Source organism: Durio zibethinus, chromosome 21, assembly GCF_047325235.1.
Source record: "Durio zibethinus cultivar Kanyao isolate XHJ-2024 chromosome 21, ASM4732523v1, whole genome shotgun sequence".
NCBI lineage: Eukaryota > Viridiplantae > Streptophyta > Magnoliopsida > Malvales > Malvaceae > Durio > Durio zibethinus.
The window spans coordinates 21,319,993-21,446,128 of NC_143182.1; the positions used below are offsets into that span (position 1 = coordinate 21,319,993).

Below are 126,136 nucleotides of genomic sequence, written 5' to 3' on the forward strand. Positions count from 1 at the left end.
TTAAAAGTTATAGCATAGGCCACAGTGAGGAGTTAGAAAAGAAATGGATAAAATAAGCTCAAAACATATGTTTAAAAGGGTTCAGAAACAAAAGATCATTTTTCATCATTTGATGTAACTTGGCATTTTGCCCCATTCCATATCATTTCACTACTTTTTCCTTTTACCATCTCATTTCTCACAAAAGGTTCTCATTACTTTACCCCAAATCACGTGTGGCATTCATTTTTTTTTCTTTTTTTTTTTTTACTTCTCTTTTTTTGAGATTTTTTTTCTCAAAAATTGCCCCCTAATGTAAAAGTGATCCTTGGTCGGGGATTTAAAAAAAAATCATAATATGCTCAAAAGGGGTAGCAATGAATGGTTTTTCAAATGGTAAAAAAAATATGACCATTTTTTCTCTCAAATGTGAATGCTTTCTTTAAAGATCATCTATTGAACAAAAACAAGCTCACAAATCTTTATAAAAGACTGGATATCTTCAAGACATATTAATTTTACCCCTACTAATAACTTACTTTTTTTGCTCAAATGGTCTTCATAAATTAATGTGAATGAGTTCTCAAAATTAAATTTCAGAATTATTATTATCATTATCTAAACATTCATCATTGAAATTTAAGAATGGGATCAAAACAATAAGGGAAAAAATAAAATATGAAATAGTAGTTAGATGAAAGAGAAAATGTCATGAAATGTATCATCCTTGCCTTTAATTGAAATGATAAAAAATGAAATCTTATTGCATGAAAGAATTCCTAACATTACTTTGAAAGAAAACCCAAAATGACAAGCAACATTCAACTAGTCTTAACATCTTTATGCTCATATGCGATCAAGTGAATGATTTTTCTTGACATCTAACCCCCTGATTCATTACAGCTCTCCAAGTCTTTTCAGATCACACTCATTCTTGATTTTCACTTGAAGCATTGATATTATAATTGGGCAATGGATTGTCATTAACATTAGGTGTTGTTACCCTTCCTTAATCAAAGTTTATCATTCTATCATTAATCAATCATTGCACCTTATATTTTTGGGCAATGTAATTTTCCATGAAACAATTAGCAATTCTATAGTGGTAGTCATAATGGGCTATAAGATCATATCACTAGGGATAGGTTGGCTTGAGTGGCTCTAAACGGCTAAGAGCAATCAAGTGGTTGTTGTAAAGCTCTCGGTATAACTTCATATAAGTCATAGAGATTGGATCAAATATAGGTTTTTCTCGGGTAGTTCATTACTCTCATGAACTACTTGTTGGGTTAGCAAGATAAATCTAAAGCCTTGCGAAAGGTTGAAAGTTAAGGCTGTATATGGGAGCTTGCTGATATGTTGGTGGATAAAATGGTAATGGGGCTGACCGGTATAGGTAGGATAAGGTATTGTTCATAGTAGAATGGTATGAGAAGTAACCTTATGGTGGATAAGGTTGATAATTAATGAACTATCTATCAAAGCATATGGCTTAAACTTCAATCTCTTTCTTTTTTGACACCTTCTTGGTTTCTCCTCTTTTCAACTTGCCATTTTTAATGGCATTTTTAATGATTTCGACTAAGATCACCATATTGACAAAATTTTTTATTACATTCTCTATCATCTTTTTATAATAGAAAGATTTTAAAGTGTTGACAAACAACACTGTGGTCTTTTTTTCAGTTAAAGGGGGTTGCACTTGAGAAACTATATCCTTCTATCTTTGGACGTATTCTTTGACTGACTTATTTGTATTTAATTCTAAATTTTTTATTTTTTTATTTTTTTTTGTTTGAAAATAAATATTAATTATTGTTATTGAAACTTTATCTAAATTATTTCACCATTTGGGATAAATTCATAAAAAAATTTTTACCTATGAATTTTATAAAAATTTACCATTTGAAATTTCTATAAATTTCATTGTTGAAAAATTAATATTTATTCTCAAAAAAAATTATTTTTATTTTTTTTCAAATTTAATCATGCAAAAATACTAAAAAAAATAAACGCATAAATAAAATACTAAATAAAATAAAAATATCAAAAAAATAGAAACGGCTTAGCTTGGCGGTCGATATGGCTCGACTAAAGGCACAAAAAGTGACTCGGGAGACATAGCTTGACGGCTCGACTCAGCTAGACTCAAGGAATCGGCTAGTACATTGGTCAAAAGTGAGTCAGCACTATAGGTCGAATCACTTGAATGAAAATGCGCAGATCCTGATAGGTCTCTTAAGCTAAAATAACGTTGTTTCCAAAAGGTATATAAGCCTAAATCTTGGCTTTTCCTTCAGACCTCTTTTTTTCTCTCTCTTCACCCTATTTTCTCTCTCTCTCTAAAACCCCTCAAGAACACTGGTTGAATTTCATCGAATTTTAAAAAATCTTGTCAGAATCTGGGTTATTCGTTAGAAGTTTGTCGAAAAGTTCATCGATTTTTAGAAAGCAACAGTCTAAAACTGGGAAGTTTGCCAAAATCTGGGAATATGGCTGGAAACTCACCAAAAAATTTAACCAGTATTGAAAAATTCATCATAAAATTCAACCGAAGTCAAAAAATTAACCAAAAAATGGAAATTTTCTAGAAAATTTCCAAAAAAATTTCCTTTTTCACCCTAAAATCCTTCCAACAAATTTTTAACTGCCTTTCGTGGGCATTTTTTGATTTTTCTCTAATTTTTTATCTGTTTTCTACTCTATATTCTATGTTTCTATGTGTGTGTTTTATATGTACCGTGGAAGCATCTATTTATAGGGTTCTGATCAAAAGAACCCTATACCCTAAAAGAGTTCAATTCCCTTTTAATTTCAATTTCAGTATTTAAATCCAATTTAAACTCCTCACACACATAGTTTCACGTAAATTTAACCTGTCAATTTTTTTTCATTTTTATTATTTATTATTTTTTTAATTAACAAAAACCAGATTGAGTAGAACTCCAGACAGATTTGGGTGTCTACAATTATTATATTTAAATAATAATGAAATCATTAACTTGAGTAACTATTATAATGTTCATAATTATTTTGATACTTTCAAACAAAATAATGTCTGATTTTAGTAATACAAAGCACAGTGATCTTTAATTATTAAGAATTAATGACTCTTATATAAACAAAGTGATTCCAAATTACGAGTAATAAGATCACTTCAGTGATTAAGTTACCATGATGATCTTGAAAATGATACCAATGTTACCTTAAAGTAAGTGTAGGTTGTCTAATAGGCTCAATATTTTTAATCACAATCACCTCATCATCATTTAAGTTATTTACACCTTTACCAACCTTAGTTGGTTCAAGTAGAGCATTTGGAATATCACTATCAATTTGACAAGCCAAATATTCTACATATATATATTTACAGGTTTACCCAACCTTAAATGACCACAAAATCTCTCATACTTTCATTTGCTTCCATTAACAACTTCAAATTTGTACCTAATGTTTTACCCATCTCTACATAGTAAAATTTAATCCTATTGGACAAATCATAACCTAAAAACTTTAATGTTCCTAGTATTGTTCACTAACAAATTCGATCAAGTTCCTCATCAAACTCATTTACATACCTATTCATATATTTAGCAACTGTACGAGCTCTTTTGAAATTTTCTTCATGATGGTACCTGATTTTGCATAATTCCTAACTCATATTAAATGATAAACATATGTTCATAACATAAATAAATAGATAATTTACATAAATTATTAAATAAACATGGCATATGGCAAACAACACTTATTTTCATCAATTACAAACACAAATATTATTAGCAATAACTATTATGCAACAAATGCAGAAATAGTAAAAATCTTTTCTAACATTACAAACAACACTTGAAACAAGGTCACATTGAAAGACAATACAAAAGGGCCACATACCATTACCAAACACCTGTTATAACCATCGAAGATTTTAAATCACATACATACAAACAAGGTAACAACCTAAGTTATTTTAACAACAAAAGTGGCAAAAGTGGAGTCAAACCTTAAATGTAAATGAAGTCAAACCTTATGCTTAAAAATGAAAAAAGAAAAAAAAAACCCAAAACCCTAAATCTAAATCGATAAGCCCAACAGTAACAAACTTGGGTAAAATGGCGATAGTCGAAAACTAAACCAATTTAGGCCTTTCTTTGTTGAACTTAGGGTTTTAATTCAGATTTGAGAAAAATAAGAGAGTGAAAAAGTATATGATTGGAGAACGATTTCACTAAAACGATTTGGGAAAAAAAAATAGATTGGAGAATATAATAACATAAACTTGATTTTCCTAAGTTTTTTGTATAACGATTTAGTTTTTTTTTTTTTTTCAGCTTGGGTTTTAGTAATTTGATTTTTTTTGTTTTTTTTTTTATTTTAGAAGTAAAGGTGGACAAAATATATACACGTTGAAAAAACCCACATAAGTTTCAAGAAATTAATTAATATCGTTCATTTAAACACGTTATTGTAATCAATGCCACATCAACATGGTCAACAGTTGTGTCAACTAATTTAACGAAAATCAAGTAATACTGTTATCAATTAGACTAACATTGTTAAATTAAACTAATATGAGGATCTAATTTCTGTAAATTATTGTATAGGGACTAAAGTTTAAATTTCATATAAATGCAGGAACTAATTGCATAATTTGACCTTTTCTTTATAGTTTGATGTCGAAAAACAAATGTTGACATGGAGTAATATTATTGGTTGAGCATATAGCTGACTTAGTTGGAGTGACCTATGTAATAATTTATCTTAGTAGGAATAACTTATGTAATACTTTATCTTAATTTTGATTCAATTTTAAAATAATTATAGATGAAAATTTTGTGAAACATCTTTAGAATCTTTATTTGCTTTCTTACCAGATAGCGATTTTGATATCTGCTAACTTTAAATTTTTTACCCAAATTAAATGTGTAGGTTTATTATTGCATATTCTTTTTTAGTAATTTTGTTCGGTCATCTTAACTTTTACATAAAAATATTGGGATAAATTTAGATTTTAGCCTAAAAGATTTTTTTTTTTTTACATTTTATCATTGACCTACTTTCTTTTTTTTCATTGACCTACTTTTCTTTTTTTTTCTTCTTTTTCTTAAATTAATATTATCTTCAATCAATATTAGTTCACCCTTTTATTTTTCCTTCAAATTTTCTTCTTTATTATTGAAAGTTAGGTTAAGATTGTAAAAACTTCAAGGCTAGATAAAAAATAGAAAGATAAAAATTGGAAGAAAAGAAAAGTAGAAAGATGAAAAACATTTTTTTTTCTTTACATTGATATGTATTGTGCTTGATCGGAAAAATAAAAAATTAAAAAAAAATGTATTTTATTTCTATCCATTGTCTGATAGAATTAATGAAAAATGAAAGGAAAGAACATAAAAATTATATTAATTTACTATCATAACCTTTTATAATTGAGAAAAAAAAATAAAAAATTTAAATATTATAGGCAATCTTTTAAATATACAACAAATACTCACACCTTTCCCATTTTCTCTCTTCTTTTCTTTTTGATTTAGAATGATTTGTATTTGTGAATAAGTGTGAAAATTTGACATCTTTCCTATTTTTTTTCTCACTTTTCTTTCATACAAACCACATTCAAAATTATTTTTCTTTCTGCATTTCCATTCCCTCTATTCATCCTTTTACTTTTCCATTATACCAAGCACACCCTAAAAGAAATTAATAATGATTTCTCTTTGTTTCCTTTGCATACTAAATTTAATGAAGAATTTTCATAAGATCAATGAAATTATTGGAAGTATGGAGATTTTGAACTGTCATATGCAATACTTTCAACATGCGTAAATATAAAGTTAAATAACAAAAAAGAATTTGCAAAATATATATATAATAGAAATCATGAATTATAAATTTAAATGCAAAACATAAATAATGTATGCCATAAATTGGATTGTTAAATAATGCAAAGTAGTCCTTAAATTGGATGTAGCAATTAGCCTTAGCTTTAGTTGATTAGCATTTTGTCTCTCGTCATTGACTAGATGGTAGTTGATCCGATCTAATGTTTTCATCAAGTTGCTCATATCTGCCTCCAACTTTTTTTTATCCTTAAATTATGATCTCTCTTTATGTATGAAAAAGTATGTAAGTATGATTAACGAGATAATAGAACCTTAAATTTCCTTAATCTTCTACTTAACCTTAATTAAAACGTGGTTTAGTTTTTTATTCTTGTATCATTTGCTCTACAAAACTGTCCTTGAATCATGACAAATTGTTGTTTGAGATTTCATCTCAAATCAAAGATGAAAAAGAAAACAAAGAAAAATAAAAATAAAAAAATATAAACCATATTCCCACAAGAAACATTAATTATAATTCATCAGAGCACATGTAAATACTAAAAGTCACTGCTTTCTTCCACCTTAAACAAGTAAAATTTATATAATTACATTAATTTTATTTTATCTTATCACATCTCATCATTATTCATTTATTTATTCAGATCAGTACTTGACAGCAAAAATATCCTATGCTGCCAATAAATATTTTAATCAAGCAAACTTTTTAACATTTAGGATATGCAACTCCACAAGTGCTAGCAACCCTTTTGGAGTTGGGATTGTCGACGAACTGTTTAAGAGTTGGGTTCTTAAGGTACCCACAAAAGCATGGCTGCTGCTCCTTCAGCTTGCTGCAACAAGTGGCTGATGGAGGCTTTGAAGACGTGATCGCCGCCAAGCAGGGGCTGAGCTGCGAGGCGTCACATGTCACTGCTTCCGCCGTGCGAGTTTCACCTGAAAATAGCAGCACCACCAGCGCCACTGCACAGAAGGAAACAAAGGAAAACCTATTCATATTTTTCATACACAAAATCCCAACACTGGTGACAAAAAATAATAAAGTTGAATTGTATTTGGTGCATTTTTGGCATGAGCTGCGACACAATTTATAGGAGTTGGGATGGTAATTGTTGTTGTTTCTTTAGCCCATGATTGACGGTGTCAAACTGTCATGACTCATTAGTCAATAAGTCAAGTCTTTTGGAGGTATAAACTTCAAACATGCGGGTCCTTTGGGCAATTGAAGAAGGTAGCTTTGCACATCTCACCATTGCACGATGGGATTTTATGCTTACATTTAATGTAGAAAAATTTTGGTATAGCTCTACTGTACTTTCAATTGCAGCATTTATGATTATTATAATTTAATTAATTAATTAATTAAATTTTAAAATTAATGACACCAGTTATAATTTCAAATGTGCTATGATAATTTTATACAAATTAAGCAAAAATATAGTAGAATAGATCATGCTTCAATGTAACGCAAGTTATAAGGTAAAATTTTTGTTTATAAATATAAAATTATCTTTTAGAAATCAAAATCAAATTGAAAACATTGATATGTATATGAATTTAAATTTAATAAATAAGGGGACAACTCAATGTGGTGTCTCCACTAGCCTGCCAAGAGGATGATAGGGGTGGCTCTTGAATTGACACCTTGAAAAGCATTAAATAAGTTCAAAATATGGTTAGGCAGTGCCATAATTGCAGATCGTGATGGGCCTATCAAAATATCTGTATTGCATTTATAAACTTACCAATCAACATTAAAAAACTTAAATCACATTAACACGGAACAAAGCTTTTTGAGTTTATTTTTATACATAAATAATTTAATTTTTTTTATTTTATAAGTAGATTAAGGGATTAACATATAAATTATTTTTTTAAAAATTTATATTTAATATATTATTAATATATAAATTTTATATATTATCAATAAATTAAATTAAATTATTTTATTAATAAAAGAAATTAAATGATATAATTTTATTAATAAATAATTTTTAAAAAATATTAATTTATTTATATAAAATTTGAAAGTAAGAGCAACTCAATCTGAATACGCTAAATGCATGGTGTCTGCCTGTCGGGTTACTGTCTGCTGCTGGTTATGACGAATGAGTGAAAGAACAAAGAAATTTAAATAAAAAAAAAAAAAAAAAAAACGGGAAGAAAGAAGGAAATTATTGTTGTTGTGCACTAAAACTTGACTAACAAGTAAATTTCTTGTTTAATTGTTCTAAGATTTGGGCTTCGTAACTAATAGATTCAAATTATTAAACTAATATAATATTAAAAAAATTTATTTCGTAGTGCGAGCTCTTTAGGCTTTATTTGGGACACATGATTTCAGTTTCTTTTTTTTTTTTTACGCCCAGATCCGCCCTTGCTCTACCATGTGGTTATAAAAAAATTATTTTTTAAGTTATTATTTAATTTTTTTAATATCACATGGATGTTGTTTTGTGACCTGCTAACTTAGAGATGTCATGTGACTATAGATAAATGACACAAATGTTTAATAAGATATTTATATATTTTAATGATAAATAATAATAATAATAATAATAATAAATATTTAAAAATTATATAAGCGAAAGTTATTTTTCACTTGGGTAACAAATTTTAGGAAGAAAAAAGTAACTAAAATAAAAAATAAAAAAAACTCCAAAAGTTAAATAACAAATAAATGTTTTTTTTTCTCTAGATGTAAGCCAAGCTACTTTTGATGGTGCATTTAACCCCACATATTGAGTAATTGTTGCAGTCTTTAATGGGAATGCCCGAAAGTTAATAGATCAAAAGCCTATCAGTGGAAGATGAAATGCTTTCCAAATCATAATGATGCTGATGTTGACTATTCTAGGCGGCATTAACCATTTAATAATAATAAATTGATTGATGGGTTATAGATCTTATTCATAGTTGGGCAAGTAATCATATTGCAATATATATGAAATAATTGATAAAAAAAAATCTCAAATCGGATGCCTATAGTCTCTGGTTGGTTCTTCCCCTTTAGACTTCGTTACTGCAACAGCAAGTTACCTGATAACCATCATTAAACATATTTGTTGGATGTATTTGATAATTAAAAAAGTATAATAATTTTTTTATTAGGAGTTTTTGACAGATAATTATAGATAATTTTAATATTTATATCGATTTGATTTGATATATTTAGTATCATATTAATTCGATCATATCATTATTATTTTTTGATAATTTATTTTTTTATTTATAAATATAAATATTATCATTAAGATAAATTTAATTTACCTCTAATTTTTTATATTATTCTTTTATCGACCTCATTTATTTTAATTTACATGTTAAAATATAAATATATAAAATATTTTTTACTTTTACCTCTAACTATTTTTTTTTATCTTTTTTAAAACGTTCTTAGATCTGAGCTCCGCATAAACAATATTTTTTTTAGATTACGTTCTTCTTGATCAGTTCTTGGGTGATTATGTGGTGAGTTTTACAAGAAGGGAAAAAATTTTCCTCTTTCTATCACTTGATCTCCACTTAAATATTCAACTTAATAAAAAATACAGACGTAACTTCCATTTAAGGAGTTTGATTGGAATATTTCTTTTTTTGTGATTAATAATTTTAATTAAAAATATTTGAATTAAAAAATGGGAAGAAGATTAAAGTAAATTAGGCTCAATTCTAAAACAAGACCAGAAGCACAATTGGGAAGAAAAAACGTAGGAATTTCAAGTAAATTTAGCTGTGAATAGCATTGCATTGTGAAGGCTGCAGGAATATATTTCCTTGGAACTGGACATTAAGTATGAACATGGAAAAAGGTTTGTCTAAAACTTTTGATCCATTTGTTGAAATTGTGTAAGGTTGACTCGGTCGCAACAAGAAAGTTCGTAGAATTAATTATGAAAATGGAAAAGTGAATATTTAAGTCCTTCAGAGAAAGAAATCCATGACGATGAAAAAAATATACATGGTTGGTGGAGCGTCCAGTTTGGTGATTTTGGGATTTTTCAATTCCAAAATCTATCTTATGAGATAGACTTTTCTAATCACCAGTGATTTCCTCAATTGCTATAAGATGACTTCCATAATTTTTTTTAAAGTTATATTTATAAATAAATATTTTATTTATATAATTAATTATTATATTATTAAATAATTAATTAATTATAATTTAATTAAATAATTAAATTTACATATAATAAAATTTAAACTTAAAATTTTTTAAAAAATTTTTACCACTAAATTAAGATCTCGTTAGCTTTAGACAACTTAAATGTGCTACAACTGTTAGGTAATTTTAACCTTTCTCAGCCCCAAAAGTTGGCTTAAAAGATGAGACTTTCCCTCACCACTTGCCCAAACTCCTAGATAGGGGATATGTTATTTTTAATTCTTTTATTTGAAAGAAAACTCTTTTTTATATTTTTTAAAAATTAATTTAAAAAATAATTTTTAAATTATAATTAAATATTTAATATGATATTTAATTTTTAAAAATTTTTTAAATAAAATCTATAAATTTATTAATTAATGTGATATATATAATTTTAATATAATTAATTAAAAATCATAATATGTAATAAATAAATAATTCTTTAAACATCATTTTAATTAATAAATTTATAATTTATATATTATATTAAAAAATTTTAAAATTTAAATGTCACATTAAATATTTTATTATAATTTAAGACTATTAACTTAATTTTTTAATTAATTTAATACTTAAAAAATTATTTATTTATCATGTATTAATATTTAAAACTAATAATATTAAAAATAAATATTATATTAATTAAAATTTCATATATGATTCATATATTATATTATAATTTTTTTTAATTTAAATTTTATATTAAATATTTTATTATAATTTAAAACCTATTCATAACATTAATCATTTTTTTAACATTGCCGAGGACTCACTAGCATGGGCAAGCATGTCAGAAATTTTTTTTTTTTTCAACCATTTGCCCTCGCGCTTGGCCTTTTGTAATTTGTCATTTTCTCCCAGTAATTCTGTCTGCCTGTGAGATTGTTTCAATATTGCCGAATTTTGACAACAATCCGGCGGTAGCCTGCACAGCTCAAGTAATTATTAAATGTATGGACTGCGTCAATTTGTCGTGCTTCTCGGCGCCGGCCATAATAGTTTGATTTAAAAATTTGACCTACATGTTGTAAAATAATTTACATCTTAATAATTTATATCTTTATATTATATTTTTAAAAAATTATATGTCGAAATATATTTTTTTATTTTTATTAAAATTTTAAATTATATATTTTATTTTTTTTTATCATTTTCGTATTAAATCTTAGATTAACGCTCAAATTGAATCAATTTTCAGACAAGTTGAGATTTCTGCACAAATTCAGTTGTGGATAACATTGAGTTGCCTAGGACTCAATATTTAGTTGTACATTTCAGATTTCAGCTCTCATACTTTGTTTATTTGCTTGTTGAACTTCATAAATAAATAGACTTGACCTTACAAACATTACAGAATCCTGAAATACAGGAGGAAATCCAGTTGTTCAGACTACAAAGCTTTCTGACTAAAGGATGGAAAGACTCTTATCTCTGGCTGAAGCTTGCCCAACATACTTCAACATACCATTGTCATGCTGGTTAATCTTTTAGTTGAAGTCACCATTAAAATTTCTGAATCCTTTCTTTGAGAGAGCAGATCCTGTCAATTTCTGCAGAATGTTAGATATTGGTCAAAATGAATGGGCTAATTGCAAAAATACTTTGTACTGAATCCAAACACAACCAAGCAGTTTGAATCTTAATGAAAAATAAATGTACATATGACCATCAGCCTAAGGCTATACAGATTCCAGAACATTTGGTTATAGCAGACTCCATTAATGCCCATTCAAGAACCAATGAACGGTGGAATGGAGCCATGGACCATGGAGAAGTGATAGCAATGGGCAACTGGTGATGTTTACTACATGGGCTAGTATACTAAACAAGTAAAGCACAAAGATCATCAGATCATAATTTTAATCATGGAAGCCTGATTACAATAGGAAAGCTCACCATCAGAGAATATCCCATTTGAGAAAACCTCCTTGCCCTCTGCTATTTACAAACTTGTAATCAGCACCAGAAACTAGCACAGGAAAAACTGAATATGTTAATATGTTTCTGGAAGCCCAAAACCACATATAAACCATACAACTCAAAAGGACATAGACTACAAACAAGTGTAGGAATTAAAGCAATTGTATTGTACCTTCATAACCTCCCACAACTGGATCTTCTGATAACAAAATTGGGGCACTAATATTAATATATCTGCAAACAAAGTTGCATCACCTTTGATTGAGTTCAAAATTCCAGATAAATGCAATAGATAACATCAAATGCAAAGTTAGTATTCCCGGAAAAATACAAGGAAGAGGCACAATTACTTGAAGCAACCAAGCCCTGCGGCTAAATGACCAGCAACACCGGTGGCAAGTCTAGTTTCAGCCACACTATCTATCATAAGGTTCAATCCTGATTTTTTAACCATCTCAACAATTTCAAGGGTCCCAAGAACCCCAAATTCGGATAGTTTAATGTTGATGACATCCACAAGATTTTCCTCTACAAGTTTTTGAACATCAACCAAATTCCTGCAACTTTCATCTGCAACAACAGATGTCCCATACTTCTCTCTAGCAACACTACTCACATCACCTAGACCTCTCCAGTCATCTCTGTGTACTGGTTGTTCAAAGAGAATAGGAGTTACCCCATTTTCTGCAATAAAATGAATTATGAAAAACACTTCTCTAATCAGTGAAACAAATTACAATTCAACTAAGTCCATTGCATTACAACAAATTGTCATATTTATCTCATTGTAAGCCAACTTGTCAGGTTGAAAATTTTTTACCGTTTAGCTTTTCAAGAGCTTCAATAGCTTCCTTTGAAGTGTACCCCTCATTTGCATCCAAAATAAATAAGCAATGAGGGTGAGCTGCTCGTATCGATTGAAGAACTTCAATATCTGCATTTAGGTCTCTGCCGACTTTAATCTTCAAAGTCTTAAATCCTAGTTTGCAATACTTAGCAGCCAGATCAAAAGCTTTAGCCGAGGAAGTAGTTGGAATCTGTATATATAGAAATTAATAAGACAAAGTCTCAATCTCAACCATGAAACTGCAGCATTTCACCTACAATCTTTTATTAGCCACTCACCACAAAAAATTATTTAGAGTCTACCACTTATAAGTGTGGACTCTACATAAATTTTTTATGAATCCTACAAAATAATGAATTATAATTGATTAATTGCATCATAATAATTGTAGATGATAAGTTCCCGAAATTGATCATCAATGGACTAAATTAAACCACTCATATTTAAATGTAATGTATATGATTGTCGTTGAGACTTAACAGTAGCAGCAGTTGACAAGGTATTGGACACTCCTCCAAATAATCTCCATAGGGGTACATCAATGCTATTGGCCACAGCATCAATCAATGCCATTTCCAGTCCAGCCCTAACCTTCAAACACAAATACAGCAATAAGGATCCAATGCATAGTTCAAGAAAAGGGAAGCAAACATACACAGTATCATCTCTTGTATCTGTTTTTGAAAATTTTGTTTTTCAAACTTTTATACACAAAAAACATATTTGGTAAATAATGTTTTTATTTCATTTAATCATAATAGAATTTGATAACATTAAAATAATTAAATTTGTATAAAAGATAATAATAATAATATAAAAAATAATCAATAATATTAAATAAAATTATTTAATATTAAATTTTATAACATAATAATAACTTGAATTAATATAATTCTTACATTATATTCAATAATATTATTTAATTTAGTTTTTTTAATTGTTGGAATATAAATTGGGTCAAGGGAACAAAAACCATTAACAAGCGTTATCTAATTCATAATATGTGTTAATTTAGAATTCTATTCCTTAGAGAATCCCACTTAAGTGTTATTAGAGTCTTATTCCAATAGAATTGAACTATATAAATAGACGAATATACTTGTGAAAATTAATAAAAAAAAATTAATCTCAATTATTCTAATAAAAAGTATCTATTCTAAACTCTCTCTATATGAAAGAAATTGAACAAATAAAAGGTATTAAAGAAATTAAAGGGACAGGTCATAGCATACTCACTGAAGCAAATTCACTTCCAGGAACAATCTTTGAAATCTGATCTAAAGCCAAATTCAAAGATACAGGGGGACCCTGCCCCAGAAATTCACATGCCGCTCTCACTTTCTCAAGAGCAGTGGCCTGGTTCCAGTTAACCCGAGGAAGAACTGACACCTCACCCCACCCAACACACCCATTGCTCAGTTCAACTCTGACAGCCACATTCTCGACCTCTTCAAGCCTTGAAGATCCAATGGTCAACGGTTCATCAAGCCTAACATTCAATGGCCTCCCTTCAGCACGATGTACATCAACCCAGAAAATCTCAGTCAAGTTCTTCAATCCAAAGCCTGTTCTATTCCTTTCAGTACTCTCCGCAACTGCTGCTTCAGTAATCAGCTCGCTGCTGCTAGTTCTACAGCTCGCAATTACACGACCGAGCAAGTTTCTTGGATGTCTGTGCACGCATGGAGCGAAAAACAAAGAGTTTGTTGGACGAAGAGAAGAAGCGAAACCAAGTGAAGCCATGGTCGAACTCAGCATTCTTCCTGATTAGTTTCTTGAAGTTCAGTAATGTCCAAGTCAAGCAATGTCATGCTTTATTTATGAATTTTTTGGGTGTTTTACTATCATATTATTATAGTTAACAACAAAAGAAAACATTATCTTGCGGCTAGAAACCGTCATTTTTGTTTAATTATTCGATAGATACTCTTTGTAGCATATTTTGGTGATTGGTGCTGGTGACCTTTGGAAGTGTCTCCACTCTATGCGTTCCAGGTGCGGTCCGGAAATGTTGGCCCGCTCAATGTGTCAGCCCAATTCATAGCAGGTCGTATGCTAAATTGCTAAGCCTCGCTCAGTGAGTTTGACAATGCGATGGAATTCGAATTTTCACCGCGTTGCTCATCTCATATATAAGTCTCGATGATTTTAAATATGATATAATAATATCATAAAAATATAATATAAAAATAAAATATAAATATAATATAATTTAAAATTATAATAATTATTATATATAAATTTAATAAAATAAAAAAAATTATATTTTATATTTTTATATAAATAAAATTATGATACATAATTTTTGTATAAAACATTATATGAATACATAAATTTTACTATTTTACACTACACGAATATACTAATAATCAAATCCAACGGCATCAAACATTGCTTAAGTATCGTTTAGAGTTAAATATAAAAATAACTTTTATCTTATATATATTTTTTGTTAATTTGATAATTAAAAAAATAAAATTATTGGTTTAGTATTTTAATTTTTATTTTGTAATCTATTTTGATACTTAAAACGAATGCTTTTACCCCTCATTTGCATCCAAGATAAATAAGCAGTGAGGGTGAGCTGCTCATACTGATTGAAGAACTTCAATATCTGCGTTTAGGTCGCCACCCACTTCAATCTTCAATGTCTTAAATCCTAGTTTGCAATACTTAGCAGCCAGATCAAAAGCTTTAGCGGAAGCAGCAGTTGGAATCTATATATATAGAAATTAATCAGAGAGTCTCAATCTCAACCTCAACCATCTGCAAGTATTTCACCTACAATTCTTTTTATTACAATCTTATAATTAGTCTTTAAATAATTTTTTACAAACCTTAGGCAATGCTGAATTATAATTGATTAATTATATTATAGTAATTTTTGGAACTCAAATCCCATAAGAAATTTATTTAAGATTGATTAAATATTACTTGATAAATAAAAAAATTTGTAAAAAAAATTTAAGAGAAAAGTATTCTTGATAGACAAAATTTGTATGCTTATAAATAAGTATAATCTTTACAGAATTAGGTATGAGAAAAAAATATAAAAAAATTATAAAATTTATTAATAGATACCTCATAGAACTATAAGAAATTAACGTCTTTATAGATGTTTTATAGATATGTATGTTTGACTGGAATATGAGAGAATAAGATAGTCTATATAGATATGATGCATAAATGCACATAAGTATGTATTTATTTAGATTTAAAATACTTCATAGGATTAGAAGTGATTGAGAGAATCTATAGGTATTAATTATTGGGTTATTGATTTAGATTATTTGTTTCTAATTCTTTACAACTAGTGGATCTTTTCTCTTATTTGTGAACATAGCCCAATTAACCTAAACCACATTAAATTATTATTATTTGTGTGATTGATAGATTGATTGTTTGATTATGCTTCTCTTAACAACAATATTCAATTAATTAGGATTTTTTTGCCTAAAAACTGGTATCAGAGTTACTATGATCCTAATAAATAGTATTAGAACTGAAGATTCGAGATGTGGGAAAAGGCAAGCCCGAAGAAACTTGATTTAAGGAAAGAGTTTGAGTTCATATTTTGATGAATTAGTTTGTGTAAAATGTGAATACATAAAGAAGATTGTTACGAAACTTTCATTGCAGATGGAGTCAAACATCTCTAATATGAAGATTGATGATTGATGAAATTTTAGTCAATGTGAAGATTGAGAATAATAACTCAAATCTCATAAAAATTTTGTTTGAAATTAGTTAGATATAACTTAACGGATAAGAAGACTTACAAAAAAAGAATTATAAAAAGAAAAAAATTTTAATAGGCAAGTTTATATATTTATAAATAGATTAAGTCTTTATCAAATTAGGTATGAGAAAAAAAAAGTAAAAAAATTATAAAATTTTATTAGATAGACACCTTATAGAACTACAAGAATGTGTGTATATTTGAATGAATTACAATAGAATGAGATGGTTCACATAAATATAATCCATGGGTATATATTAGTGTGTATTTGTTTGATTTGAAAATATTTCATAAGATTAAAGAAAAATGAAAGAATCTATTGCTATTAATTGTTGAATGATTGATTAAGATTATATGTTTATAATTTTCTGTAACTAGTTGATCTTTTCTTTTATCCGTAAACGCAAATCAATTTAACTTATTCATGTTAAATTATTATCTTTTGTATAATTAATTGATTATTTGATTGCTTCGTTGGTGCCAACATTCAATTGATTGGGACTTTCTTGATTGATATCAAAATTGTCAATTATCTTAATAATATTATATGTGATGTGCTCCCAAAATTGATTATGACTAAATTAAACCACTCATAGTTAAACATTCATTGTAACGTAATATATATGATTGTAGTTGAGACTTAACTGTAGCAGCAGTTGACAAGGTATCGGACACTCCTCCAAATAATCTCCATAGGGGCACATCAATGCTATTAGCAACCGCATCAATCAATGCCATTTCCAGTCCAGCCCTAACCTTCAAACACAGAGACAGCTATAAGGATCCAATGCATTGTTCAAGAAAAGGGCAGCAAGCATACATAGTATTTCTTATATCTGTTTTTGAAATTTTTGTTTTTAAAGATTTTAAACACAAAAAATATATTTGGTAAATAATGTTGTCATATATTGAAAACATGAAACTTCATCTGGTGAATAATGTTTTTATTTTATTTAATCATACTAGAATTTGATAACATTAAAATAATATTATAATTAAATATAATATTAAATAATATAATTAGAAATTATTAATTAAATTTATATAAAAGGTAATAATAATATAAAAAAGTCAATAATATTAAATAAAATTATTTAATATCAATTTTTTTTCATAATAATAACTTGAATTAATATAATTCTATATTATATTCAAAAATATTATTTTATTTAGTTTTTATTTTTTAATTGTTGGAATATAAATTGGGTCAAGTGAACAAAAACCCTTTAACAAGCATTATCTAATTCATAATATGTGTTAATTTAGAATTCTATCAATAGAATTGAACTATATAAATAGGCATATATATATTTGTGAAAATTAAGAAAAAATATTATTCTAAAAAAAAGTTTGCTATTCACTTCCAGGAACAAATAAAAGGTATTCAAGAAATTAAAGGGACAGGTCGTAGCATACTCACTGAAGCAAATTCACTTCCAGGAACAATCTTTGACATCTGATCTAAAATCAAATTCAAAGTCACAGTGGGACCCTGCCCCAGAACTTCACATGCCTCTCACTTTTTCAAGAGCAATGGCCTGATTCCAGTTAACCCAAGGAAGAACTGACACCTCACCCCACCCAACACAGTCATTGCTCAGTTCAACTCTGACAGCCACATTCTCGACCTCTTCAAGCCTTGAAGATCCAATGGTCAACAGTTCATCAAGCCTAACATTCAATGGCCTCCCTTCAGCACGATGTACATCAACCCAGAAAATCTCAGTCAAGTTCTTCAATCCAATGCCTGTTCTATTCCTTTCAGTACTCTCAGCAACTGCTGCTTCAGTAATCAGCTCGCTGCTGCTAGTATTACAGCTGGCAATTACACGACCGAGCAAGTTTCTTGGATGTCTGTGCACGCATGGAGAGAAAAACAAAGAGTTTGTAGGACAACGAGAAGAAGCGAAACTAACACATGTTGAAAAAAGTCTAATTAATGTTGATTAACAATTGTCGTATCAACATTAAAGGAAAATTTTTAAAATTTGTAAAAAGTTTTTTTTAAAACTTAAAATATTTTTTAAAACTATTAAAAATTAGAAAAACTTAATAAAAAATGTCTTAAATTCAAAAAAAAAAAAAATCACAAAAATTTAAAAAATTGAAAATAAAAAAATCGAATTTTTTTAAAAAAATTGCAAAAATTTATAAAATTTTTGAAATTTTTTTCATTTTTTGAATCTTACAATTTTATTTTTTATATATATTTTTAATTATTATGAATTTTTTATTAAAATTTTTTAGTATGTTTCAGATTTTTAAAACTTTGTAATTTTTCATAATTTTTTAAAATTTTTGGAATTTTTCAAAAAATTTTAGATTTTTCTAATTTTCAAAAGTTTTCAAAAATTTTTAGATTTTTTTAACTTTCATTTTTTTAATTTTTTGTGAATTTTAAATAAATTTTATTTTTATTAAAATTATCCTTTTATAAATTTTTAAATTTTTTTTAAATTTTTGGATTTTTTAATAAATTTTTAAGATTTTTTTGAATTTTTTAAATTTTCATATTTTTAATTGTTATAATTTTAAAAATATATCATCTTTTAATTTTTATAATTTTTTAAAATAAATCATATTTTTTAAAAAATTTTCAAAATTTATTTTTGAAATTTTTTTGTTAATATAACAATAGATAATGTGATATTGCCTAAATTTTTTTTTTACACATGTTAATATCTTATTAGATATTCATACCACATTAATAAAATGATTAACAGTGTTGATCCAAAATTTCAAAGTGAATAATGGATTGAAACTTTGAATACTAAACTAATAATTATATTTTTTAAAATACTAAATTAACAAAAAATATATAATATAAAAGTCATTTTTATATTTAAGTCTATAGCTTACCAAAGTCAAGATCACAATATATGAAAAGACTTAAGCACCTTTGCCATTTCAAAATCTCACTTTACTCTCTTGTTAATATTATTATACTCTAATATCATGTTAGCATAATTTTTTTAAGATAAGATACAAATTTATCATTATTTTTTAAACGAGTGATTTCAATTTGTTACAGCATTTTAATTGATGTAATTTTATCATTTTTTTTTGTAAAATAAATTTATCATTATATTTCAAAATTTTAAACTGTTGTGAAATATTTAGTAGAAAATTTTCTTAAAAATTATTTTACAATTTAAAAAATTATTTTGAAAATGATAATACGAGAAAACCGATTTTTTATTTTATTTTTTAAGATAAGATATAAATTTACCATTATACTTATGAATAGATCTGGTAATTTATGTTATCGTATCATGTAAAATCATATATTTAAATCGTGTTTTATTATAAAATCGTATGTCACAATTCATATTAATATGAAAACATAAAATATAAATTTTATATTTTATTAAATATATTTATGATTTTTTAAAAATTTTAAGTAGTGTTATCTCTATATTTTTTATTCATATAATTTTTATATTGTATAATCGTATCGTATTTTAAATTGTCAAGTCTATTTATGAAGGTGATTTAAATTTGTCATTGATTTTTTAATTGGTGTAATATTATCATTGTAACTTTAATTTTAGATAATATTTGATATGGAGTGATCAATCCAAAAAATCATGGTAATTTATGCATAGCGATTAGATCACCGTGTTTGATAACTATTTAGTAATCTTATGCGATGATGATTTTGAATCACTAAGAGTAATTAAATCACTACATTGAAAAAGTGATCTAATTTTCGCCTAAAGAGGTGCGAAACTTTTATCGTTGGGGTGAAGTGATATGTAAAATTAATAATAATAAATATTACTCATTTAATATATGAATTAAATACTTATTTCTTCTTAAAATTAATTTAATTTTTTTATATTATAATTTTTATATTTTCAAATAATATTCATTAAAACAAGTTTAAAAATATTTTGTGTATTTTTAAAAATTTTTAAATTATTTATAAAATAATAGTTTAATTTTAATAAATTAATTTTATTTTCTAAGTCAAATAATTTTTACATAATTTATACTATAAAATTAGTTTATTATCAATAAATATATTTTTAATTTAATAATTTAATTATATTTATTATGAAGTAAATAAATATTTTATATACATATTATTATTTTTAAATAGCATTGAAATCATCATTAACTTGTGTAGTTATTATAATGTGTATGGTTATTTTGATATTTTCAAAAAATAATATTTAATTTTTAATAATACCAAATATAATAATTTTTAATTACTAAAAATTAATGAGTTTTAATTAAATAAAATGAGTTCATAAAATCACCTTAGTAATAAGTTCACCTTAATTATTAAATTATCATAATGATGTTGAAAATAATACCAAGTACTACCTTAAAATAAATTTATCATCATAATTCAAAATTTGAAAATATTCAACAAAAAAATTCTATTAGATACTGTTTTACAATTCAAAAAATAATTTTAAAAAAGATATGTCAGGAGAAAAAAAACAACTATGAAGCTAAAATATGATTATTTATTTATTATTTAATTTAATTTTTAATCATAGTATTTTCTATTCAATTGAATGCCACATAATCCAAATTTTTTATTTTTTTATTCTTATTTTATCATGACATTTTCTACTACTTATAATACAACATCAAAGATTTTCAATTGGTCTTTGTCTTTTCCTATCATTTTTTTAATTGTAAATAAATTTTTAATAGAATTTAATTGTAAATTTGCTCCAAATTAAAAATATAATAGTAAAATTACACAAGTTGAAAAGTAGTGATAATTTAACTTTAAACCACTCTTACAAGTAAAATAGTAAATTCGTACCTTATCATTTTTCTTTTATCGATCATGACATTTCTTTATTAAATAAAATTTCACATAATCCAACATTTTTTTCTTTTTATTTTTTCTTCTTTCATCATAGCATTTTTTGCTAAATATAATACCACAACATACTTTTAAATTGATCTTCATCTTTTTTTTTTTTTTTCTCATTTTCAATATTTTTTAATTATAAAACAGTTTCTAACAAAATATTTTACAAAATATTTCTCAACTTTTATATCTTGACCAAATTTTCTCTAAAATTGAAAATATTATGATAAATTTGCCTTAAAATTAAAAGTTTAGTGGTACAATTATACCAGTTGATATATTAGTGGTAAATTTGGAACCCTTTCGTAAGTAGAATGATAAATTTATGCCTTATTCATTTTTTTTTCCAAACTTTTATTTATTATGGATTAAATCCCTCTTTTGCATTATGCCACAATTTGCATGAGGTAATTAGAAAAAAAAAACTATTTATAAGAGAAATAATTTTAAATTAATTAATATTATAAACAATAAATATATTTCTATTAAAATAATGACAGTGCTAAAAAAATCAAAAAAATTACTTTAAAATATTGTTTTTAAATTTAAAATAATAAAATTTAATGTACTTAATCAAACTAATTCATGTATCTAACTAGAAATTAAATGAAAAAAAATAAAAGGGGTAGATTAAGAAATATTTAAAACGCCATATGCCACTTTTCTATTTATATTTTAATGTCAATGATTGTTTATTTTTAAAAAACCAGATGTAAGCTTCATTTTTATTCTGTTCCCGTTACAGTATAATTAAAACCTTACTTTTAATTATTTATTTTTATAAATTTTTAATTTAGGTTAATAATTGAGAATTTAGGTTATAGTACGTGGGTTGTTATCTTATGCCTTCGCTTTTTACTTTTATATTCGAGCATTTTTTCAATTATTATTATTTTTTTTAGTGAATGATGTATGGTTTATTGGTTTGTTTTAGTAATGATTAGGGGTGTAATCAATTGATTTATAGTTGTTACAATATTAAACTCGAGTTCAAACTCGATTCAAAATTTAAAGCTCAAAATTCGACTCGAATTCGATCAAATTTTATTTTTTTAGTTCTAACTCAACTCGAAATAAAAATCAAATTACTTAAACTCGTTCGATTATGCTCGATTAACATATAAAAATAAATTTGATTTTTATATTCGATAAAAGCTCGATTATTTGTGTTCAAATTCGAACTCGAATTCAAGATATTTTATTAATTAAAATAATAAAAATATATTTAAATATAAAAGTTCAATTAAACTCGCGAGTTATTCGAGTCAGTTATAAAAATACTCAAACTCAATTCGATTGATAAATCGAGCTACTCGAGCTCAACATCGACTTAATAATAAAGTCGAATTCAAGTTTTATTTGAATTAAACTCATATAATTTACGAATATTAATATATCATTTATACATTTAATAATGATTTGTGTGTGTTTCCTATTAAATTGAAAATCATATAACATATAAAACTTAAGAAAAAAGTTAAAGAGAGATAAGGATTGATAACATGTTATAAAAAGATTGGTGTTATTTGTGATGGAGTTTTCAAATGAATCAATTGCATTTGAAGGATGTTGGAGCGTGAGATACAATGTATTAAAAGTTTATTTTCAATAAAAATGACGTGGATGTATCGAAGTCATTGATTTATTTTTATTTTCAATAAAGATGATGTTGATGCATCGAAGCCGTTCATTTATTTCCTGTTGAATATTCATTATATATTCATAATTTTTATTAGAATTATAGAAGTTTAAATTTATGATACAATAAAAATATCACAAGCATATATATATATATATTTATACATATATAAATTATAAGCATATTTAAATAGAAAAAACAAAAAATTAATCTCATTCAACCGAAATCATAAGTTTTAAAATTAGAGAAATATGTCAAAGTACTGTTTTAAAAAAAGTAAAAATAAAAGTAAAAAAGAATGTGATTTACCTCTCATTAAGGATTCAACTATTGGATCACAAGTATTAACCATGATAGTATCATCTAACATGCTAATGAAAGCAAATGTTGCATCTTCTCCTTTGTGTCTATTTACATTATTTTCTCTCCTTCTACATTAGGCATGTAATTGGGATCTTGATCACACTTATGAAATTCTTCATCTTCAATTGAATGCATCTTCATATTCTCCATCTTATTTTCACATACCTGTTCAATTATGTTACTAACATGATCGGGTTAATTTTGGTCTGCTTGTAATATTTAGAATTTGTAAGGGTAAAATAAAAATTAAAAAAAAATTATTGAACCAAAAAGAGTATATATTCTCACTTCAAAAATTACTGTCAACACCCAATTACTTTTCACACCCTAAATTCAAAACCTAAAAAATAATTTTTAGTTATTACATCTCTAAATCACATTTTTTATTTTCTCTAAATACCCCTCACACCCATTTTTCCATTTCCTTCTCCATCTTTTATTCAACCTAAGCCGTCAAACCCTAACACTAAAAATCATCCTATAAACTTCAATCCAAACCTTAAAATCACAAGTTTCGAAGTTAATTAAACTACCAAGCTTCAATTTAGAGATAAATTGCATGTGATTCTGTTTGATTTTGACAAAATATTTATTAAATTGAAATATGATATTGAGTTTTCTTTTTGCATAAAATCATTAATTCTGAATTTGCATTTTTTAATGCAAAAACTTTTAAAAAATTTTTAAAATATAAATTTTAAAACTTTCATAAGTTTTCGAAAATATAAATCCAAAAACTTGTAAATCTCAAACTCTTCATCCCATCGATTTTCTGTCCACCTTGTGTATCAATTTTTATAATATACTAGATAATAATTGTAATTTCTATAGTCTATGATTTGTGATAGATATGGGTATATATGGAAAGAAAGATAAAAACCAAAGAAGAAGAGACGAAAAAAAGAGGCAAAAAAAAAAAGGTTAAAGTCGATATAGAACTTGAAAGATAATTTGTCAAAAAATGATTAAATGATCATTTAGAGATATTGTTATAAACGCAAATTTGAAATGTAGAAGGTAAATACTGGGGTGTGAACAAAAGCACCCAAAGCCAAAAGTTGAACCGCATAAATTGTTAAAAGTCTGTTCACTTGAAGCTATAGCTTCAACATTTGGTTGTCCAAAAACTATTAACTGCTTCTCGCATAATTTTTTTAAAACATTCCAAACACTAGGATTTTTTTTTTTTTTTTTATAATAATTGCTTATCAAAAGTGATCAAAAGTACAACCAAATCAGAGTGATCAAAAGTCATGGACAAATTAACATACAACCATAGAATAAGTACAATCATTGCAAAAAGGGGAAATAATTGTACTAATAGAACATGAAATTATTGAAAATGACAATATCGTATGAACCTTCATTTTTCTTACTATTCTAGTTAAATTTAGTGACTAATAAAATATGAAAAGTTTTTCCAAATAATGAAATTAATTTCTTTAAATTTTTGTTTTAAAAGTATAATAAGTCTTAAATTTCTAGAGAATGCCTATGCATTTTGAGATAACTTTTTTTTACAAAAAAGATAACAATTTAAAAATTAAAAAAAAAAAAACAATCATTAAAATTTAAACTTTAAATTTACTTAATGTCTTTGATCAATTAAATTTGTTACACACCCCAAACCAATTAATCCTTACAATTGCAGTTAACCAATAGAATTTTTGCTTGAGAAAGGTAAACTTTTAAATATCATTTATAAAATATTATTACAGTAAGCTTTTCATTGTTTTCTTTTCAGTTATTTCAGTCACTAAACGAATTAAATTCACTAGTTTGCTTAAACTTAATTTGTTTCTCTTAAAACTGTCGAAGAATGAATGTTCAATAACTAGAAAAAACAACACAGCAATTTATAGATAGCAATAACTAGAAACTTTTAAAAAGATAATAATGCATTGCTTATAACAGTAAGGCCATGCTTAGACTCTACAAAAACAAATCTTTCAAGTGCCTTCGCACAAATCTCATCTCTATTTTCTTCCTTCTTCGAAAGCGATAAGGAATGCTTTAAAAAAATAATTTATATAATGAAAAAAATGACCACCTGCTACCACTACGTAGCATCCTCATATATGACGTGAAGAGTTTTTTAAAAAGATATATATAATATAGAAGTAAGGAAGCAGCAGTCTCACTTGATTTCACTGAGTCTGGTGTGTTTCTTCTTGGTTCTTTGCTTTGCCTCTAAGCATGTCAGTGACCCTCATGATTCGCATGAATCTGGTATCCTCTGCCGGTGCAGGTGCTGCCGCAGCTTTTGGGGATTCAACTGGCTCAGTTGGTGATTCAGTAATCTCTTTCTTGCCTAGCAGCCCACCCTCACCAAAGAAACTAGTCACCGATGATGCAATCCCCAGGTGAGCTCCCATCACCTTACTCAAAGCCTCAAAAGTCCCACCCGACCTTTCTTTCAATATTATTTCAAGGGCTTCTTTGTGTGCTGGATCTAGTGCATCAGGGTCTTTGAACATGTTTTGTATGGTAGGAAGGAGGAAATCGCGAATGCTATTTGCTGAAAGATCTGCAACAAAATGAGAATAAGCACCAAAATACAACAAAAGAAACCTTATTGCAATGACCATCCCACCCGTCCAGAAGGCAGGATGACCAATAGGCCTGTGGTTTTCCACTAACATACACATAATCAGTGATTACTATGAGTAACAGTTCAACTGAGTTAATTCATTGTAAACCGAGAAAAGTTCAATGCAGGCACACAAAAGTTGATGCGACTAAAGCATCACCATAAGTAGGGCATATTTGATGTTTGTCCAGCTTGCCATCGAATCAGGGGAATAAGGCTCCAATAAGGTGTTCAAAGGAAAATATAGACAAAATTTATTCTTACTACAAACAGAATATAAACATAATATAGTGATTATATTATAAGAAGAACCTTTCAAGGAAAAATGGAAAAATGATAAAATTGTAGTAATCATTATTAATCCTTCTTGACTTCCTACCAGGCAAGCCAGCACATAATGCATGATGTGTATGGTTTTAATCTGAGATTTATGAATATCACTAGTGACGGAAAGGAAACCAACTTATGAGGCCACAAATAAAACCCAGCTATCTCGAACCAATCCCACTCCCCCCAACCCTGCCGGCACATCTCTTCCCCTTCCCCGGTGCCTTAGGAATGAAAATTGACTAGCAAGTGAATTTTTACTCTGTTCCCTCCCCTCCCCTTCTCTTTTCTGTGATGACAAGGGAAATAACAGAGAACAGATAAGGGGGAGAAGAGATGTCTCCAGTCACTAAGAGAAGCAAACCTGTTGCATCAACAGCACGAATGGCTTCACAAAATACATTAGCTCTCTGCCGACGATGCATCACATCAGTTGCAGAAACAGGCGTGCTTGTCAGTTGGAAAATCTTAGATAAAAGATGTAAATCATGTTAAGGAAACAATGGCTTCACACAATAATTGGAGACTGGCAACCACTAAAATGGCTAAATCAAAATGCACAATCAATGAATGAAGTTCTAAAAGTTGATTTTCACATGAAAGTCGAGGATATAATCCCTTAGTCTCTCTGTTGTATGTGGAACTGCTACCACTAATGAACGGACCACAGCAATGGTTGCTTCATGGGATCCATCTTCAAGAAAAGCATCCATTTGAACACGTATTTTATCAACAATCTGCAACATAATGAGTTAGCAAGAACAATGTATAGGAACAGCACCAGCATGAATCAGAATAAAAACCTTGTACCATGTCATTTTTAAAATGTTGTGCCACAGCTCCAAATGCGTCTATGCTTGCATACTTCACATTCAGGTTTTGGTCAGAGCCAAGGGTAATCAAGGCAGGGAGAACATGTGTAGATGCAACTTTTGCTCCAATATATGGCACCTGTTAAATGTATGAAGTCAATATCTAACTATCAGATATAGCAGGATATATTTGTTTCAAAGGAAAGAGAAACATACAATGACTTTCAATATATTGGCAGCACTGATCTTCATTTCTATATTAGAGCTTACAACCATTTCCCACAAGATATTGAATATCATACCATGATGCTCTTCAAATGTGCTGCATTATTGAAGAATATTTTTTGTGAAATTTTCAGTAATAAATAACAAATAATTGGGACAAAAGGTTTTTAATTACAAACCAAAGGAAGCGGACAGCATTAACAATATCAATGTTGTGTGTTGTAGACTGATTCTCTTTCATGGCACCTTCAACTAGTAGCTTTCTCAAATAGTCTGCTAACTGTTCACGCTTACCAGGAGATCCTAGAACACCCGCCAAGAGAAGTGGCAGGATACCTAGAATAGCAAGCCTCTCTGCAACAGCTGTTCTTGGTCTGAGACCTGCAACCAAGCAACAATTAAGGATTATTCAATGATAATATTTTAACAAGATTCTATGGATCCAGTACCTTTGATTCTTGAATGAATGTTGGGAGGGAAAAACATCAAATCAGCATCATCCCCAACCGCTACCAAGAATACAGGTAGCATTATGTGCGTCAAATAAGAATCCCCAAAACATTCAGAAACGGCTAACAAAAACTGCAATATCATGATATAGATTAGCAGCAAGAACACAAGCATTATTTTCAATAGAACAAGCAATGATGAAAGCAGAAAATCCCATTAAAAATGCAATATTGACCAAAATACCTTGGTAGTTCGGTTTCTTAAACTATCTTCTTTCTGGGGTAACAACCAAGCCAGCTGCAGCAAACCAGAAAGGCAATCGACATGCATCCATTCAAATGCAGGCCATTCGACATGTCCCCTAGTAGAATATTAAAATCTATCAAAATCAGATCTGTTCATAACTAAGCTATCAAATATCATCCATATGCTCATCCAAAAGTCAGATAGAAAAAAGTAAATGCAAATCCAGTCAAATCAACAAAGAAAAAACAAAAGCTTACCCTGCATACAGTTCAAGTATGGAGGTGGAAAATATTGTCCCATTTGACTCCGAAACAGATGAGAATGGGCATGTCTCAATGGCTTTCTGATGCACATAAGGAAGCAATTCAGCCAACATTCTTAACAAAACATCAAGATTCCAACGCTCTCGTTCACCTAAAACACGAAGGTGGGACTCCAATGATCCTTCAACTCCAGAAAGAGGTGGGCAACGCTAAGAATATTGAGGGAATGATATTAAAACATAGAAGTATTGCAAACTGGAAATGTGGTAGTATCCACTGGTAATTGAGAAATGAAAGGGTGAAAAGTTACCTGAGCAGAGCCTAAGATATGAGAGAGTAGAACTCTCAAAATATTGTCTAACTTGTTTCCCCAATTTATTATTGCAGGAAGTAGTTCTTTTAGTGTAGTTTCAACCACCACTCCAGATGGATCACAGGCTAATTGGAACATCAATTCCTCAACCTATGAATAAACAAATAAGGCATTGGAGAATTTATATATATATATATATATATATATATATTTTGTTATACTCTTTATTTCGTTCAAGCCATGATATGATATTATGCTAAGGGCAAAAGGCTCCATTCCCTAGACCATGGGTCATCAACCTGTTCTAGAGCTTACATTGTAGCCAATTCTGTCAAGTCAGAATTCTTCTCCATGATTGCCTCGAAGCATATTTAATGAAGCTGACCTTGAAATATTTATCCATAAGCGGAAAGAGTGGAAGCAGCAAGGCCAGGTTGTGTGCAGCAGCTTCTCGAACAACAGTTGCAGGATCTTCAATCAGTTGTTGCACAATAGATAAAATAAGAGAATCACGAATCTCAGGTTGGACAAATTCAGCAAGCTCTCCGCATGATTGAGCAACCAGCAACCTACGCTCCTCATACATATGATTTATCTGCATTTAGAAAACAAAAAATAAATAAATTGAAATCAGCTACTACAAATATAACTAAGACAAGCAAGAAATAAGCAGTGCAGAAACTCACTTGTTCCCAGCACTGGGGGAGCAATTCTGTTTCCGTTCTCATCTCCCCCACATTTTTGGCAAGGGTAACACATGCCTGAAATGAAGTTGAAAAAATTTAGCACCATATCCAAACTTGTATCTATTGGATGCTAAAATGTGATCTATGAATGGTAACATACATCCATTATGATTCGCCTCTGCTGTTCATCTGGACGTTTAATCAAATTGAAGAGTGTGTGTGTCAATGAATCTCGAGTGCTGTTATCTGGATGCCGCTCAATAGCACACATTATCAGCGGAAGAAGCTCCTAGAGATAAATAAAATAAATAAGGAATTAAAATAAATTCATAAAAAATAATAAACATGATACATTTCCGAGTAAAAGCTATTATAGTCCAAAAGTGACCTCCCGATGGTTAATCAAAACATATGGAACAATCTTAGGCAAGGCATCTGCAAGGATTTGAATCGTTCCCAAACCCTGTCAAAATAAAAACTCTGCATCAGACATGATATATTTATTTGAATTTCTATGATGGGAAACACAAGGATAGAGCAGACAAAGGGAGAACAGTCACAAAGGTTGGGGAATAAGGACTGGGAGGCAAGTAAGGTTTACAAATAAAAGAAATTATGCTATTCAAATGGAGAGCCTATCTAAAATGTAAACAGACATGAAAAATCTCATATACAGGATAAGAGCCCCAACCCACCCAATTGCCCCACCAAATCCACAGACAGAGAAATCACTGCTACCACCCTTGAGGATAAGGATATACTATCATTAAGAAAAATAAAAACTTGCCGTATTATCAGGAGCAGGTCCACAGCCAAGGTTTTCTGATTTTAAATGCAACCCACCATCTTCTGATGGTAGTTTCTCATCTTGTTGGGAAAGAATTCCAGCATCTGGGAAACAATCAGTACTGCTTGAAGTATTCATAACTGATTCTGGCAAATTTTCTTCAGGCTTGTGAGTGCTGGTCTCGAATGTTTGAAGTGGCATTAATGGCGTGTTGCTGTCTACAACTTCTGCCGCTTCAATAGGATGAGAGATTAGAGTTTTATTTTCATCCATCTCAACGACTTTCTCTTCTGTCTGTATTGATTCTTTCTCACCAAAGCTGGAATCAACTAAATCTGAAATATGTGTTTTCTCTGCCTTTAATCTTTCAATTTCCACCTGCAAAGACTTTATTTCTTCCTTGTAACTTTTGAAGGCCTGGGATTGAGTAGAGTCAACATTAGTAGCCCCCGAATTTTGTACAGAATGAGATCCTTCAATGTGCATTTTCAGAGATGTGATTTCAGCTCTACAATCATTTAGTTCCTGCCTTTGGTGCTCACAGGCATGTTTCAGATCTTGTATCTGAAGAAATATGAAGTCAATGTAGAAATTACCATTTTAGCATTACCAAGGACCTGCTCTAAAAGCAATTATCTTAAGAGAGAACTACCAGCTTATCCTTGTCCTTCAGATCCTTCTGAGCAGCTTCCAAGGATTTCGTTAATGCATTCATTTGACCTTCAGCCAAATTCTTGTTTTTAATCAAGCACTCTTTCTCATGATTTAAACTCTCATTTGCTTTTTTTAATGAGTCATTTTCTCGAATCATAGAAATTTTCTCCTGCAACATAAGAGGCATTAATGTCTTCAAAAATAAGAAATTCACTGCAAGTAGAAAGATCTAATGAAGTGTAACAGCAAATATTGTAGAAACGTTGATCCTTCGTAATCAAAATTGACATCTTAATTGCCAAAGATATTAAGTCAAGCAACATGTATCTACAACATGTAGAAGAAGTATCTATAACAAGCAATGTCAACCACATCCAAATGTAGTAAAAAAAAAAAAAAAGCCTTGTCGGCCAAGATTGCAAGTCAAAGATCCATTTTCATCTCTGATTGATATGTAAAGAGCAAAGATTTTTTTTTGATGAACAAGTTCCATAACATAATACTACAAGCAACACCTTTATTAACAAACTAGAATAAGTTTGAAGTACTTTGTAATGAATATTACAACTGACAGTTCATGTTGATTTTATTGCACTCAGCAAGGGATTTGAAAAGATATGTACAAACACAACACAAAAAATGCAAAAAAAAAAAAAAAAAAGCGGGTGACTGAAATAATAATTTTTCCCTCTAAGCAAAGTCAACAGTAATAAAGAACAATAGCTATAAAGTAAAAATACGAAAAATATTCAGTATGATTTGATACGAACAGTCAAAAACAACTGACCTACCTCAGCAGCTTCTGAAGTTGAAGAGAGGTACTGATAATAATAATGGCGTAAGGCATCAGGTACAGATGCTGGTGAGTTTTCCCAAACATCTAGTTTCTGATCTGTAACCTGAGGTTAAACAATAAATCAGCTATGACAACTAGCTGTAAAAGATGCAAATTCACCAGATTACACTCCCGCTTCATATCCCTTCAGAGGCCTCAAAAGCTACTTGTGTAGGAGAAAAATTAAGACATACCAAAAAGAAAGATGAAAATCAGCTTCTCTGAATTCTATGATCATTACAGTCTCTCTCTCTCTCTCTCTCTCTCTCTCTCTCTCTCTCTTTGCTGATTTTACAATTGAAAAAGGTGGCAGAACACCCATAGAAAAAGCAGATTACTTAGGTTCTAATGTTAAATCAAGAGCCAGATCAACCCCAGGCTGTGTTTTCTGTCTTTTAAACTATCTTCATGTTCAGAAAATCTAAGCTTAATATGTTATAGGGCAAGTATTTTGTGCTTGTAGTTTCAAAATAATAATTCAAAATTTCCACAATTTTCAGATTATTGAGTTTTGCATTAAGCTTAGAGCATTTGGATTGGCAGGACAGCCAGCCCTTGCAGCCAAACCAATCACAAAGAACAGTTGAGGTCCTCTAATGCTAGTTGATGCAGATTTACAGAATTAAAAATAAGTAACAAGAAGAAAACACTACCAATAGTTCCGCATACCTCTTCATAAAACGTCATTGCAGTTAGTCGGTATCCAGCTATCAGCAAATATTCCTTGACCGCACAATTTAGATCTTTTCGCTCATTAGCCTTCAATGGGCCCAAATCAGAGAAGGGAGCATCTCTCTTTTGTCGATGGATTTCCAGTGCATGATTTATAGAATTGCTCCCACTTGATTCTACATATGCATCCAACATAAAAGGAATTAACAAATGCCAGAAGCATGGTGGCTAACTAATGATTAAAGCATGCACAAATAGAATAATCCTGCTGTGCCCAACTGCCCATATGTGGCCAGCGGAGATCCTACAAAGCCCACCAATTATGCAAAACAGTTGTCAATGAAAAGCAACTGCTGCAGAAATATGGGTGTCATTCCCAAATAATGTATGAATATCTAGGATGATAAGGAGAAAACTACATTTCATTCTATGCATAGACATAGTCATGCAAGTTTGCCAACCTCATGTAATGCAAAAAGAGCCAAAAGAACAATTTCCTCATTGTTTACTTTTACCACAAGTAACTCACCAATAGTGAACTCATATGATTTGGGTAGCTACTCTTGAGCATTTTGTTGCTTCTAATGATTCTTAGAGCCATAAATAAAATGCATAGAAAAAATGTATCATTCAAAGAGATTAAATTTTCTCTAAAAATATCATTTACAAAAAAAAAATAAAAAAGACTCTGTTTGATTGATGTTTTTACTATTTGCTTCCTTTTTCTGCAAAATCCTAACAAGAAAGCAAAAGGCAAAAAAAGTACAAATAAATAGAAAACAAAAGGCAAATAACAAAAGCATCAACCAAATGGATTGTAAATTCAAATATTGGATAAAAATTAAATGCTACCACTCAATTTATCCTGAGGGAGATCTGCTTTCCTTTGTAACTCAGTCTTGAGTTTTATAATGTCTTCTTGAGCTAAACGCAGTTCATAGTCACTAAGTGCTAATTTTTCTTCTATTGCTTCTTTCTCTGCTAGCAAACTCTGAGGGTCTACAACTGCATTTCAAGAAATAAAAGGATAGATGAAACTATCAATAAGGTTCACATATTCCAATTTTAATATTCTTACATAAAAATAAACTCATAGATTTCATTCTTCCAGAAAAGATCAAATTTTATTATATTTTTTTCTTATATACAAATTTGGATTTTCAAAAATATTAAAGCTCCCTTACCTTGTTAGTTTCGCTACTTGATTTCTATACAACACTTTTGTTAGGGGCATTTTAGTGTCCAAAAGGCAAAATAGACAATTATCCTCCAGAGTATAAGTTAGTTGACAAGTAGAGGCATTATGATCATTTCAACCAAGCTTACATGTCGGACCGACCTAAAATCCCAGGGTTTACGTCAACTCGACCACCTCAGTAACCTATAAGTTAGTGCTCCAAGATGCTAATTTATCATGCCCTAAGTAGACTATCAACTGCCAGCTCAGCTCGAGCTTACGAGATCAGCCCTAGTCCCCTATGCTGACCTCGGACATCCTAGACCCAAAATCCCCCATCACACAGTTATAAATAACCCCATCCAGATATCAATAAGCCATCTAACACTTAGCTTTTAAGTCTTTCTTCTGCTTCTCATTCCTAGACTCTGACTAAAGCATCGGAATACAAACGCCTAAATAACTCCCAGCCTTTGTGGTTGGCGGATCTCTCTTTCTTGTGTTTTCAGGATTTTATCCCTCATGGACAGTTCGACACAAACAACTTTCGGAATCAAATTTCCTCTACATTTCGATCTAATCATAAGTAACACTTAAAACACATTTCATTTTTTTTAATTAAAAAAGAAAGAAAATTTCTATGCCCAAATCATTTCCGATTCGATACCTGAAAGAGAAATTTTTTTTAAAAAAAAGTAGTACCTCGAATGGAGTTGTAACGAGAGATTTGATCAGCGGGAAAATGAGAAGGATCGGAGAAGAACTCCTTGAGGCGAATAGCATGAGCGTCACGGCCATCGTCGAGAAGCTCGTGGAGTAATTCAAATGCCGTCAACAAGTAATTTTCTTCTAGTAGAAAATTCACCACGCAATTGCACAGCGATGATCTCTCTACATCCATCATCTAATTCTTTTCCAATCAATCAATCACGCCGTTTATCAACATCAGGATCTAATCAAACATTTCTCTCAAAACAAAACCTCCCTTTTTATGGTAACGAAATGGTTTCAGTTTCAGAGCTCGTGTTTTCTTGAAAGTCTTTAAGCTGGAAGGCGAGGGAGAGACTTTCGATTTGGTGTGACCGAAAAGTATTAAGATTTCCTGGAGTTGATCTAGTATGGGCCGTTGACCTAATGAGGTTTTCAAATTTAGATCTGGGCGAGGTCGGACGTGGGCTGTAGGATCCGTCAGATTGAGCACGTGCATCGGTGCATGAGAGTTTGGAGTAGCGTTAGCATGACTGCATGAGAGTTTGTTTAATTGCTTTTCTTGTTTGAAACGGTAAATTTGGCTGATTTGGGTTGAACTGAAATCTTTCTTCGCTTTTTTTTTCCCCTTAATGTTATGAATCTTTTTATGAAATAATATTTTGAATTATGGGTACATTTGATCGATAAGACTATGCACAAGAAACAATAAGATAAAATTATGATAGACTTGAATTAAATAAAGTCATTTATTTTATATTATGTTTAATGGTTCAAAAGATTATATAAGATAATTATGACAAGATGGTATCTTTTAAAGAAATATTTTAAAAAATGATTATTGTAAAAAAATATTCGATTCAATTTAAATTTGAATATTAAAATATTTTTTAAAGTTTGGATTAAAAAGTAAAAAAATAAAAATATTTAAATTTAATCAAATTATTATTTTATTAGTTTTTATATATTTTAAATTTTTAAAAAATAAAAATAATTATTTTATATTTAAATATATTAACATCTATTTTAAAATAATATTAAAATATAAATTTTTAAAAAAACTCATTAATTGAATTGGTAAAATTTGATTTGATTCGATTTTAAAAAAAAATTAAATCAAATTTTTAAAATTTAAAATGTTGTATATTAATAAAAATATCAAATAAAATTTAATTTGATTCGAATTATTATTACTTTTTTAAAATATTAAATGTGTTGGTTTTGAATTTTTGATTCATCAAGTCTTCTCATTCTTTATATGATTATGACTAATATTAGAACTGTCAACAAAGCTCAAAGCAAACTCAAAAGAATCATATTAATATATATTTACCAATTACCATTAACTAAATTTTTTTATAAAAAAAAGACATTTTTTATAAAAGCTAAAAGCAATATGATTTAAATAAAAAAATTATGAACTTTGAATAATTAAAATTATCAAAATAAAGAGACTACAATTATATATATATATATATATATTATACTATATATTTTTCAAACAACTAATTCTTCACTAATAAAATTATTAAATTACCAAATCACCAAAATTGGGAGCTTAAACAGGCAAAGAAAAAGAAGAAGACAGAGGGGGTGAGTCAGCGAATTTTTCCCAAACTAATATAAACTTTATTCTGAAAAACAGGTTATATTGCATAGTTGGATTCCGCGTCAGCATGATAATTCCAACTCACCTTCTTTCATCGTTATTTCTAGGAGTATAATCGAGTCGAGTCGAGTCGAATAATGAGAAGCTCGAGCTCAAGCTTGAGCTCGACTCATAACTCGAGGTTTGATACTCGACTCGAATTCGATCGAATTTTATTTTTTAAGCTCGAGCTCGATTCGTGATCGAATTCGAACTACTCGAATTCGTTCGATTAAATTCGATTAATATGTAAAAATAAGCTCAATTAGTATACTCGATAAGAGTTCGATTATTCATGCTCGAACTTAGACTCGGAATATTTTATTAATTAAAATAATAAAAAGATATTTAAATATAAAAATTTAATTAAGCTCGTGAGCTACTCGAATCAGATATAAGAATATTCGAATTCGACTCGATCGATAAGTCGAACTACTCGAGCTCGAACTTGACTCGATAATAATCGAACCGAATTCGAATTTTCTTCGAATCGAACCGAATTCGAATTTTCTTCGAATCGAATCCGAATAACTTACGAGTATTAATATATTATTTACACTCCTAATTCTCCCTATCTTTTTCTCTTCCGTAAATATGTAACTACATATTCTCACTTCAGTATTTTTTTCTATTGTCAAAAAATTTAAAAAAAAAAAAGCCTCAATAAAATCTTGGTAAATGAAAAATAAAAAATCCATTGGTTCTGATAAAGTCTTCGTATTCGTTTTTTATTTTTATTTTTTTTTTAAATCATTCAAAACAAAGACTGTATCTACAGAGATTTGAGAAAATAATAATTTCTTTTTCAAGTTTTGAATTTTTTACAAAATTATAATTAATTATATAAATTTTTATTTATTTTACTTTTTACCGTGTGTGACTTGGATTCCATGTGTACAAACTATCTTATTTTGAGAATTAAGTCAAAAACTACCCTAATTTAGTAAATAAAATTAAAGAGCACATTGGTAGCGGAAAAAAACTCGGGAGTCAGTTATAGTGTTAGTCTCTAGGAGAGCTTATAATTAGGACAAGTTTAAGATGCTGGATGGAAGTTTTAAGTTGAGTTTTATTAAACTGGTTAGGACACTTAGGACAAGTTTACTACAACAGGAGACGTGTCTTTTCTATGAGACTTGAGAATTGAGATTGCTTTGATTTCCCGTTTTTTGATTTATGGATTAATTGTAACGCTTTTAATATGTGAATATAGTATTATATATATTTAAATTTAAATTTATGAAATATTTTTTTAAAAATAAAATTATAAAATTTTCACGTTAAATCATATAATACCTTCAAATTAAGTATAAATTTTCACAAATGATATTAGAATGAATTATTAAATGTTATACGATAGGAATGAGTTACCTCTAGAATTTCAACGTTTGATATGATTTTGATCTTAAATCATAAAAGTCACTAAGTGTTACATAGTGAGGAGTAATCATCTTTAGAATCTCAATATCTAATGTGATCTTTGTCATGTAATTGAATTCGGCTTGACAGAAATGTTAAACTTTAAATATGGGTAAATTATAATGCTTATAATCCTATATTAAAAGAATGTGTGAATATAATATGATATATATATATAATCTAAATTTAAATTTATGAGATATCTTTTATAAAATATATCCGTGAAACATTCGAACCAAGCGATTAAAAAATGAAGGTCATTGCTCGAAAAGTTCTTACATAAAACAAATTGGAATGCAGACGCTTAACTTTACGGTTTCTTGCAAGGTGATGATGGTAAGTGTAATAGCTACAAAATTAAATCTAATGTGGTGCTATGAAAATTATGCAAATTGACATTGAAATTGCGATTTTCTATGAAATATTTTTTAACCAAACTTATTGAGATGATATAATGAAAAACTAATTTTACACAACATTTTATCTTAATTTATATAGCATTTTAATCAATATTCAATTAATTTTACAACACACACAAATATTTAACATCTATAACAATAGATTAAAGTTATGCCTTGAAAATTAAACTGTCTCTAGCTTCAATTTTGCTACTAAATCAATATTTTTATTATTCATTCAAATCATCAAATAATTATCATATTAGCAAAAAAAATGGTACTATTTAGATAGTTATTATTGTTAGGTATCCAACTTAAAACCAATAAGCAATAAGTAGAGGAGCTTACTTAAATATAAGATTACAAGATATTAAAATTTTATTAAATGTAAATAATCTACTTTAATATACCCCATCACATGTAAATAAAGATGAAAAAAAAATTTTACGTGATAAATTAGAAAACAGCAACGAAAAAAAAGTTTTGAATTTGATATCATATTAAATATCCAACTTAAAATTAATTAACTGTAAGTTGAGGGACTCAATTTGAATATAAGGCTACAAAAAAATTAAAAATTTATTAAATATAGAATAACCCACTTTAACAAAAATAATCCTTTTTTATGATATATTTATCTTTTGCCGTAACCTAAAATGCTAATGCACATAAATTATTAACACTTGAGTTTCATACTCGTACATTTGTTTGCGATTTAACTTTTGTCATTTCTTTTTTTATTTTTTTTTTATTTTTGTGGAGATGAAATAATTATTTCCTAAATGATCAACCAACTGAAATTGCAGCAATGTTTCATCGTAACTTTTTTATGCTATTGTATGTTGCACTAATACGTATTATTTTAATGAGAAACTAAGATTGATTCTATTGTGTTTGCTTGTTTGCATCGTTGCGTTCTTCCTGTCTCTCCTTTCCAAGAAAAAAAAAAATCCTCACATCTATTTTTGTTTTGTTATTCCATTCCTTTGTTTATTTTTTAAATTTATTTATTTATTTTCATATTGCACCTTTCAGATGATATGTGAACAATGTATGTGTTTCAACTTTTCACGTATGTTTAATTTAATTTATTGTCATATTATAATATTAAATATATATTGAATAATAAATTTAAGACAAAAAAATTAAACAACCATGATGAAAAGAATCTAATATTCTAACTTATTGTTCAAGTAATTAATACATGACAATAAAATTTTTTTATTTAAGTATCCATTTGTTTTCTGAAAATTGATTTTCAAAAAATATTTATATTTTTTAAAAATAGAGATTTTTCGTTATTTAGATTAGTTAATAAAAAATATTTTTATTATTTGGTTGGTTTATAGAAAATCTATTTTTTAAAATAATATTGATATGACTATTAAATTTCATTATTAAATATATTGAAATTATTTATTATTAAAATTATTAATAATAAAAAATAATGATATTTTAATAGTAATATTCAATATTAAATTATTATATTAATAGTAAGCACTTAAAATAAAACTATTTATTATTTATATTAATATTTTAAAAATATTTAATATAATATTACTTTCTTAAAATATTAAAAAATATTTATACTACAAAAAAAGTTATATTTTATATTGAAAGTATCTATTATTAAATCATAAAAATATTATTTGTTTATATTTATTATTAAAATAGTAATACAAATAAAATTAGTCAATAAATATGAAAATTAAATATTTTAAATAGTTAAATATTAAGAAATGATTCAAAATATTTGTATTATTAAAATAATAATATTGTCATATTAAATATTATTAATTATTTAAATAATAAAATATTATTTACTATATTAATATTTAGTAGTGAAATAATAATATAATGCTATTTATTATTGAAATATTGAAATATTACGTTTAGGAATATATAACATATAAATATTTAAGATTGAAATATCGAAAGATTTTTAATATTAAGTTTTTAATTAAAATTAAAAAATATTTTTAATTATATAATAATATTTTTGTGTTTTGTATTTTTCTTTTGGCTTTGCTTGGTAGGATAAAAAGAAAATGAAAAAATAAATATGGGAAGAAAAGAGTCCTTTTAATTTTTTTATATTTAAAAGTTTTTGGCCAAATTATATTCTAAATTATTAAAAATTAAAATTAGAAAAAGTTTTTTTCTTACACATTAGCACAGAAAAAAAAGACAACAAAATATCTCTTTAGTTATCTATGAGTTATCAAAGGATATTAGTAAAGACAACATTGCTTTTACTTTGGAAGAAAAGACAAAAATAAAAAAAAAATTACATATTTTTTATTGACGCATTTACTTTTTAAATCACATATTGACTATCAAATCTAATTTTTAATATAGTCAATTTTAATATTTCTCTTATTTTTTTATATATATAATAAATAAATTTTAAATTTCAATAAATCAACTAATCTTATGTTTAAAGCATTACTATGTTCTTTTATTCACACATATATATATGTATAATATTTATTGGTAATTTTTCTTAACGTTAATCAAAGGTATAATAGTTCTTATCTTATTTCATTCAAAAAAATAAATCTTATCTTAATATAAAAACTAAATAATTTATTTATTCTCAAATTTCTATATTAAAAAATTAAACTAATAAAATTAATGATTTTACAAGATTAAGCAAATAATAAAAATAGAAAAACTTGATTAATCGAAATTGAAATGAAAGACTAACATGTCCCATCCAAATTAATACAACATCTAAAACCTTTCTTTTACAAATTCTAATACATATATATAAAAGCAGAAGAAAAAAAAGAAGTTGGAAGTGAAAAGTTTGAAGTTTGAGCCGCAACTTGAAATTAAGTATGTTAATTTTATTCATATTTAATAAAAATTTTAATTTTTTATTCAAGGAGAAAGGAGATTGATTTTATATTATAGGTATAAAGATGTGAAATTATAATTTTAAAATTTTATTAGGTATGAAAGTAAGGATGATTAATATAGCACTCGTTTCATATTTATATCTTATATATATTTATACATATTTAATAAATAGATTTTATATTAAATAATATAAATTATTATTTTAAATTAATTAAAATTAATATATTTTTATTGAAAAAATATATATTACATATTAAAAAAAATTACCTACGTATATAAAATAAAAATTAAAAAAATTAAAAAATAAATTTTTATTTTTATTTTATTTAAAAAAGTTATCGGTATAGGAAATTTTCATACCTATTAAATATTCATAAAAATATGGATAAAGATAGATTTGAAATATCTATAAAATATGAATACAAAAATAAATATAATATAAAATTTAAGAAATAGATGGGGAATACTTTTATTTTTTTTAATATCTTACCCATTGACATTTTTACTTAAAATATTAAATTATTAATAAAAATATTTTTAATAATTTTAATTTAAAAATATATAAAATATAAATATAAATATTTTAATATTTTTAAACATTTTATTTTTTAAAAAAAGTTCAAATGTCTTTGACCATACAAACCAAGGCAAGTTGAACCTTAAGCAACCTTAAGCAAGACTGCTAAAAAATAGCCTAACCCGATCTAATTGTGACTCATGAATTGGTTTAGTGGAAAGTAGCATTAGCAGATATTTAAATCTTAATTCATTAATGGTATCATTATGGAAATATTTCATCCATAATTTTTATTATAATATTATAATTAATTAATTATAATAAAAATATATAAATGTCCAATATTTTAAAATGTGGACTCCATGGATAAACTTCACACGCGCCAACTATAATTCGTGAGTTTCTCACTGAAACTCATGTAAATTTCTTTCTTTTTTTTTTTTTTTAAATTTATAACTTTATGATTCATTTCCGTTGACAAAAGAAGTAATGCCAGTGAAAATAATTTTACAATTTTATTAAAATCTGCTTGATTTTTAATATCATTATACATTTTTTGTAATGAAAATGGATCACAATTATAAAAAATATTTTTTAAACAGTACAAATAAAAAAAATCGTAAATCACAAAAGATGTACATAAAATTTTTAAAATGTTTTATAAATTTTATATAATATTAAATTATAATTAATTAATTATATTATGATAATAATTAATAATATACTCCCAACATCGTACAAATAAAATTGAATGGCATCTTCTGGCCGGTCATGTGGATTAGCTTCTAAAGACGTGGCTTCTCATCTGCCTTGATTGGTGTGACAGTTTCATCTCTGTCGTTACCTCCAAAATGTCTGGTTGGTCCCCCACAGCTTCAATACATAACATTTTCTCTGCCTTATGATCCATCACAAGAAAATTTTCAAATGCTGCTCAATGTTTGTTAACTACATTACTTCTTATCATTTATCGGAGAAATCATTGATAATAATACAGTTATAGAATAAATTCTACATTTACGTATCACAAAATGATATGTTAGGAATCAATTATAATATATATTTTATGAAATTAAAAAAAAATCCAATTTAAAGCTCATAGGTTTATGTGACCTTAATTAAAAACCCACCAACGTATCGTTTTTGGAAGTTGAAGAAAAAAATAGTGATTATCCATACTTTCATTTTAGAAGTAATAAAATAATATGACATCAAATTGATATGCAAAAAAAATAAAAATGACATCATTTAAAATTTTAATAAAAATTATAAATAAATTTAATAAAAATAAAAATATATTTTTTAAATTTGAAATATCGGCATAAATTATAATATATTAATTTTTATATTTTATATGTATTTAATATAAAACATATACAACATAAATATACAAATGATTAAATTAGTGTCACTCGGATATTGCACTTAAATGTCAATGTTTCTTTCTTGAGTTTATATTTGATTGATTGTTAGTATATAAGTTTTATATATTATATGACTTTTCTCACATAATCTAGTGGTTAAGAGATTAGTTGAAAGTCATGTAAGGCGTGAGTTTTACTCAATCATCCTTCCTCTCTCCTTGTAAGGGTACTAGCTCTCTTTTGCAACAAAAAAAAATATATAATGTCAGTGAATTTAATAATGTTATCTTATTAATAAGTATATATTAATTTTTAAAATAATTATATAAAAAATTAAATTTTTAAAAAATTTATTAATTAATGCGATAATATCATCTGATTCATTTCATTAATGAGACAATATTATTTGATTTACTAATAGTATATAAAATTTATATAATAATAATAATAATAATAATAATGTATCAAATATAAACTTTATATTTTATTATTTGCCAGAAAATTCCTTATGGCAAAAAAAAAAAAGCATATTTCTGTACCAAAATATAAACTTTGACATATAATTGGAGCCAAAAAGGGTAACAAAAATGATGGCTAGCGTTGCACCCAAGAATATTATCCAATCATCAGGATTCACACGATTTTCCTTCTCTGTCTGTCTGTCTGTCAGCCGTTTTATCTTTGATTCCATTTCCTTGGTATTTGCCTTATAGGACTTAACGTCGACCTTTGTTTTGTAACTCATCCAAAAACACTTCAATTTCGTTACAGGTTTAATTTCCAGGCACCATTTTCCATGTCCTAACTATACTTAACAATTTCTTGGTATGTTCTCAGTCTACTTCTTTTTACTCTACATCTCTTCTTACTTGGTTTTAACTTCCTGTTCCAGTTTCAATTTGCCATTGTTAACCTGTTTACAGTTGATGGGTAGTTAATAATCTTGAGTTTTGATATAAAAATGTATGCCAAGATTCTGTTTTACGGGAATTCCAGGCTTGTGTACGAGTAATTTATTTATTTATTTTTGTTTTGTTTTGGTTTGTCGATGGAATAGGTTAAAAATGGAGAGGAGAAGGTATGAAGATGGAGCTGCTGTTAATATGTATGGAGAAGGGATTCTTGATGGTAATTCTTCATTGAAGAAATCCCAGGAGAATTTTCCGGAGGTATAATTTTCCTACTGCCATGAAAACCCTCTTGTTTTTTTTATGCAAATTGGAATATATAATTTTTCAATTTTACTGACAAAGATGTCATTGTGGGATAACTCTGATGAGAAGCCTTCTTCAAGAGCAAGAGAGCTTCTTATGGCAAGAAGGAACATAAGTCGATATAAAGAGAGTAGAAGAGCTGCAGAATCAGAAAAGGTCAAAGCAGAATCTCAACTCTTCAGTGCAAGGAAAACAGTTAAGGATCTGGCTTCAATGATTGAGGAATCAAATTTCAAGGCTAAGGCAAGGATGAGAGATGTTGAATCATTAAGGAAGAATAGAAACCTTGAACAGAAGGCATTGGCTGTCAGGAGTATTGGAAGTTATGGGTATGCAGAAGTGATGAGAGAATTGGAGTTGGTGAAACAAGAATTGAGTAAACTTAAGCTTGATATGGCTTTTCTTATGGGGGAGAAAGCAAGATCAGAGAAGGAATCTGAAGACTCAAGCTTTAGACTGTGGTCTAATGCTAGCTCTGTTGAAGCACTAAGGCAACAAATTGAGGCAGCCAATGAGGAACATGTGCTAGTTGAATTGGCCAGGATTGAGGCTTTGAAAGAAGTTGCAGAAATTGAAGCTCAAAGAGAAAAAGAAGGGGGTGAATTCTCGTTTAGTATGGAGCAAACAAAGAAGAAAATGAAGGACATAATTGAAGAGATTGATAACTCCAAAGGGTTGGAACAAAAACTGGCTCTCACTTTGTCTGATATCAATCTCTTACAAGATGAGCTAAAGCAAGTTAAAGAACTAGACAAAATGGTTCAGAGGGGTGATGGCTCGAAGCAACCAGATCACAATTTTCAAACTGTTGAGGAAGTGGAACCTTCATTTTCCTTGGAGTCAATCACAAAAGAGTTGAAGGCAGCTAAGAAAGAATTGGCTTCAATTAGAAAAGAAGGTTTCCAGTATATGTCCTCCATGGATATCATAAGAAATGAGCTGAAACATGTAACAGAAGATAAGGCACGGTTGAAGAAAACAGAAGAAAAGGCAGATTTGAAAGTTCAAAGTCTCAATTCAAAGATGCTCAGAGCCAAATCCAAGTTGGAAGCAGTAACTGCAGCTGAAGAAAAGGCTAAATCAATTGCGACCAATCTTTCCCTCACCCTTCAACAGTTAAGGACAGAAGCTGAGGCATCAAAGAAAGAGAAAGTGCTTATTACTGAAGACACTGCAACTATTAAGGCAGCAATCCACAAAACTGAGTCTGAAATAGACTTAACTGAGGAAAGATTGCAGGCGGCTGTGCAGGAACTTGAGGCAGTTAAGTCATCAGAAGCTTTAGCTCTAGAAAAGTTAAGATCTCTCATAGAGACGACAATGCAATCTAGAGCTTCAGCATCTAACCAGAGTTCCACAATCACTATCTCAAAATTTGAGTATGAGTATTTATCTAGACGTGCAGTTGGAGCTGAAGAAATTGCTGATAAAAAGGTTGCTGCAGCTCAGGCATGGATTGAGGCTTTAAAGGCTAGTGAAAGGGAGATATTGATGAAAACTGAAATAGCTCACAAAAATCTTAGAGAGATGAGATTAGAGGAGGAGCATGGGGTATTTAGAAAGGAGAGATCACTTTCAGCAAAGAAAATGATAGAGAAAGAATTACACAATTGGAGACAGACTCGTGAGAAAAATGTGGTTGCACAAATCAGGCAATCACCTTCCCTTAGAAGATCCATGAAAAGCAATGGCAATTTGACCCCATCAGGAGGAGCAAAGTTCCATAAATCTGCATCACCTGCAACACGTGTGGGTGGATCAACTCCATTTATCATTAAGAAGAAAAGAAAGGTGATGCCAAATTTAGCCAAGTTCTTTAGAGGTAAGAAAGTTGACAAAGATGTGTAAGCTGCAGGTGAATCTTTGTGGTTCAAAAGGAAAATGTTGCATACTACAAGCATTTGATTCTGACAGTTATGGTGGTGTTTTCCCAATAACTGCTTGCTTTCCAAGTTTTATATGGCCTTGCTTCTTTTAACAAAAACTTGAATTTGGAAAGAGTGATTGAGGCATTTAGAAATGCAATCGTGGATAAGTTTATGTGAAACAGTCATGTAAATGAATGCAGACTATATGTCTGTAGCAAAGAATAACTGTTCAATCCCAAGTAATGGTTTTACATGTTCAGGTCCCCGCTATAATGTTTAATTGTTGATGTTTAACATGGTTGGTATTTGCTCTGTAGCAGTGACATGTTTACAGATGCCAGTTTCACAGAAATTTAAAGATAACCAGACGATACTCCTCCACAAAATCAAGGTAGCATGTGCAGTACTATCAATAAAAGAAGTCCTTCGGAATGTTCTGCTTACTACAAACACATACTCAAATGTGAAGGTTTGCATAATTTATTTCACAATGTACATGCTATAAACAAACAGGTTAGATATAAGCATTAGTACTCTTGCTGACCATTAAGATATGAAAGTTAAAAATGATAAATGATTACAAAGCAGGACAGTGTTTAAGGCAGAGTTTTACAGTTTCAAGTACCATCTAATAGATTGATAAACTGTCCCTAAGGATTTTTCTTTTTTAATAAAGGAGGATGCAGCTTAGGAATTAAAAAAGGAATTGCAGGTACTGAGATGAACCCCATACCTGTTGAATGCCATTAGGGTGACTGCATGAACTAGCAAGGCTACACTCCAGGTTCAAGGAACTCTTTTTTTCTTCTTTTAAGTGTGCCAATAAATGCCTGAAAGTCTCAATACATAGCCAACTCCACAATCTATATACAACCAAAGTTGCTGGCTTAAGCAAAATGTTTCGTTCTTTGATTCTTTGAAATTCTCTTTTAAGGTTATTAGGGAAAGATAAATCATACATATAATAAGGCAGTGAAAAATCCAGTATTGAGATTGAAACATAAGCTAGTGGAAAACAAAACAAGGGTTCATGATGACATCAAATTACAGGAACTCTAGAATTAACGTAGAGAAAAGCTTTTCAGTTTCCTAAATTAAACCAAGTATTCTAGGAATCTGCCTGTACAATGTTACAGCTTCAGATAGAGCTTAGTTAATAGAATATAGCTATGAATCCTACAAGAAACATGTAACGCAATTTGTAGGACACCATTCCGTAAATGAGCAGCTGAAGCTAATATTCTAGAAGCAACCAAAACTTGTTCGACAGATTAGAGAAATTCCGACCAATAAACTTCACCTTGCACCATGTCCGAGAAAATTCACCTACAATTTTTTTTGCGATAATCATGCAATTAACAAATCACAACGAAAAATTATACAAGAATCTACTACTTAAAATGTGGGCTTTAAATAATTTGTTTGGACCATACAAAATGGTGAAATATAATTGATTGTAACTGATATGCTCACAAATGAAGCAAGCATAGATGGTAGACATTTAAAACTTCAAAAACTCAAACAGGTAATATCAGAATTATAAGTTTAGACTTTAGAAGGAAGAGTTAACAGGAAATTACAGTAATCTCAATCATGTTCCATACTTTCTGAGTCTCCTTTGTAAAGCTTTAAAAAATGTTTTTATAGTGAGCTTAATGTAGACTTGTCAATGATCGGAACAAGATAAATTGAATTTAAATTTGATTCAATTAGTTTAGAATATTTGAATATGTTTAAATATATTTTAAATTTTAAATTAAATAAAAATATTTTTTGTTAATAAAATGATTTTTTCAATTAAATTCGAATTTAAAAAAGTTATATCTAAAATTCGACTTAGTTAAACTTAACCGTTTGAGATTATTTGCATATAATAATTGTTTAGCTTTTAATGAATTAAAATAAAAATTAAAAAAATCATTGAATATGTAAAAATTACAAAGTCGAGCTTTTTTTTAATCTCATGAAATTGTTATTAATTGATATCAATAATTTACCATGTAAAATAATTTATTAATAGGCTTAAATAAAATAAAAAGATAAATAAATATATCCACAATTATATAATTTATTAATAAAGTATCAAACTGCCATTTCAATAATAAAAAATAATTTATTATAATCTCAAGTACTAAAAGAATAAAGAAAAAGATAATATTTTAAGATGACATATGTATTATGCCATTCTTTCATCATTTTGGTGAAAGTTACACAAGGGTCCAATTCAAATGAAAAACTTCAAGTACTAATTATGAATTTTGGGCAAAAAGAAGTTCTCATAAATACTTAGAAGGTGCTTTATAAAGTAAATTACAATCATGTGAAAAAACTTAATTACTGATCATCAAGAGCAAGTGGGGCTGAAAAAAAAAAAAACATGAAATCGAACCTGCTTTAATTTGTGAATTGTGATGAAAGCTTGAAGTTTAGTTAGTCTTTTCGAACATTATAATCCAAACAGTCCCAAAATCTAGCCATGTGATTGTAGACAATGCGTTCCATTTGTTCTTAACTGGGACCATGTGTGGGGTCATGTCCTAGTCAATTTGCTTAAAGCTGGAGTGTTGCTGAGCCATGGAAGAAAAAGTGAAAGTCATGAAGGAAGTCGTCCCTACCAAAGACTACCATGCTATCAAGTTATAAAGCACATTCAGCGGCATTTTCATGGAGCTATCATCGCCTCTAATCGCGCTGGCCTCTGGATTTGTCAACCATTTCTTGACTACTTTGATCAAATGAGTAATATGTCACTTGAAAATCTGTTAATTAACGTGACAATCGTTTTAACATTTCACTATAATTTACGGACTATAATTTACATTCGCTACATTAACCATATGAAAATTAATAAAGCTCAAGTACTTCATCGGTTTTGAGCAGCAGCATATAAACCCATGCACATGAAACTTGCTTTTTTTTCTGTAAATCTCCCAAAACCATTCCTTTACCTGAGATGAATTCGCCATTGCTTTTATTGATTCTCCTTGTATGCATCCACACGGCTCACCTAGGTGCTCTAAATGATGAAGGTCATGCTCTTCTATCCTTCAAACAGTCCCTGGAAAACAGCGCAGAAGGCTATCTGATCAACTGGAACTCATCAGATGTGAATCCATGCTCGTGGCATGGAGTTACATGCAGAAAAGAAAAAGTTATTGCTGTCATCATTCCAGATATGAGACTAGTTGGTTTTCTGTCTCCTGCGCTTGGAGAGCTTTCTGCAATTCGTCATGTTAACCTTGAGAACAACTCGTTTCGTGGAAGCTTACCTATCGAGCTCTTCAATGCAACTTGGCTGAAGAGATTGGTCCTTTCAGGTAATTCATTATCTGGACCTCTTCCACCTGAGGTAGGGAACCTCAGGAACCTACAAACCTTGGATCTTTCACAAAATTCATTCAATGGCTCAATACCTTCATCTATAGTTCAGTGCAGGAAACTAACCACACTTGTTCTCAGTCAAAATAATTTTACTGGCTCTCTCCCTGAAGGACTTGGAAACAGTTTGATTAGCCTTCAGAAGCTCAATCTTTCTTACAACAGCTTAGGCAGTTCAATCCCCAGTGATATTGGAAACTTGTCAGATTTGCATTTTACACTTGATCTATCTCACAATTTCTTCAATGGTACTATTCCAGCTAGCCTGGGAAACCTCGCTGAGAAAGTCTATATCGATCTCAGTTACAATAATCTTAGTGGTCCTATACCTGGGGATCTATTAAATGCAGGACCAACAGCTTTCATAGGCAACCTTTTGCTTTGCGGATTACCATTGAATATTTCATGTCCCCCAGGCATTCCAAATGAAAATCCTCAATCAGCATTTCATTACCCATCCCAGAGTTCAGGTGGAAGTTCCATAAAGAGAGGGAAAGAAAGTCACTTCAGTTCATTGCAGAAGATAAAAACTATTGCAGGTGTGATGGTAGCCGTCTGCCTCATTGGGTTCTTGTTCTCTTATTGGTACAAGAAGGCCTCTGTCTGTAGAGGAGTTCAAAATGTCACTGGCTATCGTCTTGAAGAGAAACTGACGATTGGGAGGGACATTTTCTGCTTTGCCAAAAAAGACATTGACACTCTATCAGAAAATATGGAGCAGTGCGACTTTGTGCCATTGGACTCACAGGTCAACTTTGATCTAGAGCAACTTCTTAAAGCATCTGCTTTTCTTCTGGGTAAGAGTGCAGGTGGGATTCTGTATAAAGTGGTGCTTGACAATGGACAAACTTTAGCAGTGAGAAGATTGGGGGATGGAGGTGGGCAAAGACTCAAGGAGTTTCAAACTGAAGTAGAAGCAATTGGAAAAATAAGGCATCCTAACATAGTTAATCTTCGAGCTTATTGCTGTTCTGATGATGAGAAGCTGCTTATCTATGATTACATAACCAATGGAGACCTTACTGCAGCAATTCATGGTAAATTACTAATTTCTCTTTGGAAACCAAAAGTTACATACTTTAAAGTGTTCACAACTACTCTTCATTTTCTCTAGATTTGTCTTCTATGCAAAATGTTTTCCATGTTGTTCTAGGAGTTTCCATGCTAATCATTCTAATTTTCAAACTATAACCAGGAAAAGCTGGAATCATACCTTTTAGACCCCTTTCATGGTCTCTTCGAGTAAAAATCATGAAAGGAATAGCCAAAGGCTTGGCTTTTTTACATGAATTCAGTCCAAAAAGGTATGTCCATGGAAATCTGAAGCCAAGCAATATTCTTCTTGGAGAGGATATGGAGCCTCATATTTCTGACTTTGGGCTTGGCCGCCTTGCCAACATAGCCGAGGAATCACCAGAGTTTCAGGTAGAACAGATGGCAATTTGGACATCACATCAGAGTTCTCCGTATGAGTTTACAACAATAAATTCTTCCCCAAATGGATCATACTATCAAGCTCCTGAAGCCTCAAAAGACACAAAGCCATCACAGAAATGGGATGTTTACTCATTTGGAGTAATTTTACTGGAAATGATCTCTGGAAAGTTGCCAAGCATTCAGGTAGGACCTTTGGAGATGGATCTGGTTCAATGGGTTCAACTCAGCATTGAAGAAAGAAAGCCACTCTCTTCTATCACAGATCCCTCCTTAGCTCATAATTGGGGTGAACAAGACAATATAACTGCCATATTAAAAATTGCATTAGCCTGCATTCATAAGAGTCCTGATCGGAGACCTACAATGAGGTATGTAAGTTATAGCTTTGAGAAATTGAACTCATACTCCTGAGAGTTCATGATAGCTAAAATCTATTCGTTCGGTCCACTAAACCCTCAGGTAGATCTAAGAACAGAGATAGCTGACTTGTTTTTGGAACACATTTTCGGATGTGTCAAGATAACGAGTCTTTCCTCAGTCAAATTTCAATATACATAAAAGATTCAACATGCTGTTATTCATTTAATTTCTCTTAGAAGAATGGATTCATCACTTACTATGAATGTTACAACATGTAGCAGAATAAAAATATTTATTTCTTAATGTCTGAGTTCATTGAGCTGAAGCAAAATGGATTTCACCAGCAGCAACCAGTTGAATTCTACCTTCTCTCATATTGACAATGTTTCCTTCTACCTTTAATGACATGTTTGATCATATTTTTCGTTGCCTCACAATAATAGCTGGTTAGCATCAAGAATTATTATAACTACTACCAGCATTCTGTCAGTTTACCTTCATTGAATGCTTTTTTGACAAAAAAATCAGATAAAATCAAGTAATCTGTTCAGGTCCAACACCTTTTAGATTGTCAAAAGTAAAAGAGTGTTTGTACTGTTGATTGTGACATTAAGATTAACATTTTCACTCCACATTTTCTGTAGTCTAATTTCTAAAATTAGTCTCAAAATCATGGAGAGCAAATTTCAAAAAAGAAAAAACAAAATTGACATAAAAAGTGCATATCAGGAATGCAAATTCAAGCAAGCCAAGTGGTCTACATTGACTATGATAGAACTATTCAAAGCTTTAAAGAGTGTCAAAGACCGAAAATCATATCAAACACTTACAAGGGTAATCTAAAATTTTATCAGTGAGTGAAACTGCAAAGTTTAAAGACAGTGATCAAGGACAAGAACCTCGATATAAACAAACAGGCAAAGCAGTGTATCATGCAATCCTCCCATATGCTTGTGCCATTTGTAACGATACACATTCTGTGAATTACCAAATACAAATAAACAGCATTCAGATGCACTTGATTCATGAAGAGAAATACCGGATCAAACAAGACAGGATCCCTACAGCTAGTTTGTTGCGTTTATAGAAAAGCTTGCAACAGATACATTACTCTCTTCAGGACAAAGTGCCATCAACCAAACCTATTAGTAATGCTGATTTTGAATTACTAAAGTCAGAATCTTTATAAGAAATTGCAGCTTGAGCAAGGCCAATTAGAGAGTGCTCTATAGTCTATACACACAGAGCAAAGTTAATTATCCTATAGTAATGTGCAGCTTACATCATAAGCAGCATTAAGAGTTACTTTTGATTCAGGGTCTTTAACTCCCATAGATCAAACTGATTCAAGTGGTGGCTGCAGCATATCTGCTGGGAATGAGCAAGGGACTATAAAAGTATCTTGAGTATAATAACTCCAATTTATGTTGCTTATTTAGGTTACACTGCAAAAATCAGTTTAACACTGGTTATTAATCATTTTTTTTTGGGTTGTTTTACCTTAGAGTAGATAAGTGTCAATTATCAGGGTTGAAGTAGATAAATGTCAATCATCAGGGCATTTATCATAACCAAAGGTTCTATTTCTCTGAAGGGGATGCTTGTACCCTCGTTTGCTAATATTAAATAGTTATTATTAAAAATAACAATTCTTGAAAAAATTTTAATTTATAGCTTTGTTTAAAGTCTCAAATTTTATATAAATTAAATTTTTTTAAAATTTTAAAAGCAAAATACCTAACGTTTGCTTTTACTTCAAGTAAACACTTTTATAAACAAGCCAAACACCGCTTAAACTTGCTGCATGTGACCAAACGCAACCCAAAGCTTATGGGAAGCCTATATAAACCATAGCTTTGTTCTTTTTCTCTCGCCATCCCAACCCGAAAGCTTAACCCTCAAAGCTTTCATAACTCTCAAATCTCATTCATATCTGTCGACGTCAGGAAGAAAAGCAACAACAGTGCATCACCAGGAATTTACTGCTGGTCCTGAAAGCTGTAAGAGCTCTCTCCACACCCTCCCTAAACTAAAATTTTTAAGTAAAATTTGTTGCATTATTGCAGATATAAGGCTTCTCTGTTTTGGGATAGAATAGTCTAGTTATGAATCAAACATTGATGGCAATAATGGGATTTCTGGTTTTTCTTTTTGTCGTCTGTGAAGACAACAAAAAAAGGGGTTTAACGTTGTAGATATTTGGTCTGAGAAATAGTATTTGATGATGAATGTTAGATGAATTTGTTGGTTTGCTTTAATTTTCTATTCTGTTTTTTCTTTTATTTTCTTTTCAATGAGTTTGAGTTACATGCATGTAGTTTTTTTTTTTTTTTTACAATTATTTACTATATTTATTTGTTTATTAATTTTTATCATATTAGAACAGATGGGCAGACGTAGGATGGAGATGAAATTGATAGAGAATGAGAAAGCTCGAAAGAAGGTTTTTGAAAAAAGAAGGAATAATTTGTTAAAGAAGGCCAAAGAGTTATCAATTCTTTGTGATATTAAGATATTGCTCATTATCTATGAACTAGATAAACAGAGACCACAGATTTGGCCTGGTAATGAAGAGGAAGCTGAACAAATCATCAATAGGTTCAAGCAGCAGCTGGTTAGAGGTGACTGGAAAACAGCTTGTGAATCTTTTTCAAGTAAGAAGAACAGATTTGATGGGAAATTTGCTATATCAGATTATAAGAGTATGATCAATCACTGCTCTAAGAATGAGCTTCAAAAGTTGTGTTATCAATTGGATGGTAAGATTGCTGCTGTGATGAATGCAATAAAATCAAAACAGGTCCTGACTGAAGGACCTAGATCACCAAAGATCTTGCCAGACAGTCAAGGAATAGGATTCTTAGACAAGGAGAGGGGAAAAGAAGTTGTTATCTACCAAGAGCCTGTTCATGATATCCAACGAGGTCAGAGTTTTCAGATGCTTTCCCATAACCCAAAATTCATGGAAAGTCCAATGATGATGACCACGATGATGCAAAATGGTATCAGCTATCCTGAATTTGATGGTAGTTCCAGTAATAGTAGTAATATTCCTTACGTTCCGTTGCCAATTGATTATGTCCATCCATCTTGGATGCCACCAGCTTACATTGATCCTAATTTCTCGATGAGCTACTATGATCCAAACAGCTACCATATTGCACCAGGCCTCCATTACCCAATGGTGCCAAGTTTTCCCTCTGAGTGGAATGCTTCAGACCAACCATTTTTTTTGTATTAGCCATCAAAGTGTCCAGAGCCTTGTTTTTGTGGTTAAAGACAAATAAATATATTTTTTATGCTTGATTGATTTCTAGAAATACAATATAGAATTGATATTCTTGGGTAGCTGACGTTTTATTTTCATTAACAACTTGTATATTGTTGTCCTAGTCTCTTGTATATGCTTTTTTTCCTCTTAGTCGAAGCAATAAGTTGATGATTAGTTGATGAGAAAACAAGTTAGAAAACCATGAGAACAACAGACGAATTGTAAAAATCAAAGCCAAAAGCAGCTAGGATTGGAAAGATTCAAAACTAAAACCGTAACCAATCCCTTGTCCAAATCCAAACCCAAGCCCAAGCCTACAACAGCTCCAACCCCAAACACAATTTTCAAAAGGCTCCAAGGCCACGCACCAAACCCAACTCCCCCAACAAAACCAAACCCAACTCCAATGCCACAATCAACCCCAGCACCGGCCCCAGGGCCTGATACATTCTCCTCTAATTTCTAGTGGCTTTGACGGAGGAAATCTGACCGTGGAAATCGTTTGCCTTTGTTTTTCATTTTTGTGTTTCCTTTCCATTTCCATAAGGAATTTGTGTCTTTGGATTTGGTTTTCATGGGATTTGAGCTAAGGGAAGTGCAGAGTGGAAAGGAGGTAACTTTATCAGTTGTGTTGGATAATATAAATGTCTGTGCATTTGTATTCCCAGTTGTCGGCTTCTTTAGTTTCTTATTTGAACTTTGAAGCTATATGAATCCAAAGTATTGGGTGGCTCACAAATCCACGTTTTTCAAAAATTTTGTTTTAAAATATTATCAATGTCCCTTAATTAACTCCGCTGTGTGTTGTCATCCCAGTCCGAATAAAGAAAGAAGGTTGCGATAAGACGTTAATTAATATAAAATATAATAAAATTATGATGAAAGATCGTAATAAAATTTTTTTATTTGATTTTTTATATAATCGATTTTAGAGTACGAGATAAAAGATTTAGTAAATTGTTGTTATTGTATTAATGGTCATTAATTATAATGAAATATTTAAGATAATATTTTAATTTTAAAAATTTTAAAAATTATTTAAATTATAAATTTATTAATTAATAAGATATTTAAAAAATTATTTATTTATCATGTATTATTATTTAAAATTAATCAAGTTAAGATAAATATAATATTTATTCACAAATCTATAATTCATCTGTTTCATTAGATATTTTTAAAATTTAAATATTAGATTTAATAATTTATTTTAATTTAAAAATTATTTATAATATTAAATTTTTAATATAAATATGCATTTTTTTTGTGATATATAATGTTAATTTTTATTTATTTAGGTTCGGTATGATTCCAACTTTTGCTTTTTTAATAAAAAATAAATAATAAAAAAACAAAAATACAAATCAAATGAATTTTTTTTTAATAAAAAATAGTTCTTAAAGTTAAAAAAGCAGGATTATGAAAAGTTATTGTCTATGAACCGGGTTTAAACAGTTTCAGGTTAACCCACTTGCACATGGGACAAGCAACTTCAAACTTACTTTTGATGCTTCGCAAGTAAATCTATATAAATAATTAAAATTATTTTTTATTTATAATTTACATAGCGACATTAATTTTATCTTAAAAAATAATTTAAAGAGGATTTTTCAGAGTTAATGTTTATATTTGAAGTTAAAATTATCTTTGTCATATATTAAAAAGTTACCAACTCATATGTTTTTGCTTTGATTTTTTTTTTTGTTTTTGTCATTTTCTTTTTAATTTTCTTTTTTGTTATTTTAATTACTTGAAAATATAAAAAACTAAAAATAAGGATTAGACAAATAAATTTATAATTTTTTATAATTATTTTTATTTATTTGTATCATGTGAATTTTATAAATTTTTTCAAATAAATAAAAATTACTCCAATGATGAAATTAAAAAAAAAATTGTTATCAAAAGAATTGGATAGATTTTGGAAATATTTTAATAAAATTTTTTATTTTTTATTTTTAATAAATTATTTAGTAAAAAATAAATGTTGGTAAAAGAAATATAAAAATAAATAATTTTTTTTTCTATAAAATATTAAATTAATCTGATAATAGAACCTTTTTAAATGGTTATATGGATTTTTTTGAATAAATTTTTTTAAAATTTTATCATAATATTGTAGAAAACCTAATTATTTTTAATACTTTAACTAATGAAATTTAACTAAGAATAAAATACCATTTAGCTAAGATCCTTTTAAGATAATATAAAATTAATTAATAATATCTTAAATTGAAGTTGTGAGGCTGCTAATGCTTTCTACATGTAAATCAATTAATAACATACAGTAAAAGTTATCTCTAACTAAGTGAGAACAACTTTCAATTGAATTGTGAGTTATCAAATTGGTCTATATTTGTCAAATATCTATTGATTGATAAAGAAGTGAAATAAGTTATTGAATTTGGTGGGTAATGGATTTTGATTGGATTGAGAAATAGTGAGATGTGGTTTAATTGGATTTAGAAAAAAAGAATGTGATTGTTTATTTTATGTAAGTTTGTAATTGGATGAGATTTTTATGGGATTTGAATTTTTATAATTTTTAATTATAATAAAATAAAAAAAATTAAAAAACATAATAAATATAAAAATAAAAATAAAAAAATATATAAAAACGAAAAATAAAAATTAAGTTACTTTTCTTATTTTTCTTGTTTTTGATTTTTTCCAAAAAATTTCTATTTTACAATAAATTGAGAGGGAAAGAAAGTCACTCCAGTTCATTGCAGGAGATAAAAACTATTGTAGGTGTGATGGTAGGCGTCTGCCTCGTTGGGTTCTTGTTCTCTTATCGGTACAAGAAGGCCTTGCCTGTAAAGGAGTTCAAAAAGTCACTAGCTATCGTCTTGAAGAGAAACTGACGATTGGGAGCGACATTTTCTGCTTTGCCAAAAAAGACATTGACACTCTATCAGAAAATATGGAGCAGTGCAACTTTGTGCCATTGGACTCACAGATCAACTTTGATCTGGGGCAACTTCTTAAAGCATCTGCTTTTCTTCTGGGTAAGAGTGCAAGTGGGATTCTGTATAAAGTGGTGCTTGACAATGGACAAACTTTAGCAGTGAGAAGACTGGGGGATGGAGGTGGGCAAAGACTCAAGGAGTTTCAAACTGAAGTAGAGGCAATTGGAAAAATAAGGCATCCTAACATAGTTAATCTTCGAGCTTATTGCTGTTCTAATGATGGGAAGCTGCTCATCTATGATTACGTAACCAATGGAGACCTTACTTTAGCAATTCATGGTAAATTACTAATTTCTCTTTGGAAACCAAAGTTACATACTTCAAAGTGTTCACAACTACTCTTCACTTTCTCTAGGTTTGTCTTCTATGCAAAATGTTTTCCATATTGTTCTAGGAGTTTCCATGCTAATCATTCTAATTTTCAAACTATAACCAGGAAAAGCCGGAATCATACCTTTTAGACCCCTTTCATGGTCTCTTCGAGTAAAAGTATGAAAGGAATAGCCAAAGGCTTGGCTTTTTTACATGAATTCAGTCCAAAAAGGTATGTCCATGGAAATCTGAAGCCAAGCAATATTCTTCTTGGAGAGGATATGGAGCCTCATATTTCTGACTTTGGGCTTGGCCGCCTTGCCAACATAGCCGAGGAATCACCAGAGTTTCAGGTAGAACAGATGGCCATTTGGACATCACAGCAGAATTCTCCATATGAGTTTACAACAATAAATTCTTCCCCAAATGGATCATACTATCAAGCTCCTGAAGCCTCAAAAGACATAAAGCCATCACAGAAATGGGATGTTTACTCATTTGGAGTGATTTTGCTGGAAATGATTTCTGGAAAGTTGCCAAGCATTCAGGTAGGACCTTTGGAGATGGATCTGGTTCAATGGGTTCAACTCAGCATTGAGGAAAGAAAGCCACTCTCTTCTATCATAGATCCCTCCTTAGCTCATAATTGGGGTGAAGAAGAAAATATAACTGCCATACTAAAAATTGCATTAGCCTGCATTCATAAGAGTCCTGATAGGAGACCTACAATGAGGTATGTAAGTTATAGCTTTGAGAAATTGAACTCATACTCTTGAGAGTTCATGATAGTTAAAACCTAAACGTTCCGTCCACTAAACCCTCAAGTAGATCTAAGAACAGAGATAGCTGACTTGTTTTTCGAACACATTTTCGGATGTGTCAAGATAACAAGTCATTCCTCAGGCAAATTTCAATATACATAAAAGATTCAACATGCTGTTATTCATTTAATTTCTCTTAGAAGAATGGATTCACCACTTACTATGAATGTTACAACATGCAGCAGAATAAAAATATTTATTTCTAAATGTCTGAGTTCATTGAGCTGAAGCAAAATGGATTTCTCCAGCAGCAACCAGTTGAAATTCTACCTTCTCTCATATTGACAATGTTTCCTTCTACCTTTAATGACATGTTTGATCATATTTTTTGTTGCCCCACGATAACAACTGGTTAGCATCAAGAACTATTATAACTACTACCAGCAGTCTGTCAGTTTACCTTTATTGGATGCTCTTTCGACAAAAAAAATTAGCTAAAATCAAGTAATCTGTTCAGGTCCAACACCTTTTAGATTGTCAAAAGTAAAAGAGTGTTTGTGCTGTGGATTGTGACATTAAGATTTCACTCCACATTTCCTTTAGTCTAATTTCTAAAATTAGTCTCACAATCATGGAGAGCAAATTTCAAAAATTACAAAATTCACCTAAAAAGTGCATATCAGGAATGCAAACTCAAGCGAGCCAAGAGGTCTACATTGACTATGATATAGCTATTCAAAGCTTTAAAGAGCGTTAAAGACCGAAAATCGTATCAAATACTTGAAAGGGTAATCTAAAATTTTTTCAGTGAGTGGAACTGCGAAGTTTAAAGACAGTGATCAAAGACAAGAACCTTGATATAAACGGGCAGGCAAAAGTAGTGTATCATGCAATCGTCCCATATGCCTGTGTCATTTATAACGATACACATTCTGTAAATGACCAAATAAAAGCAAACAGCATTCAGATGCACTTGATTCATGAAGAGAAATACCGTATCAAACAAGGCAGGATCCCTACAGCTAGTTTGTTGAGTTCATAGAAAAGCTTGCAACAGATACATTACTCTCATCAGGACAAAGTGCTATCAACCAAACCTATTAGTAATGCTGGTTTTTAATTACTAAAGTCAGAAACTCTATAAGAAATTACAGTGTGAGCAAGGCCAATTAGGGAATGCTCTATAGTCTATACACACAGAGCAAAGTTAATTATCGTATGGTAATATGCAGCTTACATCATAAGCAGCATGAAGAGATACTTTTGATTCAGTATCTTTAGCTCCTATAGATCAAACTGATTCAAGTGGTGGCTGCAGCATATCTGCTGGGAATGAGCGAGGGACTATAACAGTATCTTGAGTATAACAACTGCAATTTATGTTGCTTACTTAGGTTACACAGCAAAAATCAGTTTAACACTAGGTTATCAATCATTTCTTTGGATTGTTTTACCCTAGAGTAGATAAGTGTCAATTATCAGGGTTGAAGTAGATAAGTGTCAATTATCAGTGTTGGGATATTAATCCATAGAGAAGCAAGTAACAATGACAAAAATGATACTTACCCACACAATAGTTTCAGCAAGTAGGACCTCTCTCATGTAGAGTTGCATAGGCTTTAGTGGTGAAAGCAGCAAATGCAGATGACATGAAAAAGGTTGTTTGATTCCCATCTCCAGAAGAAATCCACACAATAGTCTTTAGGCGCCTTAAACCTTGTAGAATGTATATAAAAGTCACGCATTTAGCTCCTTAGTGATCACATAGGCCTGGGGTCTCAAGTATAAATAGAGGTGCCCATCCTCATAGGAACAACACACAAGAGCTAGTGAACTTGTGAACCAACAAAGCTACTCAAAGCACAATTGTCCATAAGCCACATTGTTCCAGCAATAGAAAGGATCTTGTATTCGTTCACCAATGCCTTCTTAGTGTGCTATAGTGTTCGATTGTCTCTAAGACCCAATTAGTCCTTGGTGAGTGGGACACTCACTCAACCTAGTTAGAGGCTAACTAGCAGTTTTCCACCTAAGACGGCATCATTGCAAGGCTTAAAATCGAAACACATGACAATTGCTTCGCCAAGGTAAGTGTCAGCTAAAATGACGAGAACACACAGCTGTAGATCCACAATCACGATAACAAGAACAACTGTCAAAATCATGGTAGATGTAGAGGTTGGTAATCCTCAAAAGAGACTAGCAATCAATAAACTGATACAAGGGTAACCATTTGCACCATTAGTGGACCTTTAATAAACTCTACACGCAAACATTGCAAATAATGATTTTAATTTGAATAGTTAAAAACATATAAACCAAATTATATTTCTTTTAGAAAATATTCACAGGTAGAATTATCTAATTGTACTTTTAGAAAAGGAATAGGCAAATATTTAACATTTATAAAGAAAATTTTCATTCTTTTACTAATATTATATAACCAAAAGTTTTATTTTTTTGAAAAAAGATATTTGTACTCTCGTTTGTTAATATTAAATACTTATTATTAAAAATAACAATTCTTGAAAAAATTTAAATTTATATCTTTGTTTAGAATCTCAAATCTACTTTTTATATAAATTAATTTTTTTTAAAATTTTAAAAGCTAATACCTAACGTTTGCTTTTTCTTCAAGTAAACACTTTTACAAACGAGCCAAACACCGCTTAAGCTTTGGGCTTCTGACCAAACCCAACCCAAAGCTTATGGGAAGCCTTTATAAAAAAGGTAATGGCACACTCTTCCCTGCTCCTGTTTTCCTCTGTTTCTACTCTCTCCCGTAGCTTTTTTCTTTTTCTCTCGCCATCCCAACCCGAAAGCTTAACCCTCGAAGCTTTCCTAACTCTCAAATCTCATTCATATCTCCCAACATCAGGAAGAAGAGCAACAACAGTGCATTAACAGGAATTTACTGCTGGTCCTGAAAGCTGTAAGAGCTCTCTCCACACCACCCCTAAACTAAAATTTTGAAGTAAAATTTGCTGCATTCTTGTAGATATAAGGCTTCTCTCTGTTTTGGGATAGAATAGTCTAGTTATGAATAAAACATTGATGGCAACAATGGGTTTTCTTGTTTTTCTTTTTGTCGTCTGTGAAGACAACAAAAAAAGGGTTTTAACATTGTAGATATTTGGTCTGAAAATTAGTATTTGATGATGAATGTTAGATGAATTTATTGGTTTGCTTTAATTTTCTATTTTGTTTTTTCTTTTATTTTCTTTTCAATATGAGTTTGACTTACATGCATTTAGTCTTTTTATACAATTATTTACTATATTTATTTATTTATTAATTAATTTTTATCATATTAGAACAGATGGGCAGACGTAGTATGGAGATGAAATTGATAGAGAATGAGAAGACTCGAAAGAAGGTTTTTGAAAAAAGAAGGAATGGTTTGTTAAAGAAGGCCAAAGAGTTATCAATTCTTTGTGATATTAAGATATTGCTCATTATCTATGAACTAGATAAACAGAAAACTGAGATTTGGCCTGGTAATGATGAGGAAGCTGAACAAATCATCAACAGGTTCAAGCAGCAGCTTGTTAGAGATGAATGCAAAACAGCTTGTGATTCTTTTTCAAGTAAGAAGGAAAGATTTGATGGGAAATTTGCTATATCTGATCATAAGTGTATGATCAATCACTTCTCTAAGAATGAGCTTCAAAAGTTGTGTTATGAATTGGATGGTAAGATTGCTGCTGTGATGAATGCAATAAAATCAAAACAGGTCCTGACTGAAGGACCTAGATCACCAAAGATCTTGCCAGACAGTCAAGGAATAGGATTCTTAGACAGGGAGAGGGGAAAAGAAGTTGTTATCTACCAAGATCCTGTTCATGATATCCAACAAGGTCAGAGTTTTCAGATGCTTTCCCATAACCCAAAATTCATGGAAAGTCCAATGATGATGATGACGATGATGCAGAATGGTATCAGCTATCCTGAATTTTATGGTAGTTCCAGTAGTAGTAGTAATATTCCTTATGTTCCGTTGCCAATTGATTATGTCCATCCATCTTGGATGCCACCAGCTTACATTGATTCTACTTTCTTGATGAGCTATTATGATCCAACCAGCTACCATATTCCACCATGCCTTCATTACCCAATGGTGCCAAGTTTTCCCTCTGAGTGGAATGCTTCAGACTAACAATTTTTTTTTTTTTTGTATTAGCCATCAAAGTGTCCAGAACCTTGTTTTAGTGGTTAAAGACAAATAAATATATTTTTTATGTTTGATTGATTTCTAGAAATACAGTATAGAATTGATATTTTTGGGTAGCCGACATTTTATTTTCATTAACAACTTTTATATTGTTGTTCTAGTCTCTTGTACATGCTCTTTTTCCTCTTAGTCAAAGGAATAAGTTGATAAATAGTTGATGAGAAAACAAGTTAGGAAACCGTGAGAACAACAGACGAATTGTAAAAATCAAAGCCAAAAACAGTTACGTTCGCTCAGTCGTGCGTGTGTGTGTGTGTGTGTATATATATATATAATATGAAAGAAAAACTACATATGTTGACAATATATCAAACACCTGGACTGCAATTTTGATCAAAAACCAAAATTTGACTCTTATCGTTAATTAGTTTTGGATGCTTATCATCGCACTAATGAATTTAAAAAAAATCTAAAAAATTAATGTTACGAATGGTATTTAAATTATAATAAAATTATATATCATATATAATATATAATATATAATATATAATATTATATTATAAGATATATAGTTATCTAATAAAATTTGTTTACAGATACTTAGGTGAATGGTTTATTTGTTTGATATGAAATAAATATATTTTAAATAATTAATAGTTAATTATCTAAATATATATTATATTTTAAATCAAGTGTTGATCTAATTTATAATTCACAAATTAAAGAATCTAAAAGGATAAATATTTTAAATTTAAAAAAAAAAATGAAGAATCAAATTCAAAATTAAATCAGGAAATAAAAATTTTAAACTTTAAAATGTCAAAAAATATTTTTATCTTAATAAATTCCCTCATAATCTTTTATTTTTTAAATTTCTTTAAAATTTGAAATATAATATTACTTTTTATGTTGTTTAAATTTGAAATACATTTATCAATTTAAATTAAATAAAATTTACTTCAAAACTCTATTCTTAATTACAAAAAAAATAAAAACTTTGTGCATCGCATGTGTTAAAAACCTAATACTTTATATGTTACCTGAATTTTAAAAATTTATAATGTAATATATAAATCATAAATATGTTAATTATCATAAAGATATGATTGTTTGTCTGTCATATATCATAATTTAAAATTAATCATATTATGGGTAAATACCATACTAGTTACAGATTTATAATTATATAAAAAATTTTAAAATTTAAGTATCATATTAGATATTTTATTATAATTTAAGGTTTATTTATGGCATTAATCCTAATCTAAAATTAACACCATGGAAGTAACATGATTCTAATATTAATAGTCATTTTGTCTATACCTAGTAATTTGTGTTATCATGTAGTGTTTCATGTAGAAATGATTTCAAACATGACACAAATAATATTTACCCCACGATACAAATACTTAAATGTTATGAATAATCTAAATATGAATATGACATATTTATTATATGTGTTATACGTGATATGACATGATTAATATGTTTAAAATTTATTTATTTAACATAACTTAAGTAATATGACATGAAATGATTAATATGATTAAATACGAATAATATAATTAGACACGATTACTCCATTTATTTAAACAAAAATATATCATTTAAATTAGTATTTAAATAACAACATAAAAATTAAAATTTTATAATTTATTTAAATATCAAAATAATATGATAAATACAAATATTAATTTATTTAAGAAATAAATTAAAATAATTTTTATAGTTTATATGTTATATATACTTTCATAAACAGTATTGTAATTTAAGCGTATTATTACTGTTTGATATAAATATTATTTATATTTTAATCATATTGACACAATTAAAATATACAATACGATTACACTAAATTATTTTTTATATTATTTTTATATCATATTATCGTATCTTATTTAAAATTATCATATTTAATTTCATCAATTACAAGAAAGAACTAAGATTAAACCATACTTTCCTGCCAAAGAGTAGGAGAAATAGGATTGGAAAGATTCTAAACTAAAACTATAACCAATGCCCAAACCTACAACCAGCTCCAACCCCAAACACAAGCTTCAAATGGTTCCAAGGCCACGCACCAAACCCAACTCCCCCAACAAAACCGAAATGCCACAATCAACCCCAGCACCGCCTCCAGGGCCTAATGCATTCTCCTCTACTTTCTAGCGGCTTTCACGGAGGAAATCTAACAGTGGAAATCGTTTGCATTTCTTTTTCTTCTTTGTGTTTCCTTTCCATTTCCATAAGGAATTTGTGTCTTTGGATTTGGTTTTCATGGGATTTGAGCTAAGGAAAGTGCAGAGTGGAAAGGAGGTAACTTTATCAGTTGTGTTGCATAATATAAATGTCTGTGCATTTATGTTCCCAGTTGTCGGCTTCTTTATTTTCTTATTTGAACTTTGAAGCTATGAATCCAAAGTATTGGGTGGCTCAGAAATCCAAGTTTGTCAATTTTTTTTATAATATCATCAATGTCCCTTAATTAAACCCGGCTGTGTTGTCATACTTGCTCGGATAAAAGAGAAAGGTTGTGATGGGGTTAATAGTCAATATAAAACATAATCAAATAATGATGAAAGATCAAAATAAAAAAATTTTTTATTTAATTTTTCAGACAATCGATCTTAAAGTATCAGATAAAAAATTTAGTGTGTTGTTGTTATTGTATCAACGTCTCTTAATTATAACAAAATATTTAAGATAATATTTTAATTTTGAAAATTTTTAAAAGTTATTTAAATTATTATAAATTTATTATTATTTATAAATTATTTATTCATCATGTATTATTATTTAAAATTAATTAAGTTAGGATAAATATAATATTAATTCACAAATTTATAATTCAATTTTTACGTTAAAAATTTTTAAAATTTAAATATTAGATTAAATAATTTATTGTAATTCAAAAATTATTTATAATATTATTTTTTAAATATAAATATGCATTTTTTTGTGATATGTGATGTTAATTTTTATTTATTTAGATTCGGTATGATTCCAATTTTGCATTTTTTAATAAATAATAAATAATAAAAAAACAAAAATACCAATCAAATGAATTTTTTATAAAAAAATAATTCTGAAGTTAAAAAAGCAGGATTATGAAAAGTTATTGTCTATGAACCGGGTTTAAACAGTTTCAGATTAACCCACTTGCACATGGGACAAGCAATTTCAAACTTACTTTTGATTCTTCGCAAGTAAATCTATATAAAGAATTAAAATTATTTTTTATTTATAATTTACATAGCGACATTAATTTTATCTTAAAAAATAATTTAAAGAGTAGTTTTAGAGCTAATGTTTATATTTGAAGTTAAAATTATCTTTGTCATATATTAAAAAGTTACCAACTCATATGATTTTGCTTTGATTTTTTTTTGTCATTTTCTTCATAGTTTTATTTTTCTGTTATTTTAGTTGCTTGAAATTATAAAAAAAACTAAAATATGGATTAGATAAATAAATTTATAATCTTTTATAATTATTTTTTATTTATTTGTATCATGTAAATTTTATAATTTTTTCAAATAAATAAAAATTAGTCCATTGATGAAATTAAAACAAAATTATTACCAAAAAAATTGGAAAGATTTTGGAAAGATTTTAATAAAAGTTTTATTTTTAATAAATTATTTAGTAAAAAAAATGTTGGTAAAAGAAATATAAAAATAAATAAGCTTTTTTCTATAAAAAATAGTAAATTAATATGATAATAGAATCTCTTCAATGGTTAAATGGATTGTTTTGAATAAATTTTTTTAAATTTTATCTTAATATTGTAGAAAACCTAATTATTTTTAATACTTTAACTAATGAAATTTAACCAAGAATAAAATACCATTTAGCCAAAATCCTTTTAAGATAATATAAAATTAATTAATAATGTGAAGTTGTGAGGCTGTTAATGCTTTCTACATGTAAATCAATCAATAACATACAATAAAAGTTATCCCTAACTAAGTGAGAACAACTTTCAATTGAATTGTAGGCTGTCAAATTGCTCTATATTTGTCAAATATTTATTGATTGATAAAGAAGTGAAATAAGTTATTGAATTTGGTCGGTAATGGATTTTGATTGGATTGAGAAATAGTGAGACATGGTTATTGTTTGTTTTATGTAAGTTTGTAATTGGATGAGATTTTTATGGGTTTTGAATTCTTATAATTTTTATCTATTATAAAATAAAAAAATATAAAAAATAATAAATATAAATATAAAAATATAAAAATATAAAAACAAAAAATAAAAATTAAGTTACTTTTCTTATTTTTTCTGTTTTGGACTTTTACAAAAAATTTCTATTTTACAATAAATTGAAAATTCATACATATCATTAAATGGTTAATAAAAAATACATTGTTCATAACAAAACATAAAAAAAAATTAATAAAAAATGTAATTACAATATATGAAATACTATAAATATATATTAATTTTACTATTTTTGGTCAAAATAGATAAAATATTATACATGACGTAGCACGAAAAATTAGCCAAAAAATTCTTTTTTCTTTTTTATTGTTTAATATTTAAACATTTATATATATCTAATACGTTTTAATTATACTTTCATTACAAAGTGTGTGCGACTTCTATCTAGTTAATTATTAATTTTTCCCTAGCATTGTGTTTGATTTTGATTTTGTACAAACATAAATATTAATTTTAAATTGTTTTTTTTCAATCAACTTTAAATTGATTTTGATTGATTATAAGTTTTGTTTTCCAAATTACGTTTAACTTGAAAAAAAGACAAAAAATAATGGGTATTTATAGTCAAAGTTGATAAAACTTGTTGAAATCCTAATTCTCATTCAGTTTGTTCGAACTTGAAATCGATGTAATTGATTTGATAAAAAAAATTAAGAACAAAAATTCATAAACTCAAATTTAGGATAATCTGAATTCAAATAACTTGAAGTATCAATTTGAAATAATTAAAAATTAATTTAATTTAATTTAAAATTTCATAATTTAAATTTAAAACTATTCAAATCTGATCATCCTAAGCTTAAAGTAAAACCCAAAAACTTTAAACTCATAATGACACAATTGAATGAAATAATTAAATCCCAAGTGGCCCAATCCAATCCCAAATTCAACCCCAATTGTCATCTCCTAAATAAAAAAATGTAGGCATAATTTTTTATTTGACTTTTCAAATGAGATTCTATTTAGTTTAGAGCATCTAAGTATTTATCATGCAAAATATAATTAATAAAAATTATAATTAAAATAATTAATTTATAAAATAATAATTTTTATCTCGGCCTGGGTTGGTTTCAAACTTAAAAACTCATACACTAATCTGAACTCATGGATTGTACATGTATAAAATACAGTATTATTTCTAATCAAAAGATTATAAACATATCAAATTGGTTTGAAAATTGATACTATCATATGTTCATTAGCTGGTTAATTTTTTAATCAATTGGCATGATATTTTAAAATTATACATTCCAAAGAATTTGTGGGTAAGGTAAATATAAAAATAAAATAGTTTGAGAATAAATAAAAATTTTTAAAAAAAATCAACAAATCAAATTCTTTTGTGAAAAAACCATCGTTTAATTTACAAAGTTATTTAATATTATTTAAGAACCAGCATAATTGGTTTCTAGTCAATGAGAAATATTGAATACAACTTATCAATTAACCAATTTCTTGTTCATTTCCATAGTCAATATTGGAAATGGTTGTATATAATATATTTATATTTATATTTATAGTATTTATTTCTAAATCCTATTTGGAAAGCATCCAGAAGAAAATTCCTTTTCACTCATCATTTGTAAATGCCCCTATAGTAAAGGCACGTGTTAGAAAAATTGGAAACATGTAAGTAATGCCAAAAATTTTTTTAAAAATAATAAAAAAAATATTGGCAAAATCCAAATTTTATTTGAAGAATTTCAATGGAAAGGTCAAACATTTCTAGATGAATTTTAGACCTAAAGTCCTTTTACTTATCGCATGCCCTGCGTAAGTCTATACCTCATCTCTGCCTACAAAAATCATCTATTTCAAAAGTAGACTCATGAGCTTGAACGTATGGTCCGACTCATAAATAGCCTGATTGACATAATTTGTCCTAGCATGTACTTCATATTATTCAAAATTTAGTATATTATTTTTCATACAATTTAAATCAATTGAGTATGAATCGATTAATCCTTAAATTAGTTAATATATCATTAAAATTAATATTAAAAATTATAAATTTAAAAAAATTTATGTGTAATATTTTTTAATCAGATAAATAATAAGATACAAAATTTTAAAAATAAATTATAAACGTAAAAAAAAAAAAAAAACCCAATTGGGTAGGAAATTAATATTTGACCTTAGTTGCATTCAAGAACCAATTAAATTGAGAAATAGTTTTATCGGTTTATTTTAATCATCTATTTTCAATTGAGTTAAATGGAGCTCAAAAACAAAACTTTTCCTTCAAGAAAAACTATATTGATCGATCAATCCTCCTAAAATTGAATTTATTAGTCAAAACCGATTTTGCTGACCTCAAAGGTGCTTGACTTTGTCTGCCCTTTGAACATTCAATTTCTATATTAAAGGCTGGCCATAGATCAGCCATCTCAAAATTATCCTTTCCTTTCTCTAAAAAAAATGGATTTACGTCATAATCCTTTTCCTGGTACCTTGAAGAGATACTGGAGAAGAAGGCGATATGAAAGACTCAACGGCGAAGTGACCAGGAACAAAAAGAACGTAAAAATCAAAAGGTTTCGAGGTGGATCGCGAAGGTTTTGGAAGATCAAAGCTGTACCAAAGCTGCGTTGGAAGATAATTGCTTCGTCTATAAAGCTTTTGACGAAGCTCAAAAATGCTTATATGAACATGATGATCAATTTGGCTGGGAACGTTGGCCACTTGAATAACGATAATACGTTCGGAGGAAAACGAATTCCTAAAGCTCGAAAAGTTCCTATGATTTATTCCAGTAATGAGTTTGAAGAAAGGTTGGTTTATGAGATTTACAAGGCTTTAATAGCTACTCGAGAATTATACGGGTAGAACAACAATTGTAACATATAATTGTTAATTATTTTCCCAGTTTATACATGGTTTTTTTTTTTTTTTTCATAATTTACAGATGCATTAACTCAATATACAACTTCTCATTCAACTTATCTTTTTCATGGCTTATTAAATTTTTTAAGATTATTTTTTTTATTAATTTGTTTTTGTTATTTTTCTGTTATTGCGATAAGGAAAAAGATTATGGATTTTAGAATTTAAACTCTATACTTATTGAATATCACCTTTGAATTACATGAATCAAATAAGATAAATCTTAGGTTTAAATTGTTCTTGTAAACCCTAGGTTTACTTTGTTATTGTTGTACCAACAAGAAGTTTGCTCAATTGGTATGATCGATCTTCTTAACGCAAGTGTTTCAAATATACAACTTGTAATTATTATTTTTTAAGTTGTTGAATACAATATATTTTATTTTGATTTTAGGAACTGAATAATTTATTTATTCTTGAATTTTGATTACAAAATCAAAAATTATTCTTGTTATTATACTTTGTAATTTTATCTAAGGAATTACCTGACAATAACATTTACAAGATTTGTGAAACAATTTGTATTTGAATTGTAAAATATAAGATGGTTTCGATCCGCAAATATAAGTTAAATAATGAATTTACAAATCGGCAAGTGCTGGCACAATTAAGTTAAACACGTGCATTGGCGACGTTGAACAAAGTCATTATGACATTAACACTTTAAATATTTTTCAATTCAAATTTGAGGTACAATATTCAAAAAGAAGATTTGAATCCAAATTGATTCTTGCGTAAGATGTATTATTGGTCACTCAATTGTACGAGTATTTTTAAAATTATCATTTAATTATTAATTTTTTAATTTAATCATTTAATTTTAAATAAATATTTTATCTTTAATGGAGTACTTAATTGATACTATCGTATCAATTATCAAAATATCACGTAATATTATTACATTAATTTTTATATTAGTTATCAGTATACCACATGATATGATCATTCATATACTAATGTCACGTTAGCACATTATTAAAAACGGTTGAATGACAAAAAAATATTTAATCAAAATTAAAGTAATTAAATTAAAAAAAGTTTAATAATTATATAACTTTTTAAAAAACATTTATATATAATTAAGTAATTAATTGTGTCTCCAAGCTTTTTGTTTAGTGACTAAAGACGTTTGAGGGGATATCAAAGAGTTGATTTCGAGCTAAGCTTCTCCCCTCCTCTTTTACTTGTACTAGGGCTTTGACTTTCTGATATAATTAAAAAGAAAAAAAGTGATTAATTATGTATTTTTCCTTCTATTCTTTTAATTAATGTAGGCACTAATGGCTCTCACTGAATCTTTAATAAGCCATATTTCTTTAGTGAAATAAATATTTTATAAATGAGATTTATAATAATATTATGTATAATAAGTTTACAAGGTAATGTAATTATAAGATTATGGCGTAAAATTATTATATATTATTATTAATATTATTAGAAGATAATTATGTAAATTAAAGGTAATAATATTTCATCAATATTGCATTACGAATATTAAAAATAATAATTATTTATAAATGACATTATTTATATCATGAAAGATTTACAGGTATAAATAATATATGTTATATATTAATATTTTTATATTAAAAATATATTAACATTTACGTTATCAGATATTCATTTAAGAAAATTGATTAAATTATTAATAAAAATCATAATTTAATTTGATATTATATTTTATTTATAGTTTTAAATAATTATATATAAACGTATTATTCTTAAAATATATACACAAATCTATTTAAGTTAAAACTTATGTCCTAAACTTAAATATTTAAGTAAGTTAAATACAACATTTTTTTTTTTTTTTTACATTCATCCTCTTCCTTGCACACATATCCACCCTCAACACTTTTTCTTTTCTTTCTTTATCACTTAAAAAAATTTTAAAATAAAAAGCTTTTTAAGAACATCATCGAACCCCACACAAAACCCTTTCCTTTTTTACTGCCAAAGAACATCTCCGAATCTTTACTCAACTTTTTTTATTCCTTCACTTTTTTTATAATTTGACCTCACTTTTTTTCTCTTTTTTTTTTATATAAAAATCTTAAAAATTAAAAAATCGTAATTTCAGAGGAAGTTATAGTGAGCTAAAGTAGAAAAAGGAGAAAGAAAAAGAAAAGAGAGAGAACTAGCAACGGGTAGGGAGAAGGAAAAGGAGAGGGAGTAAGAGAAGAAATAAAAATAGGGATAAAGGTTTTCAAACCCCCGAAAACGGTGCCGTATTTATATTTTAGTTAATTTTTTTTATCTCTTTATTGTTCCCATTGACCTTATGTTTGTTTAATTCTTTTACTTGTCGTTATTTATTTTTTTTTTTTGCTATTTTACCTTTCATTTTCTTATTTTTATTAGTTTTTTTTATTAAATTTCTATATTTATCTTTTATTTATTTATTTATTTTTGTTCTTTATTTATTTTATCTCTTATTTATTTATTTTATTTATTTATTGTTATAATATATAAATTGGTAAACTTATTATTAGATGTAATTTTTAAAAATTATCGCTTAATAAAATTTGTTTTATTTAAAATAGAGTTTCAAAATTGGCTTAAGCTTATTGCTCGTGGCCAAACGCAACCTAAAGCTTATGGAAGCCTATATAAAAAGGGTAATGGCATAGTCTCCCTACTGCAGTTTTCTTCTGTTTCTATTCTCTCCCATAGCTTTGTTCTTTTTCGCTCGCCATCCCAACCCTAAAGCTTAACCCTCGAAGCTTTCATAACTCTCAAATCTCATTCATATCTCTGGACTTCAGGAAGAAGAGCAAAAACAGTGCATCACCCGAAACTTACTGCTGGTCCTGAAAGCTGTAAGAGCTCTCTCCACACCACCCCTAAGTTAAAATTTTGAAGTAAAATTTGTTGCATTCTTGTAGATATAAGGCTTCTCTCTGTTTTGGGATAGAATAGTCCAATTATGAATCAAACATTGATGGCAATAATGGGTTTTCTGGTTTTTCTTTTTGCCGTCTGTGAAGACAACAAAAAAAGTGTTTTTAACATTGTAGATATTTGGTCTGAGAATTAGTATATGATGATGAATGCTAGATGAATTTGTTGGTTTGCTTTAATTTTCTATTCTGTTTTTTCTTTTATTTTCTTTTCGATATGAGTTTGAGTTACATGCATGTAATTTTTTTTTTTTTACAATAATTTACTATATTTATTTGTTTATTAATTTTTATCATATTAAAGCATATGGGCAGACATAGGATGGAGATGAAATTGATAGAGAATGAGAAGGCTCGAAAGAAGGTTTTTGAAAAAAGAAGGAATAATTTGTTAAAGAAGGCCAAAGAGTTACTAATTCTTTGTGATATTAAGATATTGCTCATTATCTATGAACTAGATAAACAGAAACCTGAGATTTGGCCTGGTAATGATGAGGAAGCTGAACAAATCATCAACAGGTTCAAGCAGCAGCTTGTTAGAGGTGACTGCAGAACAGCTGGTGATTCTTTTTCAAGTAAGAAGAAAAGATTTGATAGGAAATTTGCTATATCAGATCATAAGAGTATCATCATAAGAAAAGTTGTGTTATGAATTGGATGATAAGATTGCTGCTGTGATAAATGAAATAAAATCAAAACAGGTCCTGACTGAAGGACCTAGATCAGCAAAGATCTTGCCAGACAGTCAAGGAATAGGATTTTTAGACAAGGAGAAGAGAAAAGAAGTTGTTATCTACCAAGAGCCTGTTCATGATATCCAACAAGATCAGAGTTTTCAGATGCTTTCCCATAACCCAAATTTCATGGAAAGTCCTATGATGATATCGACGATGATGCAGAATGGTATCAGCTATCCTGAATTTGATGGTAGTTCCAGTAATAGTAGTAATATTCCTTATGTTCCGTTGCCAATTGATTCTGTCCATCCATCTTGGATGCCACCAGCTTACATTGATGGTGTCAAGTTTTCCCCGAGTGGAATGCTTCGGGCTAACCATTTTTTTTTTTTTTTGTATTAGCCATCAAAGTGTCCAGAGCTTTGTTTTAGTGGTTAAAGACAAATAAATATATTTTTTATGTTTGACTGATTTCTAGAAATACAGTATAGTATTGATATTCTTGGGTAGCTGACATTTTATTTTGATTAACAACTTTTATATTGTTGTCCTAGTCTCTTGTATATGCTTTTTTTCCTCTTAGTCAAAGGAATAAATTGATGAATGGTTGATGAGAAAACAAGTTAGGAAACCATGAGAACAATAGACGAATTGTAAAAATCAAAGCCAAAAACGGCTATGTTGGCTCAGTTATATATATATAAAATATGAAAGAAAAACTACATATGTTGACAACATATCAGACACCTGGACTGCAACTTTGATGAAAAACCAAAATTTGACTCCTATCATTAATTAGTTTTGGATACTTATCATCGCATTAATGAATTTTAAAAAAATAATCTAAAAAATTAATATTACGAATGATCTTTAAATTATAATTAAACCATATATTATATATCATATATAATATTATATTATAGGATACATGATTATCTAATAAAATTTGTTTATATAGACACTTAGGTAAATGGTTTATTTATTTGACACATAGGAAATTTGTCAGATAAGATAATTTTTCTTTTTATACTATTTATCAATTAAATGAAATAAATAAATATATTTTAAATAATTAATAATTAATTATCTAAATATATATTATATTTTAAATCAAGTGTTGATCTAATTTATAATTCACAAATTAAAGAATCTAAAAGATAAATATTTTAAATTTAAAAAAAGTGAAGAATCAAATTCAAGATTAAATCAAGAAATAAAAATTTAAAACTTTAAAATGTCAAAGAATATTTTTATCTTAATAAATTCCCTCATAATTTTTATTTTTTAAATTTCTTTAAATTTTGAAATCATAATATCACTTTTTATGTTGTTTAAATTTGAAATATATTTATCAATTTAAATTAAATAAATTTATTTCAAAACTCTATTTTTAATTATAAAAAAATATAATAAAAACTTTGTGCGTCACATGGGTTAAAAGGCTAGTATTCTATATGTTACCTGAATTTTAAAAATTTATAACGTAGTATATAAATTATAAATATGTTAATTATCATAAAAATATGATTGTTTGTCTTTCATATATCATAATTTAAAATTAATCATATTAGAGGTAAATACCATATTGATTACAGATTTATAGTTTAAGTATTATATTAAAAAAATTTTAAATTTAAAGATCATATTAAATATTTTATTATAGTTTAGGGTTTATTTATGGCAGTAATACTAATCTAAAATCAACACCATAGAAGTAACATGATTCTAATATTAATAGTCATTTTGCCTATACCTCGTAATTCATATTATCATGTTATGTTTTATGTTAGAAATAATTTCAAACACGACATAAATACTTAAATGACAAATAATCTAAAAATGAACATGACACATTTATTATATATGTTGAACGTGACACGACATGAGTAATATGTTTAAATTTTATTTATTTACCACAACTTAAATAACATGACATGAAACGATTAACACGATTAAATATGAATAACACGATTAGACACGATTAATCTATTTATTTAAACAAAAATTTATCATTTAAATTAGTATTCAATAACAAATTATATAAAAATTAATAATTTATAATTTATTTAAATATCAAAATAATATGATAAATACAACTATTAATTTATTTAAGAAATAAATTAAAATAATTTTAATAATTCGTATGTTCTATATACTTGCATGAATTGTACTGTGTCTTAAACGTATCATCAGTGTTTGACACGAATATTATTCGTATTTTAATTATATTGACATAATTAAAATATAAAATTATTATATTTAAATTTTCATATCATTTTTATATCATATTATCATATCATATTTAAAATTATTATATTTAATTTTATCAATTACAAGAAAGAACTAAGATTAAACCATACATCCCTACCAAAGAATAGGACAAGTAGGATTGGAAAGATTCCAAACTAAAACCATAACCAACCCCTTGTCCAAATCAAAACCCAAGCCCAAACCTACAACCAGCCCCAACCCCAAACACAAGCTTCAAATGGTTCTAAGGCCATGCACCAAACCCAACTCCCCCAGCAAAAGCGAAATGCCACAGTCAACCCCAGCACCGCCCCCCGGGCCTAATACATTCTTCTCTAATTTCTAGTGGCTTTGACGGAGGAAATCTGACAGTGGAAATCGTTTGCCTTTCTTTTTCTTTTTTTGTGTTTCCTTCCCAGAATTTGTGTCTTTGGATTTGGTTTTCAGGGAAGTGCAGAGTGGAAAGGAGGTAACTTTATCTGTTGTGTTGGATAATATAAATGTCTGTGGATTTGTATTCCCAGTTGTCGGCTTCTTTATTTTCTTATTTGAACTTTGAAGCTATGAATCCAAAGTATTTGGGTGGCTCACAAATCCAAGTTTTTCAATTTCTTTTTTATAATATTATCAATGTCCATTAATAAACTCCAGCTGTGCGTTGTCGTACCGGTACGAATAAAGTAGGGAGGTTGCTAGAGGTTGATAGTCAATATAAAATATAATCAAATCATCAAAGATCATAACAAAAATTTTTTTAATTTAATTTTTTATACAATTGATTTTAAAGTATATGATAAAAGATTTAGTGTATTGTTGTTATTGTATCAATGTCTCTTTATTATATCGAAATATTTAAGATAATATTTTAATTTTAAAAGATTTTAAAAGTTATTTAAATTATAAATTTATTAATTAATATGATATTTAAAAAATTATATATTCATCATGTATTGTTATATAGAATTAATCAAATTAAGATAAATATGATATTAATTTACAAATTTATAATTCTAATGTTACATTAAAAATTTTTAAAATTTAAATATTAGATTAAATAATTTATTTTAATTCAAAAATAATTTATAATATTAATTTTTTAATATAAATATGCATTTTTTTTGTGATATATAATGTTAATTTTTATTTATTTAGGTTCGGTATGATTCCAACTTTTGCTTTTTTAATAAAAAATAAAAAATAAGAAAACAAAAATACCGATCAAATGAATATTTTTTATAAAAAATAATTCTTAAGTTAAAAAAAGGAGGATTATGAAAAGTTATCGTATATGAACCGGGTTTAAACAGTTTCAGGTTAACCCACTTGCACATGGGAAAAGCAACTTCAAACTTGCTTTTGATTCTTCGCAAATAAATCTATATAAATAATTAAAATTATTTTTTACTTATAATTTACATAGCGACATTAATTTTATCTTAAAAAATAATTTAAAGAGGATTTTTAGAGTTAATGTTTATATTTGAAGTTAAAATAATTTTTGTCATATATTAAAAAGTTACCAACTCATATGTTTTTGCTTTGATTTTTTTTGTTTTTGTCGCTTTCTTTTTAATTTTAATTTTTTGTTATTTTAATTACTTGAAAATATAAAAAAAAAAAAAACAAAAAGTAAGGATTAGACAAAGAAATTTATAATTTTTTATAATTATTTTTATTTATTTGTATCATGTGAATTAAAATTTTCTAATAAATAAAAATTACTCTGATGATGAAATTAAAACAATATTGTTACCAAAATAATTAAAAAGAATATTTGAATCCAAATTGATTCTTGCGTAAGATATATTATTGAATAAAAAATTTATCTTTAATGGAGTACTTACTTGGCACTATCTTATCAATTATAAAGTATCACGTAATATTATTATATTAATTATCAATATATCATATGATATAATCATTAATATATTAATGACACGACAGCATATTATTAGAAACTAATAGCTTAGTCATAAAAAAAATCTAATCAAAATTAAAGTGATTAAATTAAAAAATGTATAATTATATAACTATTTTAAAAAAATTTATATATAATTAAGTGATTAATTATGTATTTTTTCTTCTATTCTTCTATTTAATGTAGGCACTAATGACTCTCACTTAATCTTTAATAATCCATATTTCTTTAGTGAAATTAAATATTTTATAAATGACATTTATAATAATATTATGTATAATAAGTTTACACGGTAATGTAATTATAAGATTATAGCGTAAACTTATTATATATTATTATGATTATTATTATAAGATAATCATGTAAATTAAAGGTAATAATATTTCACCAATATTGCATTACGAATATTAAAAGTAATAATTATTTATAAATGACATAATTTATATCATGAAATACTTAGAGGTATAAATAATATATATTATATATTAATATTTTTTATATTAAAAATATATTAACATTTATTTTATCAAATATTCATTTGAGAAAATTGATTAAATTACTAATAAAAATCATAATTTAATTTGATATTATACTTTATTTATACTTTTTAAATAATTTTATGTAAACGTATTATTCTTAAAATATATACACAAATCTATTTAAGTTAAAACTTGTGCCCTAAACTTAAATATTTAAGTAATAAATACAACATTTGTTTTTTATATTCATCATCTTTCTTTCACACATATCCACCCTTAACACTTTTTTTTTTCTTTCTTTATCACTTAAAAAAATTTTAAAATAAAAAGCTTTTTACGAGCATCATCGAACCCCACACAAACCCTTTTTTTTACTGCCAAATAAAATCTCCGAACCTTTACTCAACTTTTTTTATTCCTTCTCCCTTTTTATAATTTGACCTCATTTTTTTCTCTTTTTTTTATATAAAAATCTTTAAAAATAAAAACTCATAATTCCAGAAGAAGTTATAGTGAGATAAAGCAGAAAAAGAGAAAAGAAAAGGAAAAGAGAGAAGTAGCAACGGGCAGGGAGAAGGAATAAGAGAAGAAAAAAAAAAAAATCAAATATAGGTTTTCAAACTCCCGAAAACGGTGCCGTTTTAATTTTGAGTTAATTTTTTTTTATCTCTTTATTGTTCCTATTGACCTAAATTTCTTTTTATCTCTTTATTGTACCTTTTGACCTTATGTCTGTTTAATTCTTTTACTTATCTTTATTCATTTTTTTTTCTGTTTTACCTTTCATTTTCTTATTTTTATTAGCTTTTTATTTAATTTCTTTATTTGTCTTTTATTTATTTAATTTTGTTCTTTATTTCTTTTGTCTCCTTTTTATTTATTCTATTTTTCCTTTATTTATTTCTAATGAATTATACTTATTTAAATCTCAAAATAATTTTAATATTTAGTACTTATTTAAATATCAAAATTTTTTAATATTAATATATAATGCATTTACATTAAATATTAATGAAAAGTATTAATATTTACATTTATCTTGTATATTCTTACGTAAAAATATTTTTATTATCATGTCTTTTGTACTTTTTTTTAAAAATTTATCATCGCACTTCATATTCTTATCATATTATACCCATATTATAAGTAGGGGTTAGGGAAAATGAAAAAAATCGAAAATCAATTCGAAATCATAATATTCGGTTTGATTTGAAATGATTTTTTTATTTTATTCGGATTAAGTTTGAATATTAAATGTATATATTATATTTGAATTAAATTTCAAATTAAAAAGTAAAAAATGAAAAAAAAATGGAATCTAATTGAATTATATAATTTTATTTGCTTTTGTATCTATTTAAATTATTATTATTTTTTATCTAAATTTATTTAAATATATTCAAAATAGCACTAAAATAATATATAAAAATAAAAATTAAATTAAAAAACCAATCAACTGAACCAAACTAGTAGAATTCGGTTAGGATTAATTTAAAAAAAAAATCAATTCGAATTTAAATCAAATTTTAAAAATTCATAATAATATATATTATCTAAAAATTCAAATCAAATACAATTCCATCTAAATCATTATCACCTCAAATTATAAGTTTGTATCCATGCTTCAAAGGTGAAGAGCCATCACCTCAAATCATGAGTTTGTGTCCATGCTTAAAAGGTGAAGAGCCACATTTTTCATCTGCTTACATTTTCTTGGTTGGGGAGAATTACAATTCCATTCCCTTTACTTTCCTTGTGGCCTGTTTATTCTATTATTTGGTTCATTTTTTAGCAAATAATAGCTATTTTATGGAATATCAATTCTTTGAAAATAAGGAATAACAATTCTCTTTTCTCTTCTAAAATTTACAATTCTATATCCATAAAGATTTGAAAATAATAATTATGGACAATTTTCTCCTTATATATTTAGTTAATTATAAATTTGTCCTTACATATTTAATTATAATATTTAATTATATAATAAATTAATATTAATTAAATTAAATAATTAATTAAATAATGTTTAATAATATTAAAATAACAAAAAAATCTTATTAAATTAATATTTCATATATAATATTATTCAAACAATATTATAATATTATTAAATTAATATTTAATATCAAAATATTATTAACATGGGAAAGGATCCTATCCACTACTTAAAAATTAGTGAAAGTTTCCATTGTTTTACTTAAAAAGGTATTTGGTTCGTGAAATTTTATATTTTGGAAGAGAAAGTGATTTAAGGAGGAAGTGATAATAAAAGAGAATGTGTGATTCATGAGTTTTGTTGATTTAGAGAATGTAAGATTTTTGTATTTAGTTTATTGGAATGTAAGATTACTTAATAAAGTCTTTTACGTTTTATTTTTTTATATTTTCAATAAAAACTACATTTTTTATTTTAAAAAATTTCTCTTTTAAAAAAAATGTATTTTTATCTTAGAAACATCATCTTTATTGAATTCTAAAAAATTTATTTTTTATATTTTCAACAAAAGACTGCTTTTTTGTCTTAGAAACATCTTTTTTTTCAACAAAAACTATATTTTTGTCTTAAAAAGTTATCTTTCCATGTTACAACAAAAACTGCATTTTTATTTTAAAAATTTTATCTTTTCAACAAAAATTAAGTTTTGATCTTAAAAACGTGGTCTTTGTTAAAATTTGAAAAATAATATTTTTCATATTTTTAATAAAAATCTTTTTTTATTTTAAAAATATCATTTTTTAATTATGAAAAATATATTTTTTCATGTTTTCAACAAAAACTATTTTTTTTTATCTTAGAAACAACGTTTTTTCAATAAAGACTGCATTTTTTATTTTAGAATATTGTCTTTATTGAATTCTGAAAAATATTGTTTTCATATTTACAATAAAGATTGCGTTTTTATCGTAAAAAAATTTATCTTTTCAATAAAAATTATATTTTTATCTTAAAAATATCATTTTTGTTAAATTCTGAAAAATAAATATTTTTCATATTTTTAACAAAAGCCACACATTTTATTTTAAAAATATCATTTTTGTTGGATTATGAAAAATAGTTTTTTTTTCATATTTTCAACAAGGACTGCATTTTAAAGATAAATAATGTTGTTAATATAATCTAAAAATGCAATCAAATGAGGGCAAGTGGAGAAAAAATTTTACTTTCTTTTTGGAATCTGAAAAAAATTTTAGAGAAAAGAGAGTTTTTAATTCACCCTACTTTTTCACTTTTTGATACTATTGGAAATCTTAAAAATCTTAGTAATCACATTCTAAAAAAAATCGTAATAATCACATTCTAATGAACCAAACCAAGAAATTAAATTACAAAAAGTAAATTTCGGAGGAAAATTATTTTTCCTGAATCAAATGTCCTCTAAGGGTAATAAATGCGCTTTCAATTAAATCTATGATGAATATTTGTTTGAATTATATTTATCTTTTTAATTAATTTTTATTTATTTTATATTTAATTTAAAATTATTAAATTTCAACTATATATTTAGTTGATAGTGCATTTATCACCATTAGATAAAGTAGTGAAAACTTTCACTAATTTTTAAGTTGTGGATATGATCATTTCCCTATAACTTAATATTAAATATTATAAAAAATTATTAAATAATAGTGTATACTTAAATAATATTAAAATAATAAGAAAATATGATAATATTAGTTGAATAATATTAAAATATTATTAAGTTAATATTAAAATAATGAAAAACTATTAAAATAATACTTAATATTCAAACATTACTAAAATATATTAAATATTAAATAATATTAAAGCAATATTAAATATGAAAATAGTAACTAAATTAATATTTAGTATAAAATATTATTCAAATAATACTAAATATTAAAATATTATTAAAATAATATTTGGTATTAAAATATTATTATTTATTCAGTTTATATTAACATTTTTAAAAATTGATAAATTTATAATATTAAAATAATATTAAAATATTACAAAATTTTGTTAAATAATATTAAATTATTTTAAATTAACAATTAATATTAAAAATATAAATAATATAATAATTAAAATTAAAAATTTATTAAAATTAAAATTTAATACTTAATATTAAAATATTATTAATATTAATATTTAATATAAATATTACTAAAATATTTACTATTATTAAATTGAATTTTTAATATTGTTAAACTAAGAATTAATATTGTTCAATAATATTTAATATTATTAAATAATAGTTAATTTTATGAAATTAAAATTTAATAATATTAAATTAATATTGAATATTATTAATTAATATATAATATGATTAAATTAATATTTAATTTTTATTAAACTAATTTCTAATTTTATGAAATTAATCTTAATTAAAATATTAATATTTAATATTACTTAATAATATATAATTATTTAAATATATAATTATTAATATGTTATTCATTTTAATAATTAATAATTGTGATAATAAATTACAAGGGTAAAATGATCTTTTAGATAAATTTCATCTAATTTTTTAGAACTAATCAAATTATTAATACTAATTCCACAATTATTCAGCGAAACTTCATAATATATATTTTATTTTATTCCTCCTAATTTTTGTTTTCACAAATTATTAATTCCATTCTCTTTTTATTTCATTTCGCAAGCAAACTAAACGTGTCATTACATCCTGGAAGATTTTAGCCAATTAATTTACATCTTTGTCCTTATCTTCATGCTCGTGAAATTGGGCTTTGGGCTTATTACATAAAAAAAAAAGGGTATTCTATAATATTCTTTTATTTTCTCTTCTTTCTGACCAAAATTGTCAATAATATAGTGCACAAGTGATTCGTGTGCCGTTTTTCTCTAATATAAAAACATCGATTTGTTGTTGGCGGCTATACGGGCAAGAAATGACCCAACGCCTATTCTTAAAAATTAAAAAAAAAAAAAGAGTTCACTAAATTAATACCATATGATAACAACATCGCAACTCTCAATAATAAGAAAAAGAATTCAACGGGAAACGTGAATTAATTTTGATGTGATCATCTTCCCCGAAATGAAGACATGATTTAACGTAATTAAGAAGGCTCCATTAAAAGCTAGCGAAAACATATAATTATATAAATATATATTATATAAAACGATTAAAATCTAAACCTAATAGTAGAACACAATTTGCTAAAATAATTGCAGTTGTTTCTTTTTTTTGTTCTAAAAAATATCATTCTTCTATCTATAAATTACGAATTTTTTATATAAAAAAAATTACATCCAATTTAAAATCTAGAAAATTAAGGGAAAAAAAATAGAGCTTAGAGTTGAATAGTGGTAGTGGTTGTTGGCTATATAACAAGATATTAGGCAATATATCTTGATTGAAGAGGGGCCATGGTTAGTTAAAGCTGTGAAATAGAAGCAACAAACACATAGACAAATAATAATAATAATAATAATGATTAACCTTACTTAAAAAATGACTTTGAAGAAAGCATCTCTTAATCTTAGCTAACTCATTATAGTAAACAAATATGGAAACAAAATCCCTCCAAACCACTTCCCCTTCCCTTTCCCAATCCCATCTATTCTCCAACTCACATTCTTTCTTACCACGCCAAAACATTCCCCCCCAACCAAACACTTTTTCCTCACTCACCTCTCTAACTAAATTCCCATATAAATATTATATGTCTAGATTTTGTCCCCATTATTTATTTCTCACCTTTTCTTTCTTCTACGACAACTGTTTCACTATTCTTTTATAATTAAGGTTCCTTGTTGGGAAAATTTTGGCCCCAATTCAAGGATTTTCGAGTGTTCCTCCTTCTAAATTGGAAAATCCAAGGTACAAATTAACTAAAATTGATCAATTTATGCATCTTATCAAAACTCAAATTTGGTTTTTTTTGTTTGTTTTTATATTTGAACCAATCAGGGTTTAATTTTTAATAATATTTTTCGACATATTATCAACGTATTAAATGACTGTTGGTCAAATTTTAAGTTTTTCTGTAAAAATTCAATCATTGAAAATCTAAATTGATCTTTTGTATTTGTACTCGTAAAAATCGAGTAGTTGATTTCATTTTTCTTTTGAGGAAAAGAGAAATTATTCACTTGTTATTCAATTTTTTTCTTGTCTAAAATGTTATTTATTTTCTATTTTGATGCTTGCTTTTGCTTGAACCTAGTGCAGCAAGATATTCATCATGGAGAAACCAACAGCTCCATCTTCCAATCGGAATACAACCTCCGCCCCCACCGCCACCTCGTCCACCACCGTGGACAGCCAAAACTATGTATCACCCCCGCCATCTCCACTTCAAAACCACCACCAATATTACCAACAAGATATAGCTATGGACTTCTCTTCAATGTACAACTTCATTTTCCCACCAAAATCTGCTCTCCCTCTTTCCCTTTCCCTCCCACCTTCCTGTTGCTCTTCCTCGGATGACCTCCACCTTAATCTCAAGGTCACATCTGACGTCATTGCCACCGAGCACCGCCTCAACCAGGCTCATCTCGTTCTCGAGTATCAGCAACTATGTGACCACTACGACCTGTGCCGTTCTCGCCTCCAAAATCTCATCAGAGAGATCGAAACGCTGCGTAATGAGAATAGCGATCTTCGGGTGGCCAACATTGAGTTGATCAAGCTTTTAAGCCTGTCGTCCCAAGCTGCCACGGATAATCGAAACCTCCAATGTGAAGAACTGCCGGATTTGAGCGTGAAAAGGTGGGAGAGGAGGAATAACAGCGCGCAGAGGAGTTCACTGCCGAAGAGCGTTTCAGTGAGGTCAAGTGGTTATCTTAACGTCAACCAACAGCAAGGTTCGAGCAACCGGCAGCGAGTCGTAAACCCGTCGGTGAGTTAGTGTTTTTCCAATGCCTGTGAAGGAGAGAAATTATTTATTAATATATAGGTTCTTCTATTACATAAGTCTTTTCTCTTTTTTGAAAAGATTGAGAATTAATGGAATAATGCATAATTATGTAATTAGACTCTAATTTCTCGTATTTAGTCTCAAATATTTAAATTAAAAAATATTCTTTTATTAGAAAATTGATTTTACTATGATATTTTAAATAATAATTGTTAGTATTTTGTTTTTTAGAGATTTTAAAAATTATGATATATTTTGGTTATTTTTAAATTTATTTAGATAAATATCAAATTATGCAAGTATTTTTTGATAAATTATTCATATGATGAAATTATTATAGGTTGTAAAATAAATTCGATCATGAAAATTTATTTTAGAAAGCTTGAACTCAAATTCATTCGAACCTAATTAAAAAAAAAAATTAAACCCAAACCAAGTAAAATAAATCCGAACTCAAACTCAATTTGAATTAGAAAAGGCTAAAATGATTAAATCTTCCATAAATTTGAAAAATGACCTAACCTAAACTAACTTATACTCAAAATGTCCCAAACTTAAATATATTCAAACCCAAAACAACCTAAAACTTAAAATGACCTAATCCAAGCTTACCCCTCGATTGCTGCCTCTAGTTATAAGGGCCAACATAGGAGATTTGAACCATACATTCGGTTCTCTTTGAAGAGTAACAAAACAAAAGGTTTTGTTTTATACACACACATATATATATATATATATATATATATATATATATATAAATGGAATTTGAACTTTTTTTTTTGAAAAAAAAAAAAAAAACACCCAAACATTGGTTCAGGTCTTGTTAATTTATTTTGATTGTTAAATACATATGATACAGAAAGCAATTGTATATTGGGAGAAAAAGTACTTGGTATTCTTTTATTTTATCAATTTGAGTATAAAAGATGTAAAGAGGCAAAATTGCTTACTATTGTGACTGATGTTAATTTACAAGGTTCAGTTTTTGGTAATAAATAGTATTAAAACCTAGTAATTGTAGCATATTTAAGAATTGTACTGAACCATATTTAAGCATATTCTTTTAATATATAGTAATATAGTTAAGCCGTTGTGCCACTTCTACTGAGCTCAAAAAATGAGTAGAATGAGATTTGATTATGGATTTTATATATATACTTGAGTTATAATATATAATCTTAGATCTTTCTCACAGACTATGCCCTGGTTCAGATTTTCCAAAGTCAAGCATGAGAATATTTTATTATATATAATTATAATTTAATTTTAAAATATAATTACAAATATTAGCATTCAACAATTCATTAAGTTGATTTTCTCTTTAAACATATATGTTGTGTATGATTCTTCTTGTATTTGCACGGTTTTAATAGGAAATATATCATAACTTTGTCAAATTAATATGCAGCCGCAGGTGTATGTGCCATCTGAGTCAAGAAGAGAAGACAAGGCAATTGAATTCGATGTACACAATCAAGGAACGGTTAAGACAGAGCTGTGCAACAAATGGCAGGAGACCGGCACATGCCCCTACGGCGACCATTGCCAGTTTGCCCATGGCATCACAGAGCTACGTCCTGTTATTAGGCATCCAAGGTACAAAACCGAGGTTTGTCGGATGGTCCTTGCCGGCGAGACCTGTCCGTATGGCCACAGGTGTCACTTCCGTCACTCTCTTACTGAACACGAACAACTACTAATTTCGCGTTAATTCAAATTATTCGGCTCATAGAACTGTAAATATTTTGATGCTAATAAAATCAGAAGTATCTGCAAGAAAGTAGTAGGGTTCAAAGTCTTAATTATAATAATCCAATAATTTTTTGTGATAAATGGGGTTACATACCGAAGTAATGTGTGATATCTACTGTTTTATTAATTGTATGTTATGTACGAGAATTGTTTATATATAAGAGGACGTGATGATCAATGTATCACATGCAAATTTTGTTTAACCATTTTTAGGACTTGAATTGAGGCAAGTGATATAAAAAAAATAATTCTTTTGATAAAAGTACACTGCAAATGTACAACAGAAATGCCAAACAAAAAACAAAAAAAAAATGGAAGAAGACCAACCAAAACAACAAACTTGAACGTTTGCAATGATGATGTTGTTTGGTGGCAGTGTGCGACTTTCAATTCAAGTTAGTTAAAGTATTATAAATTGTCAACATTTTGCCTTGATCAATACTTTCTCCATGTTTCCTTTGCATCATCACAGCTTTTGATTGCATGCGTTACGGTTTCTACCTGTTGGCCGCACCTTACATAATATTTCTTTTTTGTAAGATTTTTATAAACAGGGATGATACCATGATTCAATTTCCAGCCAAATACTATGATCTTGTTTGGAACACCCGATCTCCATAGCTTGTGCCAAAATGAATCATTTGCATTTCAATTTTCCAGACTTGCTCCAGACTGATTGCCACGACCGAGATTAATCATATGAGGCACTCCTCACAACATACTCCCCATTCTTTTCAAATCTCCATATGAGTTCATCGGGTTGCACCATCCTGCTCAACTGGCAGCGGCAGATTCAGGATTTTTTCTCCAAGTATCCAATTGTTGCCGTGGATATCTTGTTGGGTGTTGGTTGGCTGTGAGTTTTAATTGGATATTGGATGGTGAAAGTGAGTGGAGTATTAGAAAGTTAATAAAGATGCGTTCAACTTAAAATTCTGAGAATATCCAGGAAAAATTTTGAGGTGTCCATAACTTTTTTTTTTAATTTTTTTGTTTTTCAATCTTTGGAAGTCTCCATACACATTCTACTATAGCATTTGCATCCACCGCTATCAGCGGGATAGAACAAATCATCTCAGCATCCTCTGTTGAAAGCACCTTCTAGACCAGCTTATCTCTCCAGCATCTTGGATCAGGATCAATCAGGTCAGCCACTCTTGCATCAGTCTTTGATCAGTACATATGTCATGCCAAGCAGTCGAAGGGAGTAAGCGGGCTGTTTCAATCCCACATCAGAAAGAAAAATCGCTGAGAATATAAGCATTGGTACTACAAACCTCAGTAATCTAGTTTTGCTGAGAGAGAATAATGGTCATGTGACACATGGACCTAGCATTGCATCCGAGGAAATCCATTTGTCTTGCCAAATCCTTATTTTGTTCCCATCACCAACCCTCCATTGAAGACCTTGCTTAGCAGCATTTCTGACTGTCCATATGTTTCTCCACGTAAATGAATATCGCCAGCTATGTTTCGTATATATATATTTTTTGTCTGTTTTCTTTAGTTTGGTGGAAGGAAAAAAAATTATTGACGATCAGCTCATCTAAATTAAGAAAAACTCCCCCTTACAATGTTCAAAGCTTGAAAAAAGCAAATGCAAATTTACATATGCTAACATAATCAAAGTTGTATTAAATTAATTGGTACCAAATTGAACATTTCAACATAATTTAAGTGTCTGATATTAATTTTAAATTAACCTTTTATTTTTATTTTTACTTTTGGGTGTAAGATTAAAGGTTAAAATCTTTGAGAAAAGTTTAGCATATATCATTTTTTTTTTTTTTTTTTATACTTGACACGGCGAGAGAGTGAATCCTGATCATTGAACACTAAACGGCCAACCGCAAGGCTGTTGGCAGCGCATATATGCAAGAAAATATAAATGGTTCTAAACCTAATAGAAATTTATGTAGCAAATGGAACTGTTATTTAAATATTTTGTAAATGATGATTCTGCCTTTAAATTCACTGCATATACACTAGTGTTGCTTGTTGTCGATCAGAAACATGGATCAGAAAGTTCAGACAGCGAAATCCATCTTTCCCCTTCTTAAATTTTAGATGTAAACACCCGTATGCAGTAAGTAGAAAGGATCAAACATGAAACAATTGCTTGGAATGTCCAATTGAATGGAATGCAGTATGTTGAATGGACTATACAATTGATTGCTTGGAATGTGAAGAAGTACACAGCTACGGGTCATGTAGAAATTATTGTTATTTTCAATCAAACAGCAGCATATGTTAGAGCATGCTCAATGGTAGTTTGGGAGCATGGATTTGAAGATCTTAGCAAGTTGATGTAGCTATAAAACTCCTTTTTGTTTCTACTGTAGCAAGTTCTTCCTGCTTTTGCCTGAATGAAAATCTGCATTTATTAATAGCAGAAACTTTAATTATTGAGAGAATCAAGAATTCTTGACATCATCTCAATGAATTCACACAAAAGAAAAAAAAATGAACTGGTATTTAACTGCTTCTGGTTTGGCCGCACACAGCGTCCACATACCTGGTAATGGAAAACTAAACTTCAATCAATTGAGCGGAAAAAATCAGTTTTTGCAGTTTTTAAGGATGAAAGCTAATCCCCACACCTGGAGATCAACTGGCTTCTGTTTTCTCACTGGTCTAACATACCATACAAGTGAAGCAACATGAATTTAATCTAATGGTAGATATCCTTAAACTGAAGTTTACTCCAGAAGGTGCTCAACTTTTCCAGGCCAACTCAGATGACAGACTCCAGGTAGGCTTAGAGGAATCAGATTCTTCTGCCATTCAATAATAATTAAATGACTTGCAAACAACATCACATTAATCACACCAGAAGGGAAAAAACCAGTATTAGTAATTGCTAATATGAAACTATGACAGACAATATTGAATTTATGGACAGCCTCAATTGCCTGTTTTGCTCAACACCATGAAAACATCTATATTTCAACCTGAATCTGACGTTACCTTCTGTGCACGTCTTGTCCTGTTCTATTAATAAAAAGAACTTGTTCCTTCAACGGATTTTGAGTTAAAACAACTAAGCTAATTAATTATATGGAGGTCAAAAGCAATACAAAACGCACATTCATCTTTGTTGAAGCAAGTGCAATCATAACAAGCGCGTGTACTGATAATCAGTGAGTTTAGAATTCAAATTTTGAGTATAGAATACAGATGTGATTCTATAAACAGATTTGTAGCTTGTGATTCTACATGTAAGTTATAAATTTTCCTTACTGGGCAAGTTCATTACAGGTTTTGGTGAGAAGTAATGTTAATAACCTTCCCTGTGCACTGCCCATTCTTACTTTAAAGTGACGCTATACATGGTTAAATTAGCTCAACATTACCACACACTTAATGCTAATTCCTCAGCCTGCACTAAAAATTATTGCTTGTTGCCTTAAAGTATTCACTTACCTTTCCACTTCGCTTTTATGTATCACCCTCACTCACTATTTAAGGGACTATCCCTTGAGTCTTGACATGAGCCATGGACTTGAATCAATCTATGGAGTTCACTCCTTCTGCAACCTCTTCTCCTCAGATTCATAACTTCATGCCAATGACTTCTTTCATGTTGCCTTTTCACCAGCCTTCCAAGGAGGTGAAGCTCATACTCCACCCTGATCAATTCTGTTCTTGTATATAATACCTTTTTTTTTTTTTGCCTATATGAAGATCATATTTGATTTATGTATACTATCCTCATTATTCATTATAATCTTCTTTTTTTGTTTGGGGCTCCTTATGTGAAGGACGGTGAAGAAGTGAAGCACTCACTTCTTCTGCTTCAGAAGCGCAATTTAGAGTTGTTCTGGTACCAACAAATGATGGAGATTCATAACATATCAGGTCCCTTATTTATCAATTTATCTCAGTTTCTGCATCTTTAGTATATATAGATTTGTCAGATTACATTGTATAAATTTGATTTGTCTGATACATATATATATATATATATATATATAGATATGACTAAGAACATAACAGAAATAAGAAAACCTCAAGCATAGGTTCTTTTTGAGTGTGAAACGAATGAAGGGCACTAATATGCTGTATTATGTCTTCCATTGCAGTCAATTTTATTTACCTTTCCCCTTTTTATTTTATTCTTTTATTTCTTTTTCCACTGATTGCTGTGTATGTTTGCTTTTGTGCTGAATTTTAGTTTTCAAGAGCCACCATCAGCTACCTCTAGCAAGGATCAAGAGGATTATGAAATCTGATAAAGATGTGAAGGTTTATTACAAATTGATCTGATTTTATCCTTCATTTTCAACTTTGATAGATACATTATTCTTCATATCAAGCCATAAGTTTCCTATAGGGGATTTCATATATATCAAGCCATAATCAAATCCTATACAAACATCTAATTCTGTACAGATATTGAATGAGTTTATTACATAGACAGATATGTAGTAAATCAGATAGAAAAGCTTGAAAGATGTCATACATCAATGATCAAACAAGGATTCAGAAAAGAAGAGAAAAAAACAAATGAAATTTGATTTGATTTTGATGATGACAGATGAGTAGTGATATTTATTCATGGCCTTAAAGGGGTAAATGCTAACATTTTGTTTTATTTACACAATCGTGGACCTTGTTACTTATATTTAACATGTTGCACTAGATGATCAGTGCAGACACTCTTGTCTTTTTCTCCAAGGCGTGTGAGCTCTTCATTATGGAGCTAACCCTTCGTGCGTGGCTGCAAACTGAGGAAGGTAAACGTCGAACCCTGCAGCGATGTGACATTGCCAGGGCTATAAGGCAAGAGAAGGCACTCGATTTCTTGGTTGATATCGTCCCATTGATTAACCATAAGGTCTTCTTTCTTTCTCTTTAACAAAACTAATTGATTCAGTACATAGTACAGCACATCCAATGCTACAAAACTAGAGATGCAATTAGCCAAACTTGCATGATTTTTGATGCTCCGTATCAAATTCTTTGGAAGGGCGAAATTAAAGAGCATGATTTCAATACTATGAATGAATTTTTCTAGGATGATAATGGAAAATTTCCAGAGGAAAATGAGTGTCATCCTGTTAATCAACTGCAGTTTCCTGTGTTGAACATGAATGCTGTGAGTATTAGAGCCAAAAAACGATTATTTGATTTATTGTTCATTTCGTATTGAAGTTAGAAAATTGTTGTATAATTCTACTTAGCACATGTTTGTTTTTGATATCCTTTTCTAGAAGCTGGTTATGAGGAGTCCAGAAGTTCAGCAACTCATGATTAAGCCCCCAATGTCCTATGATGAGTTCAATTAAGGTATTTGTTTATGCAGTGAATCAGTAACAAGAGAAAAATGTAATCTGCAGCTAGTTAAAGATTGTGGTTCTATCTTATAACAATATATAAAAATAAATGAATAATTGGAGACTTATCTTTTGTATGATGGCTTTTGGATTTTCCTTTTCTTTTTTTTTTTTTTTAAATAAAAAGATGTGGTAGATGTTATCAGACAACAGCATGATTTTGCATAACATCATCAACTTTATTGAAACATTTCTTCCTTGCTTTGTGATAAATATTTTCATCTTCTTTGAATGAATATAAAACATCTTTCTCAGTCTTTTAAAACAGTTCAAAGAAACTTGGACAACTGCATCAATAGAAATTGCATACATCTTCTAATTAGAAAATTATATTATAAATTTTTATGTGGTAATATGGATTTAATTTATAAGATATTATTTGTACAAATTTAAAAATTTTACGATTTTATCTCACTCACAAAAAGTATTTTATATTTATTCTTATATAACATATTGTGTCATTACAATTAGCCAACGTGAGATTGTGACTTTATAATTTAATTTTTTATTTCATAAACCATTTTCATTTAACAAGTCTAATGAGTGATTTTTTACTAGTATAAGTAACTGTAATACCAAACAATACTTTCTGTGTTTAGAAGGATGCCCTTTTTCTAAGTACCTCACAAGAAACAGTGCATGAAGCTCGAAGTTCATCTTGTCTACATATATATACAAGTTTTTGACTATGTGCTATGCACGTGATAGTCAATTAAAATATAATATAACAATAATTTACTTTTAATAATTTTATATAATTAAATTACATTAATCATTAATAAAATTTAAAATTAAAAAAAAATATAAAAAAGCTCAAAAAGAAGTTCCATAAAAAATAAATATTTATCTCTATTTTGATCTTTTCATTGATAAACTTTTTTTTTGAAGTTTTCACTCTATGGTCGTCATCTTCGTCCTTTTCATTTTTATTTTTGTTTTCATTTTGTTTTTTTAGAGGATTATTTTTTGTTATAGTCAAATTGGATTGAACATTTTCTTTTTTTTTTTTTTTTTGCTTTTTGTTTTTTCACAAGCTTTCATTTTTTTTTTTGTTGGTGAACTTTTATCTTTAATTTTTTATATTTTCGGGGCAATCAATTGTAGTTTAACTCATTCAAACTCTTGTTTTTGATCTATTTGCACTGAAAATTTAAATTCCTTATTTAGACTTGAAACTAGATTGTTGTAATAATCAGGTTCTCTTCTTTTCTTTGTTTCTTCCTAAAATTAAATAATAATAACGTTATAAATAATATTTTAAATTAAATTAAATTACAATTATGCAAAAAATAATTCATTACCTTATCATTTAAGTACTTGAGGTATTTTGATATTTTACAACCAATGAGAGTTTTTGTAGCTCGAAATAAAAGTAAGTATAATACTTTCATTTTCATCACTGATCTCTATATTTAACATGTACCTATTCACATGATATAAATTAGTTTGAATTTCATTTGATTAGAATAAAAAATACATACTTATTTTATGTATATAACATGCTGTTTTAATGAAAGATCTTACTTCAGTCCGATTTTGTAGTGAATTTTATGCAAATTTTGCACCATGCTTGGTTGATATAGAATATTATACTTTCACCTAAAAATATATAATCAAAATTAGTCATATATATTATATAAATATTAATATGGCAATATTAGCAATTATTTAACTTTTATTGACAATGATATTTGGGAATATGTTTATCAAATTTGCATTGGATTTATCAACATACTCATTCTTTGTTACAAGAATTGCACATTCCATCATATATTTTTTAGATCTAGCATTCTCTATAAGAAAAGGAAAGATGTTGTCAATCAATTTTCTATATGAAATTATATCATTCTTGTATTTTATCACCATTTCCTTTGGAAGAAGAATTAAGTCATTACTTTTTGTAGGTTCATAACCATTTCCTACTTGAAGCAAAAACTCATTGAAGGCATGATCTAATCTTGCTCTCATATTTTGTGTCAATTTCAATTTTTCATCTTACACCACAAATAAAACTTTGCAAAACTAACATTAACTGTTTCTACTCTTGTACCATAGGGAACAACAGGTAACACTTGATGAAAATCTCCTACAATTTAAAAAATCATTTTAATAAATAAAATTTTTTGATACTATGATAATAAATGTTAAATAAAAAGAATTTAATTTTGATTTTGGTATAATATAAGTAAAATTTGATAACTTTTTATATAATTTTGATTTTGATAAATTTTTTATAAAAGTTTGATAATATTCGATACAATTTTAATAACTTTCAATATTAGTTTTCTAATTTATGATTAATTTTGATAACCACTGATAAAATTTTAGTAACTTGTTGATGCAATTTTAATAATTAACTTTCTGATAACTTATGATATGTTTTTAGTAATCATTAATAAAATTTGTATCATCATATTTTAACAACGAATTCTTGTAGAAAGGCGCGGGTTCGATTTTAGTATAAGATAATTTTCTTTTTATATAATAACATTATTGTGTAATTCAAATTTATAATTTTTTCACTAAACTTTTTATTGCATAGGTTCTTATAGGTTTGTAGTAGATTTATCTTAGTTTTTCAAGATGAAATTTCCAACTTCATTTTTGTTGGTAACTAAGGTTCAATTCCTACTAATTTTAAGTATAAAAAAAATGATCAATGATTGACAATTGAATTATCATTGATTTATTATTATATTATTAGTGATTTACTATTCAATTATCAATGATATATTGCTAAAATATTAACGATTTACTATTAAATTAGCATTGATTACTACTAATTTATGAATAATTTATTACTAAGTTATGAATGATTTACTATTATATTATTATTGATTTAGTTTTAGTTTAATAGTTTAATAGTAAGGTACTTGATCAACAGATGGACAATTATAATTCGTTGATCTAGAGTAACATTTGCTGCAATATGAATTTCAAAATCCTCAAAAGAAGATATATCCTTTAATCTCCATAAAACTTGGGTCTAAAAATTTTCTTCTAGAATTTTTATTATTATCTTCGAAACTTTTGTACTTAAATTTTTATTGTATTGTGTTTTCATTCTATTTTGAAGTTCATTACCTGTGTTATAAAAGTATAGCTAAAAATAACACAAATTATTTTCTTTTAGAACTAATGTTGGAATATCATGATATATTTACCCTTATGCTTAAAAGATGTAAATATCTTGTCTTAAAGATGCAAGATCCTTATCTAACCTAGCTCTAAAATATGTGAATGAGAATATACTATTGTATGATTTAATGTGCTTTCGAAATTCAATGGCTTTTTCAATTTGAGATGCAAAAAGATGATATAATTGTTCTAGAATAAAAGTGGTAGCTAATTTCACTTAACTAGTTTGACAACAAAATGATGGAGACTCATATTGGAATTTTTTAGCACCATAATAATTATAACATGGAATTTTTTTCAATTGATGTAATGGAAAAAATGAAAGAGTGTACAATGTTTCCCTTAATAAAATAGTTTCATATTAAGTCTAAAGAAAATTGAAATAAATAAAATTGTATATTTTTCGTTTAAAAATCATATAAAACTAATCTTGTTTGTCATATGGAGAAGATAGAACTATGTATCACCAGTTATTCTTTTGTCTCTTTTTTTTTTTGCTTAAGATAATCTTTCGTTATTGTTTTCATCGATTGACTTATGTTATTTGAAAAAATTGTTATGTATAAATTTTATTATAAATAAATATTAAAATACATAATTTTAAAAAATAAAACAAAATAAACCTTGATATCTTGTCATGTTCCAATGAATTTTGTTTCACTTTAAAAGACTTCACCAATGCATAACCTTTTTTCTTGGTTTTTGGCCAAATTTGATACAAGAAATTCCAAGCAATCAACAAATAGTTTTGCAATGGAGATGAGCTAACCACTTTTTTGTAAAGAAGAGAAGATTTTTTACATAAAAAGACAAGAAAATAAACATCAATAAGTTTTATACAAAAAATCATATAAAAGTTTTCATTAAAAGATACTGTTTGATGTCTAACTTGATTTAAACTTTTTAATGATAATGACATTATGCATATTCTTATAATTGTATATCAATTTGTATCATTACTGAGCATTTTTAGAACTTACATATACTTATGTTCTTAAGCTAGTAGGGTAGATTTTTTATCTATAAGAAGAAAAACGTATTCCTTATAAACAATAAATTTGAATGATGCTAAATCTGCTGATTAAGGATGTAAAAATGTAAAAACTTTTTTTTTGTTTGGTACTTATCAAGTGGCATACTTAGTATTAAATATCCTTCAATGGCTGTTAATTTAACAGTATATATATATATATATATATATATATATGCAATGCATGAATGTGAACTTGTGCATGCATCTCTAATAGATGTATGATGTATGTTGATAGGTGTTTTGTGCATCAACAATGTCATTTTTAATCTTTAAAAGAATCTGTTGTTTATATTTATTCGAGGAAGCATTACAAAGAGTTAGAGAATTGGTTCATTTTGGAGGATTTTTAAATTGTGAATATCTGTGAAGGACATTAATTAAGGAATTTCAATAGATGGAGTCTAGTTACTTTTACTTTCTATTGTCATCATCATGTAATCAATAAATAATATTAATAAAGATTTTATCATGGATGAAGCATACATCATGTTCTGCTGACTTCTAAATATGCATAAGAATTATGTAAATGTAAATATAAATGATTGATTATTGAAGCAAAACTTTATGTGAATAATTATTGCTTCTAAGAAAATGGATTTTCATAAGAATCACACTAATATATATAGTAATTTAGCCTTCTATCTTCATTTCATTTACATTACTTTTCTGTTTTATTTCACCAGCATCTATGTCTTTTAAGTCTTCCTATGTTAGTAATATATTACATGGTAGCCCCCTACAAGCCTTTCCTTCTTTTTCAATCTCTAATCATGGTCATACGTTTCTTGATATTTATATTTAAATGAAAATTGTAAATACTACATATCTTGTATTATCATTTTTAAAATTGGTAGCGATTTAGGTTTGTATCTTGTTTAATTCTTTTGCGTTAAGATATTTTTTTTTCTAGTGTAGGATGACTCCACAACTATAACTTCTTATTAGACTTATGAACATGGGTTTATTGATTATATTTCTTTCAAATACCTGGTGACACTTCCTCAGACATTGCTAATTGTATAGGCATATCAAGGGGATTCATATATAGTTTGAGCAATAATATCGAGGAGTTTGCTTTTTTGGAATCTATTTTGCTTTTTGTTCCTAATGGTTATCATTGTGTGGATCTATCTTTATATAAGGTGAAAACTATCTCTTTATATTTTTTGAATCTAACAAAGAATAGTCAAAATGCTTTTGGTTATTTAATGATTCAGCCTTCATTTTTTTTAGTTTGAGTTTTTTAGGATATTTTTTAACTTAATTGAAGTTTTTTAAAAATCTAAAACAAGAGGGATAAATTGTTGTGTTATTAAATGAAACAACTGCCTCTGAAAGCTCTAAAGAATCTTTTATGATGATCGTCCAAACTAATAATCTCTCATTTATGTTTATTTCAAGATCCATTTCTATAAACCTTTGGAACTTAAATCAACTATAGGAAAATGTCTCTACTGGCAGATCCTAACCACACTTTTTGGACTAAATAATTGATAGGACCTTTAACTTTATTGTTTCTACTACTCAATATTTTTAGATGTTAAATTAAGATTGATACAAAACCTAGTTCGACTGTTCCATAGGAACTGGTTAAAATAACCTATTCAAGTTGCATGGAAAAAGCCTAAAATTGGATAGACTAAATTCTTTGATGGATCTTGCAAAGCTAGTGGCAAAAGCAAATATACCTTGAATAAGCTGTTGTGATGATTCATGCACTTGATCTTCATCCCTACAATGCCAAAACCTTTGCTCTCCGAATTCCCAAGTCTTTAATCAGTTTATTCTACAAAAGTATTGCAAACATTCGTTATAATTGTATATTTGTATTTAATTCAATGAAAGGTGCCTAAGCATTAAACATTCTGAAATTCAAAGAAAAAATAATTAAATTAACTAACTTTAATTAAAAGTTAGTATAATTTGCAAAGTTTACCTATATAGAGATAGCAAAAAATTTGATATTGATGTGAAAAAAAAGATTTCTTGTTAATATTGCAAACACTTTTCTCTAATGGAGCTTGGATAATTAATTCTTTTTTGTATTTGTATTTAATGTGAAATTCTTTTTTTTTTTTTTGACTCAATAGAAGTCTAATAATAATAATAAAAAGAGTTTAAATTACATTTTTTAAGAAGTCTAATAATAAAATAGTTCAAATTATAAATTATCTCAATAGAAATTTAATAATAAAAAAGCCATTTTAATTTAAATTTATCAAAAATTTTATTAAAAGTATTTTGGTTGTTCACTATTATTATTTAGAGTTCACATATTTATATATAGATAGATGATATATATATTTATATTGAAGGTTGTCAAGAATTAGATTTGATTATTAAAATTAAAAGATTAATATTATATTAATAGATTATATGATTGTTAATAAAATTTTAATACCTATAAAAAAATCAGGTTTTAGCAAATAATTTGAAATAATAAAATAACTAAGTGGAGTTTTACTAAGCATGTGTTTAAAGAATAAAATTTATCCTTTAATTCCTTAGCCTAGTAATTAAAGAATTCTTAAAAAGATATAAAAATTTTGACTTTGAACAAAAATCTCTTTCTTTTTCTTTATGGTTTTCTTATGCATCAAAAAAATTGATTTTTTTTGTAAAAAAAATTATGCAACTCATAATGCAAATAATAAAAATACAGGTGTGTATGAAGCAAAGTACTCAAACATAAAAGGACTACCTAGCAAAGACCAAAAGCTATCCTTGTTCGGTGGATTGTTATATAAAATTCTTCTTAATTAATCTTCAAAGCAAACTATGCATAACAGATAGTCAACTGAGTCGGGTTCTCTAAGAACAGATGAGCAAAGAAGAGACAATCAAATCAGAGAAGAAGGGAAAGGGAAATTTGAGCTACTGGAAATTACAGGAATGGGGTCTTTGGGATGAATCATCATCAAAAGCTAACTTGATTATTTTTCAAAGTTTTAGCCATAAAATATTCTTCCCGAGACCACCCATTCCAATGATTTCCAGAGGCTTTTCCCTTTCCCTTGCGTATATCTCTCGTGCTTTCGTCATCTATGCAACAAGGTATATCTTCATATAATCTTTAATTTCTTCTTATTGTTGCTTCTGTTTTTTCTTTTTTTTTAAATTATTTTTAAGCTTTTTTGGATCTCATCTGTTTTGCTATACTAAATCCAGGCTACTTCTAGGTTTGAGGGATCTAACGATCTATGGGAAACTTGACAAGAAAACCTGGAGAATGTTCAATTATTCAGCCATTTCAGTTCTTTTTTTTTTTTTTTTGAATTTGTTTTTGTTTATGTTTGTGATGATTGATGAAGGTAAAAAAAAAAAAAAAAATGAAGAAATGTCCTTTCACTGAAAAAAGCATAAGATATTGACCAAGGTTTAAGCAATGTTAACCCTTTTGGAGGAATTTATGCTTTTCTTTTCTTTTTGCCAAACGAAAGAAAAAAATTTGCTGGTAACTTCCTCGGTAATCCTCACCATTCAGAATAAAATTTTTGAATTTAGTAAATAATAAAAAATTAATAAAAAAAAATATGTATTTAATATTGGGTTGAAGATGGGATGAATATAATTTTAAATTTTTTTAGTCGGATAATATAATAATATTACATCATATATATATATATTTATATACATATGTAATAAATAAATTTTATTTTAAATTAATTAAAATCAATATTTTTTATTTAAATATATGTTAATATTTATATTTATAAAAAATAAATATTTAGTGGTATAAAGATGAAAAAAAATTTAAAATACTTATACCATATAAATATAATATAAAAAATACAAAAATGATTGATGTTTTACTCGTTTTATATTTTATCCATTCCCATCTCTAATAAAAGAGGGATCAGCACCCAAATTGAACCCTTCAGGAAAAGGAAAAAAAAGAACTTTGAGGCTTATGAACCAACGTTTGATTGCATTATTATGTCATTTTATCACTAGATTTTTTTTAATCCTATTCCACCGGCTATTTACATGAGGCAAAAATTGGGAAATTGAGAAGAAGTATCCACTAATTTGAAGTATTCGGATCCAAAAGCAATCAAAATTAAGCTACTAAACTCCATTGCAATTGAATTTTGAGATATTTGGAGTCCAAAGTAATCAAGATTAAGCTACAACTCCATTGCAAATAGCCAAATAGCCCTTAAAATTCTAAATTTATTATTATTATTAAGTAATGGTTTATGATTTTATTAGATATTACGTTAAAATTTTGTGATGATTTTCACGAATTTTGCTACCTTTCACCTGAGAAAAAAATAAATAAATAAATAAAAAGGGCAATTTTATATTATGGGCTGCCACAGACAAAATAAACCTAAATCATCAATGAACCCAAAGAAAAAAATTACATGGACTGACTCTATGAGCCCAATAAGCATTATCCAACCCTAAGTTGAAAAGATACCCAAATAATCTTATTTAGCTAAAACTAGAGTCCTAACTCATGACTCAGCCCAATGGTGAAAATATAGCTTTTAAATAAATAAATAAATGCAACCTTCAAAGCAATTTTTTTTCATTGAAGTTCAAATTTGATTCCTCCATAAGTCAAAAATTTTTTTCTCCCTATCCTAATTTTCATGAATTAAATCTTTAAATTTTTATTAAAGTTAATTCAAAGATAATTTATAACGATGTTAAAATTCTGTGTTAATTTCTATCACATAACCTTTTGATTAATGACATAGCATCCCAAACTATATTTTTTTGTTGGATGGTACACATTAGCACGAATAAATTCCTTTTAATCAAGAAATCCCAAAATTTTGTCTTATATAGAATAAAAATATTAATTATTATTTAATTAAATTAAATTAATCCATCTCATTGTGTCATATCATTACCACATCGCATGTTGTCAAAATTAAAGGCAAACTTCATAATACTGTTAGCAATTGTTTTTAAATAGATTTTTCGTAAAAATATAAGGATAAAATTCATTAAAGATTAATATCATGAATGATTTTTAAATTATAATAAAATATTTAATGTGATATATGAAATTTAAAAATTTTTAATATGATACATAAATTATAAATTTATTAATTAATATGATATTAACTTTTAATATGATTAATTTTAAAAAATGACACGTAACGGATAAATAATTTTTTAAATATCACATTAATTAACATATTTATAATTCAGATATCGTATTAAAATATTTAAAGTTTAGAAACAATTGAACATTTCAATATAAATTTTTTTGTTAACCGAATTCATTACAATCGAGTTACAATTGGGGTAGAGGAACATGCAATATGCGAAGTGAAATACCACATAAGAGTCTTCTTCGTCTATCAATTGAATATATGTTTATTCTAATTAATTGAGGTCATGTCGAGGACTATTTTGGCTAGCTCTTTCCTTTTTCAGTATTTATTAGCTAATCGAATCTCAGACATTATTGCGATGAATATCATGTTATCGATTCCACTTGGCCAGCAAGACATAAATTCTCCGGCAACTTGATCATGTGTGTCCACATACAAAAAAGGAAATGTACTAAAGAAGGGTTAGAATATTTTGAACGAAAATAACCATCAATTATTTGACGAACAATTGAATTTTACGTCATAGATCGATGAGTAGTTGATTCTTTTCTTTCCATGATTTTTTTATCCCTTAATTAGCTTCGAAAAAAAAAAAATGGGAAGGATGTCCCTCCATTGAGGGAAAGAGAAAATATTAACAATAACGGATTTAGAATTTTTTACGAGAGTGTCCAATTAATATGTAAACGAATTTATTAATTTTATTGACAAAAAAGTTTCCAAACGAAAATTTAAGCGGTCCATAAAAAAAATATCTTTCTTATTTTCTTGTTTTTCAATTTTTGGAGGTATCTATATATATATATATATATATATATATATATATATTTTTTTTTTTCTAATTGTTGGAAGGGTCTATAAATACTCAACTTTTTCACATGGATCCCGCTACTGAAGATTAGGATAGCAAAATGTGCTTGGCGGACTCAACCAAAGAAGGGGTCAAAAGATATATGGAGATGCTAAGAGCCTTGAATTAATATAGAAGAAAGGGAGGAATAAATATATTCTTCCCTCAACCCCATTTAGAGAATTCTCCGTTAGCTACTTTGTAAAATCCTCCAGCTATTAGGCAAACAATTTGGGAACAATTCAATCTAATCTAACTCCATGCATGCAATTGCTAGCATATGGTGATTCTGATTCTTAACCAACAGAAAAATTAGACAAATCGTTGATAGTGCGAAGAAAAAGGTGAGATAAATAATGCTATACGAACTGATCTTATTGACCACTTTTTATGTGCCAAAATGGTATAGGAATCACATTTTCGAGTGCACTCGATCTTTAAGATCCTTTACTTTTGTATTGTCAGATTGACAAAAGAATATCGTTTGCAATATAAAAGCATATCATTATATCGTAAGATGACACTATTTTCATTCATATATTTTTTGCTTTCTCCAAGCAAATCGGTTGATTGACACGTAGGTTCTTATAAACATTGTTAAAATGTTGTTATTTTATATATGCTAAATATTGAATTTTATATAATTTTATATTTAGGTTGAGTTTTTATTTATTTATTATCAATTTATTTTAGACTGGATACTTAATAAATGATATTATCTCACATTTGTTGCATTTTTTATATTCTTATGTTCAAGCGCCTATTGAAGTAATAAACTTATTAATCATAAAATATTTAAATATGCATTCGATGCTGCAATGAGACATTGTATGTTGGGAATAGTAATTTAAATCCCATAAGAGATTTATTTGGGATTGATTAGATATTACTTGATGGATAAGAATACTTGTTAAAAAAAAAATTTAAGATGAAAAGGATTCTTGATAAGCAAGTTTGTATGCTTATAAATAGGTAAAGTCTCTATAAAATTAAGTATGAGAAAAAGATGTAAGAGAGTTATAGGATTTTATAGGATAGATCTCCCATAGGACTACAAATGATTAACGTCTTTATAGATGTGTATGTTTAAGTGGACTAGAAAAGAATGAGAAGGTCTATATTGTATGGTGTATGAGTGTACATGAGTATGTGTTTGTTTGGGTTAAGAATACTTCATAGGACTAGAAAAGATTAAGAGAATCTATAGGTATTGGTTATGAGTGTTTGATTTGATTGTATGTTTGTAATTCTCTACAACTAAGTTGATATTATTTTTCATCTGTGGATGTAAGTCGATTGGGTTAAATCATGTTAAATTATTATTTTTTGTGTGCTTGATCGATTATTTGATTTTGCTTCATTTGACTTGATTAATTGAGACATTTTAGCCTAACAAGTGATATCAAAGCTGTCGTAATCTCTAATAAGTGGTATTAGAGCATAGTTAGAGCCATGGGAAGAGGCAAATCTAAAAGAACTCTATTAAAATAAGAAGTTCGGTTTGTGTTTTGAAGATTTATTTGTATTAAGCATGAAGACACACAAAAAAATATGATTGTGAGACTTTCATTGTAGATGAAACCAAGTATCTCTAACATGAAGATAGATGATTTATTAAAATTTAAGTCAAGGTGGAGATTGTTGATAAGAATGACTTAAATCCTATAAGAGATTTGTTTGAGATTGGTTATATATTACTTGATGGATAAGAAGACTTGCAAAAAAAGAATTCTAAAAGAAAAATGATTCTTGACAGGTAAGTTTATATGCTTATAAATATGTGAAGTTTCTATAGAGTTAGGTATGAGAAAAACATATAAAATAGTTATAGGATTTTATGGAATAAACACCTCATAGGACTACAAGAGATTAATGTTTTTATGGGTATCTATATTTAAGTGAACTAAAGAAAAATGAGAGGGTCTATATAGGTATGGATATGAATGTTTATGAGTGAACTAAATGAGACTAAGAGGGTCCACATAGGTATGGTGCATGAGTGCATATAGATATGTATTTGTTTAGATTGAAAATATTCCATAAGAGTAAAAGAGATTGAGAGGATTTATGGGTATTGGTTATGAATGTTTGATTTGATTGTATGTTTTTAAATCTCTACAACTAAATAGATTTTATTTCTCATCTATACAAGTAGGTCAGCTAATTGAACCACGTTAAATTGTTGTCTATTGATTTGCTTGATCAATTGTTTGATTTTACTACCACTGGCTTGATTGATTGAGACCTTTTAGCCTAATAAGTGGTATAAGAGCTGTTGTAATCCTTAATATTGTAAACCTAACATCTTAATTTTTTATATTGAGGTTGGAATCTTGAGATTGAAAGAGTGATATTTATATACTGTAAGGAAATAAATAACTTAATTTGGTAATCAAGACCCAACGAGTCTTGATATGTAGGAAACACATTAAAAGTTTGCATTTTGGATTGCAAGTGTATCGCACGTATTAGATAATATTCTCAAGAGATTTAAATTGATCGGTCCATGAACAATTCTACTTTTCATTTTGCATCCAAAATACATAATTTATTTCTATACTCAAATTTGGACTTGAGTAACATAAGTTCATAGAATTATTCTTTGTTAAAAAAAATTATTGCTAATAGTAATTTCTTAGCTATATGAACCTATTCAAACAATAGTATTTATAAGAAAAAAATATAATTAATATATATTTTTGGATTTGATGAGAATAATATATTATATAAGAACATATTTTTCAAAATATATAATATCTTAAGAAAATTTCTCTTAATTTCCTAACAATGATACCACTGTTGTAATATACTCTTTACCAAAATGCCATGGATGATGAAATAATAGACAAAAATAATGACAACCAACAAGAAAATTGGGATTTAGGTGGTTTGGCATTAAGCCTATGTACATCCATGGGTGAAGATGATGAAAATTTTCACTATAATGAAACAAGATGAATATAAGTTTTTAATAATCAAATACTCCCTAAAGCCTCACCAATCTCTCAACACCAAGAGTTATACTCTTTATAGGCCATAATTCTCCCTGCCTAAAACCCAGGTATTATACTCCCTATACGTGTCATAGGTCGAGACTCAATCTTCAGACCCACGCTGTTTCAGGATTTGGATATGTACTTATCCGACGTTTTAGATTAGTCTAACTGTCACGATTTACATTATTGTGAGGTATTGTCCACTCTGACTCCTTTGACCTTACGATTTTTTCTCACAAAAAGTGTCTCACAATGAGAAAAATGTATGAACCCTTATATCTTAAGACTAACTCTAGTACTCAATTGATGTGAGATTTATGACTCCTCCCTAGAACTGTAACATCTCTCCCACTCCAACAAAGGTTCATCATTCTTAGTGGAACATCACTAATAACCTCCAGAGTTGGCTCTGATACCACTTCAGTTGGAATTGGCTCTGATATTAACTGTTACATATAGAGACTCAACCTTCAGACCGACACGATTTCAAGACCCAGGCATACATTCATTCAACATTTCAGATCAACCTAATTGTCATAGTTCATATCCTTATGAGGTATTGTCCGCTCTGACCCCTCCGACCTCACGATTTTATCCTACAAAAAGCGCATCGCAAAGAGAGGAATGTGTGAACCCTTTTATCCTAAAATTAACTCTAGTACTCAACTGATGTGAGATTTATGACTCTTCTTTAGAACCGTGACATATGCTCCTTATGAAACTTACCTCTCTTGATACCATCTCTATGTAGAGATATTAATAGGTAGAGTACAAGGAGTGTATGGCATTATTCATCTATATTTTCGAATGTTTATATTATATTTATCTTCGTACTCATATTTAACAAATATTTTAAATATATCTTCATTCACTTTTATGCGTTTATTTAATTAGTATGGGTAATCATTATATTCATAATTTTAAAGAAATAAAAACCAAAATTTAATTTTTTAGTATTTTTATTTTTATGTTGTACATTTATATAATTTTTTTTAAAAAAATATATTAATATATATTTTTTAAATAAAAATATAATAATTTTAATTAATTTAATATTTATATCATTTAATAAAAAAATTATTTATTAAATATATATAAAAATATGTAAGTATGGATATGAAACGATCCTATATAATCCTTTATCATCTCCATCCTTGTATTTAATAAAATTAACACTCAAGGGTCCTTGTCCTTCAGCACAACAATGCACCGTCCATCCCCGTTTATAATTGTTAAATGGATTATCAATGAAGAGGCACGAACGTCAAAAAGAGTCGGCCGCCGAAATTCATATAAATTAAGAAAGCTCACCATTGGTAATTGATAAGCAACATTGGCGGCTTAAAGGAAGCAGCCGACTTGCACCCTTCAAAAGTTCTGCAAAGTTCTTCAAAGTTCTCCAACATTACAATTGGTTGTGGACCAAAATGTTTAAATTTGAATTTTGTTTGTAAAAAGTATCATTGAACGGCGGATAAATAAATTAAAACCAATTGCTGAAAACAAAGTAAATGGTTGGATTCGTTGTGCGAATCGAATCTCTAAGAGAAAAAGAAGGAAGAATAAGAGAGAGAAGATATGGGGTAATGCCAGGTGGTAAGAGTGAGAAAAAAATAAAAAAATAAAAAATCATTAAATGATGTGATTTAATTTTTTTATTATTTAATTTAAATTAAATATAAATATTAAACGTATATATTATATCCAAATTAAATTTTAAATTAAAAAATAAGAAATTAAAAAAATTAAATTAAATTATATATTTTTAAAATTTATATATATTTTAAATTTTTATAAAATAATAATAATTTTATATTAACATATATTTAAATATATTAAATAATATATTAAAAATTAAAAATTAATGAATTGAATCGAATAAAATCAAATAAGTAAAATTCAATTCAATTAATTAAAATTGAATAAAAATTTAAATTTAAATTCGAATAAAATTTTAAAATTTTATAATATTATAATATATAAAAAATTTAAATTAAATCTGATTGAATTTGAATTATTATCGGAATGTCAATGATAAATGGCTATAGCCAACCCCGGCCCCCTCCCCCCCACTTTATTATATATTGAGAAACAAAAGACGAACGACGAAATAAGATGAGATGAGAATAGCAGCCATTGATAGCAGGATACGGCTTTTCTCTTCTCAACTGGCATGCACATTCACGCTATACCTTGCTCTTTCTAGTTTCCACCATTATTTCGTTATAAAATTCTTCAAAACATGTAATAAGAACTCTGTTTGGGTTGATAAATTACAATCGACTCCTAATGACGACGTTACAGATATGTGCATAAAAAATAAACACATAAAAAAAGGAAATAGTAATCAATTGTTTTTTTTTTTTTTTTTTTATCTTAGAATTTTGTTTATGTAGAAATATGGGTATCGGTGAAATAAATTATAATAAAAAAATTATTATAAAAGATATTAAATTAAAAATTATATGTAATAAAAGTTTTAAATTATTTAATAGTTATTAAATTAATTAATAATTAAAAATTGTTAAATTATTTTTATTTCAAATAATTAAAAATTAATAAAAATAATAGTGATATATCAAATAATATTTTTATTATATTTAAATTTCAAAATTATTTCTCAATTTTTAAATAAAAATCTCCCTATTTAACTTCTACATTGATCTATAAGAAGAATAAACGATGTGTCACTTGCTACCAAAATGATATGCAACATCGATGTTGACATGTACAAATATTATTGAAGTCTTGTGACATCAAAATTAAGTAGGAGTGAAGAAAAAATGGGGAAAAAGAGGTAGACTTTCCCTATATAAAGGGATTTAGAAATCGTTTTAGGTCATCCAAGTCTCTCAAAGCAGAAACCTTCTTCTACTACTGATCTCCATTAAAGAGAGCTTGCTAGAGTCTGGCTCTAACTCTCCCTCTTCTCTATTTATTATATACACTTTTTAACTTGTTTTGATCTTATAGTATATGAGGAGGAAAGTGGGGTGACGTTGTTGACAGAAGATAGAGAGCACAGATGATGGCATGCAATGGAGTCTGCATTTCACTCTTTTGTGCTCTCTATTCTTCTGTCATCTTTGCACCCTTCATCCCCTCACTCAATGTAGCTTTCTGCATGTAGCTAGCTGATGATGACATATGCACTTGCATAATACTAACGGATAATAAAAATAGTATAGTCATAATATTCTTATTCTTATTTCCATCACATAATCTAACATATATTCTGTATTATTTGATTTTTTTTGTTGCTTTTCTGTTTTTGGAATCATTTTTCACTGTGGCGAGCTGTTCAGGAAGATATGATGCAATGCATTATCGCCTATTCGATTTGTAAATGCATGTATCATTTGCTTAAAGAGTTTGTTCGAATCCTTATTGTCTTCCAATAAATTATATACACCTAAATCTCCTAATAAATTTATCTTTAGATGAAATTGGTTTATACGGTTCATTAAAGTTTATATATATATATGTGTGTGTGTGTGTGTTTGTGATATAGTATTATGCAATAAAACAAAGTTGTTTCTCATCTCACAAATCTCATCCCGTACATCCATCATAAGATTTGAATTAAAAACTTCCAAAATGAAATCATAAGCTCTAACTGCTAGGGCATCCCCTTGGGCACATGCCTTGGTACATGTTAATTAAGCATATACTTTGGAAAAACAATTATACTGTTGCTTAATTTTGTAATTCTGTCAATATATAGGTTAATTAGCCTTATCTTGCTCTGCTTGAAATGTTAAATACTAGAGTTTTTATTTAATACATCATTAATATATAAATTATATATATTATCAATAAATGATATTATTTTATCAATGAAAATTTTTTTAAAAAATTATATATTTATTTTAAGGGCTTGTAAAAATTTATGTTTACTCTCATTAATGAAATGATATTATATGATTTACTAATAATATATAAAATTTATATATAATATTACATCAAATATAAACTCTAAATATAATGTTTATAAATGATAATATTTTCTTTTTTCTAAGTAAAAGAAATAACTAAAAATTTAATGTTCGAGCTTTACCCAAGCCTGCAAGTCCGTACAAGTAGCCCTGTCCTAGGAACCAACTCTAATGCTATGAGATACATGTCCTGCACTTTGGATTTTAAGCCCAAATTGATTGGGCCAAGACACCGAATGTCTTCATATTTTCATTTCTTCTTGCCTTTTTGGTAACAATTTCTTCTCATTTTGTTGAGGGCTCCACTGTTTATTTTCTTCGATAGTATGCCTCTTGGAATCATTTTTTTTATAAGAGATTAACAATATAATACACCATTAACAAATCCATTGGCTCTTAGAAAAAAAAAAAAGAAAAATCAAATCAATTTGCTATTACAATAAATACAAAAAGCATTGAAATGATCATAATTCATAAAACACGGAATTAGGCTTGATATTAAATAAATATAATCTATATTAAAAACTAAGCACAATGAACCTGTGGCTTAGTTAAAATGGTTCACCCAAAATGTGGATTCTAGTAAGATTGAGATTTGATCTTCGGTATTTGTAAATTTTTTTAATTTATTTTTGTTAGATTTTGACCTTTTATATAAACAAAAATCTAAGTTCAATTTTTTTATTTTCTAAATAATTAATATTAAAAAAGGGGAAAAAGAAAGCAGACTCTCAAGTCTCAAGCCTTCGCTACTAAGAAATTTGACCATCCAGTTAGCTTACAAATTAAGTTGGATATGGCACTTGAGTTTTCAATTCGATGGAAGGTGAACATGGTATTAGGTAGGTCCAATCTTCTTTTTACATGTGACTCTCAGCAGTAGTTTCATGGAATATTCATGAAATTATCAAGATCCCACGTCTCTTTTTTCACCAAATTCCTTATGGGACAAGCTAACATTACATGATTTGGAACTACTGGTTTCAATTTGTCCCTTGTTTTTGCAAACGTGTTATTGAACCAAATATTCCTGGTTTCAACTACTAGTCCATGTACCATATTTCTGGTTTCTACATTCTTCTACCATTTCTTTATAAACAAGTCCAGCCCTATGCTCCAAACATTCATAAACTCAACTACAATTCTCACAAGAATCATGAGTCACCACAGGCATCCCCCACCTCCTCCACCAGACCCCTTTGCACCGCCACCACCAGGGCCACCCGGGCCACCACCACCCCCGTTTTCTGATCACCGTCCAATATTACCACTTCCTAACCCTTTTGCACCACCCCCACCACGTCCGCACAGTCCACCAGGACCACCACCACCTCTGTTTGGGCATCCTCCACCTCATCCAGGTCCACCAGGACCTCCTCCACCTCCTGCCCCGGCACGTCATCCTCCGCCGCCCCCTTATTAGCTCATAGCATACCAATTTAAATAGATTCTCATTGTATTTATCGTATGAACAAATAGAAGAATACCGTATATTATTATGCACAATATTGCTGGATGTTGTATCCATTTTACATTATTGTAATCATGGCAATAAAGTTATAATAATCTTTATTATACAGTATTTGAGTCATTCATTGTAGCACATAAAAACTTAGCCACCATATTATCGGCTCATTATCGTGCACTCAATCTCATGTATTTTCTTCAATAGAAACAGAAATATAATTATAATTACGTTGTTCAGAAATATATTAGCATCTCATAATATTGCCTATATTGGCAGGTATATAATAGGACAGAAGCGAGATTTTCAAAACACGAATGAAACTTAAAGCATAATCTTATCAATTTTATGTTATTATGGCAATCTCATTCACACCTACGTGCTGTTTGATGTTATGATTGAGATAGCTTAATCATTAAATTGATTTTTTTCTGTTTTTCTTTCAGAACCGAGTATGAGCAATTAAGTTCATGACATGGGATCAAATTCGTTTGAACTTTAGGGCAATATTGTAGCGCTTGCATGTTTCGTGCAAGGCATGTTCTTTTTAAAAATAAAAGGATGTTAAATTTTTAATTTATCTTCTCGATTCAAGTATCGACATCCAACGTGTTATAGCTATTTTAGAGTTATAGTTAAAGGTGTATTTAGTATACAAGATTATGATATAATAGAATAACATGATATTATGAAAAAGATTACATTAAATAATGTCATTTTATCTTATGTTTGAAATGTATAAAGATTAAGATAGAATAATTTTATTTATTAGTCAAAATTATCTTTTCTTAAAATTTATATAATTTAAATTATTGATATAAATTTTAAGAGTATAATAAGATATGTAGATTTAATCTCATAGATTAAAAATAATTTTCTCCAATTTAAAAAGATTGAATCATCCTACACCAGGATAATAATTAATCAATTTTGAAATCATATCTCTATGTTTACATACAAACCAAATATAATATAACATGATTACGGTATTATCTTATCAATCATTTTATCCACCAAATATGATTTAATTTGTTATGCTAAATACACAACCAAATAGGCAAAAGTAACCAAACAAGGAATACAGATTTTCTTATGGAAAGGATTTAGGCTAAAATACTAAAAAAGCGCATGAACTATTTCATTTTTCTTAAATAAGTCCTTATGCTTTTATTGTATCCAAATAAATCTTTATTTTTTAATTTGTATCCAAATAAACCCTTATTTCAATTCAAAAACTGATTTATATTAAAAACTTATTTAGATATAAATTAATGGTAAGGGTTTATTTATGTACAAATTAAAGTTCAAGGGCTTATTTGAAAATAATAAAAATATAAGAATTTATCTAAATAAAATGATAAAGTTCAGGGGGTTTTTTTCAGCTTATTTTAGCTAATTTTTTTTAAATTTTATGAAACAAACTTTCAAAATTATAATCATCAATTCTTTTTTTATTTCTCTTATAGTCTCCAATCTCCAAAACTCAATACCTCTAATAAGCCTCTCTCACATTCTCTTAAGCTATCTTGTGTTTTTCTAAACGACACACATTTAACCCTAAACATAACCATAAATTTATAGGCATAAAAAACCTTAACTAATTTATTAAAATTAATAGTTGATTACTAAGCACTTTTTTAAGTAATTAAAAAATTCTTGATCCTGCTAAAACTTTACTTGGGAAATCTTAACATAGTTGATGAGACTCTACTCAATAATTAATCATGATTTAGAAAATCCTAGTCAAAACTAAATTTTGTTAAATTATTTTCATCCAACATGAAAGTAAAATTTACTTTAAGCAAAGCTTGAGCCATGGGGTTCATGCACAAAATACGTGTGAAAAAGACATTATGTATGCATGTCATGTATGCTTAGCTTAAGTTTACTTTGTGCTATTATGAACTCATAAACAATGACACAATATACTTTTGTTGCTCAAATGATGTATCTAGGGTAGAGACATTTTAGTAATTTTAAATGCTAGGGATAAAAGGCTATGATCATAAATCATATAAGCATATGTCCTTTAAAATTAGATACAATTTATCATAAATATATCTAGAAATGTCAATTTTATTCAAACTCAAAGGAAAATATGATTTTTTTTTATCTTAATAGGATGGAGATGGATATTAAATTTTAGTGATAAGGATGGGATATGTATGATTTTAAATTTTTTATTAGGTACGGTATGAAGAAGAGTAATATATCATCCATTTCGTACCTGTATCATATATATATTTATATATATATTTAATAAATTAAAATTTTATTTAATTATATAGATTTTATTTTTGATTTAGTATAAGAACTAATATATTTTCATTTAAAAATATATATTTATAAAAAATTACTTAAATATGCAAGATAAAAATAAAAAAATTTAAAAATAAATTTTATTTTTATTTTTTAAAAAAGCCATGGTTATAGAGTTATCCATATCGATTAAATACTCACGAAGATGAAAATAAATTTGAAATACCCATTAATATAGGTACGGGAATGAATATAATATAAAAAAATTGAAAAAAGGATGAAAATATTATTCTAACCCTATACCTTGCCTATTAACATCTCTAAATATATCTATAAGACATTTTATTTTCAATATATTTTTTTGAAATATTATTTTCAATTATCTTATATGCCATGTAAACACCATTTTATTTATTATTATTTATATTTTTATATATTTTTTTTCTTTTTCTTTTCTTTTCTGGCACCTTTCCATTGGTCGCTGACAGCTCTGATAGTTGCCTGTAGTTGCATTGCCAGTTGTAGACATCCATATATATTCGGGGTTTATTGCATTCATTTTTATTATTTTTGCCCCTATTATTATATTACTACTATACTATCATTATATTATTGTTGTAGTATTATATTATATTATTGCAATATATTGATATTATATTACATTATTATATTATATTATATTATTATATTATATTAGGATATTATTATACTATTCTTTAGCATTATATTATTATTATATTAGTATATTATATTAGATTATTTTTATTATAATATTATTATATTTGATATTATTTTTTATTTTTATTATTTTCAAATTTTCTTTCCTTTCTCTTGATTGGGGCTGAACAAATTATGAAAACCAAAATTGAATCAGCTAGTCAAAGGTTTTTAATGCAGAATTATATATGGATAATGGTTGAATTCAATGGTGATCAAATCAATAAACAAAAATCACGCTCAGGCATAATCCAGTTCCAAGAATCAAGCTTGGGATTGATTTTGTTCGTTTTCTCAAATTGGTTCTAAGGTTGCCTATAAATTGGGCTCACAATCAAAAGGACAACACACGGTGAAAAAAGAGGTTAGCGAATTGCTGGTGATAGCTGTTTATGAAATCTTTGGTAGTAGGGTTCTGGGTTTCGATTTTGAAAAGTTTATGGAATTTTGGGTTGGTATTTAGGTTTTTGGAGTTTATAGTGAAAATTGGGATATTTTTGGAGTTTTTTGAAAAATTTTGGAGGTTTTCTGGGTTATGATGAGTTTTTCGATGAATGTTTGAATTTTTCAATGATTTTTTCGATGAAGGTTGAAGTTTCCAGCTAGATTTCGATAAAATTTCTAGAAATCGATGACCAATTCCAGTTTTCAATGGGGTTTACAACTTGGTTTTAGAGAGAAGGCAGAGAATCCTAAAGCTAGAGAAAGAAAGGATTGAGCTTTTGAGGTTGAAACGTTGAGCTTGGCTTATATACTGATCCAGAGCAACTTTGTTTTGAACACCCCAGATCTGCGCATCGACCCAACAATCCACATGAAGATCCATTTACAAACTTGATTCATTTTGCAAGTTTTCTTTTTTCATTTTCATTTTTTTTCTTTATTTTATATTTTTAATTGATTTCATTTTATTTTATTTTTAATCTCTTTTATTTGTTTTATTGATTTTTTTTACATTTTTATTTTTATTGACTATTTTATAAAATTTTATGGCTATTTTTAAAAAAATAAATAATAATAATAACAATGAGAATAAACAAAAAAAATATTTTCAAATAGAAAATCTCATAAATCAATTTTTAAAAAAAAATAAAAAAAAAGAAAAATATCAAAATGAAAAAATTATTTTTATTTTCTAAATTATTGAAAGATTGATTCAAATTAAGTCTTACCAAACTATTGGGAGACTTAATGAAATTCTCAAAATTTTTTCATAAAATCTTTTTACAATAAAATTTCACCAAACTATTAGGAGATTTGCTTTAAAGTAAGTTCTACCAAACTATTGAGAGACTTTACTAATTTTTTGGAGTAAAATAAATTAATAAATCAAACGACGGAGTCTCTTTAGAGTGAGACACTAGTCTTCATGAATGCTCTCGAAATGAGAGAATTATTTTAAATTGCTATCAAACTATTGGGATAATTGAGAGACATATTTTTAATATTAAATAATCTGATAAATTATAAATATGATCGAGGCTTAGATAATCTGAAATCAAACTGGTACCATCATTTAGATGGGCGCTATAAGAGTGCTATAACCTTCCCCACATGTAACCGTACTATTAAACCTAAAATCTAGTTTTATGGATCAAAATCTACTTTAGGTGGCCAATCACACCTAAACAAAAAAAGATTAGTGGTGACTCCTCCCACCTATGTTTAGTGGTAGGTCTACGAATTTATATGTTATAATACCAGTAGCTCTGATAGTCACTGACAGCTAATTTGACAACCAGCTACCATCATAGTCTTAGGTAAACAAAATCTCAAAATTTTTGAGATTTTAATCTTCCTTTTTTGCTCTATAAATAGAGCCATGAAAACCTTTGCAATAGGAAAGAACTACAAACCCTGCAAAAAAAAAAAAAAAAACCCAGAAGCTTTGAAAAAAAAAACCTTTTTGTAAAAAAAAAGCCCTGCTAGATTTTTTAAAAAAAATCATCAAATCAAGTAAGCACAAATGAAAGAACCACATCCCCTGGTTATGGAGAGACTCAGTGCCAACATAATAAAAAGAAAAGACAATAGTAAAACAAAAAAAAGGGTAGTTTTGGTTGAAACTTTCAACGTCGATCTAGACCATCCACGGAGTTTTCTTACAAAAAAGGAGGTTAGATTGGGACTCAAAGGCCGTAAGGATTTTTTAGGTGAAATTTTAGGATTTTTTGGTTTCTGGCCATGGTGGTCGATGATCGGTAATGGTGGTGACAACGACAAGACGATGATCGATCGACACTCTACCTTTTGTCTAAGAAAAAAAAAAAGAGAGTTTTTTCTGAAAAAGGGAAGAAATGAAGGGAAAAAAATTTGGCCTTTTATAGAATCGCTTAAAGCCAAAATGACGTTGTTTAAGGAAGGACCAAAACGACATCGTTTTCAGACTTGGGGATCTGTGTGTGACCCATCGACCCAACCCAGGGTCCATGCATCTGACTTGGAGACTCGTTTTTTCATCGACTTGGATTGATCCAGTTGAACAGGTGATTGAATTGCTAGAAACTCGATCTAAACTACTAAATCACTGAACCAGCCCAAATCAAACTAGACTGCTGAATCAATGTCAAACCCGTTGATTGAACTATTGATCGATTTGGTTCAGGTAAATTTTTTTTATTTTTTATATTATTTTATTACTTCAAATTTTATTATTAGTATTTATGCAAGTTAAAATGCTTAAATTTGCTAAAATAAATTTTTGTTGTTTTAATAATAATTAATAAAAGAATAAATAATGAAATACATAATTAAAATTTTTGATAGTTTTGTTCAAATTTGGAATAACCTTATAAAATAATTGATAAAAAATTATTATTCAATAAAAAATAATAAAAATGTAAAAAAAAATTTATCTGACAATAAGATTTAAATATCCTATGAGTAGTGATACTTACGAAATCTCTAGGTGAGAAAATTTTTTTTGAATACTACCAATGTATTGGGGTATTTATAAAAAGTTTTTAATATAATAAAAATTTTTCTTTTTTTTTTTTGCTAAAATAGTAATTAAAAATTAACTAATTTGTTATAAATAAAATAAAAAATGAGGAAAAAAAATTATCCAATGGGATTCTTAAAATATTTTGAGTAGTGATGCTTTATGAAATCCCTAGGTAAGAAGATTTTTTAAAATATTACTAGTGTATTGGAATATCTATAAAAATCTTCAATATGATAAAATTTCTCTTTTTTTTTCAAATATTTAAATAAAAAATAAATAAAATTTATAAAGGAATAAAATAAAATATGTGCATCAACATTTTGGCATTTTGCATTGCATGCACAACATAGTTTTGAAGAAAAATAAATTCGAGCTTCCGAGGGTGAGATTCTAAGGTATTCTGAGAATCAATGTCTAAAAAATCTCTAGGTGAGAAAAAATTCTTTTAATGTTACCAATGTAATGGAACATTCTAAGAATAATTTCAATAAAAAGTTCTAATTTATTTTTATTGAATGAAAATGGAACAATAAATAATAAAAGATATTAAAAAAAAGAAACAAAAAAAACCAAAATTTCAATAAACAAAGGAATTAAGGAAATTATTTTTCAAATACCAAAAATAAGATTATTTTTATCAAAATCAATGGATAACACGTAATTAATTAGTTACATTTCAAATGGGCACTGTGGGGGTGCTAATCCTTCCCCACGCGTAATCGACTCTTAGATCCAGATTGTTTCGTAGTCCCTAAAATTATTTTTTTTAATAAATTTTAATTAATTTAAAATTTGATTAAAAAGATAGGTTTTAATAGGTTTCCAATCGTACCTAGCCAAAAAAGATCGGTGGTGACTCCCGTTTTTCATTTTCTTTGTTTCCAAATTTGTTGGGTGGACACAAAATTGTTACGACAGCTTGGCGACTCCATCGAGGATGCTATTTTTTTTTTAAAAGTCAAGCCAAAATTAACTACGTGTTATCCTCAATTTTGCTTTAAATAGTCTTATTTAGTATTTATTTTTTAAGTTCATAGATTTTTATTTCTTAAAAAAAATAAAAAATAAAAAACAAATTGAAGACAAAAAGGAAAATTTCACACACATTTCTTTTACTATGCCTTTTATGCTTTTTTTGTATATATTATTCTCAACAAATTAGGATACATTTGCACACATAATGACATAATGCATCTCATGTATGAGCTCTATACTCGGACTTCATCCTTTATAGAAAAAAGTAAAGTACCTATGCCCTCGTGAGGTGATAACCTCCGCAATGGCAAGTGAAATACTTTCACTCAAATTGAACCTGTTTTGTTCGTAACCTATAATGGGTGAGGATTGAGGTGCCTTACTAGTCTAACGTGGACGACAGCGAAGAACAATTTGAAAACCTTTAGACGCGTGTCAACCCAAGCTAGGCATATAATAAGCCATAAGAAGCCAACCTTAGCTAGAGTTTCACCTACCATTTTTAGAAAATACCTAAGTCCAAAATGTGTAAGAATATAAAATGAAACAAAACAATACAAAAAACTAAAAAATCTAAAAAAAAACTTTTTTAATCTTAAACCACATCTTCACACTAATTCAATTTTGTTTTTTTTTTTTTACATTAATCATATTATATAGTCTTGCATCGAGGTATTTGCTTTAGGACATTTTTCTTCTAAGAAGTTTTCATGGATCTTATAAAATTATAGATTTGCTCATCCTCCGTCAATGTCTCATGTGAACTATATAATGAAGTATATGTTTGGTCAAAAGAAGCCCAGCAAAAAAATGGAGATTGCTTACCTATAGGCTATGCGTCAGAGTTGCCCAAAAAGGTGCATTTGGATCTCACACAGAATGATTTGAAAGACTTAGCTGTTATCTAGGGTCAGTTAAGTGAAAAAGAAAGCTTTTACAAAAAATACAAGCAGATTGCATCATTCATTCCCGTAGTGATTGATGAACAGTTGGTCAGGGCAGCTATATAGTTTTGGGATTTATCCTATAAATGCTTCACTTTTAATTAGGAGGATTTGGTGTCAACTATTGAGAAGTATTCAATTTTTCTTGGGATAAAACTACAGCGTCCAGTTAAAATGTTTACCCGAAAGCTAAAATCTAGTTATCGCAACAAGTTGGCCAAGTTAATAGGGGTTAAAGTAAAAACCATAGATTCCTGCGCAAAGTCTAAAGGTGAACATCTCGATATCTGTTAGAATTTTCTTTGAAATTTTATTCAAGGGCATCTTAATGATAATCAAGGCATGGTTATGTTTGCTTTAGCATTATATGGCATGGTGATCTTTTCAAAAGTTTTGGGTTACATCGAGATAATTGTGACAGATTTTTTTGAGTAAATTGAAACCCAAGCAATTAATCCCGTACTAACAGTCCTAGTCGAAACCATTAGATCATTGAATTTCTATCAATGAAATGAAAAAGGATGGTTCATAAAGTGTGTATCGTTGTTATATGTATGGGTCAGAAGTCATTTCAAGTGTGGGAAAAGTGCATTTTCCAAGGTGTATCTTCAAAATAAAACACCAATTGAAGAGTTTTGTAGAAGCCAATGGCTAACGATGAAGACCAAGGAAGAGTGGGTTCTATTCTTACGAAGGCTTATTGGAGATGAAATAAAATGGATGGTGACTTGGATGTCTTGTGTGCCTATGTTGTATCATGGAGGAAACGAACCATGGATACCGCTATTAGGACTATGGGGTATTGTAAGTTACACTCTGTTGATGGTGTTTAGGCAATTTGGTGTAAAGCAGCTTGTTCCTACCATTCATGGCCTTGTCCAAATAGAATTCATTTACGAGGAATCAAATCCACCAAAAACTTTGAAGCAGTTAATCCAAGCATGAAAAAATGTGAAAAATGAGATTAAGGTCTCTCATCAACAAAGTCACCATTGATTATCAGATTTGGAAAGCGAGGTGGCTCAAAGACATAATACTCCCTTTTAATAATGGCTCATATCAATAGCTGACCTTAAGTGCAATTATCAGATGTTGAGCTTGTTAGGAAAGAATTAGAAGATGAAAAAAAAATAAGAAAGAAAAATTTGAGACTTCGTGAGAATATGAAACGGTTGAAATACAAAACAGAAGTACGAGAGAGTATATTAGAAAAGGTCATAAAAGAACGGGATGTGGCCAACAATGATTTGAAAGATCGTCACTAAGAAAATAAGAGATTGTGAGTCCAATTCAAGACTAAAAAAGTCATAAAGTCTTACCTTAATCGATAACGTGAAATGGATGAACTCTAAGAGAAAATGAACCAATGAAATGGCAAAGCTCAAGAAAAGCAAGAGGAGGCCACTAGAATTTCTTAAGAATGCCAGAATTAGAAGGGGTTATACTTTATAGTTTAAGTAAGATTGGTGGAATGCCAAAAAAAAAAGGAAAGGTTGAAAGCCATACTCACAAAAGAGAGAATAAAGCACCTTGAAGTACTAAATAAAAAAGAATCACTTCACCAGGTGATCCAAAGGTTAGAGTTGCAACTACAAGACCATAAACACTATATTTTAGCAATAATAGTGAGTGACAGAGAAAAAAAAAATGATTGGATCTTCTCGTGTGATTTAAAAAGAGATGCACGTATGAGATAGAGCGTAGAAAGCTTAGGGAGGCAATAGTATATAGAGCACTTGACCAATCAAGTTTGTAAGGCAATGGAAAAGGTATAGGAGATGATTGAAAAAGTAGAAGCATTAAGAAGAGAATTCAATCTCATAGGAAAATATGGATAGTGTTTAGTAAACTTTCTAGATAAAGCCAAATATCATTATGAGTAAGTCAAACACTTTTGTGGATATAATTCTAGAATGATAAATTTCATGTAACAAAAGTTGTATGGAATTAATGAAAATTTCTAGTGTTGAAATTTGTCTAAGAGCAAATATCTCTCTTTTGCATTTATGCATCATATGCACCGTTTTTGTTTTTCCAAAAAAATCATAAAAAATAAAAAATAAAATTTTCAACATATGGCATTCTAATTTTTTTAAAAAAATTTTATGGTAATAAAGGTTCAAGAATAGCTCGTCCATTAAAAATTTTGACTCAACCTACTCGCCATTCATACAACATAAGAGCTTAAATAAAAATCATAGAATAAGAATAAGCCAGTCAATTTGAAAAGATTGAAAAGGCTTAAGGAGAACTAAAAGAGAATCTTAATAAGATAATGGACATGCTCAAGAATCTTGACAAAGAAAAAATGGTGGAAGGAAATCCTGACTTTTAAGAGTAATTGTTAGACATGCTAGATCCTATATACCCTCTAGGGTTTAAGTTGTGGCCAACTCAACCTTCTCAAGGAATTAGAATTCAAATTTCTACTTCAGGAGGATATTCCAATCCTTATATAGGAATGACATCCACACCTGCTCTAGGCTAGTTCCAAAACTTAACTAATCCTGTTATGATGGAAAAACCATCGAGCTAATCTTGGTTCCTAACTTGGATAATCCCAAGGAGAGAGAAAAGTTAGGGATAAGGATACCTGAGAAAGTGAAAGATACTAGTGCCCAGTAAAAGAAAAAATTATTAGAAAAAAGACTTAGGGCCATAAAGGGAATGAATTTTTATAACTCCACAAATGCAACTAAGCTTTGTTTAGTCTTAGATGTGGTTATTCCACCTAAATTCAAGGTCATTAAATTTGAAAAATATGATGGCATAAAATGCCCAATAATTCATATCACCATGTATTATTGTAAGATGGTGGCATATACTTATGATGAGAAGATGCATGTATTTCAGGATAGCCTCATAGGATCAGTAACTTAATGGTATGTTCAACTAGACAGGACTCGTATTCATTCATGACAAGAACTTATAATGACATTCCTTACATAATATCAACAAGTCATGGATCTAGTTCTAGACCACTTATCTCTACAGAGCATGAAAAGAAGGTAACAAAAAGCTTTAAAAAATATGCATAAAGATGGAAAGATATGGCTATACAAGTACATCCTTTCTTCATTAAGAAAAAATGACTATCTTATTTGTAAACACCCTAAAAGTATCGTATTATCAGAGATTGATAGGCAATGCAACCAAAAATTTTATAGATATGGTGATATCATGTGAGATTATTAAAAGTGCTATAAAGAATGGCAAGCTCGATGCAAGAGAAATAAGTGGCATAAAGAGAGGTACTACATCAAAAAGGAAAAAAAATGAAACCCAAATGATAAACTATGTGGCACAACAATTAAAGGCTTCACGCTATACCCCATACCAATTTATCAAACCCATTACCCTCTCATAAATAATATTACATCCATCCCTTATCTGTATTAGCCATATCAGCCACTACCACCACTGACTTATCCACTCAATTTCCAGCTATCCTTTTAGACACCCACCTACAATCATCTTGTTGCACCTACCATACCAGATTAAAGGCCTAATCTAAGTAGTGGTCTAACAACCCTAAGAATTACCTAAGAAAAAATCACTTTCGATTCTATCTCTATGATATACACAGATTTGTACCCTTGACTTATTGAGAAACATTTATTAGCCCCCATTATTGTTAAATCTTTGAAACCATCATTTCTTAAATGGTATAATCCTAATGCACATTATATTATCATTACGAAAACTGTAGCCATTCTACTGAAAACTGTATTGCTCTGAAGCGTAGAGTGCATGGGTTAATTAATGAAAGGGTGTTAAATTTTGTTACCAGCCAACGAGAAACTTCAAATGTTAATGGGAAACCTCTATCGAACCATACTAAACCATCAATAAATGCTTTAATAGATAGATAAACAAGTTACGTGAAGAGAGGGATAAATGAAGTTAAAACTCAAATGGCTAAGGTGTTTGAAGCTTTAGTTAAGGCTGATATGTTAGAGCCAATAGAACCTCAAAAATGCTCTAAAGAGATTAACTCAACCAAGAGTTGTAATTATCACAAAGGTGTTTTAGGATATTCTATTAAGAGTTATGACCAATTTTACCAAGAGACGCAGAAGTTAATAGATGTAGGTTGGATAGAGTTTTACGAAGAAAGAGAAAAGTTGATGAAAGCTTAAGTGTCCACCATTGATTTAAAGAATAAATTATGCATAGACCAGTAACTGTTTATTATGATGAAAAGTGAACCCTGAGGCCAAAAAAGCCCATTTCCCAACTAGTAGTGACAATTAAAGTTCTTACCCCTTTTTATACCAGAATGATAAAGTAGTACTATGAAAGTATAATTATGATATTATAGTTAATCTAGATACTACAAACATAATGAGTGTGAGAGGTATAACCTGAAATGGAAGGTGTTATACTGCAAAAGCTTTAGAAAAAGCTTGGAAAAAAAATGAAGGTTGTAGAAGAAAAAAAAGTCAGAATAATCCTATTGTAGTCTCAAATAAAAAATGTTAGAAGCCAGTATCTAAGAGTGAAACTTGTGAATTTTTAAAGCTAATAAAACATAGCGAGTATAGCATGGTAGAATAACTAAACAAGATGCCATCTAAAATTTTGCTATTGTCATTATTGCTAAGCTTAAAGTTACACTGTAATGCTCTACTGAAGGTGCTTAATCAAGCATATATGTCCCATAATGTCTTTGTTGAATACGTGAAACAACTTGTTGGAAATTTAACGATCTCAAACTATATCTCTTTCAATGATGAAAAAATTTCTCCTAGGGGTCGAGAAAGCACTAAAGCTCTCTACATTACTATAAAATGTAAAAGTCATATAATGGCTAAAGTTTTAATCGATAATGGCTCATTCATCAATGTCAGCTTAGTGAAACTACTTTGGTGAAACTATGTGTTGATGGATCTTACATGAAGCCTAGTCATATGATAGCTTGAGCTTTTGATGAGACTCAAAAAGAGGTGCTGAAAGATATAAAAATGTCATTGTAGATTAGTCTGTGCACTTTTAACATGAAATTCTAAGTTATAGATATCTGTCCCTCATATAGTTACTTGTTGGATGGCCATGGATTCATATGATAGATGCCATTCCATCCTTATTGTATCAAAAAGTTAAATTCATTATTGATAAAAAATTGACATGTGTGATAGAAGAAAAAGATTTACTAATAACCCAACCGATAAATACTCTTTATATAAAAGTAGTAGATGAAGCCCTGAAGTGCTTTTACTGATATTTCAAGTTGCCAATGCAACATATGTGACTGAAAGATCTAAATTATATCCATCGCACCTGTCTATAACTACTAAAATGATTATTAAGTAGCTTGTTGGGATAAGATGGTAACCTGAAGCTGGACTTGAGAAAAATCTACAAGGAATCACGAAGCAATCGATATATATGAAAAGAAAGATAGATTCAGCTTAGGTTATAAATCGACAAGAGGGGATAAAATGAAAATGGTGAATGAGAAGAAAGAAAAGAGAATGGATAATCTTAGGGGATATGAGCCAGAGTCAGAGCCATGGTCATTTCATACCTTTATGATTCTTTCCATTTAGGATGATGTATTTACCCATATTTGTTTGAAGCCTTAAGTATAGAATTGGTGGAAGAGTTTTTAGAGCTAGCCATTCAAGTGGTGGATGATGAAAAAAAGAAGAGTCAAGATGAAGAGCTGTTCATGCACCCTTATCCTTTGAATTTCAAGCTAGATAATTAAAAAGTCATAGAGCTACTTATTGTCTTTAAAACTTTTAAAAAGTAATGTACTGTGAAACTTTAAATCTTTAATTCTCATGATGAGCATCAGGAGATCTTTTATGATGTGTTTATGTTTTTTGTTTTAATAAAAGACTTAAAAAATACGTTTGCATTTCTTCTATTCGTTTTCACTTTCATTCATTTGAATCATTTCTCTTTTCATTTTGCCTTAATCATTTTCTTGCCATTCCATTTTTGTGTGCCAATATTTTCTTCAACTCACCCTTTGCAGGGTCCCAAATAATAAACACAAAGATAACCATGACAATAATCTTAGATTTGATTTTAAAAACCTAATTCATGTTGATGAACTTGATAATGAAAAAGATTCATATAATTACACATTGTCTCCTAATTTGTTAAAATTAATAGAACATGAAGATAAGCTAATTAAGCCCCACCAAGAAATTACCAAATTAGTGAATTTTGGAGACAATGAAAATAGAAGAGAGGTTAAAGTTGGTACATCTTTTTTACCAACTGATAGGCAAAAGCTAGAAGAATTACTTTGAGAATATATAGATATGTTCATGTGATATTACCAAGATATACTAAGACTCAGCACTAATATTGTAAAGCATAAGTTACCTTTAAAACTAAAATGTAAGCCAGTACAGCAAAAGCTAAGGCACATAAAGCCAGAGATGCTGCTAAAAATTAAAGAAGTGAAAAAGCAATCTGATGTTAGATTTTTGAAGATAGCAAAATATCCTGAATGGGTAGCCAACATAGTGCTAGTTCTCAAGAATGACAAAAATGTGAGAATATGTGTCAATTATTGAGATTTGAAAAGAGCAAGTCCTAAGGATAACTTTTCTCTACCTCAAATTGATACCTTAGTGGATAATATTGGTAGATATTTCACATTTTCCTTTATGGATGGCTTTTCAAGCTACAATCAAATCAAGATGGCTCGAGTTGATATGAAAAAGATAACATTTGTGACAGTGTAGGGGACATTTTGTTATAAAGTTATACCTTTTGGGTTGAAAAATGTTGATGCTACTTATCAAAAAAGTGATGGTGACTCTCTTTTATGATATGATACATAAAGAGATAGAAGTGTAAGTGGATGACATGATTGCAAAATCTCATGAAGGAGAAGATTATATAGTTAATTTCAAAAAGCTATTTGATAGGTTGAAAAAATTCCAATTGAAGTTGAATCTTGTCAAATGTATATTCGATGCTAAATCAGAAAAACTATTGGGCTTTATGGTCAGTGAAAAAGGAATTAAAGTTGATCTAGATAAGATATAGGCTATTCAAAACTTATCCCATCTTTGTACTTTGAAAGAGGTGCAAAGCTTTATGGGAAGATTGAATTATATTGTTTGCTTTATCTCTCAACTCAACTATAAGTGCGATATCATTTTCAAGCTTTTTAGAAAATATAATCCAGAAGAATGGAATGATAAATGCCAAGAAGTTTTTGACAAAATCAAAAAATACTTACCAAATCCACTGTGTTGGTGCTGTCCATTTTGGGGAAACCTTTGATTTTATACTTAACAGTGACAAAAATTCAATGAGATGTGTGTTAGGGTAAAAAGATGAAACCAACATGAAAGAATGAACAATCTACTACTTGAGTAAAAAGTTCACTGATACCATTAAAAAAGATATGTTATGCACTGGCCTGGATAGCTTAAAGGATCAGATAATACATGCTTTATCACACTACTTGGCTCATAGCAAAGTTGGATCCTATTAAGTATATCTTTGAGAAGCTTTCATTAACAAAAAGAATAGTGTGGTGGTAAGTTATGTTTTCAGAATATGATATTGCTTATGTAACTCAAAAGGCTATTGAAAGAAGTGTAATAGCAAAGTTTCTTATTGATCATGCAGTCGAAGATTATGAACCAATGAAACTAGATTTGCTTGATGAAGATGTGATAGTCATTGATGAGAATGAACCTGTTGGGAAGTCTTGAAGGATGTAATTTGATGGAGCTACTAACATTTTGGGTCATGGTATTGGGGTAATTTTGATATCTCTTAATGGACACAATTATCTCGTCACAGCTAGGTTGAATTTCAATTGCACAAACAATGTGATTGAATACGAGGATTGTGTTATGGGTTTACAAGCAGTAATTGAAAAAATGATCAAAGTGTTAGATATGTTTAGAGATTTAGCTTCGGTCATCTATTAGTTACGAGGTGAATGGGAAACAAGAGACTCCAAGCTGATCTGCTACCATAAATACATCTTTGAGTTGGTCAAGCAATTTAAAAAAAATTCAGTTTAAGCATTTGCCTAGGGAGGAGAACCAAATTGCTGATGCATTGGCTATTCTAGTTACAATGATCAAAATAGATTCAAATATTGAGATCCAACACATTAAGCTGGTGTCATAACGTCTAAATCTGAGGATCCATCGCTAGACATTGACTTGAAGGAGTCGCCACCAATTTTTTTTATCTAGGTGTGATTGGCCACCTAAGGAATCTATCCTTTTAAGGAACGCCTAAGCCTAAGGGTCCCTAAAAGAATAGATTTAGGTCTACTAACCAGAGCAGGGTTCGGGAGTATGATTACATGTGAGGAAGGTTATAGCACCCTCATAACACCCATCGAAAGATGGTACCAGCTTAATTTTGTGTTATCCAATAAGCTTTAAAAATTTACTAAGTAATTAATTATTAAAAATGATTCTCAATTGACTCTAATACTTTTAGCAAAAAATTGAAAAAATTCTCTCACCTCAAGAGTATGCAAGGAGACTACTGTTTCACTTGCAGAGGCTCTATCGTCGAATTATTTAACATTAAAGA

At 28.2% G+C, this 126,136-nt stretch overlaps 9 protein-coding genes, 1 long non-coding RNA gene and 4 pseudogenes across 19 annotated transcripts; 10 read left to right on the plus strand and 4 right to left on the minus strand.

Moving 5' to 3' along the window:
- Positions 1–6,311: 6,311 nt before the first annotated feature.
- On the minus strand, positions 6,312–6,892 carry LOC111306315 (non-specific lipid-transfer protein 2 pseudogene; annotated as a pseudogene). Its single transcript, XR_016331501.1, has one exon. The product of XR_016331501.1 is annotated as a non-specific lipid-transfer protein 2 pseudogene (transcript).
- Positions 6,893–11,122: 4,230 nt separating this feature from the next.
- Positions 11,123–14,643, minus strand: LOC111306316 (L-Ala-D/L-amino acid epimerase-like). 2 transcript variants are annotated; one of them, XM_022904214.2, is made up of 7 exons: positions 13,970–14,643; positions 13,214–13,324; positions 12,707–12,923; positions 12,237–12,570; positions 12,059–12,120; positions 11,863–11,935; positions 11,123–11,516 (listed from the first exon to the last, which is right to left on the minus strand). In XM_022904214.2, exons 1-6 carry the CDS (start codon positions 14,489–14,491, stop codon positions 11,865–11,867), a joined length of 1,317 nt encoding a protein of 438 aa, XP_022759949.2. In that variant the 5' UTR covers positions 14,492–14,643; the 3' UTR covers positions 11,123–11,516; positions 11,863–11,864. The 2 variants fall into 2 exon arrangements, with proteins under 2 accessions (XP_022759949.2, XP_089606588.1); XM_089750462.1 differs by having other exon boundaries at positions 11,207–11,506.
- A 630-nt stretch (positions 14,644–15,273) lies between these two features.
- Positions 15,274–23,458, minus strand: LOC111306595 (L-Ala-D/L-amino acid epimerase-like; annotated as a pseudogene).
- LOC111305768 (uncharacterized) lies at positions 23,142–34,470 on the minus strand. 4 transcript variants are annotated; one of them, XM_089749887.1, is made up of 21 exons: positions 34,048–34,470; positions 33,021–33,173; positions 32,166–32,344; positions 31,453–31,560; positions 30,660–30,830; positions 30,008–30,571; positions 29,609–29,683; positions 29,381–29,509; positions 29,221–29,295; positions 28,920–29,129; positions 28,532–28,684; positions 28,216–28,430; positions 27,956–28,073; positions 27,712–27,844; positions 27,442–27,643; positions 27,254–27,359; positions 27,036–27,176; positions 26,839–26,962; positions 26,590–26,706; positions 25,450–25,835; positions 23,142–23,489 (listed from the first exon to the last, which is right to left on the minus strand). In XM_089749887.1, exons 1-20 carry the CDS (start codon positions 34,247–34,249, stop codon positions 25,456–25,458), a joined length of 3,555 nt encoding a protein of 1,184 aa, XP_089606013.1. In that variant the 5' UTR covers positions 34,250–34,470; the 3' UTR covers positions 23,142–23,489; positions 25,450–25,455. The 4 variants fall into 4 exon arrangements, with proteins under 4 accessions (XP_089606013.1, XP_089606014.1, XP_022759283.2 ...); XM_089749888.1 differs by having other exon boundaries at positions 23,163–23,473; XM_022903548.2 differs by lacking the exon at positions 23,142–23,489 and having other exon boundaries at positions 25,189–25,835.
- Positions 34,471–42,852: 8,382 nt separating this feature from the next.
- Positions 42,853–45,596, plus strand: LOC111305772 (protein PLASTID MOVEMENT IMPAIRED 2-like). The gene is made up of 3 exons (XM_089750785.1): positions 42,853–43,086; positions 43,319–43,430; positions 43,545–45,596. The coding sequence occupies exons 2-3, from the start codon at positions 43,326–43,328 to the stop codon at positions 45,321–45,323; spliced, it is 1,884 nt and encodes a 627-aa protein (XP_089606911.1). The 5' UTR covers positions 42,853–43,086; positions 43,319–43,325; the 3' UTR covers positions 45,324–45,596.
- LOC111305770 (receptor protein kinase-like protein ZAR1) lies at positions 43,089–51,036 on the plus strand. 2 transcript variants are annotated; one of them, XM_089750784.1, is made up of 3 exons: positions 43,089–43,146; positions 48,355–49,758; positions 49,917–51,036. In XM_089750784.1, exons 1-3 carry the CDS (start codon positions 43,089–43,091, stop codon positions 50,567–50,569), a joined length of 2,115 nt encoding a protein of 704 aa, XP_089606910.1. In that variant the 3' UTR covers positions 50,570–51,036. The 2 variants fall into 2 exon arrangements, with proteins under 2 accessions (XP_089606910.1, XP_022759284.2); XM_022903549.2 differs by lacking the exon at positions 43,089–43,146 and having other exon boundaries at positions 47,980–49,758; positions 49,917–51,035.
- A 1,349-nt stretch (positions 51,037–52,385) lies between these two features.
- LOC111305771 (agamous-like MADS-box protein AGL11) lies at positions 52,386–53,999 on the plus strand. Its single transcript, XM_022903550.2, has one exon. The coding sequence runs from the start codon at positions 52,812–52,814 to the stop codon at positions 53,757–53,759; it is 948 nt and encodes a 315-aa protein (XP_022759285.2). The 5' UTR covers positions 52,386–52,811; the 3' UTR covers positions 53,760–53,999.
- A 2,546-nt stretch (positions 54,000–56,545) lies between these two features.
- Positions 56,546–58,169, plus strand: LOC149512984 (receptor protein kinase-like protein ZAR1; annotated as a pseudogene). Its single transcript, XR_016331527.1, has 2 exons — positions 56,546–57,037; positions 57,195–58,169. The product of XR_016331527.1 is annotated as a receptor protein kinase-like protein ZAR1 (transcript).
- A 2,430-nt stretch (positions 58,170–60,599) lies between these two features.
- LOC111306317 (uncharacterized) lies at positions 60,600–62,161 on the plus strand. The gene is made up of 2 exons (XM_022904215.2): positions 60,600–60,763; positions 61,151–62,161. Exon 2 carries the CDS (start codon positions 61,151–61,153, stop codon positions 61,985–61,987), a length of 837 nt encoding a protein of 278 aa, XP_022759950.2. The 5' UTR covers positions 60,600–60,763; the 3' UTR covers positions 61,988–62,161.
- A 6,445-nt stretch (positions 62,162–68,606) lies between these two features.
- On the plus strand, positions 68,607–69,168 carry LOC111306318 (uncharacterized). The gene has a single exon (XM_022904216.2). It carries the CDS (start codon positions 68,645–68,647, stop codon positions 69,050–69,052), a length of 408 nt encoding a protein of 135 aa, XP_022759951.1. The 5' UTR covers positions 68,607–68,644; the 3' UTR covers positions 69,053–69,168.
- Positions 69,169–71,003: 1,835 nt separating this feature from the next.
- Positions 71,004–73,157, plus strand: LOC149512985 (uncharacterized; annotated as a pseudogene). Its single transcript, XR_016331403.1, has 2 exons — positions 71,004–71,928; positions 72,314–73,157. The product of XR_016331403.1 is annotated as an uncharacterized LOC149512985 (transcript).
- A 9,877-nt stretch (positions 73,158–83,034) lies between these two features.
- On the plus strand, positions 83,035–86,337 carry LOC111306319 (zinc finger CCCH domain-containing protein 14-like). Of its 2 annotated transcripts, XM_022904217.2 has the most exons (3): positions 83,035–83,146; positions 83,498–84,170; positions 85,597–86,337. In XM_022904217.2, exons 2-3 carry the CDS (start codon positions 83,511–83,513, stop codon positions 85,897–85,899), a joined length of 963 nt encoding a protein of 320 aa, XP_022759952.1. In that variant the 5' UTR covers positions 83,035–83,146; positions 83,498–83,510; the 3' UTR covers positions 85,900–86,337. The 2 variants fall into 2 exon arrangements, with proteins under 2 accessions (XP_022759952.1, XP_089606753.1); XM_089750627.1 differs by lacking the exon at positions 83,035–83,146 and having other exon boundaries at positions 83,466–84,170.
- A 3,099-nt stretch (positions 86,338–89,436) lies between these two features.
- Positions 89,437–91,609, plus strand: LOC111306320 (nuclear transcription factor Y subunit C-1-like). The gene is made up of 5 exons (XM_089750876.1): positions 89,437–89,550; positions 89,702–89,798; positions 90,115–90,185; positions 90,583–90,777; positions 90,958–91,609. The coding sequence occupies exons 1-5, from the start codon at positions 89,437–89,439 to the stop codon at positions 91,090–91,092; spliced, it is 612 nt and encodes a 203-aa protein (XP_089607002.1). The 3' UTR covers positions 91,093–91,609.
- A 6,617-nt stretch (positions 91,610–98,226) lies between these two features.
- On the plus strand, positions 98,227–98,853 carry LOC149512986 (uncharacterized). Its single transcript, XR_016331516.1, has 2 exons — positions 98,227–98,501; positions 98,616–98,853. It is a non-coding gene; the product is annotated as an uncharacterized LOC149512986 (long non-coding RNA).
- The last annotated feature ends 27,283 nt before the right edge of the window (positions 98,854–126,136 follow it).

Coding starts and splice junctions, on each gene's coding strand:
- LOC111306319 (XM_022904217.2), top strand. CDS start 83,511: ATGGAGAAACCAACAGCTCCATCTTCCAATCGGAATACAACCTCCGCC. Junction 84,171..85,596: donor AGCGAGTCGTAAACCCGTCG/GTGAGTTAGTGT, acceptor ATTAATATGCAG/CCGCAGGTGTATGTGCCATC.
- LOC111306320 (XM_089750876.1), top strand. CDS start 89,437: ATGGACTTGAATCAATCTATGGAGTTCACTCCTTCTGCAACCTCTTCT. Junction 89,799..90,114: donor GGAGATTCATAACATATCAG/GTCCCTTATTTA, acceptor GCTGAATTTTAG/TTTTCAAGAGCCACCATCAG. Junction 90,186..90,582: donor AATCTGATAAAGATGTGAAG/GTTTATTACAAA, acceptor ATGTTGCACTAG/ATGATCAGTGCAGACACTCT.
- LOC111306317 (XM_022904215.2), top strand. CDS start 61,151: ATGGGCAGACGTAGTATGGAGATGAAATTGATAGAGAATGAGAAGACT.
- LOC111305772 (XM_089750785.1), top strand. CDS start 43,326: ATGGAGAGGAGAAGGTATGAAGATGGAGCTGCTGTTAATATGTATGGA. Junction 43,431..43,544: donor CCCAGGAGAATTTTCCGGAG/GTATAATTTTCC, acceptor TCTGATGAGAAG/CCTTCTTCAAGAGCAAGAGA.
- LOC111305771 (XM_022903550.2), top strand. CDS start 52,812: ATGAGTTTGAGTTACATGCATGTAGTTTTTTTTTTTTTTTTACAATTA.
- LOC111305768 (XM_089749887.1), bottom strand. CDS start 34,249: ATGATGGATGTAGAGAGATCATCGCTGTGCAATTGCGTGGTGAATTTT. Junction 29,296..29,380: donor AGAGGCGAATCATAATGGAT/GTATGTTACCAT, acceptor ACTTCATTTCAG/GCATGTGTTACCCTTGCCAA. Junction 26,963..27,035: donor AACATTTTAAAAATGACATG/GTACAAGGTTTT, acceptor ATTATGTTGCAG/ATTGTTGATAAAATACGTGT.
- LOC111306316 (XM_022904214.2), bottom strand. CDS start 14,491: ATGCTGAGTTCGACCATGGCTTCACTTGGTTTCGCTTCTTCTCTTCGT. Junction 12,924..13,213: donor CCTTGTCAACTGCTGCTACT/GTTAAGTCTCAA, acceptor CTATATATACAG/ATTCCAACTACTTCCTCGGC. Junction 12,121..12,236: donor GCAGGGCTTGGTTGCTTCAA/GTAATTGTGCCT, acceptor CTTTGTTTGCAG/ATATATTAATATTAGTGCCC.
- LOC111306318 (XM_022904216.2), top strand. CDS start 68,645: ATGGATTTACGTCATAATCCTTTTCCTGGTACCTTGAAGAGATACTGG.
- LOC111305770 (XM_089750784.1), top strand. CDS start 43,089: ATGTTCTCAGTCTACTTCTTTTTACTCTACATCTCTTCTTACTTGGTT. Junction 43,147..48,354: donor TTACTTGGTTTTAACTTCCT/GTTCCAGTTTCA, acceptor CGGCTCACCTAG/GTGCTCTAAATGATGAAGGT. Junction 49,759..49,916: donor CCTTACTGCAGCAATTCATG/GTAAATTACTAA, acceptor AACTATAACCAG/GAAAAGCTGGAATCATACCT.